General features: G+C 37.8%; 5 protein-coding genes and 1 long non-coding RNA gene across 10 annotated transcripts in view; 3 read left to right on the plus strand and 3 right to left on the minus strand.

The window, feature by feature from the left end:
* The window catches only part of LOC149077254 (uncharacterized), a 247,059-nt gene extending 236,258 nt beyond the window's left edge, over nt 1–10,801 (plus strand). For all 3 annotated transcript variants that reach the window (XM_089245012.1, XM_089245011.1, XM_089245013.1), the window contains 2 exons: nt 3,593–4,008; nt 9,869–10,801. In XM_089245012.1, coding sequence (XP_089101138.1) covers nt 3,593–4,008; nt 9,869–10,245 — 793 coding nt within the window. In that variant the 3' untranslated portion in view covers nt 10,246–10,801. The remainder of the gene's footprint in view (nt 1–3,592; nt 4,009–9,868) is intronic.
* Nucleotides 10,802–39,201: 28,400 nt separating this feature from the next.
* On the minus strand, nt 39,202–56,070 carry PIG-Q (phosphatidylinositol glycan anchor biosynthesis class Q). Its single transcript, XM_089245017.1, has 9 exons — nt 55,420–56,070; nt 52,087–52,209; nt 49,543–49,663; nt 48,677–48,803; nt 48,184–48,337; nt 47,533–47,725; nt 43,160–43,274; nt 42,813–42,868; nt 39,202–39,424 (listed from the first exon to the last, which is right to left on the minus strand). The coding sequence occupies exons 1-9, from the start codon at nt 56,058–56,060 to the stop codon at nt 39,296–39,298; spliced, it is 1,659 nt and encodes a 552-aa protein (XP_089101143.1). The 5' UTR covers nt 56,061–56,070; the 3' UTR covers nt 39,202–39,295.
* Nucleotides 56,071–56,733: 663 nt separating this feature from the next.
* Oat (Ornithine aminotransferase precursor) lies at nt 56,734–78,065 on the plus strand. Of its 3 annotated transcripts, none has more exons than XM_089245018.1 (9): nt 56,734–56,844; nt 61,119–61,333; nt 63,061–63,285; nt 63,399–63,622; nt 63,737–63,909; nt 65,223–65,301; nt 75,713–75,826; nt 77,448–77,586; nt 77,845–78,065. In XM_089245018.1, the coding sequence occupies exons 2-9, from the start codon at nt 61,129–61,131 to the stop codon at nt 78,003–78,005; spliced, it is 1,320 nt and encodes a 439-aa protein (XP_089101144.1). In that variant the 5' UTR covers nt 56,734–56,844; nt 61,119–61,128; the 3' UTR covers nt 78,006–78,065. The 3 variants fall into 3 exon arrangements, with proteins under 3 accessions (XP_089101144.1, XP_089101145.1, XP_089101146.1); XM_089245019.1 differs by lacking the exon at nt 56,734–56,844 and adding an exon at nt 60,672–60,954; XM_089245020.1 differs by lacking the exon at nt 56,734–56,844 and adding an exon at nt 60,755–61,030.
* Nucleotides 78,066–78,629: 564 nt separating this feature from the next.
* LOC149077257 (uncharacterized) lies at nt 78,630–86,601 on the minus strand. Its single transcript, XM_089242365.1, has 6 exons — nt 86,408–86,601; nt 83,186–83,244; nt 82,766–82,864; nt 80,041–80,073; nt 79,855–79,893; nt 78,630–78,785 (listed from the first exon to the last, which is right to left on the minus strand). Exons 1-6 carry the CDS (start codon nt 86,541–86,543, stop codon nt 78,630–78,632), a joined length of 522 nt encoding a protein of 173 aa, XP_089098491.1. The 5' UTR covers nt 86,544–86,601.
* Nucleotides 86,602–94,556: 7,955 nt separating this feature from the next.
* On the plus strand, nt 94,557–100,221 carry LOC149077258 (uncharacterized). The gene is made up of 4 exons (XR_016194158.1): nt 94,557–94,636; nt 97,496–97,528; nt 97,679–97,717; nt 99,238–100,221. It is a non-coding gene; the product is annotated as an uncharacterized LOC149077258 (long non-coding RNA).
* Nucleotides 100,222–111,498: 11,277 nt separating this feature from the next.
* Nucleotides 111,499–117,592, minus strand: LOC149077259 (uncharacterized). The gene is made up of 7 exons (XM_089242772.1): nt 117,547–117,592; nt 115,186–115,359; nt 115,033–115,088; nt 114,822–114,920; nt 111,915–111,947; nt 111,748–111,786; nt 111,499–111,639 (listed from the first exon to the last, which is right to left on the minus strand). The coding sequence occupies exons 2-7, from the start codon at nt 115,343–115,345 to the stop codon at nt 111,565–111,567; spliced, it is 462 nt and encodes a 153-aa protein (XP_089098898.1). The 5' UTR covers nt 115,346–115,359; nt 117,547–117,592; the 3' UTR covers nt 111,499–111,564.
* Between the last annotated feature and the right edge of the window lie 4,304 nt (nt 117,593–121,896).

Raw genomic sequence — 121,896 nt, forward strand, 5'->3', positions numbered from 1 at the left:
CGATGCCTTCGCGACCGCACAGCAGCTCTCCCGATAGACTAATTTAATGGCTTTGCGTAAAAAAAAGAGAAACATTTATCTCGTTTTTGCCGCTAAAGTTATCTCCATATTTTCTTATATCTACCGCAATACGCTACACTAGGCTCGAATAGGCTAGAAATGAAATGAAAAACTTTTCAAAATTTCCTACAATAAAAGAATAGAAAAGAACGCAATAGAAAAGTGTGAAAAAAAATGAATGCAAAAAAAAAATGATGTAAAAAAAGAGACGGAAAATGTGAATAAAAGTGAAAAAAATAGTGTAATTTTTTTTTTCAATGTAAAAAATTTTAAAAAATATAAAAATTTGAAAAAATGGTGTGAAAACTTTAAAAAAAAAGTGAAAAAAATTGTTGATACACCGAGAATCGACTGCTTTTACAAGAAGACACTAGTATCGATTGTTAAGGGAGAATTCTAGGTTATGGTGTCACAGGGAGTTTTTCTCTAATTGGGTTGTTAATAAATAGAATAGCTTACCCTCTGGAGGTAATACGATTAAATAGTTTAATCGTCTTATCAAACCCAAAAGGTAATCCATTTTCTATTTTTCTATTTTCCTCTGGAGGTAGTAAATTCTAATCCAATTGACACATTTAAGAAGAAATACAATAAGTTTGTTGGGATAAATCGAGAAGTTAGCTATCCAAACTTAGAAAAAGACAACCATAAGTATGGGCACAATACAACAATGGGCACATTGTATAATATTTCATCTTGTATATATATATTGTTTGTAACTGCATTTTTAATTGGGTTTTATTTATTTTTGAAATATATGACATCTATATTTTCGTTACGGGCAACTTTTTCTCAGCTACCTCGTTGGGCATTTTGCCTGTTGTGGTGTTGCATTTGTGTTTGTATAAATTAACTTTTATATTTGTAGTTAAAAAGTTATGCAAGTAACTCGTATCTCTATGCAAAATTTCATTGAAGATAAATTCAAGTGGATTTTCAGGGAACGTTTAAAAATACTGAAAAATGCTGGTCAACTGGTTTCCGATTTAACTTGTTCATTCTTGAGTATTTTTCTTGTAACAGCTGATCACGGAATATACAAAAAGAAACACACACGAATAATGTATTTCATTAATTTTATTATTCTTACCTCCGTCAGTTTCGATATACAGTTGAGTTCGGTTATAACATAACCCGTTGGTGATTCCAGAGGTGTATGTTATAACCGACGTCTATATTATAAGCGATGTCTTGGAATCTGCCGAATGAGCTGTTGTATATATGCGTACAATTCATAATTGAGATTTTCGAGACAAAATAAGATTATGGGAACACAAAAGTAAATTGGAAACGAGAGAAAAAAAAGGCGTTCCGAAAAATACTTTTAAGACAGCGCATTTACTAATAATAAAATCGGGGATGCCCCGAGAAACGAGCGGACATACAAACAGGACATACGGTCGCACTGTGTAGGGGGCTCACCGATAAATTTCTTGTTAAACGGGGGGTCGAGGTTCAAAATGTTTCGAATAATTTTTTATCTTAAGAAAGTCTTTTGCGTATGTTATAACCACAGTGTATGTTGACAGTGTTGAATGCTTGGTCTCATTTTCAAAAAGGTCTCTTCGCGTTCTCCTAAAGTCATTCTTCCGCTTTTTCGAGGCTTAGTTCGTCCTGGACTGGAGTATGCTGTAAGGTTTTGGAGACCATACCTACAGAGGGACATAGACTTGGTTGAAGGGGTGCAGAGAAGAGCTACGCGTGTCCTTATTGGCACACGGGGCTTGAGGTATGAAGAGAGACTTCATTTTTTGAATATGTTTACACTGGATGAACGCAGGTGTCGAGGAGATATGATCGAAGTGTTCAAAATTTTCAATGGGATGGATAGGATGGACCATGAACTTTTAGTACACCGCCAATCGACTGCTTTTACAAGGGGACACCAGTATCGATTGGTGAGGGACAATGCAAGGTTATGGTGTCGCAGGGAATTTTTCTCCAATAGGGTTGTTAATAAATGGAATAGCTTACCCCCGGAGGTAGTAAATTGTAACACAATTGACACGTTTAAAAAGAAATACGATAAACATGTTGGGGTAAATCGAGAAGCTATCCATTCTTAGAATAAGACAACCATAAGTATTCTTTATGGGCATTGTATAATATTTTATCATGTGTATATATTGTTTGTAATTTGTGTTAATTGCATTTTTAATTGGGTTGCTGTATTTTTGAAACATATGACAACCATATTTTTATGGGCATCTTTTTATCAGCCACCTCGTTGGGCATTTTGCCTGTTGTGGCGTTGCATTTGTATTTGTATTTGTATAAAGCTCGGTATGTAATAACTAGGCCTGGGGTCCGATTAACCTTGGATCGATTGTTAATCGCAGTTAAAAACTCTAGTTGTTAATCGACTGGATCAATCCGATCAAAAATTCGATTACAATTTTTCTTGAAAGTTTATAATTTAACTTAATTTATTTGACTAAACCGATTAAATACCTTTAATTATGTTCCTATACAAAGCATTTCAGATAAGCGGCCGTATTTAAAAATATTTGAATCAACATTTTGATCAAATTTTTCGACATGAGGAAACACGAGTCGATTCAACGAAAACTAGTGATGATTTATAAAATTACTAATTAAAAAAATTTGCAAGATCCAAGTTAAGAAATTCCAGGATATGACAAGCATGTTCAGCCTACCGTCTCCCTTATACCAGCCAGAGATATAAATGTACAAATTTTCACTTTTGGGTTTATCAGCTGGTTGAATCACTTATTTTGCTATCTAAGTTTTTGCAGAAACGCAAAAGTGAATCCTCTATTGAAACACATTTTAGAAGAACTTCCATAGAATAACATGGGTAGAGTAAACATTTAAAAAGTCGTTTTCCAAGTTCTAGAAATTTGCACATTCATGTTTCTTTCAAAGGGGAGGGGGAGATATTAAATAGCTTCAAGCGGACGGCCTTTATTTCTTAATCTGTTTCTACATTTGTTTGCATCCATTTAGTTGATAGATGTATAAAATGAATAGAATATATTTTCATAGCATCGATTAATATTCTATAGTTACCAACACTACCTTTGCTATGAATGAATAGAATTTGAAAGTATTCGATTTCAATTCGATTAATCGATCAAAATTTTCTGATTAACCAATTAAAAACTTTTGATTAACCAATTAAAAACTTTTGATTAGCCAATTAAAAACTTTTGATTAGCCAATTAAAAACTTTTGATTAGCCAATTAAAAACTTTTGATTAGCCAATTAAAAATTTTTGATTACCCAGTTAAAAATTTTAATCGATTAACCAGTAAAAAAAAATTCAATCGCTTAACCAGTTGAAATTTCCAATCGATTAACCAGTTAAAAATTTTAGTCGATTCCCAGCGCTAGTGATAACAGAGGTTAAAATGTATTGAATTGAATGGGACAACAATCTGGAATTACGGAACCGTATGTTATATCCGTGGTATCTAATAAGTGTACTCGACTGTAATTATACTGAAGAATATTAAAGAGATATTGAGTGCAGTCAAATATCGAATTTAGATTTCTTTCTCTCTTTTGTAGGTACTTGACAGGCTTCAAGACGAATACATACGCCAACCTTCGCTCGTTTCGACTCCACGACCTGCTGTCGAAATCGAGCTGCCTGCGCCACGTGGTGGTGGAAGTGGAAGAAACCAACTTATCCCACCAGCTTCAATGGACGTTCGGGACGAAACTCCGGGAGCTGACCATCACGGGACGCAACCTGCAGTACATCATACCGGACGCGTTCCTGGGGCTGCAAACGCACGAATTGATATTGAGGATAACATCCACGAGCATAAGTCGCTTGCCCAAGGGTCTTTTGAAATATCTGGCCGATGTCAGGTACTTAACACTCGACCTCAGAGGAAATTTGCTGACGTCGATAGACGAAGAAGTGCTCAGTCCTCCGAACAAAATTAAGTCGGAGGTGCTTATGACTCAACATATATCAGGTTTGTATGAATAGCACAACTTCTTAAATGCGTGTCCATACGCGTGCCCGTTAACACTCGATCTTTTGCAGAGTGTTTAATAGCATGTGAGGTGTTATTAAATCAAATGCATCAGGGCTATGCGGTTTCAAACCATGTAGAAGGCTCCACATTCCACTCAGTTCGTACAAGGCGACCTTTACGGTCACGGACGCAATATTTCTTACAAATGCAATTGGAATAAATTCAATCCAGTTCTCTGTATTTTCTTTCCTCTCTCCTCACCATCACGTTTTGTTTTATAGTAACCCTATGAACCGAAGTTGACATTTTCCGTCTCGTTTTTTCCATGCTCCTGTTAGTGGTGTGGCTTTTTTCCCCACATGCAATGTATCTTTCTACTATATACATGTAAGAGCGAAAAAAAAAACAGATACGGTGAGGGTGAAAGAGAAATCTACTGCACACTGTCTTATCTACTTATCTATTTTTCATTTTCTGTTCATTTTTTTTCTTTCTTGTCTTCTACTTTTTTTCTTTCCTCCTTCTTCTTTCTCTTTCTAACGCGAGGTTAGGTTATGACAAGGTTACCAGATTTATCGCCGATTTGTGGAATTGAGATCATCCAAATTTTTTGCCAAAAGCTTTTACGCGAAAGGGTTAACACACGTCGCTGACTGGAATTCAGCTTGCCTAAGCATACACTGAACCTTACGTTGTGGCATCTCCATGCCACAAAAAATATTAAACCACACCTGTACCTCATCCTCCAAAAAAAACACCTCTAACGAATTGGTGCTTGTCGGAATGTGCCGTGTGTATGTTTTGCATCATCATTAAATTTGCTTCTGAGGAATTCCTGTCCTGTTTTCTCCATTTCAAGTGCCGCCATCTGTCTCTCGAATTAGGAAGTGAAAAACTTGGCAGTTTATTTCGCCGGTATCATGTACTATGCAGGTTATTTTAAATTTTCTAGGCCGGATTTCTCTTTCTGAAGACACTTCTTCGAATGTGAGATCTGCTCACATTAGCACCTTGAAGTAGGAAAACTAGATAATTAACTTGATCGAACCACGGCGTCTCTTTCATAGATGTCTTTTCTATACGTATTTAAAAAATTCTATTCTGATCACAGCCAAGAGATCCATGGGAGCGTCGTGGAAATTCCATTAAACGTTTAGGTCCTTATGGCACCTTGCCTTTGTTTGTCTCGACGTAGTAATAAATGTATGGGAAACAATGTGTTTTAGCAGATTAGAATATGATCAAAGTCGGCCTATGCAATTGCTTAGGGATGAATGAATATGTCGAGGTAGAAAATGGTGTATGTGTTCAAGACAATCATGTGTGATATTTTTGTTTGTTAGGTGTAGAGAGAAATTTATTATTGAAATGGGATGACCATACATCCCGTATTTTACAGGGCCATAACAGATTTTCTTCCATATTGACAGAAGACGCATCTTATTAGAACCGCAGATAATGTTATCAATCGGTTATTACTTTCACAAAGAATGGAACGGAACGGATTGATATCATAACATGGGACAAAATTCGTTTATAGTAATTACGACTTTAGTTTATGTTGAAAATTTTTTTCCGTCGAAAGTTTTTTTCTTTTCTTTTTTTTTTTTTTTGCATATTTTGAACTTAGGTTGAACCAGACTCATTATTTTCCCTATAAGTTATCGCTATCAATCTGTAAAACTAAATAAGAGGTCAGAAGGGTTACCAATTGACTAAAATTTCTGTACTCAGCTTACTGTTCTAATCGGCCGTAATATCCGCTATGGTCCAGGTGCGTATAGCACTTTTTTTGCTATTTCTTTTCTATAGTGAAGGTTTGTTTAGGGTTAGAAAGAGTCATCCTCTTCGATTCTCCGTCAGTTTCTCTCCACTGACCACATTCACAGTTCCTCGACTGGAAGACTTTCACAAGGGAATCATCTATGGAACTTACCGTAAATTATAAAACGCATCATGTAATTTGTGGGATACATATGAATTGCAATTCAGTTCCAACTTCTTACAGAATAAAACCCAATATTGGGAAATCCTGTAATGATTGGTGAAATAAAAGAAGTTTACGATATACAGGGTGTCCTGTAAATGCAGATGCAGCCTTCATTTTATCAACCGTCTGTCGTAGAGGTACAGTTTCAATTTAAAAAATGTCCCAAACGCGTTCAAAAATTACCCTTCACCAGTGTTTTGAGAGTGCAGTGCGTAACAAAACAAAAAACAAATCTTAATTTTTATGTGAAATATTCGCTGAGATATTCGAATTCAAGAATCGGAGAAAAAGTTGGGAAATGCTAGCATAAATGAGGGAAAGTAGCGTTGTTCGTTAGTTTTTGCTGCGCTTTCATAACTGTTCTCCGATTTTCGAATTAAAATATCTTAGCGAATATTGCACTTAAAAACATAGAATTTTTTGCAACATAGATACAGGGCAACAACTCTTTAATTGGAAGTTAGAGGACAAGGGGCCCGTATAAGAATTCAGATTTTTTTTTATTTTGTGACACGCTGTATTTTCATTCTCAAAACCAGTACAGGGTAATTTTATTTTTGGACGCTTTTTGAGCATTTTCTAAATTGCAATCATACATCTACGACGGACGGTCGATAAGACAAAAGACCGCATTAGCACTTACAGGACACCCTGTATACAAGCTTTAACGATCTTCTTTTTGGTCGCGGCGTATTCACCGGAAATTACGGAAGTATTTACGGTAATGATACGCAAAAATCGGTGATTAGTTTTTCTTGAGCAAGACCCCTTGAGCAAGTTCATCGTCTCTCTCAGGATTAATCTCGAACCGATTGTTTTTCATAGTTCTAAACATGGAAATTTGAGGTCATGATCAAATGGCACAATATTTGAAAATAGATTTTCATTACCCAAAAACTAAAGAATATTTTATATTCAGGAAATGAGAATTCCCATGCATTAGCTAATAACATCCATTTCTGATGGGACGAAATACAAAACGATTTTTTTTTTCATTTTAATATCGTCATCTCTAAAGTTGGTTGTCATATCAGTGGCATTATTAACCGCAAAATGTGGTTTTATTACAATATCTTTATTCCAAGATTTCATTAAAATGAAACTAAACGAGGAAATATTGATAAACTGAACGATACCGATGTCCCAAATCACAACCACGGATATTCAAATCCTCTCTTTAAAAGTATCATGATGATCATGTATTACTTCTTATAATGTGAACTGCGAAGGAACTTGAAATTCCAAATTAAAGTCATTCGAAATCGATTTGGATAAGTTAGTTTTCCGATTATGATGGAGTTGGAAAAGCTTGTCTCTCGTCTGTCTTGTCTTGGAAAGTTTTTTAAAAGGAATTTGCATTTTAAATATTCTTTTCATGAATTTCTTAGTGGTCGCGTGGAATGTCTCTTGAACAACGCTCAAAGCGAGTACTGTACGTACCTCGGCATACATAGTCGTCATTTGCCTAATGCGATTACGTACTTTATATATGTATCCTTATCCTTCTTTTTACTGGTATTCAAACTCGATCATATTTGATTAAGTATCGTCAAAAGGATGATGATGATGATGTTACGTTCATTAGAGATATATTATCGTCTGAACCTCATTTGAAATATACTGGAATGATTATTGTTGTTAAGAAATGATCAAATTGTGTTGGAATGTCTCGGAGATTGATTTTGTACTACCGAATATGAGCGTTCATGTACTTTGGGAAATAATGATGGTCGTATTCGGATGCAAACATGCTCATCTTAACATAATTTCTCGTCAAACTGAAATAGAAATACTTGTTCCCATTTAATTTTAATGGGCGTGTTGTTTTGGATGTTGTGAGTTGCCATTCAGATTTATTTATTTTTTAATGCTATGACTGGGGTTAAGCTATGTTAAGATAATGAAGATCTTGTCCTGATTTTACTGATGCAAAATTCAGCCATTTGCTCAGGTCCCCGAATTTGAACAATCTACTATGTACTGAGCATAAGAACTCAGAGTAAAATCATAAAAAAAATCAAGAAACAGGTAGAGCGAACAATATTTTATTCTCATTCAAAATATCTTCAAATGATATGCAATGGCCTCATCGTTATTATTATACGCTTTCGAAACAAGTAGAGAAAGCTTTTTCTGGAAGCTGTCTCAATGAGTCCAGCACAACTAGAATAACGTCGGCATCTTCATTAAATTTTCTGCAACAAGGCCTCTTCAACTTCGGAAACAGCCAAAAATCGCATGATGCGATACACGGACTGTAGGAGGGTTTTGACATGATTTTTTTAATATTGCATATATTAAGGTATTGCTAAACAGAAGTAGCGACATGCGCACGACCGTTATCGTGATGCAGCGTCGAATTTATAATCAGTAGTTCACTACGTCGTCTCGATATGTTCTGTCGCATTTTTCAAAACTGAAGCATAATACAGGATGGTTATAAATAAACTTACACTACTGAGTCGTAAGTAGCGCCCATTCTGATGGAGGTATTTTGGTTAAACTTGGTATACGGGATATATATAAACCATGGGAAAAGAAAGATTCGATAATAAAAAAATTCAATTTTTTACCACCAGGTGAAAAAAATGGAATTTTTTTGTAGTTACCTTTTTCCCATGGTCTAAATAACGTATTTACCAAATTTCAAAGAAATTGTTCCTTATCAAATTTTTAGGGTGCCAGTCGCATCGTATTATAGTCACAATAGTGGGTGTTATGTTAAATGTGATAAACCGAAAATAATACATAATCGCCGGTTATTATGGGTAATTACCAATCATGTCAGTAAGTTTGATAAATTCCATTGCATTTGTCACTTTTACTGACGATTTTGCATACTTCCCACACACACACAGACAAATAGAGTTGGAAAATTTGATAAATACGAAAGAAATTGTGCACAAATATCACTTCACTTCACCAACTTAACAGTTTTGCCCGTATGTCATACGTGCACTGCGCATATTGCGCCATAAATATTAAATGAAATTCAAATATGTGTGAAAGGTAGGAAAAAATAATTACGTATTTTTTTAAACTTCTTTCTTCATGTTGTTATCTTCTTTCGTATTTATTAACGTCTGAGAACATAACCACAGCCAACTCAACACGAGGCCAATGAAGCTAGAGATCACGTGACTTTATCGGTCCGACGTAAGCAGAATATATTCCCTACGAATATGAATATATTTTCTCTTCGACTATATAAACATATCCCCTACGTCCAAAACCAGCACATAAACCGGAATGTCATGCGACCGGTCAAATCGAGTCGGCCATGTTGGCCTTGAATTGAGTCGGCCGTGACATAACCGACATTGCCGATAGAATTCTTCATCCTAGACCGAAGTTTGAGAATAATGTCCGAAAAATCTAAAAAATCGATTGATGATTTATCATATGTAACCAATACGAGCTGGGTATTATACATAACCGCCGGTAAAATGGATAAATTTAGGGACATTTTATTAAACTTACCAAAATGATCGGGGAATATGCATGGCCGCCTGGCAGTCCAATGGTTAGGGAGCTAGCTTCAGACTGTGCAGGTATGTGTTCGTATCCCGGGTCGGGCATGAATGTCTACAAACACTAATAAATTCTCTGGACATATCGTAACGATCTCTTGGGAACACGTGCTGGCCACGTTATAAAAAATTTAAAATTGTGGAGTATTTACCATAACAATGGCACTGATTGGAATTAGGATTTGTCACCTCTTTCAGCGCTTCAAGTTATGAAAATATGGTGCAACCGTATCACTTACAGATGAATGACCTTATATGTAAAAATAAATTTTATTCAAAAAACATCAAAACTTCACAACACAATGTACAGATGCATTTCTTTTTGTCTCCCATCCAGGTGGTGTCCTCCTCGAAAACAATCCCTGGATCTGCAGCTGCAGTATAGTCTGGCTCGGCAACTGGATACGCCGCTGGATGCGCGAGACTCTCCGCGTGCAGATGCTGCACTTTGACGGATTCCTCTACGCCCAGAACCTGGCCAGGAGAGCGGTATGTACTCGTCCCGGCACGGAACAGACTGTACCGATCGTCGACCTGGACCCGGCCGAATTTGGCTGCGTCCCCGAAGACGCCGAGAACCACTCCACCAGGTCGTGCGTCCACTCCAATCTAGCCTATGCTCTCGCCGCAGCCGTGTTGGCAGTCTGGTATCCAAACGCCTTGAACTCCATAGGTGTCACTGCGAGTAACATGCTTGCAACTGGGGTCTCGTAGCCAATTAAAAAATGTATATATACATTTATATATTGAATAGAGCTATTATATAAAATTGAAGAATCTGTAAAGACTTCAAAAAAAAAAGAAAAATAGGCAGCGGCATCTTGAAGCTTGCAGCTTATTGCGCGACATTCGATTAGAAACAAAAAGAAATTACGTATAAAAACGCATATCTCTTATATCTCGTTGTACGGAAAATGGTGGCCAAGATTCGTATAATGCATACAGGGTGTTTCAGAAAGGAATCCTCATTGAAATGACATATCTAGTAAACTGTGACAGATAGAATGATGAAACAAGTAGCTCGTTCAATAGGCGGAACTGGAATTTAAAAAACGGCGATTTCTGAAATTAGTCACAAAATTTGGCTGATAGATAGCGCCACATTTCTTCAAACATGGGCTGTTACTCTTCCTCGCAGATATGAGACAAATCACACTGCAATGGATACGTATGCCTCACAGATGAGGCATACGTATCCATTGTAACTGATCAAGTAGATACAGCGTTTGAAGGCTCTTTTCTAAAAAATGATCTTCAAATAGCCCTACAGTCTTAAAATAAAACGATTGTGTTGCCATCTGCTAGTTAGAATTTTTATTAATGTCGCGACCGGTGTATTTAAAAAACTGCAGGCCTGCCCATCAAACGTACCATTTGCTCCATCTTTTTATCCATCACTGTTTCCAAATTATGTCATTTCAAAAGGAAATATTAGCTCTCTCTCCCTCTCTCTCTGGAACACCCCGTACACATTGGATGTTTCAAAAAGTGTGTGCGATACAAATAAAAATTCTATGGTTCATTCTAAAATTAAAGCAAAATATTAAAAAATGTCAAAAAAAGCAATTCAGCTATTATAGTTTCTCCTTCCATAAAATTAAAATTAATATAAAAATTTTCATATGCATTTAATCCACGAAATGCCAAAATTAGTAAAATTTGCTTATCTTTCTACCACGCCGATAGAGATTTATCTCATAAAAAAATTTGGATGACAATTTCTAGAAATATCAGCAGCTGAAATTATTGATTTCTTCCTTCCCCTACTTTCAGTATTATTTCGAGACACTTGTCACTTGAAAATGGCAGAAATCAATGATTTCGATTATCGATATTTCGGTAAAGAAAAATTTAATATCAACGGAACAGCTATAGTACAAAACCCCTTTTAACATTGTTTTGATTTGGCGAAGAAATAATGATTGCGATCAATCGCTAGCAGCAAAAAAAAAGGGGGGATGGCATGTATAAGAGAAAACGGATGAAAAACAATGATAGTGTTGTGGTTCATTTTTTTCGCCAATAAGGAAGAGAACGAATCGAACTACGAATCGCCAAAACAAAGTTGCCAACCAACAAAAAAAACAGGGATTATACATTGTAAATTTTCCATCTTGTGATATTTTAGTACGTAAAAAATAGTGAAAATCAATAATGACTACTACCGATATCTCGATGAATATTAATTTACATAATGCTCCAAGCCATAGTTTCCCAACCTTTTTTGTCCCATCGCCCTTTTCTTCAGAAATGTTTTTCTCCCATCGCCCCCCTCCCCAACGAAATCTAACCCATAGAATCCTATATTACACCCGCAGCTTCTACCACCCCGTGGAACATTCCATCGCCCCTAGGGGGCATTAACGCCTACGTTGAAAATCACTGCTCTAAGCGAAGAAAATGCCAGACCTCTGTAGCATTATGGCAGAGCACTCACCCGGACTGCGAGGGACGGGGAGTTCAATTCCCCGCAGAGGCATGTGAATTTTCTTTTCGAATTTCTTCATCTCCACTTGGTATCCAGTCTATTGTACTTTTTATAAACAGCAGAGATTGAGATCGTTCCTCTCTGAATATTAATTAAAATATCAACGGAACAGCTATTGTTGTATAAACCCTTTTCGATGATGTTTGATTTGGCGACAAAATGAAGATGCGATCAATCGCCAACAGGAAAAGAAAAGGATGTCACGTAAATGAAAATGGACGAAAACTCAATGATAGTGCGGTTCTAACCACCAGTAGGAAGAAAACAACAAACCTAGAAATTGCAAGAAAGAAAGAAATTGCCAAAATAAAGTCACCAACCAACGTAAAAAAATAAAGCTATACGTACAGCTGTTTCATTGAGAGCCATTTTAGCACGTAAAACAGAGTAAAAATCAATCATTTCAATCACCGATATCTCGGTGAATTTTGATTTAAATATTAAGTAGTGAGTTATTTCTACAATATATAAAAGGGAAAATTTTAATAATTGACATTTTTTTTCAATTGAAGAGGGAATCGATACAAAATTTACACTTTTAAATTTTTCTAAATTTTAAATTTCAATCGGGTTAAAATATTACATCTTAATTTCCCAATTTTAAATATCCTTTTTCATATTTATTTTAGAATGAACTACCATTTTCTTATTCGTTTCGGACACTCCTTCGCGAAACACCCGGTACACATATAATATGGTATAATTTAATGCCTATGGTATTATTTCAAGCTTGTCGACGTCGTTACTCTGGACATTGAAGATATAGTTTGTGTGAGTACGAGTGATACCATGATATCTATATTATATGTACGGTATTTTCCTGAAATTGTATTTTTGTAATTGATGCGTTTGTGTTTATAATGAACTTTAATTTATTTACCGTTCCCTTTTATTTGAAGAAAGGTGTGATATACTCTTAATTTATTTCGATTATATTCTGCAGGAATTAGGAGAGCTTATTATATAATGAAGGCTTTTGTGTATTTATTTATAACATTTTGTAACAGATTTGGTTTCTCGTAAGGCCTGGTGCAAAACTTCGCAGTATAAAAACCGTTTTTGAGGTGTGACTATCACAGCACGGGCGATTTTATCGGTTGATTTTGCGTAGTTACACCCGAAAACCGGTTTTGGGATGTGGAGTTTTGCAGGTGTGGACCTGGTTTAGTGCATTTAGTTTATGATTTAATCGATATTTTTTTGCGATTTACGAGGGCTATTTTTTAATTGAGACCGTTTGCTATTATATTTTTTGCCGACAGAGATCCCCTGTAAACACATTCTTGTAATTTCAAATCACGTTGGCAATGTGTTTTCGTGTCGATAGGAATGGGCACTGAAATGTGTATGTGCCTGCCAGTCACCCGTGAAATAAGGTTTACAATCCCCTCATGATCGTTACACAAGCAGACTCGTCACTAGATCCGTGGATTGTTTCGTTTAATCGCCATAAGTGATGACGAGGTTCGTAAATGGGTGAGACCGTTTAAGAAAAACCGGAAGAAAATCTGAATCACGGTGTCTGAAGCCCCGTTTATATGAGGAATAAAATGTCCCGGGAAGTTACTGGTAAAAAAAAACAGGAATTTTCGCTATATACTCGGTATTTTGTAACTCATGCCGGTATTTTGTAACTCATGCCGGTATTCTCTCCTCCCCTTCTTTCTGGAAGTGATTACTGGTAGTGATGGTAACTCGTGGGAAAAATTGGCCAAAATTTGTCCAAGAGGGAAATTCCTTAGCATTTGTGGGAAGTTTAGAGAGTTCATTAACCAAAAGAATTTTTTGAAAAAAATAAAAATTAATGCAGTGCAATACTTTTCTATTGAAAAATACTCGATTACGTATTTTCCCTGCTAGATGGCAGCACATTTTTCGGAATGCGTGGGAAAATTTATTCAAAAGGGAAATTTTTGAGGGAAATTTTGCTGGAAGAGGTTACTATCACTAATTACTGGTCATGTGGGTTGAACAGAAGTGGTTGGCTCAAGATGGCTGACAAAGGAGCTAACAGTAGTTTTCGCGGTACAAAAGATTATGGGAGAGAAAGTCAAAGTCCCCACCATTATTCCGCAACGAAGATGGGCCTCTATTGACGTATCTTCGTCACACTTTGACTCTTCTTTCTTTAAACCCTTGATCTGTCACATCATGTCAAATAAAATAAGAAAATGATGATAAAATATAATGATAAGTATTATTTTTATAGTGTGTAAGTTGCTTTTATTTTTATGTAAAAACAGTGAAATGCAAAAACAATAATTGAGCCGCTTTTATTTAAAAGGAACCAAGTGTCATTTTTAACATTTTTGAGACATACCGATATCTGAACTATTGAAAGAGGTGGGATTTTTGATCTAAATAGAACCAAGTGACATATAAAGGCTGCTATACCGTCTGTGTGCACCCGAACCAACTACCAAACTGAAGAGGTAACTGAATCAAAGATAACTTTAAATAGAATTTTCTCAGTTTTGGTTGGGGGGGGGGGGTTCAATGGCGCTTGGTTCCTTTTATATAAAAGCCGTCAAATTATCATTTAAATTGCTAGGGAGGTCTTTTTTTTTTTTTTAAAGTAGTAAAAATTAGTTTTTCACGCAATTTTTGTTCTTACCATCAGTCAGGGCCTTGTAGCCCTTAAACAATTAAATTGAATTTTTCCTTTTAGTCTGCTCTTTTTCCCTTTGCAAAATTTATTTTAATTTGTTTTTTACAATTCAATTGCTGTGTACTAACTAAATCCATAACAGGCATTTCTCAGTCACATTCGACTTTAGGTAGCCTACACAGCACATTGTGACATTCGTCAGTCCGAGACTTCACTATAAAAGTTTGATAAAAGACCTTTTAAAAAACGAAAAAAAAGCCTATGGGTTATATTCGCTAGAGTGTAACCGATACGCTTTTTGTTTGAATTTTTCAAGTTTTATAAAAGAATTTTACAAAACGTATATTGTAATCCCGGCCTTAAACGTTCCTCAACAAAATGTTTGCAGAAGTTGCATGTGTTGTCTGTGTAGTACTGTTTTAGTATTGTTAGTAGTAGTAGTTTTTCCCACTTAAAAACTTTTTTAAGAATCTGAGAACGTCCCCGAAAATTTACCGACGATTTTGTGAAGACGGCCATTCAATGATATCCGGGATCACACTTCATATATCTGACAATAAATCTGTATCAGTGTCACATTTCTTACGATCAAGGACATAGGCGTACAGTTATTGGAAATAATTAGAGAGCTAAAAATTATATTGGAGGGGGGGGGGCTTAAACCCAATATTTCTATATGTATTATGAAGATTCATATTTTGGTTGGTAGTCAGGCCCATGGGCCAAATACAAGTTTAATGCCTATGGTCAGAAGTAAATAACTGACCTTATTTCGAAGGCAGTGGCCTGCGCTATCTAATTTCTCACACATTTCCATCACATCCACTGTCGACGTGATTCAAAATGGCGTCTGTTGTTTTCTTTGTTTTCTCGTAGGCACTGCGCATGTTCAGCGTTATAACCATGCATTTTTAAAATAAATTGCCAAATGGTACTCACTAAAAAATTCCCTCGTGCGATCATGGTCAATTCTCATATATGTTAATAATAGAAAACCTGATAAGGAACTCACGTTCAGTGTACTGCTTATGATGGAAATTAAATACGAATATGACTGATCAGCTTAAGGCTGTGAGTATCTTCCAATGACATTTTGAATGAATATAAAAACATGAGATTATGTACGAGCGCTCATACGTAGGAAAAATATAACTGTTCGAATGAAAAGTGATAATGAAAAAAAATAATAATGATAATCTCTATTGTTATATATATAACGTCATGTTGATGTATGTGTAGTTCGGGAATATTATAATATTGTTTCGCGCTGGATGGTATCGTTTGTATTTTGGACGCATTGTTTGTATTGTGAATACACACATTATATACATAATATATATAAATATATTATATACGTGAGCATAGAAAAATGTGGAAGCAAAAGCTATATATAAAAATATTATGTACATTTCGATTTATTGTGGAAGAAATTGTGTGAATAAATTATAACTGGATTTTTTTTTCCTTGAGAAATTTTCTTACATGGTTTCAAATTTTAAATTTTCATACAGCATTACTTTTGCCGATATGATTATCAATTAGATAAGCTTAAAATTTCTGAGCGGTTTTTTGATAGGTCGATGTTTCGGCATCTGATGTCTTTTTGACAGTAGGAAGAAAACAACAAACCTACAAATTGCCAAAATAAAGAAAGAAAAAAAAATTGCCAAAATAAAGTCACTAACAAATGAAAAAAAATAAGGTTATATATACAGCTGTTTTTTCCATTGATACGGTATGTCCAAGTGTGTTACGGTAAATATGATAAATCGGTTGTTATGCATAATAACCTATTATACACATAATTGCCAATCGTCTGGGTAAGTTTGATAAATTTCCCTAAATATGATAGGTATAAAACTATCATCAACCCAGTTGAAAGTCGGGATGTCGTCCTTGTTAGGGACGATTCCAAAACAAGAATGGATTGGCCTTTGGCGAGAATCAGTCAGCTGATTCCTGGGAGAGATTGAAAAATAAGAACTATGGTAGCTCAATCTGGAACATTTGTACGTCCAATACAAAGAATTTTTCCATTGGAAATGCACGATTATATCAATCATTCTAATTTGTTCTCTCGTAGTGACAAATCTTTTCCAGATCCTGATCTTCTCATGGACAGTAACGTTAACGTAGGACCAACATCCAGATTCAATCGGGCACTCAAAGTTCCTGAAAGATTGGTCTTGAACTAAGTCTAAGTTGTTCTAGACTTCGCTGTAAAACACCGGGGAGGTTGAAGGATAAACCCCCCAGAAGGGGCCTCTCTCCTCCGACGACGTTCCAGGAAGAAGACACCCACGCTCTACGAGAACGGTCTTGTACAATCATCCTCCTTACATAAAGAAATTAAACATCAATTAATTGTTATGATTCAATAGTTTCCTTATTGGGAATCTTCTTCCTATCGAAAGAACCTCTAACAAATAATATCGTATTATCATATAAGTATCATCGTATCGTATCGTCATGCATCTTATACCATTCACAACGTAATCAGTAAAATTCAAAAAAACATATGCATATCGCATTCGAATAGAGCATCATATTCAGAGATTATAAATACTCGTACACACACACGCACAAAAGCTTGATATCTCTCATCAAAATACTCTTACGATTCTCCTCCGAGTTATCCTCTGCGTAAAAGCACTAATGGATCTAAAATCCCTACAAAATCTCTCCGAATTGCAACCGTAGAATATACGAATAAAAAGCTTATTCCAACCATTAACTAATGTCACAACGTCAAAAAAAAAAAACATATTCCCATGAGTAAGTACGCATACGAAAGCGAATCCAATATGTAAAATCATCGCGTATATAAATTTACGAAATTTTTTTCCTTCAATCCGTGTATGTGTATGAGCTAAAAACCAAGCCCTTGAACAGAAAATTAAGATGTCCATCTAGCATAAGAAAAGCCATCTTTTTGAAGATTTGCTTCGTCATTTTGTCGAGGTCTTTTCTTAAGACCTAAAATAGGCTGAAGATTTTCTTGATCAGGAGGAAAAGCATAAAAGGATTACACGAAAAGCAGAAAAGTGGATAGCCTCACTTTATTGTACCAAACTCTCTTCACTCTCGCTTTCTTATCTTTTCCTTCCCCCCACCCTCTTAATATCTTATACATTTTCTCTTTCCTTTCTCATAAACGAACTCCATAATGTAATATTTTTGGATTTTTGGAACCGCTCTTATATATTACGAGTTAAAAATTTTATCTTTTCTTTTCCGTTTCTTATAATGTCATTTTCTTTTTTTTTCCTTTAACCCAATATAAGACTTAAATATGTTTCCGAGAATTGCTTTGAAGTTCGATGTTTTTGCTCGCATTTTTATTTATTTTCATTGCTGTAAGGTTTTTGCTTTAGAATGAGTATTTTGTGTTGGGAAATGGGATCGATCTTAATTTGGATTGGGGTTATTGTTGGGTCTATTTTAGGTGACAATGCGAGCTTTAAGTTTTGCGATGAATATGGAATCATTTCTCGAAGAGATTAGCGTATTTTCTGAGGAAAGATGATGTATTAACAGATTAAGACCCTTCCCAGACGCGAGGCGCGCGGTGCGGAAATAGAAGTGGGGCCACAGGCGTCGTAATAATTTCGGTGCCCCTTAGTCCCAATTTTTTATGTTCTGCGTCAATTTGTCTCGGTACAAATTTGCCGCAGCTCTAATTAGTCGTAACGTCAGTTCGTCGTGATGTTAATTTATCGTAGAGTGGATTCGTCGCAAATTTTCCGTTCATTGCTTTACTTGTTCTCGTGATATTATATGTAGTTTTTTTCTGGGTCGTTTTGAAAAAAGATCATTAAAATTAAATTTTCAATTGATATTATTATTTTATTATTTTATTTCCATATATATATATATATACACTGCTCAAAACAATTAGGGGAGCACATGGTTTTAACAAAATTACGCAAAGATGTATACCGATAAGTAACATAAAATGAATCATCCATAATTTAAAGCCTAGCAGGAAACGGAAGAAGAAAACTTCATATGCAAATCAAAGTTCATGACGTCAAAAACCAGAAAAAGCAGATAAGGGCAGAAATCGGGATGTTGCAGAAACGTCTGTTTTACTGCCGTAACTGTGAAATTCGATTGCGCAGTATTTTTTTTTTTTTTGAGACAAGGTGACTTCAGGATGTCTCAACAACGTGATTTACCGGAATCCATGGCATGGCGCGTAGTGTCGCGGACGCTGTTGGAGTCGCCAGAAGTGTTGTTGCAAGGCTGTGGAATCGATTCCAAGAAACAGGAAATGTTAGACGTCGACCAGGGCAAGGTCGGCCACGCGCCACTACAGCAACTGATGACCGGTATATACGGTTAACAGCCCGTCGAAACAGAACATAGAATGCTACGCAGCTGCAAAGACGGTTGCTCTTGGCAACAGGACGAAGGGTGTCCAGCCAAACAGTACGTAATCGGCTTCATGAGGGAGGGCTCTATGCACGTAGGCCTATGGTCTGCATTCCGTTGATTCCACGCCACCGTGCGGCCCGAAGAAGATGGGCTGCTGAACATCGAGATTGGGAGCAACATGATTGGAGCCAAGTGCTGTTTACAGACGAGTCCCGATTCAGTCTGGAGTGTGACACCCTACGTGTTCTGGTATGGAGGGACAGGGGCACTCGAAATAACCCCGCATTCGTTCGTGAAAGGTCACAATACAGACGAGCTGGTTGGATGGTATGGGGTGGAATCAGCATAGGCGGACGTACGGACCTGCATATCATTCGGAATGGCACTTTGACGGCCCGAAGGTATGCAGACGAGATACTGCGACCTCATGTCATCCCTTACGCTGGAGCCATTGGAGATTCCTTTGTTTTCCAGGATGATAATGCCCGACCGCATAGAGCTCGTCTGGTGGAGAACATGCTTGAAGCTGAAGCAATACAGCGTATGGAATGGCCAGCGTGCTCTCCTGACCTGAATCCAATCGAGCATGTTTGGGACATGCTCGGACGTAGCATTGCTGCGCGACCAAGGCCGCCTGTTACTGTCCGAGACTTGCAGATTGCACTTCTTGAGGAATGGAACAGTATTCCCCAAAGTCTGATCGATAACCTCATCGCATCCATGGCAAACAGGTGTGCAGCAGTCTTAGCTGTTCGAGGAGACCACACGCCCTATTAAAACTCATGCACCATGTCTAAACAGTACTTTTTTTTATCGTTTACATGTAACCAAATTGTTGCCCTAAATCATCTTTTCATGTTTTTTCCATATTTTCAAACAATTAAAGCTTAATTCCAAATTTTTTACGTCTTTTTTCTGTATTGCGCATTGATACGCGTGTACTATCCATTGTATGCCAATACGTGGCTGTCTCGCACGGTTTTCTTCACTTTTTTGCTTGCTCCCCTAATTGTTTTGAGCAGTGTATGTATATATATGATAGTTAGGGGCCCATATGTCGGGATAGTTTTTTTATAATCACTCTGTATATATATATATATATTATCATACCATTCACAGAAACTGAATGAAATTTTGGCATAAGGTATTTTGAGGTATGCGCTCAAGAATGATATGGAAAACAACAGTGTCACTCTAACAGTTACGGTTACAGTAAGAAAATTTCGAAAATATCAAATGGCAACACCAAGTTTTTTGTATTGGAATGCGATCTCCATACTGAAAAACACTAAATAGTGTTGGAATGGCACCTGTAGCACGAAAATCCCCGGAGATAGGCAAGGAAAAAGTAAAAAGGACTTTGCCGTGCACCAGAGCATTAATGTTCGTTTCATTCGTCACACCGTTTCTTCGGCTGAGATCCCAGCCTGATTAGTCCTCCACAAGGTCATGTGGAAAATTTGTGAAACACAATAAAATGCTTTATTTCATGCTGCTTCTCTGTCCTTATTGGTTGTCCTCAATTTTAGTCTATCTACCGCCGGTGATTTTCATGCTACAGTTGCCGTTCGAACGCTATTTAGGGTTTTTCACAATGGAGATCACATTCCAATACAAAAAACTTGGTGTTGCCATTTGATATTTTCGAAATTTTCTCACTGTAACCGTAACTGTTAGAGTGACACTGTTATTTTCCATATCATTCTTGAGCGCATACATCAAAATACCTTATGCCAAAATTTCATTCAGTTTCTGTGAATGGTATGATAGTTAGGGGCCCATATGTCGGGATAGTTTTTTTATAATCACCCTGTATATGATCACCCTTGATATTATGCTATGATGAAATTTCAATATTCTGAGAAAAAATTACAATGGTGCCTCTATTTAAGTGTAAACATGCATTCGGCCCATAGGCTCGACAACCCCCCCCCCCCATTTGCCACTACAGTATTTCCATAAGTACCTGAAATATTTGATATATATATATATATATATTTGATGATGGGAAACATATTGGAATATATTGGAAATATATTGTGGAATGGTAAAGACAATAAAAAGAACTACGGTATTGCAGTATCTAGGAGTTTCCATTCCAAGACCTCAAATGGGAGTCCCATATCCAGAAAATGAAGGATAAAGTTGCTGCTACCCTGCAGAAGATGCGACTTATGGCCGGAGCAAAGTGGGGCATTAATCAAGAAATGCGTAAAATCCTCTATGTGACGGTGGCAGAGCGAACTATGGATGCTTGCGGAACGTTGTGCGGAATTTTGTGTTCATCGCCTCGGGTACAGCTTTAAAATAGACAACTCAATTCAGAGAGGATACCTTCTGTACACCTCGGGGTTTATAGTACAACCCAGATAAATGCTCTCCAGATAATCTTGGGCCTCCCCCCGTTGAGCCTGAAAATGGAGTTCCTAGCTAAGTCGGCTTGTCTACTGCAGCTCCACAAGGCAGTCCCAACGACGGAAAATACATTGGATCCTCAGGCATATGAACGCAAAATAAAGGGCTAGTCATTCCACCCGTCTGCGGAATAGTCAAATATGTTTTGACGTACCAGAAAACGAAGGTGAGCTGCTTGAGTCATCCACACTTATATACTACACGGATGGATCAAAGTCGGAGAAAAGGACTGGAGCTGCGTATTTTAAGACTAAAGGTAAACAAGTAATAGTCCGATAGTCGGTCAAGGTAAAGGATGGTAACTTAGTGTTTCAGGCTGAGCTTTTTGCCATCTGCAACGCAGTCTTAGATGCTTTTTTACATCAAGAAGTTGCCCTAATTAGATCTGACAGTCGCTCCAGCATGCAAGCGGTCTTTAATCCTCAGTCATGACATGGCTAGGACAATAAGAAAGCTTCACTCCGATCATACCAGAATAAGCCTCTCCTGGCTAAAAGCACATATACGCTAATGGGGCAATGAATTGGCGGATACCACGGCGAAGGAAGCTACCGAAGGTGGAATCATTAGAGGTGATTTGCTGCTTCTCGCATCACACTCCAAAGTAGTCCTATGGAAGGATCTAATGAATAAATGGCAACAGAGGTGGGATGACAACACAGAGCCCGGTCGATCAACCTACAGCATCTTGGAACATGTAATTCCTCGGAACCACAAATGTTCACGTTAAATGATAATGTTCCTAACGAGCCATGATCCGTTTCCGGCTAACCTTCATAGGTTCAAATCAATCCCCAGTGGTAAATGTTCGACAATAGGCACGCCTCTTCACTACGCAACTCTAAGGCAACGGCCTTCCACTTCAGAGAGCCAGCTGAACATCTGCGAATACTTTGGCTTGAGCGCATCTTGAAGCGGGAAGATTCGAAAAGTAAAATATGTAGACTGGTCCGCTTTCTGGAGTAGTACCCTGAGGATATCATAGCTACAGCCCTGGAACCAGAACCAGAGAGCCACCAATGCCTGTTTGGAGATCAGACGCCAACTACACCCGGACAGCGATCTCATACATCTGTTTAGAGAAGAAGAAGAAGAAGAGGAGCCAGAGTAATAGAGAATAGTCCACGCGGGCTTATCGAAAAGCTGGATACAGGCAGCAATTGCTGATGAATGTCTTTTGAAGAAATCAAACCACACGATGCAGCATTTAGATCAACCCAGCAGCAGATTGTCAGCTTTCATTGATGTGATAGTTACTGATTCAATGAAAATCCCTGAAGAGAAGCAGATCAAATTTCAACAAGAACTATTCTCGATTATGACGATTATTACGACGATTTCGTGATTTATAACCTGTGATTTATAATTGTGATTTATTTACATCAAAATCACCATTTTTCGATCATAAGTTTTATACCTGTTTACTGGCGATGTGCGTAATAGAACCTGCCCTTTGTATGTAATATATCTTTCTCTCAAGATCAATAAATGGTTAAGTTTCCCGGAGGCACTCGAGTTTTCAGGCACAATGTGCTTATATCACCGAGTGTGACAGGGCCTGGGTGTCTCTCGGTTCTTATCACTATCACCTGAAATATTTAACTAATTAATAATTTAATTTAATTAGTACTTAATTTTCACCGTATAAGCCGCACTTTCTGCCATGATTTACATTTTTCGAAGCGAGGGGCTTTGGGGCGCAGATCAAGATAATAAACTGGGATTAAATAAATTTTCAAAATTTATTTGATCCTAATTTATCTTGATCTGCGCCCTAACGTCCCTCAATAACATCAATGAATACTTTCCTTCATTTGTTTGATCATTTTGATCATTTTTGTCGCACCACCGTCATTTTCTGCACACAAGGGCTAATTAGACAGGCACCTACAATTTTATTGCCGAATCCGAACGGCAAGCTTATTTTTTTATACTCATCGAGAGGTTGGTGCACTAACCCCTCGATGGGGGACTCCCGGCGGTAGCAATTTTTTCTGCGGTCATGTCGCCGTTTCTGTTGTACCCAGGGTCAGGAAAGTTTTCCGACAACGACGAACCGGGTATCGAACTCGCGACACCTCTAAACACCCTCACTTGTTAAAAATTAAAATAGAGACGCGGGGAGCGGGAACACATTTTCAACTAATGAGAAAAAAAAATTGGTTTTACGTTGTGGCTAAAACAAAAACCCTATTTATAAGATCATTGTGAACGTGTAAAGCGATTCAGATTTGTTGCGACGAATTGACATCACGCCAGAATGACGTAATGATAAGTTTGTAACGCGACGAAACGAAATGACTCTGCGACGAACTGTCGTGCGACAAGTTGAGCGTGGTGAATTGACCTAGATCCCCAAAATTATTCATAATAATTACAAATCATACAGGAATGATGAAAATAGCCGTACAAAAAAATATAAAAATATGGATACAATTAAACGTAAATTGAAAAAAAAAAAAGGTGAATGATAATTTCTAGCAGAAGAAAATTTCAGAAAAAATGAAACAAATAATTCCAAACAATTAAAATTACAACCAAATAAAAAAAATTGTCTGAGAAATAAATGAAAATTCAGGATTCATGAATTTAAAATAATTAAAATAATTTAATGAGGTAAGCACCAGTTCTCTAGCACCAATGAAAACTCAGAATTGATTAAAGAAACAAAATTCCGTAATTGGTGGAAAAATTCGGAATTTATGAAAGAAATTATTATTACCAAGAGTGCGGTGCTCCCCAAAACGCGGGGTCCAATGCGACCGCGCCTGTCACACAACTCTATAGCCGGGTTTTCATGGCAGCGGGGGTTTCCCGCGCCGCTTGCAACGGGAATTTCCCAGCGTGACACGCCGTCCACTCACCAGTAGGAAAATCGGTACTACTGTTTCACTACAGAGCTCAGGCAACACGCCAACGCTTTACGTCGGGCGTGACTGGCCGACTGATTCCGGAAGGAGTCAAATGCGTCGTGTGCCGCGCGTTTCGCTGACCTCTTCACTTTTGTTGTGTTTTCTTTCCCTTTCTCTCTGTTTCCCTTTTTTATTGTACAAAACGGCAAAAATACGTGGATATGCAGACAATAGAACAAATGATGCGCCATAGGGGCGGCGATAGACATGAAACGATGGAGGGGCATGGGCGGAGATACGGGGGAGCGTGGGGGGGAGGCATTGCTCCCCCAGCGTCAGAGGTGGAGTCGACTGATCTAATGTATATATATGTATATATGAATTGACATCATCATCATCATCATCTTGCCCCCCTTCCCAGCAATGATGACCATGCCCCCCCCCCCCAGACTTCCAAGTCTATCTCCACCTATGTGGAGGGGCCGATAATGAAAGCTGGGTAGGACATGATGATGATGATGACAATTCATAAATGAATATACGAATGTACATTAGATCAGTCGGCTCTGTTATTGACGCTGGGGAGGGGGGGGGCATGCCACACCACCGTATCTCCGTCCATGTGATGCGCCACGGTAGGAAAACAAACGCGTAGCTGATAAAGTTACACGTTTCTGCTGACGCGAAATGGCCTATTCGATTCACACGGCGTAGAAAATCCCGCTCCTAGAAAAATCTGGCTTAATCGTGACTCTGATTAACAGATTGCTTTGAAATTACCAAAAGTAAAAAAATTAGAAGATTAAATCACGAAGTTATCAATGTAAAAATTCTCTGATTAGTCCCATATAGTGCCACTAGATGGCACGAGAATTCTTGATATCTGGGATAGTTGTAAAGCCTCCTAGATACTACACTGAAGAGCCAAAAAAACTGATAACCTACCTAATATCGTGTAGGGTCTCCGCGAGCCCGCAGAAGTGCCGCAACACGACGTGGCATGGACTCGACTAATGTCTGAAGTAGTGCTGGAGGTAATTGACAACATGAATCCTTCAGGGCTGTCCATAAATCCGTAGGAGTAAGGGGGGAGGTGGAGATCTCTTCTGAACAGCACGTTGCAAGGAATCCAAGATATGTTCAATAATGTTCATGTCTGAGGATTTAGGTGGCCAGCGGAAGTGTCTAAAGTCAGAAGAGTGTTCCTGGAGCCACTTTGTAGCAATTCTGGACGTGTGGGGTGTCGCATTGTCCTGCTGAAATTGTCCAAGTCCGTCGGAATGCACAATGGACATGAATGGGTGCAGGTGATCAGACAGGATGCTTACGTACCTGTCAGTCGTATCTAGACGTATCAGGGGTCCCATATCACCCCTACTGCACACTCCCCATACCATCACAGAGCCTCCACCAGCTTGAACAGTCCCCTGTTGACATGTAGGGTCCATGGATTCATGAGGTTGTCTCCATACCCGTACACGTCCATCAGCTCGAAGCAATTGGAACCCAGACTCGTCAGACCAGGCAACCTGTTTCCAGTCCTCAACAGTCCAATGTCGGTGTTGTCGGGCCCAGGCGAGGCGTAAAGCTTTGTGTCGTGCAGTCATCAAGGGTACACGAGTGGGCATTCGGCTACGAAAGCCCATATCGATGATGTTTCGTTGAATGGTTCGCACGCTGACACTTGTTGATGGCCCAGCATTGAAATCTGCAGCAATTTGCGGAAGGGTTGCACGTCTGTCACGTTTAATGATTCTCGTCAGTCGTCGTTGGTCCCGTTCTTGCATGATCTTTTTCCGGCCCGTAGATTTAATTTTTTACCGGATTCCCGATATTCACGGTACACTCCTGAAATGGTCGTACGTGCACAGCATCAATGAGAAAGTAGTGATCAATTCAAAATCTAATTTCAATATGAATCACGCAATGATATCTATAGAAACATATTCAAAGCTTCACATTTTTTTTAACTATAAATTGAGATTCTTTCAAAGAAACTAACACGAAAGCAAATGTGTAAATTTATTTCGAACTTTAATTTCTGTACATGAAGTGAGTGGAAAGAATATCTTCCCCACCCAAAAATACTTTCAAAATATATTCGTAATTATTCAGCGAAAGAAATATATAATACACATGAAACAACATACAGAGCAAAATACACGATACATGTATGTTTTTGAAGAGCAGAACTAATACACCAAGATGCTAAACAAATAGCAATATGACTTACGGGGATAAAAATGTATTTTTTAAAGGAATTTTGCAGAAAAATATATCTGCAGTATTCGCTGATTGATTGCAAAATTTTGTGTCCGATGAAAACGAAATAGGAGGAATATAAGATAGGTTGTTTTTTTTTAATCAATTACAGTGATATACCTCGGCCAACGAAAATAATTCGTTCCGGAATCACTTTCGCTAGCCGAAAAGGGATTTCTGATAGGTTTCTTTGGAAAAGCATTTAATTCGTTCCAAATACCGCCTCACAAATTATGCGGATAAGTTTTTTAAATACAAACGAGTACTCTAACCGGAGATTAAAAGGAGGAACTGCTATACAAAACTGGATAAATGAGGAATTACATGAAGATCAGATACTGAAGAGTGTTTTCCTATGTACACATCCAACAGCAACTTAAGTCGACTAAAGATAGTACAACCCACTCGAGTTCGTAGGTGTCCTCATCCATTAGTGATTTGGTCAGCTCGTTTCTGTTTCTGATACGTGGAGATCAGACTTGTGATTATGTTATGTCTGTATACAGATTACTTGATTCTCCTTGTCGCATTTTACCTTTGATCCTAGAGGCACACTTCCAATTAGAAAAATTTCCCAAATAACGTGCAGAACTCAGATACGCACGCCATTCATGTTGCAAGGGGTTGTATAGTTATTAAAATAAAAAAAAAGATAACTTTCCATGCGGACACCTGTTCTCAAAAACCCAATTAGAAAGTTGTTGCCCTGTCTCTCCTGATGCCAACAGAAAAAAAATTCATGTTTCTAAGTGGAATATTCACTAAGATATTTGAATTCAAATTCCTGAATAATTGTTATTTAAGGGAGCTACTATAGTTATTATTTAATTTCTAGCTAGGACTTAAGAATTTGCGATGGGTTATGTAGTCAATGCATTTTACATATATTTAATTCTAACGGCCCTTAATGGCTTAGTTCTGCTACTGGTCCTCGGACCTACCCATTTCTGCTCCTGGAACTGTAAATAAGCGATGATTCCACGAGCAAAGTGAACAGTAATTTACCGACTTCTTTTCAGACAACAGCACAGAAATTTCTAATTGACAAATCTTAGATTTAAAATTTTGGTGAAAGCATTAATTTTATGAGGAATAGTCAGAAAATGCATATATTTGACAATAAATCTACTGCGATGTCTTGAAATGGGGGGGGGGGGGGGGATAGGGAAAAACAATTCTGACAAGAGGTGGTAAGACAAATAAGAATGGGAAACTCTGTGCTGATTTTGATCATATTATCAGCAGTCACAGTAGTAATAAAGCAGATTCAGATGGCGATTTATATTCAAATTTGTGTTTCTATATGAAATTTTTTTTTTGAAAAGAAAATTATGTAAATAAATACTACACGGTGCTATTTTTGCGTTCTTTTTGACAATCAGAAATGAGATTTCCAATGAAATAAGTAAATTCCGTAATAATATTTAGTAATATGTAATTTTTTCTTACATGTAAAATATTGATTCGTGCATATATTTTTTCAAATCACATGCCCGACCGGGCATGTAAATTTTTGGAAATCTGGCCAGCCCTGGTAGGCAGACTGAACACAAAAACAACCATTGCAAATTGTCCACGAATTTTAAGAATCGTCTAATACATGGAAATCCTGAATACACAGTTAAAATTAAGGACCTCTCCCGGCGTCGCGACAGATTTTTGAATCATCCCCGAAAAAAAATAATATAATAAAAAAATTTATTAATATATTATCAGATATATTATAATACTTAATAATATCATATTGTTCATAAATACGGGATATTCAGCAAAATTTGGCTGTACATGTCGTATATTAGCTGGTCTCCTGATTTTGTTGTACTGAAAGAATCGAAAGCTGGCTATAATGATATTGCACATGCTTAATGTACTGTGAAATACTTGTATATGAGTTCTTTGAGCTGCTAATCATGCTGTATTGGGCAAGACATGATTAAAGCTTGATTGGAGTTTTGAGGTAATGTTTAGGGATTTCCCTCAACTCCTCCATTTCGGCCAATTTCGATTGGGTTCTTTTATCAATCATTCCGGATTATTTGATCCATAAGATACGAATGGAAAGTGAGTAAAAATTCCAAAGCCACATAATTTGAATCATCAATCAATCGAATGAATAAAACTTTCCGTAATCGTTGAGCCGGAAGTTTTGCCAGCTCCCAAATTGGGCAATTTATTACTTACTCACCGTTGGTGGCAAGAGGTTTGGTGGGAAAATATATATCTGTGGTATAATTGCGCAATTTGACGACGGCCGCCCGAATGTTCCAAAACGCGTGATGGATCAGCGACGACAGTCATCATCACCATCATAGTCAACCAGCCGTCAAAAGAGGAGTTTAACTCCCGCCCGGTTGCAAATGAGTAGAATTAAAGCATTTGGTGCTTTAACGCACATAACATTAGATGGCATTTCTCAACGTTCGCTCACTCAACCCCCCCCCCCCCCACCCCGATCGCATAGCGGGTCGTGAGTCGAGAAGTCGCGCGGGAACTCTGGCAAAGCTCTAGCTCGAGAGGACACACCCCGTTAACTCATTGCTTGGTGGCCCTGGATATTTTGGCAGCCTGTTGCTCCATAGAGATGTTGATCCTCGCTGTTATGCAGACCGTGGCGAAGTTGAGAGACTAAATGGAGCGGAATCTCGAATCCTACAGGGCAAAAGCAAGCCTTCTCTTTCTCTGCCATTCACGCCATCGCTTCTCACTTCCCTTCGCATCGAGTTATCAATAACTGATGACGGCCGCTTTTCCCACCAAGCATGTACTTTTCCCCCCTTGAGAATAAGGCGGAGGGACCAGTGCAAAATTACGGGCCGGCAACATTTCTGGCAGCTATTTTTACGTATATTGAAATTGATCCGGAAGTTTCTTCAGGTGGTAGAACGGCCGCCGTCGCCTGTGGTCAGACGCGTTCCCCCCCTGACCGTCGAGTGGTCAGAGTGAGGGACTCGCATCGGGTCGAGCCCCACTGCCGCCACAGTGGTGGTCGGCTGAAGGTTGGGTTTTCTGTGATTCCAACTGTGTTCTGTGTGTTTTTTAATTGTATCTGAATGAACATGACTCTGGGCTTTTTTAGGTTCCACGCCCCCCCCCCCCCGTTTTTATTGTATGGTCCCGTTTTTTGTTCATATATGTATACTTGTATACGCTTCTTTAAATCTCGCATTTGAATAAATATTGTCAAAGGTTCCTCTGGACACACTTAAAGGACTAGGTCAGTGAGTGACCTGAAGAGTTTGCAAGCATGAGTGTGAGCAAAAGAGTAGTGATTTAGAACGTCAGCAAGCGTGTGAATGAACAAAAGAGTGACCTACACAGTGAGGAACCAGGTCAGTGAGTGATCTAGAGAATGTGCAAGCATGTGAATGATCAAAAGAGGGAGCTAGAGCCCCAACCTCCTTGTATAACCTGGTCATTTTCGCATGCTTTTTTGAAATTGTATCTGAATGTACATGACTCGGAGTTCTTTAGGTCCCACACCACAGAGAGTCCCCGATTTATTTATTTTTATTTTCACTTATTTGTTTTGTACAACGTGAGGGCCGACTACCACCTTATCAAGCAATCCACAGGAGTTACCAGACTTTTGTTCAAAATGTCAGCGTCGTGCATCCTACTGAGTATCTGATCTAAAGCAAATGGTTAATCACTGCACCCGTGGTCAAGTTACTTCCGTAAAAATTACTTTTATTTGCAAAGCAATGTAAAACTTGGGCTTCTTCTGATTGGCATAGGGCCATCTCTTTGGATTAGGCACATTCCATGATGCATGCAATGAAAAATATTAGAGTAACAAGACTCGTAATAATTGCTGAGAGTATAAAAACTCGTAATTACTGCAATCTAGTAATAATAGTAGTATTGTCTGAGAAAATGTTCTATGGCATTGTCTAGGTTCACTGATACAGAGTGATCAGCGAATAAGCCCTTATTTCAAAATTAAATATCTCTACCACAAAGATCAATAGAATTATGCGGTAAACGGTACGTTTATTAGCAAAACTGTAAGAATGTTGTACAGAAATTTCGAAAATTTAGTTTTTTTTTTTAATTTTTTAAAATTTAATAAACAAAACAAAACTGGAGATTTTGGGGTTCCGAAAATCCTCATTTGTGTGAAGAGAAACCACTGCATTCACCTAAAGTTACTGCATAGGCTGCGGTATGCGCTATGTGTGCTGACAAATTGTTCCAAAATTGTAACGTAACGTTCGGTAGTAATCGTTTCTCGCACGAAGAAAGGGCCGATAATGTCTCTGGCGCATACCGCAGCCCATGCAGTAACTTTAGGCGAATGCAGTGGTTTCTCTTCACACAAATGAGGATTTTCGGAACCCCAAAATCTCCAGTTTTGTTTTGCTTTTCTTTAATTTTTAAAAATTAAGAAAGAAACTAAATTTTCGAAATTTCTGTACAACATTCTTACAGTTTTGCTAATAAACGTACCGTTTACCGCATAATTCTATTGATCTTTGTTGTAGAGATATTTAATTTTGAAATAAGAGCTTATTCGCTGATCACCCTGACTTCTGGAAGCCACTTTCATCCATTAGGGTTATGAGTTCATCCGTGCACATCATGAATGTTCATTGCTTTTCCTGGGGCGTGCAAGGGATCCTTAATATTAACATAACATAATGTTAAAGATTCCCTTGCACTTACTTATTTATTTTCCTGCAAAATATGTGTGTAGTGCACGTATCATGTACGGGGTTAAATAATTAATTCGTTTTATGAAGAGAAGAAAGGTGATATATAAGTCTTAAATATTCATCAGATTTTCTAACTCTATTTGGGAGAATTATGCATAATCACTGGTAAAAGTTATATATAAATGAAGTGAAATTTAATCAAACTTTCTTTATCGAGACGGTTGGTGATTATGCATAACCACCGGTGTGCATCACATCAGTTTTACACACGCAGTAGCATATACATTTTAATATTCAAAATGTATAGGAACAAATTGTGACCGAAGCCAAACATCGTATAAATGTAAAAGTCGTATAAACGATTTCAAGCTGTCTACCTTACCTCCACATTAGCGGACACTCCCCGTTAGTAGACATGTTTTTTTATCCAATGGGTGTCCGTTACCGAGAGGTTCTACTGTATTTGTAGAAAGAGAATGACCCCAAGATTTCCATGTACTTCTCCGGTCCTCCAATCCAACACATTTTGGACCAAACTTCATCACTTTCAGGCAGCTATTGAATATAGTGCAGTCTGCTTGGATCTGGATGAATGCAACAACTTCCCAGCATCTTATTGTGTCATTTCCACACAATCTTCTTGCCGCAGTCAGGAATGGGCAAACCTTTTTTTTTTTTTCCTGGATATAGACTGGTGGTCACATTAATATGACTCGATTGTGAATTGCGGTGATACTTTACCAACACAATGTTTGTTGTGAATTCTCCAGAATTAAAGAGTTCAATCGTCTCGAGGGAAGAAGTACATCTAGGGAAAAAAGAAAAGAAAATTTCTTGATGGAAATTCCGATTTATTGAAACAATTTCTCACGGAATTTCTATCGGAGATAGTATATTTATGAATATAATTTTTCCGCCGTCACTAATATTTCCTGTTTATTCGTTCCTCTATCAAATCACATCTCGATGCTAGTTCATTAATCTTAGATCGACTAGAAAAGATGGAACAAAATCTCTTTCATCTTTTCTGCTTTTTTTTTTCGTTTGTTGATCTTGCAGGAAAACGTAAATCACAGACTGTTGGTAATGCTCATTCTATTACATTCCATGTCTTCTTTTATCATCAAGTTCTCGGTGAGAGATATCTAAGGTTTTTCCTTTTCCCATCTATACAATAATTCTTTTGTTTGTTTGAACATAGAACAATGAATATGAAAGGATTAAATATCGGATTTTTCTTCTCCGGAGCTTGTTGCTTGAGGGTCACTCTTGGGAGATTTGGGAGTGTTATCAAAATATTGAGTCTTTTCATGTACTTACAGAAACCTTTAGATTAATCTTGCCACTTGGAAATTCTCACTGAAAATATAAAGAAACTTCCATCAGATGTTCCGCGGGAAGAGGATTGAATAGCTGAGTTGAATGATTTTCTAGTTGAAACTGTTCTAGCAAAATAATAGCGGTTTCCTAACTAGGGTAAAATTAGGAGAAATTAGGGTAAAATTAGGGTAAAATTATTCCATTTTTATTATTTGAAGAGTTTCCTAGAGCACAGATATTAATGCAAGGGCTTTTTTTCGTTTAAAAATTTATTTTATTCTTTTTTTTTTTTATTCAGCCATTGCGGTGGGAAATTTGTCTGATGTGACCCGTGTGGTTTGTATCTGTACAAGAAATGTGACATGAATTTTGCCTGAAGTTTCCCTAGAACATAATAGATATTATTGCAGATTCCGTAAAGTCGGGTAAATTAAAAAACTCCTTGAACCTTCACTCGTACATCGGGATGCCGTAGATGAGACTTTCACAGCTCATACCCCCCAATCACTCTGCCAATTAACTGCATTGGAACCATTGATGGTATAAGAGAAAAGTGGTTGATGACGATTTATAAAAGAGTCATCTCACTTTCTCAAAGTTGCCAAATTTTTTGCGGCTGGGAGTACTTCTTCACCACGGGAGTTACCAGTCACCTCCACAGGATGAATTGATAGCATATATTCGCGATAATTGAAACTAACTAATCAAATGTTATAATATGATGCAATATTTTATTTTAAATTTATAATTTTATTTCAGTTACTGGGGACAGATAAATTATGTAATGTTAATATGAATAAAGTCACCATGATCTGTAAGATGTGAAGATGCAACATATTAACAGTGATGCTATTAATGCTATATTAATATGATAATGAAGATGTGTAAATAATGATGAATAATATTTACTTGAGGTAAATAAAAATATATGTGCAGTCATGAAGTATTTACAATGACAATGCAGCGTATCAATTCTGGCAGTACCAGAATGGAGAGAATTAGCCATATATAATAATGTATGCCAAAGACTCGGAACGTTGGGTCTGGACATCTCGAGAAAATTTTTAGGCTTTTTTGTCCAAAGGTATCAATGCTATCATAACTGGGGATTTCACGAAGATGTTCTCTCTCTCTCTCTCATAATCAGAGTTGAGAAGAGAATTATAGCCGTTTCTGGAGAGCCCTTTGGCATAATCTATGATTGTTTCAATCTTGGTATCCCTGCGTGTATGCTTATTTCTGATGAACCGGGATGGAGGACCTGGTAAAACTTCGGAGTATTACGTTTTGGAACCGTTCAAGAGCAATAATATTGGGATTTCTAGCATACATCCACGTAGGAGTTGCCTAAAGTATGTAAGACGTACGATCGATTTATACAAAATTAGTTTTTTGTTGATAGAAAGCGCAGGATTAAGCCTGCGAATTTTGCGAAGTTCCTCTCTGGCTTGTTTGGCTTTTTTAATAACTTCAGAACAGTGATGGACGGACGAAAGACGTTCATCGAAAATGACACCAATGTATTTATGCGTATCGGATGAATGAATACTGTTTCTTTGCACGCTTATAAATGCATTTTGGGGGGGGGGGGGGGGGGGCATTGAAACAGGATCTCCTTAACATCCCCTCCCTTATCTGGCTGGAAATTCAGTACCAGCCTACTAATTTTCATACAGGATGTTTAAGAAAGGATTCCCTAACTCTGAAATGACGCAACTTACTGTAGTAACGGTGATAGATAGAAAGAAAAGACAAGTGGTACGTTAGGCACAACTGGTTTGCAAAATTTGTTACAATTTTTGTTAGTAGATGGAGCCACAGTCATTTCATTTCAATACGTCCTTTGAGACCATCTTAATGCCATTGTTTAAATTGTGCCCTCAAACCCTATATCAGCTCAAAGAGTGAGGCAGCTCATCATCAGCTCGGGAGGCATGCGCATACCATCAAAGTAGAGGTTTTACAGAAATTGGGTTGGAACTCCACTCTTCACGTGTGTCATATCATTGCCAAGCAAAGCGACCATTTCGAATTCATTGTAATGTGATTCAACCCCCGGGCCAATAGAACAGGGTACTAAAACTATTGTGCCATGTATTGGCCTGTAATTAATCTCACAAATCAGTGTGTCTGAAATTCCAATCTGGCAGTTAACGACTTATCACACCTTTCCGTCTATCACTGTCTCCAATTCATGTTATTTCAGAGTTAGGAAGTCTTTTTGAAACATCCTGTATTTATTTTTGAAAAAATGGTACTACAGATCTCATCATCATGGGTGTCCCAGTATATCCGAGCCCTCCCTCCCGACCGGGTAGAAATGGAGCAGGATAACGTGTGTTAAGACGGCCCTGGCTGTTTTAAGGGAGATTTCTCGGAATTTTTCCAAAAACATCTGCATATTTCTTGCCATGGCAAGAAGATTGGTTATCAGTTTAGAAACACGCTGTCCTGGACATTCCAGGGCAAAGCGGTTTTAAGAATTTGTTGTGCAGTAGAGCATCGATTATCCGAAACAATTGGGGACCGGGGGTGTTCGGATAAATGACCATTCACGGAAAAAAATTGTACTGATGCAATAGGAGCAATATGAAAAATAGAAACAGTGATATTAAACACAAAACTGTATATATTTTGCATCACGTGTCTTACAAATAACACAGAGAACTGCCTGGCCTAGTTTAACAAGTTCGAAATGACCATTAAAGTAGGCATACAGTTTGGGAAAAGAAATCCAAAATTTTCTTTTGCTTCACTAAAAGCACAAGCAGCCACTAGCGGAACTTTTGCCGACTGGAATGCTTTCGGTTAACCGATGTTGATCGGTATTCGGATAATCGATGCTCCTACTGCATTAATTTTTAATAATTTCGTTACTTTCAACCTGTTTTTGTTCCAGGAAGTTTAATCTCTAAGGCACGACGCACAGGCAACAGGTATTGCGACGATGTCAACGGACGGTCGCCAGTGACTCGGTGTTCAAAGAAACCAACAACGGCCCTTGGTCAGTGATGACGCCAAAAATCCATTTCACGATTGGAATCTTGTTCATTCGCCAATATCAGAACGAAATGATCTGTAGGTCGGCCGTAATGCCCGTAAAGAATTTCAACGTTAAACTGGATAGAGTAAAAAATTGAAATTCGCTTATAACGGAAAGTGCATTATGATGGCAATTTTTTTCCTAATGGTGAACTGTCGTTATAACGGGCTTTTACTGCATTGACTGTATATCACTGCATACCTTGCGAACTATGCAGAGTAACAGATCCATTCAGAGAGAAACAGGGCTGCCTTTACCAAACGCCAGGCCTGCTACGAAAATAATAGTGGGCCAGGGTTGTCTTGATAATTTTGCGGTCCCCCATGGCCTCGATTTTATATATTCTGTAGGAAAGGGGGAATCAGCACACCTAAAATGCTGAAAAAATTCCATCCAAAAAATAGACTCAATTAAATTTGATTAACAAAAAAAAATTAATGAACATTTGGTTATAGAAAAAAAATTGAATCCATGAAAGAAATTATTTCAGAACTAATTAAAATTGAGACCTAATAAAAGAAATTGTCTGAAAAGTAATGTAAATTCAAAATCTGTGAATCAAAAATGAGAAAAATAATTTACACAGAGATAAAATCCCATAACCCATGAAAATTCATGGTAAATTAAAGAAATAATTCTATACCTGATGAAAATTTAGAATAAACAGAATTAAAGAAAATTCAGAGTTTCAGAATTGATTAACAATTCTGAAAAAACAGAATATAAGCTATTATATATATATTATAATTAAAGATATAAAGAATTTTTACATCTTAAAAAAGAAATACATCTTCAAAATTCTGAGCAGATGAAAAAAAAACATTCTTCAGAATTTATAAAACTATAATAAATGAAAAAAGTACTTCTGGAATTGATGAAAATGCAGAATAAATGAAAGAAATAATTCCAGAGTTGACGAAACTTCAGAATAAATGAACAGAATAAATAAAAGAAATACATCAACAATTTATGAAATTTCAGAATTCTTAAATTCATGAGCATTCAGAATTCTGCGCAATTGATGAAAATTCAGAATTCTGCGCAATTGATGAAAATTCAGAATTCTGCGAAACTGATAAAAATTCAGAATTCTACAATTGATGAAAATTCAGAATTCCAGAATTCACGAAAATTCAGAATTCGCGAAAATTCAGAATTTAATGCTGTATAAAGAAGTTATCATTACCGTAAGTGCGGGGCCCGGTGCGACCGCACTTGTCGCACACCCCTAAAGGCGACTCCGTTGAGGAAAAAAAACCCAATAATTTAAGAGAGATAACCGATAATATGAAAAGTTTAAGAATCAATGTCAATTATCCATTACATCTAATGAAATCCTTGAACTTTGATATAAACATAAAAGCACAATTTCGGTTTTCTATACAAGAAACAAGTCAATGGCATTGTTATTTATCCTTCCCATATCACGAGTGAGAAAAATGTCTTCCATTAAGTGATCGATAATCCTAATTATCACTGGGGGGGGACCTCGAAAAATACATCTCATCACCACAATTAATACTTCACCATCTAACACTAATATCGTCATTATCTTTAGAATCATTTTAATCTATTTTTAGTGGGACCAACTGACTTTGATTGATCTTCCCAATCGTTTTTGTTTGGCTCTTCGTAGAAAAAAATATATATAGGTGTTCTTCGGAAAACCCTTTTAATTGCTTTAAAAGCCAGTAATTAGGCTTTCAACCCTTTTTTATATGTGTAAATTCGCAATTTTGAAAGTAACTTTTCGTTTTGACCTCGTGCGAAGGTTATTTACGGGTTTCTATATCTACTGGGGAAAATCTCCACGGAATCAATGAGATTGACAGTAAGGCTGCGATAATTTTAGTTAGAAAAATTAAGGTCGTTTCTAAGAACAGAGAGAAATTTATATTCTCATTTATTTTTAATTAGCTCATTTATTCATCGGGGGTCACCAACGTGAGATATTTCCTATCAACCAAAATTACTAAAATCAACGAACTTCTAATTACTTATAAAATAATGAATCATTTTTATACGAAATTCAAGCAATCAAGTTCCCATTGGTTAATATCGAATTATTTACCCGATCTGTATTAGCATCAGATAGATTTTTGACTCTTGAATATTTCAAAAAATAATAATTTCTTCATTGTAGAGATAATTGGAAAAATGCGCTTGCCACAGCGCGTAATTACGATTTCTTTATAAATATAGAATTTCTTATCATAAAATAAATCTTCTTATACGCAAGAATATCAATCTTATAAATTTATGCACTGTCATCCCTTTTTTTGTTTCTTTTTGTTGAACTGTTCGCAAATTGGCTTGAGGGAAAAAGTTTTCTATAAAAAAAAAAATAGATATAGTATTCAAAATTCCCACGTCTTTCCGCGCATGCGCATACTGACCCAGATATTTCTGCCATCTATTGAGCAAGCTGTCAACTCGAAACTAGAAAACCCGCGTTTGGTAACTATAGATGGCAGCGGCCAGAGCCGTCCTAAAATCGGCAGTAGTACTCATTCTTTTCGTAAATTCTGCATTTGCATCCAGATGAAAATAATTCTGTGATTTTCCGAACATTCATTTTTGTAATTCTGAATTTTCATGATTTTCATTTTCTGAATTTTCGATTCCCCCTCTCCCACAAAATATATAAAATTCGGGATAAGGGGCCCCGAAATTATCAAGACACACCCTCTGGCCAAAGCCGCCTAGAAGTATCTAGGAGGCTTTGCTCTGGCCCCGCGTCTGATGAGAGCGGCCCTTGGTTTATCAATTTCCCTTCTCTGTCGTTTGTCTATCGGTCCTTTTTGAAATCATTTCAAGCGTTCTACGTTTCGGAAAATTTGCCCTTTTGTCTCTTTTTCAGGTTTCCGGAATTATTTTTTACACGAGAGTGTTTATTAATTTTATGCGTGTGTATTTCCTCACACGTTTACACGCTTTGACCAATCGCCGTCAAAATTCCCAGAATACAAGGACCAAAGCAGCTTCCAAGCGAGGCAGATGCTATTCTAACTATTGCCCAGCTTTCCCCAGGTTTATTTATATCATAAAGACTCCGAAAAAAAAAAACAGTTCTGGAAGGAAACCGCAACATCCATTTTGCGAATATCATTGTTTGCTCACCAACAGCAAATGCTGTATACTGAAATGGGAGAAGTGGGGAGGGGGTTTGAAGGTTGCTTATGTCATCGACCACCTTTTTTTGAAGATATGAAATATTCTAAGCTGCTGACGAAATTTTGCTAACGGAAGGGGGGGGGGGTGTTCGTATTATCATTAAAAAAAGCACACATTTTTCTACAATTACTTTCATCTTTCAATATACAATCCCGGTTTTGAATATCTTTTTGATTATAATTATATTTTTACATAATGAGTTTAACATTACACAAATCAGAATATAAAAAAGGGGTAAAGAAGATAAATTTCAATAACCTTGTTATGAATATTTATTTTTTGTGTTTCTCTGATTTCAACAATTTAATCACACACATAATGATTGGAATTTCGCCCCATGAAATAAGTCGGAGAAAAATCTTACTTTTATGAATGGAAAAAGATGACTATGATTTATGACTTGGTTAATTACATTAATCTTTTTAAGTAAATCATGTTGGGGAAAAAATTATTGCTAGAAATGAAAACAAACACATGAATTAATTATTTAATCATGTTATCCATGGTTATGGACATTAAACTATCATTAAACATGGCATGACATTTATTGTCTATCACAGATTTCTTTTTTTTTTACAATGGATAAATTATTTTCCCATGAAGTAAACAAGATATGAATTCTTTCCATGTCAAAACTTCACCAAACTTCTTTAATTCGGGAAGAGTGTGTTTTATAACTGAAGAAAACGGCAACTGCACAACCTAAAACACAGCAAAGATCACTGTCACATGCTTTATATTACAATGTATATGTAGTAGCACACTTATATCGAAACAAAAGAAAAACAGCAATTTGTATGAGTTAAAATGTCTATTAATACATTTTATCAAGGTCGTAGTGTGCCTGCTTGGGGCAGACATTTTCTTTGGGGGCCCGTTACAAAAAAGTTATGCAAAATAAGTGTACATTATCTATGAGGCCCCTATTCGGCACAATGCCCCGATTGCCCGGCCTAGTTACGGTCCCACATTTTATGCAGATCACTAGAATGCAAGAAGATATTGATACCTTTCCCACAGATAGTGTGTGAAATTATTTCTCATTGGTGCTAATTATAAAAAAAATAGTATTAACTTATATATATCTCTCATCTTATTTCTGAACAGTAAAAATTCTTATTTTTCCTTAATATTATTGCCAATAAATAGATTTGATTTTGTACAATAAAAAAGTGAGCATTACATTCGGGTAAGTTGTCTGATATTAGTAATATTGTTGCTGTACACACATGCGTATTCAATTCATCAAGCTCATGGCAAACAATTTTGAAAAAAAGTATGAAGGATTTAAATAAATATAGAAGAGCCCAGCTGATAAAAATTGGCCGAGACTATGTAAGGAGGGTTTATAATGAATAAAAAATTTTAATGAGCTTGAGGGTCCATTGGACTTGAAAACTTGAATACCACTTATTAAGATTTAAGAGGTCACTGCATTTAGCAATGATTGAAAGTTGACAGAGCCAGGTGCCTATCTTTATTCCTCAGAAATACAGTTGTCTGTACTGAATGAATGAGAACACGTATGACAGGGCAGTATTAATTCAAGGGCACAGACAACCGCTTCCCTGGGTTGATGAGGGACCCTACGATATCATTTAATGCATCATTAAATGTACTACTTAACCACACACAACCTAAATAAAATTTCCTCTGTGGAATTTTTAATGAATTGGCACATGTTAAAATATGTGTTCTATGTGTGTGTGTGGCCCTAACGCAGCACTTCTCAAGCTGTGGTCTATGACAATGGCTTAGGAGGTTCTTGGGCAGACTAGATAATTTAATTCTAAATGAAAAATTATTCAATTGTTGTTATATTGATATTAGTAATATTGATAAGTGCTTAAATAAAAATTACACATTCATAATCACACTTAGGTTCATCATACCGCATCGAAGAAATTACTATCCTAAATATGGTATATCAATGATTGAATAAAAAAATTCAGTTTACGGCAAATTTTCTAATTGGTGCTAAAATTGCTGAGGGATGATGGAGCCTACTACAAATCACAGTAAACCAAAATGTAGTTCACGAAAGGAAAAAAAGAACAATTACAAAAGACACATTCAAATAACTAAGTGACCATATCTCACTGAGAAAAATGGGGGAAACTGTTGTCTTAAATATGGTAAAAGCAGGGCATTGCCAATTGTCACCACTAACAATGCCATAAGTTGGCAAAATCACTAATTGTTGTTAAAATTGTTGAAATGGAAAAAGGAATCAAGAACTACTGGAAATCGTGGTGAATTTAAAAGTAGTGCACGGAACAAACGCTGAACTTTTCTTACCTGACAAATACGTAAGCTGGATATTTATATTTATAGCAATATATAATTTTCACAATATAATATAATATATAAGTTATGATGATTATTTTTGTTCACAATTTCAGTAAATATTAAATTCAAATAAGCATTTAGGAAAAAACCGGTCAAATGAATAAAATAAATAATCGGAACAACCAAAAATTACAGTTATGTCCTGTAATAAGGAGCATAATTGATCCATCAAATTTTTTCAGACATTTTAGTGGGTGGTCCTTGGGTTCAATAATAATAACCATCTACCTTTAATATTGTGAAGTGAAGAGGGTTTCATGCTATGTAAGTATTGCATGCTCTGCCTGCTCTCTATACAGACATTTTTTCAAATGGGGAACTGGCTCGCATCCACGTCTTGAAGTTGGAAAATCACAAACCACAAAAAATCAACTTCAGGCGACTACCAAAACAGTACCAATAGAGTTTGAACCTGGATCCTCATGGTCAGAGTCCAGGATGATGCCCACATGACCGCACAATGGCTGTAATACATACTGGTATAGCCATATAAGGCTGGCAATACATAGCTGCCAAGTCTCCCGAATTTTTCGGGAATCTCCCGAATTTTAGCTTCATCGCTCGACATCCCGAAAAGTTCTTAAATCTCCCGAATTTTTACGAAAATCACAAAAATCCCTAATTGTCCCTTAAAATTCCCTACTTCATTAAAAAAATCCCCGCTTATGAAAACAATCCCTAAGGAATTTCTTGTGGGGCATCTTTTTTTCCCTTTCGAAATGACGTCACACGTCGTAAATGGGGAAATTCCCTTTTTAAGGAAGTTTTACAAACCCTCTGATGGTAACAAGAAAGTTGTTTGTCTTATCGTGCAGGGAAATGGCTTAGCAGCCAATAGTCCTGGATAATAATTGAAGATTATAGTCACGCGCATGTGGTCAAAATTTCTTTTGTTATAACGTGCGATATAACAAAACACGAATACTGATAAGCAAAAACATATTTAATCAATTTTAAAGATACTTATTCCGATGAATTTCCTTTCATCAAACGTTCCAGAAGAGGGCCGACTTTTCCTTTTTGTACAAGTTGTGTTACGGACATAAACATCAGTCATGGAAAGACTGCCATCATCACTCGTGAAATGAAAAAAAAAAAAAAACATCAAGCAAGTGTCACAAAAAGTCAGTGCTCTTCAAAAATTGACGGTGTTTTCCTTCATCTTCCGATGATTTTGGGGTCATTCGCTCAGAATGTTTGTTCACAGCGTTTCTGATTGAACACTATTTATTTTTACATCATTGAAGTTTTGGCCTCCAATTTCACTTGTTTTTTGCGTAGGAATTTTATTCCCAAGGGTTTAACTTCCATGTGTGTAAAATCCCTATTTTAATTTGACTTCAGTTTTTGAGTAGGTATTTTATTCCCTACGCTCTAACTTTTATATTTGGAAAATCCCTATTTTATTTGGAAAAATCCCTATTGTATTTATTAGGGAGTGGTTTTAGCATAAAATACGGGTTTGCGCGAAAATCTCCAGAATTTTCATTTTCAAAAGTTGGCAGCTATGGCAATATATCTAATTCTATAATAGATTGAGGTGTAGTAAAATAGAGTTCTAATATTTTTATCTGAGATGGCAGATTCAGCTTAAATTAACTAAAACAAACCAGATTTTCAAATAGTTATGACAACATCATAATTGGAAATGAAAATTGTATAGTAGCTTTTTTTAAAGTCATAAGTTTCTTAAAGTCATTGAAAGATACCCTACTGCTTAGCGTTTCTATCAAATACTTACCTTTAAGGATAAAACCAAAACTTCTGTTCTTTGTAATATTGAGAAATAAACATCGCCTGTTAAGAAAATATTCAAAAGAAAAAAGGCAAATTCAAAAGATTCTTGTGTTTTTTTACATACAAAGTATTCATAGAACAATAAGATTTATAGGAAAACTTGCAAAGCAAGAAATGTTTCAATGTTAGAAATAAAACTTAGATCCTGGATACAAGACCTTTTTGAAAAGATAGATTTCAAGCAGGATCTGCAATGCTATGATAATTTGGAATACAATCGGTAGAAGACACTCAAATGTTCAAGTATAGGTGTTAATCACAAAATTGTATTTGAAATAACTAAAACCTAACCTGCAGTCTTTTGATGATTCAGCAACCTTAGAATGATCACATACAATGGAAAAACTGTCAGTACATTTATGAATCTGGATATGATGCCTTGTACAATGAGGACTGTGATGCGGAGCTGCAATGGAATAAATATACATTATAGATCAGCAAGCATGTATATAAAAGTACAAGGTGTGACCGGTAAGTATGATGATTTCCCCTCCTTTTGCAAATGTGAATAGCTGGATGCATTTTGCCACATCACCATTACGTTCTTTTCTAATTATCTGCAGGAGCTAAAAATCAACTTTAGAAGCTGATGGCATCAGAATTGGTGAAAACTTTTTTTTGAATTGTTGACTGAGTGACCATTAACATATTTTTCTTTTGCTGCATGATATCATAACTGTTTTTACTACAGTTTGCATTTGAATACTACAAGATGCAACCGTTAAGTAGAGTGAAGCAGCCCTTCTCAGTGCCATCTTATGGGCCCACCTGGGTACAACCAGGTGGCTTCAAGAGAAAAGGGACCTCACAAAAGAGAGACCTGGTTGAAATTTTTGAGAATTTGTCTGGTAGGGCTACAGAAAAATCACTTGGCCCGGGGGCCCATGATGCTTTTAAGACAGCCTTGCCCCTCCTTTCAAAAATGTGAGCAACCCGACATGCTGCCACATAAGCATTACGTTCTCACAACAACAACAGATACAAAGATACAACTTGATCTCTGCACACATTTCATTAGTTGCTGTTGCAGTTTTACCCAATTCAAAACAGACTTTCATATTAATTCCCTACTACATTACAAAATGCACCAATAACTGTTACATTGCAGCTATTGAATGAACAAACACCTCAATAGAAATTTTGAAAACAAGCACAGATGCTAGGGAGCCATTCAAGTATTACATCAGCAAATTTTTAGCCATTTTTGACCCCCTCCCTCTTGTCAGCAAAATTTCATCAGCTTTGCCCCTCTGAATATTAATGCATATATGTGGAATCACAGACGTACGCGGGGGGGGGGGGTCAAAGGGGGATTCGTGCCTCCTGACGATCAAAGATTTATTTTTTAATACAACAAAATATTTTTTTAATTGAAATTTCGGAAGAAAATACCTTTATATATTATTATAATCAATTTCTGTTAATTTCAGGGTTTAACCACGGGTTTGGTTTAAACCCCGTTGGTTTAAACCTTGGTTTTAACCAAGTGGTTTTTTTTTTAAAAATCAAATAGAAGTTGCCTAAATATAATTTTTTTCCTTGAAAAATATCATATTGGTTCATTATTAGCCAAAATGTAGTAACTGTATAGTAGTAACAGATTTATGAAAAATAATCAGCTATATACAGGGTGATTATAATTTAAGTTTTGATTCCAAAACTATACAATAAGTACTGATCAGAATGACTTGAAAATTTGCATGGATACTCCTGAAGCAATGGAAATTTCTTTCGCAAAAGAAAAAAGTGCAAAATGTGCAAGTAGATGATGCTGTACTTGGCCAGCAGTACAATCTATTTTGTGCAACCACATCATTTCGGCACTTCCACAGCATCAGTGTGTGGATAGAACTTCTATCAAGATGCACATTGCAGTACGAGCAAAGCAGCTGCTGAAGACCCATTTTGAAAGGATGCACCTTAACCCTTGCAAACTTCTGGCTGTGGGAGTACCTCAAAATGTTATAAACAGTGGTCAGATTGCAAACTTTGGTGAATAGCAATCTCCAGCACATTCCCTATATGTTAGAAGTTCCTCAGGAATATTAACGGGGGGGGGGGGCGCGTTTGGTTTAATAAAGCTGAATTGCAAGCACATCCACATTATGACCATGGCATACTCCGATTCTGTTGTTGAACAAGAATTTTTGTGCTTTCAACCTCATAGCCAGAACACGCGGTGGACAACATATTTAACATTTCTTAAGTAAGTTGTAGTTATTTGTTCAATTATTTTGTTTTTTGTGATGTTTCCATGAATTATGAAATCATAAAATGCTATAATTAAGTTATGATTTTGCCATGACTGGCTATCGTTTCCATTCTGCGAGCAAATTTCCCACATGTCAGATGATGTCATTAATTTTACATTTTTAAGGATTTTTTTTCCCCTTTACCAAATAAAATTGCATTTTTTCAGGAATAGTCATGTCAATTTTCAAGTAATTTTGACAATCGTTCTTTTTTTACAGTGTTTTGAAATCAGAACCTTAGTTATAATCACCCTGTATATCGTAAATCATTGCTAATTAATCTGCATTATTTATGCTTCATTAAATACATTATATTCACCTAATTTTTATTACTTTTTGCAAAATAGCTTCCTAATTAAGCATACTGAAAGTAACTGGAGAAAAACCTTTATATACTATATGATTAATAATAACATTAAAAGAATTTTCAAACACACAGTAATCCATTGAGTTAAGCAAAAAATAATTAAATTGCAAAAGTTGGTTTTTGTTAAAATGTAATAAATATTTATTGATTAATTAGCATGGGAATAGTGTTAATTACATTAATAAACATTTTAATTTAGTTAATTATTGGAAGTTTGAGTGATTTTTCAGAAATTTCATTGTTTTTAATGTTAATACTATTTAAAACAAAAAACCGGTTTTTTTACCAACCCTGGTTAATTTCAATGCTATTTGAAGGCTATGAACTCAAAATTTATCTTTAATAAATTCATTGCAACCCACCCTCTATGCCATATATGGTAAATCACATAAAGGCCCTTGCCTGCGGACCAAATATGGCAATGGGGGTTATCTGATGTGGCCTGCCCTCCTCCAACCTAATTTTGTAAAAATGAACTAAGTGTCACATTTACAGATTGCTTAAGTGACCAGTGGTATAATTCCAGAGCATTTATGTGGCCCATGGCACATTTTCAGATCACTTAAATGGCCCAGGAAACAGTTCCAGAACACTTAAGCGATCCATGACACATTTGGAGATCATTGAGCGACATGTAGCATAATTTTAGAGCACTTCAGCTTCCCCCAGTGTGGCTCTACATCACTCAAGTTACCCGTGGCACATTCTCAGATTATTTAAGTGATCCGCGGCATATAATTACGGATCACTTGAGTGATGCATGGCACAGTTCCAGAGCACTTAAGTGGCCCGGACATAGTTCCAGATCACTTGAATCCGCGAAACATTTAGAGATCACTAAAGTGGCTCTCTACTCTCTAGGGCAGTTATCAATAAGGGGGAATGTTACTTCAAGTGTTTACAAACTATCAAAAGGTTTTTCTTGTTTTTGGCGCACTGAGTAAGATGCCATTCAGAATATTTCATATTTTCATAAAGGGTGGTTGATGACGTAAGCATCATCCAAACCCTCCCCCCACCCCTTGTCATCAAAAGTCAGCAAATCAGAAACCGCCTCTCCCCATCGATGCTGATGTACTACTTGAATGACCCCTAGGTAACAACATAAAGAAGAATGTGATGCTCATGCGGCAGCAAGTCAGGCTGTTCACATTTTCAAAAAGAGGGTTGATTGACACTACTTAATGATCACACCTTTTAGTATTGAAATGCATATAAAAACAAAGTCATGATATCATGCAGAAAAAGAAAAATATGTTAACAGTCACTCAATTAATAATTCAAAAAAAAAGTACCCATCAACTTTGATGCTGACAACTTCTAAAGTTGATTTTAAGCTCTTACAGGCAATCAAAAGTCACAGTTGATTCAATGCCTTTTTTTTCTGGTGTATCCTAACTTTGAGAGACACTCCAATGAATTTTTATAGATATTTATTTTTTATACACTTGAAAAAATATTCTTCACTCCAGAATAATGTCTGATATTTAATCAGCAATAATATTAAATTCTCGAAGGAAACAAAAAAACTGAATGTGCAAAATTCAGCTTTAGTCAAATTCTTATGTTTTTCCTTTTTCATTCTCAATTAAATTAAAATAATAAAAATTGTGTAGGAATCATAAGAAACTGCACAATGCAAAACGCCACAGTATTTTGATGAGAACCTTTATTAGGGCAGTATTCACCGACATGGTTTAAACTATAGTCACAATTTTTTGATAAGAGATCGACACGGATTGGTTATAAATTCAGGTTTTTAACCAATCTAAGTTGATCTCTTATCCAAAAATTGTGACTACAGTTTAAACCATGTCAGTGAATTTAGCCCTTAATCGTCTAATACATTCCAGCGACTAATTTACTAGAAATTAAGGTATTATTACTTATGGCAATACACAAAATTATGGTAATATTAATTACAATCGAAGTGACCAAACAAATCCAAACTAGCAGAAGATGAAATTAATTTGAGCATTTCAAAAATCAATAAGAACATATTAAATAACAGTGAACTAGAAGGAAAGAAAAAAATATTGACTCACTGCTGCAAATACTGAATAATACACTACCACTGTCGGTAGTAGAAAAACAAGCATTGTGAAAAGTAATGTTCCGATGTACAATCGATGAATGTCGAATGTATATGACTCCACCCTCTGTGTCTCTGGGTTCCATTTTTTGCCACGAAAGAGTCGCCAAAGAGCCAAAAGACATTTTAAATGGTAGTGATAGATCCTAGAAAAATTCAAAACCATTAAATTTATCCCTATTGGACAAAACATTCGTAAAGAAAAAATTGCTTAAAATTTTTTTGACGCTATCATAATGAATACAAGTTACCATTATGTACTTCAGCTCTGTAACTAGGAGTCAATTTTATCAGAAAAGGCCAATGTAACTTCCCCCCGCCAAATTGTAAAAATCTAAAAATTTTATGATTTTATTACAGATTTTGTCACATGATTGCCGTTTTTGCCACTGCCCCACCCCCCTCAGTTTTTTTGTCTTAATGCAGTTGCAATGGAGTGCCGGAAAAAAAAGCCCATGAAATTCCAAAATGTACCCAGGAACGCACCAAGAAATGGTGGTGTAATTTCGCAAAAAATGTTTGTTCATCATAAAATCCAACTTACAGTCCTTAGCATGTTAATATATTTTAATTTTGAAAAAAAAAATTACAAGAAAAAGCATACCTAGCCATGTAGCCGTAGAAACAGTAGATATGGATAGTCACAAGTGAAATGAGATCATTCACACCGCTCAAAAGAAACGTCATGCCAAAAACACCAATATATGGAAGTGAGGCAAGACAAAATGAAAATATTGGACGTATGACAGCGATGTAAGCTACAAAAACAAAAATCCAGCATCAAATAATGGATTTCAAACATTGAGAATAAAGATGAGCAATCATAATATTTGTACTGTATATAGCCATTTGAAAAGCTTATTAATAAAAATGCAGTAAAATATCAATATAAAAATATTTGTAGACTTAGAAAAATATTGAATAGAGAATGCAAGCGCATGCACACACGCATACAGTTATATTGAGATACAGCTAATAAATTTATGCTGTTCTTTACACATAGTCACACTATGTATTTAAATTATTGGTTTGGTCAATTAGTCACAACAGAGTATATGCACATGATAGACACAAATGTTTATATCAATCGAACTTACTTTTCCACAAATGTATATGATACAAGAAGAACTGCCCTATAATAGTGTTTAATGGTATATTCAGCTTCAGACCAGCAGGATCACCCATCAGCCAATGAATAAGGCTCTGTAAAAAGTTTACTAAGCCCTAAAAGAAAAATGAAAAAATTACTAGATTGAAATTTCACTTTTTTTCATTCAATCACCGAATTTTCCCCATGATCATATGCTCATTTGTAGTGTAGTAATCTTTGAAGTTTCTTCAAAAGCTTTTCCAGTATGCATTTGAACTCTATAAACAATTTCCTGTTGCTAATTATGTAACATCTCTGCTGTGTTTATTACAAACATATTATAATGTAAAAGCGTTCACAGTACAACAGTACAATAAATTCTACAGAGGTAACTCAGTGTGTTCCAGACTATGCCATGAAGTTGGGCTGGAAGAGATATCGGCAACGGGATAAGTTTGGTGGCAGAGTTTTGGCATTCATTCATTCAGTGGTAACTTAGCCTACAAGCTTATTTTTCTCCTGGTAGTTCCTTGAACTAAACTTTCCCACACGAAATAATTAAGATCATTTCAAAATATTTCATTTCCAAAAAATGGTACGCATAGTGATTTTTCTGCAAAATGAAAATAGCTTCAACTATCGCTTACAAGACAAATGCAGCACACACACAATTCAATCCAATAACAGTATTGGCTTTGATTCATTCAAAGTAACTAAGCTTCCATTTGTCAAATGAACTCTGCATGCACACAAATTAAATACTTTGTTCCAGTTTTTTACTTTTTTTTTAGCATTCATTCGGATTCTTTACAAGCTCACAGATTGATGGGTTGACATATCACTGTATGTTGTAAATGTGTAAATATTACTTACTGCTGTGAAGTTCATGACTTCCATAAAGAAGTCATTAGAAGTAAGACTATTTGAGAGAAAATACACTGCAATTGCACCACAGGAAACATCCAGTAAACCAGCAAAAATGATGTTCATTGAGCTAAATGAATGGGATAATAATATTCAATATAAATATTACATATGATTCAAAAACATGTAATAAACCGAAACCCTGTAATAAAAAAAACTGCATGTTATTTACAATAAAAAGAAAAATATGAATAAAATTTTGTTTTTGAAATCCATCATTTTAGCGTAACTAATCTGTGTAACCACACAGAACCTTTTGAAAATTTTTCAGTGCTTCGATAGAGGATTTATTAAGCAACAAAAAATTTAAAGAGATGAAGATACCTGAAGTTATTTAAAGAAATTATATTTTGAGAATGTTTATGATTCGATGAGGAGCAATTAAGTTTAACAATAGAGTTGGTAATAGTAAGCCAACTGAATTATTTAGTCAATATTAAACCAAACTAATAATTGAGAATTTAAGCCAGAACCTATTTTCACAGTTCCAAAAACGTTTTAGTTACAAACGATCTGATTCCACGATTTCCTTGTAGTGGGCCAGAAGGAGTGGCAATCAACTGAGTCAGTAGTGTGATCATCATGTGTGTTGTGAAGAAGACAACAGAACAGGAAATGAACTTGTGCATGGATAAAAAAATCAATCTGTTAAATTCTTTGAATTTATTATGGAAAGGGGACTCTTATATAAATCTTTTTGGAAATGTTACATCAGAGGCATACACAGGAAAGAGTATGAGGGGCATTGCTCCCCCTTAGGCCTAAGACTATCAAAAATTAAAAATATTTTAATTATTTTTATAAAAGAAATCAAATATCAAAAGAAAGTACCTTTATACGCTGTCTCAACTGATTAGTTTGAATTGAATTGTCTTAGGACGTTTCTCTCAAAATTTTTCTCTTAAAGAGATTGCTTGCACCCCCCCCCCCCCAAAAAAAAACTGGTGTGCCCCTCCAAAAGCTGATTTTGAATACACCCCTGTGTTACATTAGACCATTGCACACATTAATTTATTTATTTATAACTCATAATAAATACTTGGGCAGTACAGAAATGATTGGCACAAGCCCTCTCATATTGTGAACAAACTCAACACGATAATGAGACCAAACAATAGACACCAGGGGTGAGTTATTGACACTATTGTGAGCTATACAGAATGTAAAAGTGGGGCTACCAGCTGGTGACCAATTAAGAAGAGCGGTCATTCCTCCCGTCACTGTCATTACAAGCATAGACAGCAAAGATAGAAGGTGATTATCCTGGCCAGTGATGGACATTATGGTGTTTTTGTAGAAGGAGGGGGTTTAAGAGGTGATATCCATTGTCATATGGTGTCGGTGTGCAGATACGAAGCACCGCCAAGGTAATTGTGTTCCACTGGTTGGCAAGGTTCAACAGTAGACAGGAAAGTTTTTGCTGGGGTGATCAAGTGGTCATAGTGAAGGATTTGCATCACGAGGACCCGGTTCGGACACCAGTGTCACCACAGTGGTGATCGGCTGAAGTTGGTTTTCTATGGTTCCCAATTGCGAGGTGCAAATGCAGGGCCAATTTCCCCATTGAAAAGTCTTGCCACAGAGAACAACAGGCCTACAACGGTATATTATTCAATCATTACTTCACTCACAGTTAGAAAAACTGATGACAGATAGCAACACTGCATAACAAGTATTATACAGAAACAAACTTCACGTTAGGTCCACTACATGTACATTCCAGCATGTACCAATTCGTTAGTAGTTTCGGAGAGGAATGTGGATGAAGTGCAGCTAAAGATGTAAGCACCACATACAACACAACCTTCATTATCGCGTACAGTAGCAAATGCCAGCACGGTGTTGAGTTTGATTATGGCAAACATGCTCATAACATTTGATGAGTAACTACTAAACCACACAGGCATCTCATGTATATTCCTCTGCAAAATTTCTAACGAATTAGTACAAATCAAATGAGAATAATTCTGTAATTCTGACTATGATTAGATTTAAAATTGAGCTTGCAACATGGCTGTACTAGTTTAGTGTGTGCATCTGTATCAATTGGAATGTTTGTTAGCCAAAAAATTTGAAAGTCGAGCGAGTTTGTTAGCTGAGACATCACTGTATAGGCAATTATCATTATAGGGATGTTGTTATGCATTGCTATTATCGCAACCATCGATACAGAACAGGATTTTTACTATATTTCATTTCATTTTTAACTGCTTAACAAAACTCCCAACTATAAATTATTAATTATTATTAATTTTTAACAAATAATCTACAGGTTATCCTTCAAGATGGAGAGGTTTCAAAGGAAATGCTTCAAAACAGGTGGGAAAATGCATTGATTTAATACAGTTAGATGCAGCAATTGTATACATTCAAGTTCCCCCCCCCCCCATTTCTAAGAGATATGGAGTTTTTCGAATATAGATTTAGGCCCACTACTAAATATTTTTCACTCAGATATAGTCCTATAAGTGAAAAAAATAAATAAATGCTCACTTCAAAGTGAATTTCTTTTTATGCAACAAATTTGTAGCAACAGATTTAAGTAATATCTCTCGCTGACATAACTGCTGACAAAGATAGCTCTGCAGTAACAGTCTCCGAATGAACTCTGGAAACCTGAAAAAAAAATGAAAAAAAGATGGAGGAAGAGTTAAAAAAATAATAAAAATTATAACATGGAACAAAATTTCCGATAATAAATTATAAATGTTAAAAAACAAGAAAACAGCAAACAGTTTTTTTACGTGAATATGTCTTTTAAATCATATACTGGGAGACAATATACTGGAGACAATACTGGGAGCTATAACGATGTAATTTAAACCATAGTTACCAAAACGTTTTCTTCCATCACCTCTTCTTCAGAAATTTTTTTTTCTCTCTAACTGCCCCCCCCCCCCAACTCAAGCATACCCATTGAAGAATCCTATTTTATACCTGTATATTCTACCACTCTCTGGACAATTCCATTGCCCACCAGGGGGAGCGACATTGCCCTCTTTTGGGAAACTCTGATTTGAACATTCAAGAAGTATTTAGTGTACAGGGTGTTGTCTCAAAGTGGCGACAAACTCAGAAGGGCATCAAGAGAAACAAAAATTGACACAGAACATGGTATCGCAAACCGTGTTTAGTCTGTGAAAGTCCCAAAAATACTTATGAAGGGTGTGACGCACCGAGTGGGACAAAAAAGGACAATAATAAATAGAAAAAACCATTTATTTTGACATCAGGACTACAACACAGCCGGTAATGTCAACCACTCGGGTAATAATTTCTCTTCTACTGTCTGACATTGAACTGTGCAGCACAGGCTTATTGTACTCATGCTGTTAAGTAAATGGTTTTTGTGCTTATTTATTTTACTTTTTTGTACTTATTATTGTACTTTATTTTGTGACCACAGGCTGTGTTTTAATCATGCTGTGAAATAAAGGTTTTTTATACTAATTATTGGCTTTTTTGTCCTACCCGTCAAAAGTATTCTTGTGATTTCACTGACTAAATGTGGTTTGCGATACTATGTTCTACGGCAATTTTTGTTCCTCTTGATGCTTAATATCAGCCTGAGTTTATCGCAATTTCAAGATAACACCCTGTATGCATTGTTTTTTATGTCTGTGGGTAGATCTCATTAAGGCAAATCTAATGATACCACTCTGATTTTAATACCTCTTCTGGTCTGTGGCACCAGGTTCACAGGCCGATTTCATAACAAAATTGTATGTGTTTTACACTATATTTAGAGAGGTTCCCAATGCAAATAGAAGCCAATGGTGTCGTCTGATAGGCATTTTGGAGACAAATCGAATGATGCCCCCTCTGGTTTTAATACCTCTTGGGTCTGGGCACCCTGCTCACAGCCCACATTCATGATGATATTGTATCACGCCATATCTCTAAAAGTTCACAACACAAATAGAAGCCAATGGTATCTGTCTGTCAGATATTTCAAAGATGAATCTGATGACACTTTACGAATTTTAATACGTCTTCCAGTCTGCCCAGAATTTGTGATTAAATTATTATTCTATATACCTCATGAAGTTCGCAACACAAATAGACAACACTGGTATCGCTTGCTAGCCATTCCAAAGACAAATCCAATAATACTAATTTCATTATGACAGAACCTACTATGTGATTCAAGATATAAAGAACATATTCATGTTAAAACTTGCGGCCTTGTCTACAACACAGCTATAATTAATTTTTTCAATAATAGATTTTGAGTCATGCAGTAGAATCTTGATAACCTGGAGGTGAGCTAATTAATCTGGCCAGTTCAGTAATATATAGGCATATTTAGGCAGGTTTCCTTCGAGCATAGACGAGTAAACCATGTCACTATATTTCTGTAAGCAGAAACTTATATTGCCATCATTAACTGCCTTCTAATGATTCAGCAAAACCCTGGTCGGATATGTGAGAACCTAACACCTAATAAAACCATTTTTTATAGTGCATAAATCCTGTTATGACAAACTCCAGGAAACCGGAGAAATCAGTTTAATATAACGAAATTTCATTATAAAGGAATTCCAGGTTTTTCCATTGTTTCTATGTAAACTTATCCGGGGAATAAGAAAAGTGTTCGTTAAAACATCATTTTCACTATAACCGTATTCATTAAAACGGGATTCGACTGTACAAAGATAACTTTGCACATAAAAAATTTATAAAGTTCAATGTAACATAGGAATAAAACAAGCTTAGAGAGTTCAGACTACTACAGATTGCTTTTCGGAGCATTCAATAAAAATTCATTTGGAGCATGCTGCATGATAATGATCTGTCAAGAGCATAGGCATATGCAGAATTTTCTCGAGAGGGGGTTCAAAAGTTTCTTCTGGGGTGGTTTTTCATGTTTTTTCCAGCAAAAAAACCACTATAAACTAGGCTTGGGGGGGGGGAGAGATAAGAACCCCCAACCCCTCCCACATTTGCATACGCTATTGGTTAACCAACTGTAAGACGTGCATATGCAAAGCATTGATGAGCGCCACTTGGGCTGAGTCTGACATGTTTGTGCTGATGCATGGCTGGTATAGTATAGGTCTCAACCCATCCAAACAGGAACATAAAGAGCAGTCATGCAGTATTTAATCATTTTGATCATTTTTGTCACACCATGGTCATTTTCTGCATACAAGGGCTAATTAAACTACAATTCATTGCTGATTTTGAATGGCAGGCTTGTTTTTTATCATACACGTCGAGAGGTTGGTGCGCTAACCCCTCGATGGGGGGGGATTTAACTCCCTGCGGTAGTAATTTTTTCTGTGGTCATGTCGCCGTTTCTGTTGTACCAGTGTCAGGAAAGTTTTCTGACTAGGACGAACCGGGATTGAACTTGCGACACCTCTAAACATCCTTTGGTACTTTAGGCGAGTATTTTATTGACTTGGGCTGGCGCGCCCTACAATATTTAATGAAAGAGTGCTTGCATAGAGAAAGTTTACATTGGAAATATTAAGAGAAGGCATCTGGGGTCTTCAACACATGACCCGCCTGCCAATTTCATTCTTATAAATGGTGGCAACTGTAATGTTATAGTTATCTTTGGTCAAAAAAAAATGCCAATCGGTCATCAAAGAGCTACAACTAGGAGGGTGGGGGCAGCAGATAGTCTCTGGGCACTAGATCGGGGGCACAAATTTCATCCTTCAACATTACAATATTTTTGGTTGGTACATCTGATCACCTCGTAATACAGTTGTACCTCATTGTTTTCAGCTAAAGCTCTAATTTTGTGGTACCTAGAAATCTTGGGTGGATTTTCATTTGGCCATGACTTACTAATCTAGAAGCAAGTGCTATGTTTACCGAGGTGCAGCACTTTCACAAGCTTTAATCATCACACTCGTATAAAGAAGCAGGAGATGGAAGAAGCTCTTCAAAGCTGTCACTGGTCGACATTCGATGCTCCGTTTAACTGGCTGGCAAAGTACGAATCCCTTTTTCGAGTCCTCGGGCAAGGCTGTCACTTTTTTCAAACTGGAAACAATAGTATCAACGAAGGTCCCTTCAAATTTCGGCCGCATACTGTTATCTCCACCATTTTGACGGGTTATCAACAAGCTGGAATCGACGAACTCTTCGGCGGAGAAAACAATGACGCGACCTCTATTGGTTGAGATTTGCTTGCCGTCGACGAACAATTTCGAGATATTGATAAGGTTTGAACCATTTCGAAGAGATATTTCAAACCACGTGGGCGAAGATTCGAATCTATTCCGAGTCTCGTCATCGTTTTGTCCGGGATTAATGTTGTAGTTGCTTCTTCCGGAGCGAATGACACCAACTGATTCGAAATCGGGAATGAATGTTGAGGATTCATGCTCGGATGAAGCGACACAACATACCACGACATGATCACCATCTATATTCGTCGAACCAAGTAAAAGAGTGGAGTTACGAGGACGATCGTATAAAAAACGGTGCGGTATAAACAAATCCACGGCCATTACGGACGGCTCGGACCGAATTTTAATTTTTTTTTTTTTCTTCATACTTCGGACGGCTTTGATCACACATCGCTCGAATGAACAATAAATAGTGTTATTTTTATTTGATAGGTAGCAGCACGGGCTTCACCAAAACATTGTTACTCGCATGGTGACTGAACTTCATTGGCTATGCAACTTACGTATGTTCGCAATAGATGGCGCAACTGCATATACACAACAGAATATCACCTATTTTCCCAATCGTAACGGGAAATACGGGATGTATGGTCATCATGGAAATAACTAACTTATCCATTGATATTTTTTTACTTTTTTTTGAAAATTTATCTATTTATGCAACCGTTATAACAAGATAAATTGATGAAATTTTCTAATTCAATGGTAGAAATATACATACGAGCATGGTCCTCCTACATCCTGGAGAAGAGTTCCTAGGCTGAGATCTCTTGGGGGGGGGGGGGCGTTTCAATGATGAATTTATAGCGTGGAAAATAAAGAAAATTATGAGAATCGTTCAGGGCCCCACGACTGTCAGCCCCCCCCCCTCCCCCCACTCTTGTTGGGGGGGCTCATGTATACGAGCACGTGAAAATGCAAAGACGTGTCAAGTGACATTAATTAATTCATATTTTGCTCTGGATAAAATATAGTACCTTTAATATTTAATAGATGGCGCTGTAACAAAATTGTCATACCCATGCGTATTATGTAGTCGGACTTGCGTATTGGAGATTTCCAATTGACTTCCCGTTGGCCGTGTTTCAAAATTAATTACATTTTAGTGAGTAACTTTTTATTATTATTCTTTTTTTTTTCTATAATTAATCAGTTTTTCAATTTATGGAGCAAATAGCTTTGTTTGTACAATATTAGTTTGATCGCTGTATCATTTTATTTCCGTGACGTAAAATGTGATATTTTTGAAGATCAGGAACAGAGCTACGAAGGAATTCAATTTCGGAGGTCAGCGAAGGGGTTGTCGGGCTCGAAAAATATCGCATTTTATGCCTAATGTAGTAGCACCTCAAGAGAAGCGGGGCAGGCCCGTTGCCAGAAATCTCATTCGGGGAGACCACTTTCATTTCGTGGGGGGAGGGAACGAAGTGGAAGTGATAGAATAATAGATTTGGCCATCTTTTCCCCTTTTTTGGTCATTTTCCTCACATTTCGGGGGGGACCAGACACCTTAGTCCCCCCCCCCCCCACTACGGCCTGGGGGGAGTGGCGGTGCTCATAAAAATGAGATATAATTGAAATTATCGAGAATTTGCCTGGTAGGAGTCCTCCAAAAAATTTGATCTGGGCGACAGGACCGTCAGAGAATCGTGCCCCCCCCCCTCTCCCGGCCAAGTGATTTTTCTGTTGCCCCGCCAGGCAAATTCTCGAAAATTCCAACCAGATCTCATTTTTATGAGCCCCCGGGCAGATACGCCACTACAAAATTTATTTGGGGGCGGGGACTCAAATCAGGGCCGCAACTTGGTGCTTGGTCGCCCAGGGCAAGCGAGCATTTTGACGCCCCGTTGTAATGTTGAAGGAGAGGTTTCAGAATGAAATTGGCGCACCCCTCGGGTCTAGGGCCCGGTGCACGAGACCCGCCTGCTCCCGCCCCAGTTGCGGCCCTGGCTCAAACAGCCTCAGTCCCGAGGTTCCGGTGCCTATGCCCCCGGCCGTGCCTTCAGACGGCACTGTCGGGGGTCATGATGCTCTTAAGACGACCCTAATAAGTAGTTTTTTAAAATTGTTAAAAACAGTATAATTTATGATTATTTTTGCCAATGTTTAGACGTGGGGAGCAGGCGGGTCTCGTGCCCCGGGCGCTGGACCAGAGGGGGTGCAAAGTCCACTCTTTAACCTCTCCTTCAACATTACAAGTGGGTACCAAAATGCGCTCTTGCCCCAGGTGACCAAACACCTAGTTGCGGCCAGGGCCTTCTTAAGAGTATCATGGGCCCCCGAGCCACGTGGTTATTTCGAGGCCCTACCCAGTAAATCCTAGAAAATTTCAAACGGATCTCATTTTTGTGAGGCCCCTCTTCCCTTGAGGCCCCCGGGCCGTGCCCGGGTGGGCCCATGCGTTAAGACGGCCCTGGTCGGGACCCAGTACTTCGGGGGGCTGTTTTTAACTTATAGTCATGAAAATGCTTTTAGCGAACAACGATAGGTTTAAATACTGAATTATGAAGGAAGTTCGTAAAATCAAAATGGAAATTTTTATTATTATGCTTTGTAATTCATAAGTGCCGTCTTAACGCATGGGGCCACCCGGGCCAAAACAGAAGGGCCATGGCCGGTTCTAGACATTTCTCAAGTGTGAGCGAATATTATTATTTTTGGGATAAAAAAAAATCACCCCTCCCCGCAGCTGGCGCCCTAAAAAATCTATCGACCCTCCCCCATCCTTAGTTCGTAGGATTCAAGATCCGGCCCTGAGAAAGGGCTTCGTGGAAATCAGGTCTGGTCGAATTTTCGACAGTGAGAATGCAAATTGGAAATTGGGTAGCAGATATTTAGTGCAGGTACGAAGTCCCAGAAAAATCACTTTGCCCATGAACCTGTGATGCCATTAAGATGGCCCCGTTCCTGTTTGATTCGACTCTTGTAGCCCGATCCCTTCGACCAGGCTGAGATAAAATAGGTCAATAGAAGCGCGTGCCCCGACGTCCTCGATGGAGGCAGCAAGTTAAAGGGAGGAAGAACCATAAAATCATAAGCGGAGATAGACTTGGAAGTCTGGAGGGGGGCGGCAAGATGATGCTGTTGTCGATTCATCTATACATATATGCATTAGATCAGTCGGCTTCACCTTTGATGCTGGGGGGCTGCCCCCCCCCCCGTATCTTCGCCCATGCATAAGATAGTTCTTACTTCAAAACAAAAATGAAAAATTAGTTATTATTCAACCGGAAGGAAGGGCGGGGGGGGGGGTTGAATCCGGTTTGCCCCCCCACCCTCGATAAAAATTGCATGCCCTTACCCATTGACCAGGGCCGTCTTAAAAGTTTCGTGGGGCCTTAGCCATAAGAGGAGAAAGGCTCCACGAATGCTTACTCTCGAAAATTTTAACTGGATCTCATTTTCACAAGGGTTCTTCGCTCTTGAGGCTCCTGGGTCGTAGCTGAGTGGGCCCAGGCGCTAAGACGGCACTTGTAGAATGATGTTCTGGGGACGCCCCTACTTTTCTGAATGTGCCTATCTACCAATTCACATGCTTTACTTTAGAAAATCATTGTATCGAATTTCATTATCAAGCACCGCCCTTTGCATTCAAAGGCTATCGGGCGGTGCCCGGACGGGACCATACGTTAAGACGACCCAATCGTTGAGGCGATGCCATTTCTCCCCGAAGCACGGTCTGGGCTCCTTTCAGATGGAGCTATACGCGATAACTTTGCACTGCCTCCCACTATGTTCTTAGCCTGAAGTCTCGTAAAGAGCTTCAGCACACTGCTTTGTCTACGAGGACCACGATGCCGTTACTGTGGCCCACCAGGGGGCGGGTCTAGGCAGCACCTCCTACAGAACAGGTGCTCTCTAGGGCTGTGAGAAACGTGCGGCTGCCCGGGGTACTACTGTAAGAGGGATGCCAATCGGGAAGAGGGGTTGAGAATGTATGGAAAATTCCAACTAGGAATGTATTGGATGGAAGAATTTGCAGAGATAACTGCAATTTTCGAGGCATCCTTCATGGTGGACGCATACAAGTTTTCTAGATCATTTAACAGATGCGGCTTTTACGCCAGAGAAGCTTCGTATGGGTGAAAATTTTGTCTCGAGCTGGTCCTGGATCCATCTGGGTTTCAATATTTTACCCGTTAATCGGTTTTTAAAATTTTTCTGATCCGATTACAACTTCCATATTGGAAATCACTAAACCTTCTAAAAATTGCCACCTATTTTCAAGAAGAATTTTTTTCCCCGATTGCGAGCTGATAAATGCTCCCCCCCCCCCCTTCCAAACACAAAATAATAAAAAAGGAAAACAAGAAAAGACAAAAAAAGAACTACATTTTTGTTATTTATGCGGTACGCAATAATACTATACTACCTCAAAAAGAAAACAGAAAGCTATCGTCTTTCTTCCCTTCTGTTATCAGACTTTGAATAAAAGCTGACTCCGCCCACTGGCAGTTGATTGACAGGACTGGGGGGGGGGAAGGAGAACATGTTATCAAGAGAAGCAAACTTTCAATGGTATGTGGGCTCGGGGTTGCCATTTTGAAAGGGTTTTCAGAACCCGAGATATCTCGGCATTGCCGCTCTGTAAGGGTTAATATTTAACTTAAATTTTTTTAAATAAAAAATTTAACTGAATAAAATTACTAAAATTTTAGAAATTTTTGACATGATTCAATCAAGTTTTCTTAGACTCTGCAACTACGTATTTACTAAAGTTATGATAAAAATTATGCATCACTCTCACACTAAATTTGATTTCGATAATCTGAGGCGTTGCCAAGAAAGTGATTTCCGTGTTTATACTTCGATTTTATCACGTTCGTTAATCTGTGAAAAGTGTTACGCGGACGAGATCGAAAAGATAGTGACCTGATGATAGTCGTTTCGTCATCCGTATCTGAAAACATATTGGAACTTTTTCTTATATCCACCAAGATCAAGAGAAATGGTTGCATGCACGTGTTATTGTGTGATGAAACGCTGATTACATGGAAAGGGAAAAGAAAACTCATTGTAGTCTAAAATCTATTCATGATCTGACGTCATGAACATGAGCTGAAGAATCTTCATGAAGAAAAGCGATTTATTTCTAGAACCGGCATCGATATTCCCTATCAGTTAGATAATAAGTCAGCTTTTCTGAAAATTGAGGAACCCGTTTCATCATAGGATCTCCGTTTTGCGGCTCTGAATAAAGACGACACACGTACAGGTAATTCATAATAATCACTGATAAAACATTGGATTTTTGTTCAATTCAATCAATGTCCTGCATCTCTGTCAATTAGGTATATTTTCCTTATTATTAGCCTAATTTTGTCTGATATCTGATACTATCACTGCCAATTTTATCGAATTTTTCGGAAATTCTTGCAGAATCTCCGCGATGTCTTCTTCAGCGATGCGACGACTATCGACAGCGATTGCAAAGACCGATGCGCAGACCATACTCAAGAACGCTGTCTTTACCTTGTCGAGTAGACGTCATTCATCGAAGTACCATCTCAACTCTCAACAAGTCTTCGAAAGGGAAGCCAAGTATGGAGCACACAATTATAAGCCTCTGCCAGTTGCTGTTCACAAAGCGAAAGGTGAGAAGTGTCAATTTTCTGGGTTATTTCATTGTTCAGTTTCTCCGGAGAGGAGGTTTCTGTACCGATTTAGGCAGAGTTGCACAACCTCCGGGCCAAATGGGGACCGCGAAAAACTTTTGTGAAAAAGGTATATTGTTGCGGACGGTTCTGTTCCTACTACTCACCCGTACATGTACCTCAATCACTTCCCTCTGCGGAATTTCTGTTGAATTGTCACATGCCAGAATGTGTGTTCAGCCGAGCACCACCAGTGGGGTTCGAACCTATATCCTCGCAATGAGAGTCCAGCACTATGACTGCACAGCTGCCGGTGTTCTTCCTCTATCCCCATTTTCATTCCTTAATTACGTACAGTATTTTCAAAGTATGTTCTGTACAAAATTTACTTAACTGCTATTTTTACCTATGATTCCCAAGCTGGGGTCGCATAGTCTCCTCTGTACCCTAAGATATTCAAAGAGAACGATGGGCAAATAAAAGTCAAAGAAACCCCCCATTCATTCAATTTGTAAACAGAGCCGTCTTAAGAGCGTCATGGACGCCCGGGCCATATGATTTTTCTGAGGTCCTCCTTAGCAAATACACGCTCACTTTATACAAACAAAATTCCAATGTTATCCAATTTTTGTGAGCCCCCCGGGCCGTGCTTGAGTTGGCCCATACCTTAAGACGGCACTGTTTGTTAAGAGGCGAGGGGACGAGGGAAATGAAACCATGGTCAAAAGAAAGAACGAGTCATGACTGTCCTGAAAGTATCTGGAATCCCAGGCAAAGTGATGTTATATAATATTTTGCTTAGCTGGAAGTATCAGCATGGACGTAGATACTGTAATTGGGGAGGCAGCGTCAATGACGGAATCGACTGATGTAATGAATTGACATCATCATACCTCTTTCCCCCCCCCCAGATTTTGATTACTATTCCGCTTATGAGAATCAGCGTTCCAGAAATTCAGATTATTAGATTTCATTGCCGCTGAGTCACCCTGAGCCACCTTGCCGTGCCCGGCTCTGCCACGGATGGAACCGTTCGACTTCGAGAATATCCAGAATATCAGCTGTGAAGGTTGGGTTGGATGGAAAGTTTGTTAAATGGGTTGGACTAGCTCTTTGCTTCTCTGCGTTTGAATTTTGCATGCAATTCGTAACACAGTTTTTTTGATGTGTTGGATATTTTTTGGGCCCCCGGTAGATGGAAAGTATTTTAGAAGGAAGTATTCTTTAATTTAATTAATAAATACTAACATATAAAATACACAAATTTAGATATATATGTTGTACAAATACCATTGTATAATAAACTAAATACATACACGCATAATGCAAACACTTTTTGTAGCCTCAAAGAACTGAAAAGTACTTCCAGCAGGCCTAAAGGAATTAATTATTAAATATTCAAAAAATCTGTAAATGATTGAAGACACACCGGTGATGCCTCCTTAAAATTAGTGCGATTTCCACTTGCGAACGCTTCAACTTACGTACGATGCTCGGAACGAACCCCGTTCGTAAGCCGGGGCGTAGCTGCATTCATTGTTCTCCGTGTGTCATAAATATAATTCTCCAGCTTGGCAGAAAAAATATTAAATGGGAACTGAGCACTCCCGGTCCGAATCCTATAAAAAAAGCTGTTGGTGGCCCGCGAGCGGTATACATTTCGCATATCCGGCCCGTAGACTAAAAAATGTGGAACCTGTGGATCAAGGCCTTTGTTTTATTTTCAGGAGTCCACGTTTGGGACGTAGAAGATCGTCAATACTTTGACTTCCTCAGCGCTTACAGCGCTGTCAACCAAGGCCACTGCCATCCCCGGATCATCGAGGCCATGCTGCAACAGGCTAAGGAAGCTACTCTCATATCAAGAGCTTTCTACACGTCGGCGTTGGGAGAATTCGAAGAATTCGTCTCGAACATGTTCGGGTACGATAAAGTTCTACCAATGAACACGGGTAAACTGATTTGATTATGACATTCAACTTGGTATTTTTATCTCATTCTAGAGCAATAAATCTTCGTTGTAATTACGCATCTGTCAGTTTTTAATCACTACTATTTCTTCAAGGTGTCGAAGCCGGAGAAACCGCCTGCAAAATCGCGAGGAAATGGGGCTACGAAGTCAAGAAAATTCCCGAAAATGAAGCCAAGATAATATTCGCCGAAGGCAATTTCTGGGGAAGGACGCTTGGTGCTATTTCAAGCTCTACCGACCCATCAAGTTATGCTGGATTCGGACCTTACATGCCGGGTTACGAAATAATTCCTTACAATGACTTACAGGCATTGGAGGTAATGTGCGTTTATGATATCTATAAATTTTGTCTCTTTGCAGGAAGTAATTTCACGAATTTTCGAAGTAACTTTTCACGTTTTCATACACTTCTCTCTTGGAATCTTTCGTAGGAAAAATTAAAGGATGATAGAGTTTGTGCATTCATGGTTGAACCTATCCAAGGGGAAGCGGGCGTCGTCGTCCCCGATCCGGGGTACCTGAAAAAAGTGCGAGAGCTTTGCAGTAAGTACAACGTGTTATGGATCGCGGATGAAGTACAGACAGGACTTTGCCGGACTGGAAAGTAATGCAGTTTTTTTTTTATTATTTACCTAATTTAAATGCATATTTGGTTTTGCGTGTATAATATTTTATGAAAGGTTTGTTGGCAATCTCACTACGATTTCCATGATTTTCTATTTTTTTTTCTCATGATTTATGCATATTTCACTGTTTTCACGCGATAGAGCATTTTTCCTTGATTTTCAGTCATTTTAAGACATATTTTTACACTTTTCGTTTAGCATATTTCTGCGTTTTCAATGAAAATATGGGGATTCCCCCATGGCCTCAATTTCTCACTGATAGGTTTCAATATTTTCACATCCTTCACTATTTTCGAGCAAATCCATCGCCGGTAAAGGGGGGGGGGAAGGACCCGAATTTCGATCCCCAGGGCCATCCATTGAGTTAACATCCCCCACTCTTCTTTAAAGTCCCCGTGCGTTACTTATTCATTGTGTGTTACATAGATGTGATAGTAAAATGATTTTTTTAAGTAGTATTAATACTTAATACTTATAGCATTAATAATCGTAGAAGTCGTTAATTGTAGCATTAATATTTTCTCATTAGCTCATTATTAATGTTACTGGAAACAGTAAAAAGAAGTTAGTTAGTTCTTTTTTTTTTGGCTTCATAGAGCATATTTTTAGCTTTTCTAGGGCATAAATGCATTTTTCATAGAGCATTTTTGTATAGTTTTAGATCATAAAAATCCCAGCTCTGCTAGTAATCACATAAGTATATTGATGTGAATTGGAACGATCACAACGCGCTCACTATTGATGACTGTACATTGATTTGAATCATGATCCAAATTTTCATCAATCCATCGACACTAAACTTGTGATCACTTGTGGACCAAAGGTTCTCCTCATTTTTATTAGTATAATTCCGTTTGCCGGTTTCTCATTTGAAAAAGTCTCTCCGCAGAGAGCAGGCAGACCAAAAACGTGATACTTGAATAACATGAAAATTCAAGCGTTTACCATCTTCAGTTCAAAATATGTAAGATAGATGGTTTCCTCAGCAAGAACACGGAACAAGCGCAACTCTCACAATATAAATACTTTTAACGAGTCACACGTACACAGAACACAAATTCCGACACGTACCGATTCGTTAGAAATTCCGCAGAGGGATGAGCACGAGGAGCAGGTACGGTAAAGTAATAGTATAATACCGTCTATTTCTCGTACCACTGGTTTCCCGAATGAACGCTGTCTACAGTACAAATAATATTTAGACATAACTGGTGACCCACAGAATCAGCTGGTTGACAGAAATTAAAAATCATCAAATATCATATTAAAATTCTGAACTTTTACTTTTTAGATTGCTTTGTGTGGACCACGAAAATGTTAGGCCAGACATTCTTATGTTGGGAAAAGCTTTATCTGGAGGAGTTTACCCGGTAAGTTTGATATTAACTACACGTTTCTTTCAAAAAAGGAAAACAATAGAACATTCCAGAAACTCGCCAGCGCAGTTCATGAAATGTTCGTGTCAGAAAGCCTAAATATATAGTATGGCTGTAATTTGCATTTCCATCTTCTGAAAGGTTCTTCTTGATCATATCGGTAGTAAAAAAATGTACATGAAGTGAATTGTGAATGCCTTTTAAAAATTCAAAACAATTTTTCGCTTTTGTGTCGAACATTTGAAAAAGAAATGTTTTATTGCGCGAATGCACATGCAAATAGACATTAGCCTATTGCGGTCGCATGTCGGGGTGGACTCGGCGTAGAACCGCATTAGGAAACAACGGTACTTCATTGTTACAACGGCCCTTTACGATAATAATAAGGGCCCTTTTAAATTCGGCTTCTTAGCAGACCGCGTGAGCCAGGAGTTCTCAAACTGTGCGCCTCGGTACCTTGGCATGCCGCAAAAATTTTGCTCTCTGGTTCTTCGAAGCGATTCTTTGCTATACTTGCTTCGGGAAGCCGCGGATAAGCGTTAATTAACAAAAGGAGATTCGCGGATGAAAAAGTTTGAGAACCCGTGACATAAGCCATCTGCAAAGGGACAAACATTCGAGGACCTTCCTCATTGCGGGTAGTTATTATGAAATAGGAACTGAACCAACGAAATGCCGAAAACACCTCTTTACCGCAAAGCGTTAACTGGATCGAATAAGTGAGTTATGTCTTTCCTGGTTATGTATGTGAAAATAGAACAGTTCAATCTTAAGATTACGGGTAGAAAATCGGGACATTTATGGAAACGTATAATCGCGTTTCATCATATTGTCGAAACAATATGATGAAACGCATGCTGGTTTCGTTAAAATTCATTTAACTGTGGCCTTCTCTTCCTTGATTATGGATTTTATGCATCAAAACGCTGGATTGATAACTTTCTGGCACTGATCTGGATTGAACTCGAACCATGTGGCTCTCGTTACCACTGCTTCAAAGTGATTTTAGCTGCCTTGTGTATGTCGATAGTTTCTCCTTTTTTTTTAGTATGAGGACACAATCTTTTGAAATGATTATACCAAGTACTATCTTCAGATTCATATCATGAAACCAAACAATGAAACCTGAAATCATCAATGAAATTTGATGGGCATGGCTGAATTCTTGATGGAAAAAACGTTGTTTTTCCATCTTCCAACAATGTCTTTAGATAGTGGAACAGGAAAGTAGAGATCATTGCAACATAAGACTTTTAACTGGCCATAGTTTCTTCGCTGCCCACCTTGAAAGATTCAAGATAGATTCCAACGGCAGATGTGCATGCCCGGAGGTGGGAACGACTCTTCACTATGCGACCACTTGCCCCAATACCAGCCAGTTCCAATTCCCCCGGCCGGCTGAAACCATGCACGCACTGGCTGAGCTGCATACTGCAGAGGGAAAGCTCTAATGGCCGAAACACACTACACTGACGTGACGTGATCGCGTCATGTCAGAGACGTTGTGAATTCCGATTCGTGGAAATTTTGCGACGTTAAAATTATATGACGTGAAATTCCCACGTCACAGAATTTACAGTCTCTGACATTACAGTCACACCACACTGACGCCACGTCAGTGTAGTGTGACTGTTCAACCTTGTGAGACTGCTCACCGACCTCGTACGCAGGGCCGTCTTAAGAGTATCATGGGCCCCCGGGCTAATTGATTTTTCTGATGCCCTACCAAACAAATTCTCGAAAATTTCAACTAGATCTCATTTTGTGAGGCCCCTCTTCGCGTGAGGCCCCCGAGCCGTTCCCTGGTGGACCCATGCCTTGAGACGGCGCTGCTCGTACGCTACCTACAAGTGAATCCGCATATTGTCCATGATAAGACCAGAAACGCGGACTACATAGAACCAACACGACAAATGGTCAGAAGGGTCAGGCAACCCAGGATTTACTCGTACTCGTGATCCGGCTTACTGGCTGTTCTTACGTGCTTCTTACTTTGTATATATTGTATTTGTAATTTTATTTTTTTCTGTGTTTATTTTACATGTTTTCTATGTTTCATGTATTAATTATTATTCTCATATAATAAAGTCCGAAACGGTCCAGCCCCCTTCGGGATATTCTAAAATTGCCCAACGGTGATAGGACATGGACCGTGTTCGGTTTGAAAGAAGAACAGAAGACTTCTTTGAATCCCAATGTACGTTACTTTCTACCGTTTGATACCAAAAGTTAAAGACTATCGTTTGAGGATAAAATTTCGTTTACTACCCCCAAGATTTTTCACCAATCATATCCAACATCAACACTTATGTAATTTGCATAGTCAAAAACTTCATGAATGATATCCCATATGAGGTTTATCAGTAATCAGTTATTTTCTTTGTACATAGAGAAAAGAATAGATGTAGTAATACATACAGGGCTCGGCACGGGTCACTTTTTTCACTAAAAGTCACTTTTTTAGAAACTGGTCACTTTTATTACGTATTTTCAGGCCCAGGTCACTTTTTCCACTTTTTTAGCAAAAAAACCTCGGTCTCGCGCGCTTTTCTGCTGTCAGTGTTTTTCTTTTCTTCAAGGAGGAACTTGACCTGTTCCCTCCCTTCATTGAACTACGATCGAAGGCATCTTATCTTCCCGGGAGCATACCGTGTGACGTCAACATAACTTGATTTCAAGGCGCTTGGAAAAAGAAAGCTCCTTCGTTAAAGAATCGTCATTTTATGGAAAAGCCGGACGGAAAAAAAACTAGCATAAAAGGCGTACTTACAACAAAGAATTTTTCCCCCCCCCTATACTACCATTCTTTCTTATTTCCCCACGTGCTCACTCGTTCTTTCATTTTCATCTTATTTTAAAATTGATCCTTTATTTTATTTGTTTTAAAAAGTTTTAGTCCTAAGGGCCAAATTCCTTTCTCTGAGCATCGAGCAAGTTACATTTGTTGTTTGTTCTATCGTTACTTTTCTTAATTTTTTTAAATGTTATTTGAAATGACGATTAGAGAGCCCGTGCAGAAGCTAACTTACGCGCAGCGGGAGAATACCAAAGCGCGTATTAAAGACGCGTATTATTAATACGTATTAAGCGTATTAATACGCTTTGGAGAATACTCTTGTAGCTGGCCAAGGTTAAAGAAGCTCGCATGTATTTTGAATTTACTTACAATAAAAAAAAATCATCCGATTGAAAATCGCGATCTATCGACAAATAAAATTCGTACTATATTTCTAACTGGATTTAAATCTCAGCAAGAAACCGTACCCCCAAATTTGATCGAAAGGAGAACTATTTATGAAAAGATCACAGAATCCTGCAATTAAACATTTAGTTTAACACAAGGGTTTCCAAATCAGATGAAAATTTGTCATCAGGCTGATAAAAACTCAGTTAACGTGCATGCGAGCCGTAACTAGAGGCGGATTTAACGATGGGCACACCGAGCGCGCCTTTGGCCCCTACTTCACATTTTTTTCCTAATTTAAAGGGCCTAATATTAATTTTTTTTATGCCCGGGCCGTAACTTAATTTAGAGCATCCTCACGATACTGATTGTTGACTTAATACTGTTGGATTGTTTTCCTTTTTTTTTCTCTCCATGCACGTGCGGGAATCGGTTGTTCCGACGCTGTATGCAAATCGGCGGCGGCGTACCCTCACGGGAGCACGGATACATAGACTGGTTTTTTCTCTATAGGTGAGATGTCTGTTTTTTCCGCATGGATGTATGTCGGGATTCGATTTGTTTCTCTCTTTTGATTGCCGGCCGTATTTTTGATGAACGAAAATGATCTTGTTTTTTGTTTTTGCAACTTTTATGGAAAAAGTTCAAAATGAACTTCTGATCATTGTTTTTCTTCAGCTCAGTCGGTACGCTCTGCCCCCCAACAAATATCGACATCTTGCGCGCCATTCTTGATGTGTAAAAAAATCTTATTTTTAGACCTCGGAAGTTATTAAAACGTTTGTCTCGAGTCTGTTATGACCGCAATAGGAGAGGGCGGGGGTCTGGTTCCACTGGCATGGCCCCCACATCTTGGAGTAGGGCCCCTAGACTGGGAACTTTTGCGGGCCCCCTGACCAGACTTCCACGGGCCCCTTTATGGTGGATTTATAGTGTGAAAAACAAAAAATAATGAAAATCATCCCGGGCCCCAGGGCTGGAGCCTTGTCAGCCCACCCCTTGTGGGGGCCATGTCCACGGGTGTTGAACGAAGAAAGGTGCCGAGTTTACTCATTTTCTGTTAAAAAGAGTGGATACCGGCCCCGAGCGATAGTAAATTTTCGTTCGTACTTGCGACCCGGATTGCTACATACCGTGATCAGATCCAAAAGCGGGGGGGGGGGGCAATGCCTTGGGCGGGGTTTTTGATGGAATGGTATATTTAAGAAAAGGCAATAAAAATTCATTTGCAAAATTATCGAATTTCACAGTCAAGGGGCAGTCAAATTACGTTTCCCCTCCATAAAAAACAATTGTATTACGGCCATGGTGAATCGGGTGTCCCGGATGGGGGCGAATTCACTATTTTTGTTCGTTGAAAGTTACGGGAGGAGTCAGCGCTAACGTGGTGACTTGTTTTCGCGCTAAAATAGGTATCCCTGACAGCAGCATCCATAAACCCCGTATGTTGTTGATTCGATTTTTGTGTTCATTTCATCCTAATTTTCCGTATTTCCCGATATATTTCTATCGATTTTTTATGTGCCCTTTGTCAGCCATCTTGAATTGACTACCGCAAAACGACGATTCCTTGGCTCGAAAAAAAGTCGCCACGTTGGTGCTTACAAGGTTCATGGGAAATTTACCGGGGAAGGCCGCTGAGTCTTTTTTTTCTGTTAAAAATTACGGGGGGGGGGGAGGCCAAAATTATACTGTTTCCAGGGGTAGGAACACCGCGCCAAAATTAACATCTTGCGCCATCCTGCTCCAATAGTGTTTTCGTATTTTTCTGCGCCAAATAGCTAATTTTGCTTCGTATGTCCAGAATTTCTTAAAGGACGCCAAAAAATTTTTGTTCCTGCTTACCGTGAAACGATTCTTTCTAAGAGCGTGTTTTATATATATTCCACTGTACGCCTTATTTAAACTATCGGCCTTTCCATCGTAAAACCCCGATAATATCCGTGATTGTGCAACTGAAGATAGTTTGCAATGGTCTTTCAGCTTTAAAGTGCGCCGCTGTGGTGGTCGAGTGGTCATAATGACGGACTCGCATCGCGGGGACCCGGGTTCGAGCCCCATCGTCACCACAGTGGTGGTCGGCTGAAGTTGTTTTTCTGTGGTTCATAACTTCAAGGCGCAAATGCGAGCCAATCTCCCCGCTAAAAAGTCTCGCCACAGAGAGCGACAGTCCTACAAACAGTATAAATATTCAGTCATTACACTACACTCAATTCACTTCTGAGATATAGATGGCAGCACTAAAAAATCATACACAACACTAAATACGCACTCAGACTGTTAGGTACACTTCCGGCACAACTGACTAGGTAGTAAATTGCCCATGGCGATAGACCTGAGTTGTGCTCGGCTTCAAAAAAAAAAAAAAAAGCTTTAAAATGCAAATGCGAGTCAGTTGCCGTTTAAAAAAAAGTCGCCACTGGAAGCAGCAGAAATTACTGTAGTCGATCGTCATTGCGTCAAATCCAGATGTTTCGTGAAAAAAATTTCCATTCCGGAAGTAAAAAGTGTGTTTTCGCCGAATTACGAATGTAAATTTAGAAACTTTGCCGAATAACGAGTGTCAGATCGCTAATCTCGCCAAATAATGCGTACTTAATCGCCAAACGTCGTGTTGATTCTTCCGAAATTCTCCCCCATTTTGCAACAATTTCTTTCCGAGTATAAAAAACTTATAGAAAATTTTTTGCTCATTTGAAGTGCTGCTGTTCAAGGCAGCAAATAGTGCCCTCAGTAAGCAAAAATCATCTTAAATAGACTGGTGTGAAAAATTTTATGACAGCCTCTCTTTCAAACAAGGTGTCAAAAGCCTGAAACACCAAAAACAAAAAACAAGCTGGTGAAAAGATTTTTGATAACAAAAGACAGTGCAGTTTTATTTTGAAAAGGGATGAGGGTTAACGAAAATATTCTTGTTAATTTCCCTGCTCCAATAAGTATCTGCTCCAAATCCTATATTTTGCTGCTCCAAAACTGATCCGAATCCTATATTTTGCTGTTCCAAATCCTGAATTTGCTGCTCCAAAACTGATCCGAATCCTATATTTTGCTGTTCCAAATCCTGAATTTGCTGCTCCAAAACTGCTCAGAATCCTGAATTTTGCTGCTTCAAAGCTGCTCCGAAATGGACTTTGTCACTTCCCACCCCTGTGTTTCTGGGTAAAGGAGTAAATGTGGTTTTTTTTTGCAGGGGTGTATGTTGTGTGTAAAAAAAAGGGAAAATATATACACTGCTGGCCACCCAAATTGCAACACCAAGAAAGACAAGAGATATCGCAACAATATTTATTTCGTAGATAACATGTTGACCAAGCATCAAATGATTAAATTTATAGACTTCTGTGAAGTGTGGTTCCTGCCAAAATCAGTAGCCAGAGTAGCCGCCATTGTTGGAGATCACCGCTGCCACACGCCTCGGCATTGATTCAAAGAGACTTTGGATGTGTTCTTGGGGTACAGCAGACCAAGCAGCTTCCACGCGTTGCCAAAGTTGATCTGGTGTGGCAGCTGGGGATGTAATCTGGGTCAATCGTTGAGCAACCATGGACCACATGTTTTCTATCGGCGAAAGATCCGGAGAGCGAGCTGGCCAGGGAAGCAATTCAATCTGGCGATTGACGAAGAACCTTTGGACAATGCGTGCCACGTGTGGTCGCGCATTATCCTGTTGAAATATGGCTGTGGGCAAGCCCTGAAGGTAAGGAAGGACAACTGGCTCCAACACCTCGGAGATGTAGCGCTGGATTTTTAAAGTACCGGCAATGCGTACTAGAGGAGTGCGAGAGTGATATCCAATACCGCCCCATACCATAATACCCGGTGCAGGACCAGTGTGGCGGTGCATAACGCAGCTGTTCAGCATCCTCTCTCCACGGTGTCTCCAGACTCGAATCCGACCATCGTGGTGTTGCAGACAGAAGCGTGACTTGTCAGTAAAGACAATTTCATTCCATTGTGCCGTCCACATCCTTCTTTCATCGCACCATTGGCGGCGGAGACGTCTGTGGTTCTGCGTCAAGGGTAGACGAAGCAATGGACGTCTTGTGGACAGACCACTCTGCTGTAAACGGCGTCGAATGGTACGCGCAGACACTGGATGATGCGGTACAGACTGAATGTGCTGTGCTATGGTTCGTGATGTGGCTGAGCGATCCGTCACTGCCATACGCACAATACGCCTGTCATCACGTGAAGTGGTGCACTGAGGTGGATGCGATCGAACACGTCGGTCCGTCGTACCCTCCTGCATCCAACGATCACATATCCGCATTACAGTTGTTTGGTTTCGTCCAACACGACTACCGATTTCCCTGAAAGATAATCCACAATCTCGGTAGGCCACTATCCTTCCTCTGTCGAACTCGGATACTTGATCAAAAGATGATCGCTGTTTTCTACGAGGCATAATTGATCGTTTTTTTGAAAAAAACCACAAGAAAAACACAATTGCCGTACTTCAAATCGTCGAAATCTCCAAGCCTTAAATAGCACTTTGAAGTGGCGCCACAGGCGCGTGTGATGTGCGTCTGCGCTGAAATTCTAATCATTTGCATATCTCACCTCCGCTAATGCATGTTGTAAATTTCATATTATTTGCATGCTTCCTTCAGGGTGTTGCATTTACGGTGGCCAGCAGTGTATTTTTACAAATTTCAAAACTGGTTTATTTTTTCCCTCACCCAAGGACAGTATTATTTTGGTGCCCCCACCTGTAAAATAGTACTCGCCCACTTTTCCCAGTCCAGCCATAGGTGGAGATACTTTAAGGTCTTAGGGTACGTCCATAGTGAACCGCTTCTCGCTACTCGCTTCATCGCGGCTGAAAAAAGATCGTGAACACTCATTGGGGCGGCCATAGTGCGCCCGCCTACCTGCTTTTACCGGCTGAAACTGCTTTTACCCGCTTTAACCGGAATGAATTGTTATTTCTTTTTCTCGCTTGACCGGCTCACCGCTTGCACTTTAAAACGGATACTTTCCTGTAAGTGTTCGTTTTATAGTGGAATAGTAAATCGACGGAGTTGATTGACTAATCGTTGATTAATTATGACATAATAAAAGCAAAATCGTTAATCATCAAGTAATTAAGGAAAATTAACAATTATAGTGAATCCTATTGTGAGAATTAATTATTGTCAATACTAATCGTTAACTAGTTATGGCATAATATAAGCGAAATCGGTTATTAATTAAGGATCATCAATGGTAATACTGAATCTAACGGAGTTTTTATGACGAATAATTATTGTTAATACTAATCGTTAACTAGATATGACACTAAAAGTGATATCGGTGATTAATCATTAATTAAGGTTAATTAACGATTATACTGAATCCAACGGAGTTTTTGTGACGGATAATTGTTGCTAATACTAATCATTAATTAGTTATGACATAATAAGCGAAATCGTTAATTAATTAAGAATCATTAATGATCATACTAAATCCAACGGAGTTTTTATGACGCCTAATTATTGTTAATACTAATCGTTAATTAGTTGACGTAATAAAAACGATATCGTTAATTAATCAAAATACCGTTGGATTTCATTTTAGCGTTAATTCGTTAATTAACTAATTAAGTTGATTAACTAATTAACGATAAAACGAAATCCAACGGATTTTGCCGTTAATTAACTAGTTATCGGCCAGTTTAGTTTTATCGTTATTAGTTGATTAGTTAATTATCGATCATGATTTAGTTTTATCATTAATATAAACTAATTGACGATAAAACTAAATCAAACGAAATTTTGTAACGATTAATTCTCGTTTTTCTAATCGAAAATTTGTTGTGGCACTAAAAGCGAAATCGCTGATTTATCATCAATTAATTAATTAACTATAATTAGCGATTACACTAAACCTATTGCAACTTTAAGGTGAGTCCTATTCATTTCATGTACATATTTTTTGTTGTCAACAAAAACACAATATATCCCCACGTGATAGCTCCATGATGCCAACTGCTCATGCAAGCAGACGCTCCCGCGAGCGGTGCACTATAACCACCACCGGCTAGAATCGCGCGAGTTCATCTCGCCTTCTACAACTGCCGCGGTTTAAGCAATAAAGCGAGAAGCGGGAAGCGGTGCACTATGGACGTACCCTTAGGGGTGTGGCACGATGACAATTAATATACATCATATATATGTATACATCAGTAGGCTCTGCCATTGACGCTGGGGGGAGGGTGGATTGCCCCTCCCGCAACATATAATTAAAATAATTTAGTTAATTTAATAATTTGAATACTTTATTGAATTTAATAATTTAAATATTTTATTCAATTTAATAATTTAAATATTTTATTCAATTTAATAATTTAAATATTTTATTCAATTTAATAATTTAAATAATTTATAATTCAGTAATTTAAATAATTTATAATTCAGTAATTTAAGTACTTTTTTAATTTAATAATTTAAAATTTTAAAAATTTAATTTTATGGTTTTTAATCATTAAGTAAATTTCTTAAAATTTGTTGGAACATATTATGCAAACCTAGGTATGTAAATCAAATTTGTACTAGTTAAAAAACGTTTGAGTACATTTTGTATACTGTCATTCATAGCATAACATGAATGAAAAATCCACTGGAATGTAGATGGGACAAATTCTCTCATCAAATTTTGTGTTATTTCATTTTTTTCCCTTCTTTGACTGGGAAAAATGTTTTCCGCTTTGAAGTTTTTCCTGCTTAAATTGATTTTAAGATGGGTTGTGGAAAGCAACATGGGGGAAGGCATTGCTGCTGTTACTTAAAATGGATGTAATGTAGTTATTCTCTCACACATAGTTGTTGATAAATTTGATAAGTTATTCAAAACTTTTCTGGTTAGCAGAATGCGTTTGAGTTTGATTTAATTATTTCACACTATTATGTAAAAAAAAAAAAAGCAATTTCAATGAGTTCTATTGAAATGCAAAGTTAAAACTAAATTCAATTTCAATTCATTCAATTTGGTAATAAAAATTCATTGTCCATTTGGTCTCTCTCTCTAAAAATATTTTGGTCACTATTTGGTCACTTTTAAACATTTCGGTCACTATTTGGTCACTTTTTCAAACATTTTGGTCACTATTTTCACTAATTTTGAGGCCATGATCCGTGCTGACCCCTGTACATAGTATATGACTACATATAGAGTTTATGTAGTTGTATTTTGAGGATATATGATTTTTATAATTTTTACAAAAAAATTTAATTTACTGATTAGGTTTCAGCCGTACTAGCTAACGATCCAATTATGCTCGTCATAAAACCTGGTGAGCATGGCTCCACGTACGGCGGTAACCCTCTCGCCTGCAAAGTCGCAATGGCTGCTCTTAAGGTACAGTATATATATTTTTGATAAATTACCGATCTTAATAATGACCGTGATCACTGAAATATGGCTTATCTTCACACTTATTAACTACAGAATGAATTTCAGCCTCTTTCGTGTTTCGCCGTATGTTTCGAATATTACAAGGTTTACACGGAAGGAATACCGAGGCGCTCTGTAGGCAATAGGGCCATCAATGCTGGATGTTGTCTACCTACACATCTAATAAGCTTTCCTTAGGTCGCTTAACTGAATATCAGGGCCTTGAAGTAATCGATAGAATTTTCTATCGGAATTTGAATTGGTCTATTGTGGGAAAAGGTAACTATTACGAAGTGGTTCGCCATTGAAGGGGATGCCATTGTTATTTTGCAAATTTTGGACGGTAGGGCGAAAAAAAACTCAGTACCACATCTATTTCTTGATTGCAATAATGTACAGGGTGTCCCATAAATTCGTAAATTGTTTAGAAATGTATGAAAATTGAAGGAATTGGTATATTTGAATGCGGTTTGCAAAAAAGTTATTCTCACGAAACGGGACTTTTTTAAACAAAAATAAAACAAATATTTCAAATTTTTGTCGATAGAGGGCGCTATAATGACGCAAATCGGGATTGATCGGACCTGAACCTTTCTTCGATCTGAGTCCGAAATGTCGTAAACTTCCAACTGGCGATTCGTTGCAGAGGTAAAACCACTCTACTAATAGTGAGTGCTTTATCTACCGATATTAACATCAAAATTAAAACCTAATGTTCATGTTAATGACAGGAAAATTTAGAAATGAGCTGTAAATCGTGTGCCCTGCATTTTATAGGACACTGATTTGCATATTTCCAGTAATTTTCTTTATGCAGCGCCCTCTATCAACATAAATTTGAACTAATTTTTTCTGTTGAGGGAACCCTTCATGTGAATAACTTTACCTCAAACCGCATCCAAATATATCAATTACAATTTTGATAAATTTTTAAACTACAAATTTATGGGGAACCCTGTATTTTCATTGTAAGTTTAGAAATGCTTTTTTTGTCACTGTCTGTGATTGCTAGGTGTTATACTCTATTATTCCGTGCTATATTTTGGTGCTGTCGTGTGTCTTTCATATTTCAAAGTGAAAATGGCAAATGCCTGAATTTTCATGTGGGTTTCGTGTTAACCACTTCACGTATAAGTATTTGGCAAGAAATTTTCGATTATCTACGTTTGACGAATCGGCGATAAATCTGGTAACCTAACCTAACCGCGCGTTAGCAAAAGGAAGAAGAAATGAAAGTAAATATAAAGAAGAAAAAGTGTGATAAGTAGATAATAGTTTTTTTTCTAGTCTATTTTCACCCTCAACCTACGTGTTCGCTTCTCTTTCGCTCTTGCATGTATATAAGGTAGAAAGATACATTATATGTGGGTAAAAAAATCACTATCAGGTGCATAGAAAAACATTTTATAGGGTTACAATATAAAGCTTCACGATGGTGAGCGAGAGTAGGAAAATACGGAGAACTTGTTTGAATTTATTTCATTGGTGTATGGGCGCAATTTTACGTCCCTGATCGTAAAGGGGTTAAAAGTCTGCCTACTCTCTACGGAGAGACTGTTAGTGACTAACATCTGTATTTCTCTAGGTGTTGGAAGAAGAGAAAATGGCCGAAAATGCAGAGAAAATGGGCCAACTTTTGCAGGAAGAACTGAACAAATTGCCAAAGGACAAAGTGAAGCTCGTTCGCGGTAAAGGTCTTCTCATCGCTATCGTCATCCACGAAAGTAAGAACATATTGATTCTGAATATGACACAAAAGTTGTCTACATTCAATTGTGTATTTATGAAGTACGAATACAGTTTAAAACTTCGAACATTGTAAATACATAATTTACAAGACTGTGGCTCCCTCCGTGGCACTGAGCTTATATCACTGTTACGACAAAGCCTGGTCATGCTCAATTCGTTCAGTTCAGTATAAAAATTCGATAATGCAGATATTTCTTTCTCTAATAAAAATTATGAATTCAAACCATTTGTAGAATTAGATGCTTGGGACGTATGTCTGAGGTTCCGAGACAATGGGTTGTTGGCGAAACCAACGCATGGTGACAAGATCCGCTTCGCACCTCCTTTAGTGATCAACAAAGAACAAATCATGGAAAGTTCGGAAATCATCCGAAAGACTATCTTGGCGATGTAAATACTGGAATATGTGCTAAAAAAAAAATAGTTTCTAAGAACAATAAAAATTATATTTTCATTCTTGCGTAATCACAGTGTTTCCGGAGTTTAAACATCTTCGCTTATTATTTTCAAGTTCCTCAATACTACTGCATTCAAAAAGTTATATATACGACTTATTTTATTACTGAAGAATAAATACAGACAGAACCTGTTTATTTGGTGTTTCCTTCGAAGTAACTACTCTGTGCAATTATGCAGTTTTGCCATTGTTCATACAGAGATTTGAACATGGATTGTGTGTGCAAACTTTTTTTTTGTCGCATCCTCCGGTGCCTGTACTTCATATCAAACTTAAGAATCATTGCCTTTAAAGCCAATTCATATCAAACTTAAGAATCATTGCCTTTAAAGCCAATTCCTTTATAAAAGAAAAAGGAACGATTCACATGGGACGAGATCAGGAGAATAAGCTGGTTGTAGAAGTATCGGATTATGATGTTTTGAAAGGTAATCTGACACCAGGAGGGGCGTGTGAGCTGGCGCATTATCGTGAAGGAGCACCCACAACTTCACTTTCCAAAGTTCTAGTTGCATTTTTTTCTAACGGTACCATGAAGATGTTTAAGGACTCGCAGGTCGCTCATGGTGTTAGATTACCCGTCAAAACATCGCATTCCGATACTTCCACAGCCAGCTTATTTACCTTGATCTCGCCCCGTGTGACTTTTTCCATTTTTCTCGGATAAAGAATTTGAGTAAGGGAGTAAGGTTCCGAAGAAGAGCAGCGACGAAGGCACTGGAGAATGTGCGGAAAAAAATAGGCTTGCACAATTAGCATTTATATCTTTGTATGAGCAATGGCAAGAATGCATTATTGTGTGTGTGCACAGAGTAGTTACTTCGAACAAATCTCTAAATAAACAGGTTCTATCTTTATTCATTCTTCCGTAATAAAATAAGTCACATATAGTATTTCGCCACACAAGAATCCCCAGTAATCCATTTTTTCCCCCAAGTTGTTTGTGTGTGTGGCGCCCTTTTATTGTGTAAATTTGTAATGTATAAAATTTTTATTGCTATGGGTACATCAATTTTTAATCATAAAAAATTTCAAATCATATTGATGTATGCCATAAATAAAAAGTAGCGTTGCATCTAATCTGACCATAAATGTTCTGTTTTTTTTGTTCAGAATTTGCGTCCTTTCAAGTTCGCACGATTTTACTCTGGAAGTAATTTTTTTAAAAAATGTCCGAATTATTTTTTGTTTGCTTGCTTAAATGGAGTATGGTCGGTAGTGTGTACCAGTATTTTATAAGTTTGAAATCTTGTAAAGAACGCAAAATAGTTTAGTTTAGAGGCTGACCTATTCAATTATAAAAATTCACTGAAGTAACATTTTATGGTAACAAAATTTTATTTCCCAAATCAAACGTTAACAAATAAGCAACTTCGTGGAATAACTTTTTTTGGTCCAGGAAAATATAACAATAATATAGTGTAACAAAAATATGTGTTAGAACATTTGAAAATGGCGGATGAAAATAGACTGTCCCTTTAATAAGCTCAAATAGTGCCTCTGGTAGCACATTTTTCCTCGAATAACTTCCTTGAACAGTCCTAGAAATACATTTTAAAAACCGCAATTATTTAAAAGAAATTCAAAACATCCAACATATTGAGGCAATGTTTTCTTATATTATAAAACTTAAAATTATGAAGTTGGCGATTTTTTTTTTTTTTTTTTGATCGTCAAAGGAGATTATATCCCGTTGTTAGTCACCGGATACAGTGAATCTTATGTAATGATTCAAGTGGAATCAAAAAACTCTGTGAATAATCCATATTATGTGGCATAAACTCACCTCGAAATTCATCATCTCTCGTTTTTCTCCAGCTGAAAGCTAAAATAGAAGGTTTATTTAGTGTTAAAAAATTATATTCAGCGAGTTTTGAAAAATCTACCTTATAAAACCCATAAGAGAAATAATCACATGCATAACGATGTGTAAATACTCTATATCATTCTTTTTTAAATGGACATTGCTTACCTTGTGAATGTTCTGTCTGATGCATTCAAAAATCTGAAATTTAATATAAAAAAAACGGATATAATTTTAATTAAACATTAAAAACAAGCCAAATAAAAACTACTCTCGAAAGTTTATTGAAAGTTTAACTTTGATATCTCTAAGAGTTTCTGTAAATATCTGAAAAATATACCAGAAGACCACGTTTGGTGCAATAAAAATATGAATTTATTTGCTATTGTATTTTTCCAGACTGAGTATAGAGGCCTGATGACAGTAATTGTTATTGATTCGACTTTGTTTCAACCCTTTATTCGCTTCAAGCAACATCAGTTTCTTATATTTTTTTCAAGACATTGTATATTTATAATGTATATTATAAAGACATTGTATATTTTGAGCTCATTTCGTCATTGATGCTTCTAAGCAAGTCCTAAACATTTGATTTTTACTTGTGAGCTGTTAATGAAGTTTCTATAATTACCAGCAGATGGTTCAAATGTACGCATGTCTCCTATTTCTTAACAAGCCAAGCAAGAACGATTTTTGAACATTGCATTTTTGGAGTAATATACAGTACAATGTGTGGAAGAGACAGTGCTGGGCATTCTTCAACGATGATGGAAAAGTAAGTTGGCAAACAATGAATGACATTTCAAGCTATTCAAATCTCTGTAAATCAATGCAGTGTGTTTCCTGAAGTGCAACATCCCAAATTTTGATTGAATAGTGACGATAATTTTTTTTTGGCAGCATTCATGGTGCCTCATTTGCTTAGTAGAAGACCTCGATATTTTTCACCTCTGGATATTTTAACGCTTGAAAATTAAAGCGTCCTCAAATTGTGTTTCGTTTGAATGAAAAATCTCTAGAGAAAAAATGCTCTTTTAGTCTACAATTCCAGCCTGACCACGTTTTCTCAGGCAAAATATAGGGAATCGGGATTTCAAGTACGAAAAATCGGTTTTTGTCACCAAATATGATGCCAAAAGCAAGCAAAGTGGCCAATTATTGGAAAAATAATCACTACAGCAAAAAATGCGTCCCGAGAAAACGAGCATATATATATATATATATATATATAGTCATTCGTTGAAATTCCGAAAAATGTCCACGGGTTTTCCCTTTTATTCATTGGAATGTGCCATTACTTGATAAGCTACAGATTTTTCAAGTCTGTGAATTGGCACCTATGGATTAAGTACACTGTGGTCCAAAAAAAAAGTAACACAGAGAGAGAGATATAGACGACATTTTTCTCAGCATAGTACATCAAAGAAACAGATATTTTCTGGATATTATGCCGAGATGAACTCGGAAATTGAAATCATCTGGTCTCTGCTGGGACTCGAACCCAGGCTCTCTTGCAAACCGGGTGAGCATGCTTGCAAGAAGAGTCCTCTGGTTTACAAGAGGGCCTGGGTTCGAGTCTTGGCGGAGACCAGATGACATTTCTTTCCGAGTTCAAATTCGGCATAATATCCAGAACATCTATTTCCTTGAAAAGTAGCAAATTTTTCGTCACCCACTGAGCAAGCCTCAGGAGGAAGTGTGATCGGTTTACGGAAAATTCACCGACAACAATTCACCGCCATGCAATTCACCGATCAGCAATTTACCGTCATGCAGTTCACCGCCAGGAAATTTCACCGACAACAGTCTTGAAGCAACCGAGTCCGTGAGCAAGTGAAATATTGAGTGACGGAGCGAGTGGGTAAGTGAATGAGTGAGCTCACCCACTCGCTCACAGACTCAGTAGCTCTCCCGATCACTGACTCACTCGTTCCCAGACTCAGTAGCTCGCTCTATCATTCACTCGCTTACGGACTCAGTATACAGCTCGCTCTATCACTCACTCGCTTACGGACTCAGTATATAGTTCGCTTTATCACTCACGCGCTCTATCACTCCCTCACGGACACAGTAGCTTCGTCGAACTGTTGTTGGTGAATTTTCAGTCGATGAATTTTCCTAGCGGTGAATTGCATGGCAGCGAATTTTTGGTTGGTTAATTTTCCTGGCGGTGAATTGTTGTCGGTGAATTTTCCGGACACGAGTGTGATCTAGGTGGTTTCTGTTGTTTTGGATTAAGGTCAGCAATAATATGAAGTCTGCTGAGCATTTTCGCATACTTAATGACCGTCGATGGATATTTCCTTTTCTGGAGACGATGACATGTTCTGGAATTATGATGCCAAAATATATTTCTATCAAAATTTGAAAGAGCACGAATCAATCAAAGGTAAAATAATATTTTAATGGTATTTCTACTAGCATATTTTTTCACCATATTGAAAGGTAGGAGTCCCTCTTTAATCCAATCAATAGTCTATGGCAGTGGTTCTCTAACGTTTATCCCTCGCGGCTCTCTTGCCGAATTCATGGCACATCCGCGGCCCCCTAAAATATTTTGGTAGATATTTCCCCTGTACAAAAGAATCACTTTCAAGCATAAATAGGTGCACAAATCGATATCGCCAGCACGCCGCGGCTCACACTTCGAGAAAAACTAGACAATGGAACTCGTCACAGAGGTGTTTCAGGAATCATTCCATTCTTCTTGCATATAACATGTGTCTAGGTAAAACATCGATGAAAATTTGGCTAAAAATGGGTGTTTCATGGCTTCACAAAATTAATGGCATGACAAATGTTGAAGTCGATCCAATAAAAAGGTAATGTATGCGACTCTTTTTTTTTCTTGGCCGGACAGCGTGTTATTCATTAAAATAAGATATCAATATACCTGAGTGATCTTCGTGGAATCTTTTTCCAATTTCTCGTAATACACTTCGTCATCTTCCGCAATCAGAGCTTTACGACATGTAGCCAATCCAGTTTTAACCTATTTGTAACCACATTGAGATATATACCGATCATTTTAGTACACTCAAATTAGCATTAGTTTTTCATTACATGCAAAACGTACATCGAAAAACCATCTTTAATTATTACATGTGATGAAAAGTTGTGAAAGAAAAGCATGGCCGTTACGGTACCATCGGTTGCATTCGAGCGAATGTAACCGCTTACTGATTACATTTTTCAAGTTTTATAAAAGAATTTTCATAAAATTTTCATAGTAATAGTAATTAGTTTAATGCTGGCGTAACTAAAGATTTGTTGCAAAATAGGAAAAGAAATGCATTTTTGATAGATAACTCACTTCTTGAGCCATCTGACCTTCACACTGTTCGAAGCGTTTCCGAATCACCGTGTCTTTACCTATACAATTAAAACAAAATTATCATCAGAGAGATTGGTCTTCTAATTATTGCAATTATTTTCCATATTTCTAGCATTTTTAATTTATATTGAAGTTAATAAGTATAGATAAATATCAATATTTATGTGAATTCTATTTCCGTAGACGAAAAGAATCATTTAGAAAAAAGCCATTCAATCCTTTATCCACCATATCATGAAAGTAGAATAAGAAGAAAATTATAATAAATATATAATGATGTTAATAAATAATTATAGGAATTATTTGGAAGAGCAATTTGGTCCTAATTAAAGAAAAACTGGTTTTTTTTTCAAATAATTAGTTAGTAAGCAAGGGTCGTTTATTAATTAAGGTAAAAAAAGGGTGTTAAAAACTTTTTTTGGACAATTCTATTTCATTTTTGAACATTGTCCTTCAAGCTCCACACGCTTTTTACAATGTTTTGCAAACTTCTTTATCCGTCAGAGAATTACGTTTTCTCTAACCCCTTGAAAGTAGTCATTTATAGCTGTAATGGCCTCTCCATATTTAATGAAAAAAAAAATTCCCCACCAAACCAAACTTTCAACTTTAGGAACAGGAAAAAGTCACATGGGGCCATATCTGTAGAATGCAGTGGATGAAAGATTGGTGCAAAGTCTAATACATGTAATACAAATACAAAGGTCATAGCACAGAATGTTCAACGAGGAGGTGGTTGAAAAAAGATACCTATAAAAAAATATGGATGTCGAATACATATATCTAAACTATATCAAAAATATAACAACCCAATAATTACGATAAAATATGAGTAATACTTTATCGTAATTAAATCTGACCATAAAAAATTATGGTTGTATCTCCAATTTGGCCGTTGTAGTGGTGAATCTGTGAAATGAAGTATTGTCTTAAGACCTGTATACACTAGCGCGCGGATCATGCAATAAAAGCGTTCGCACTTGGTTGTTCCTACGGTGTTGTGGACGATTCTTGAGCTGTTTTCAATGGACCCACTTGGAATCGGTTTTTCAACGAACACAAAGGAAAGAAAAAAACACAAAGGAAGTTTGTGTGCCCATGAGCGGTTAGAACCGCTGCAGGAGGTCGTGCGTTGCAAGATCAGAGCGCTAGTGTATATGCGCCTTTAGTAAAAGAGGCTTTCATTTGTGCCACTCTTGGTCGTTTCGCCTGCAGTATGGAATAAAATTCCAAAGGGGCCGTTCAAGTATTACGTAAGCAAATTTTTAGCCATTTTTGACCCCCCCCCCCCCCTTGTCAGCAAAATTTCGTCATCGGCTCTGTCCCTCTGAATCCTAACTCATATTTTCATAAAGAGCGGTTGATGACGTAAACATTATCCAAACCTCTCCCCCCTTGTCATCAAAAGTCAGCAAATCGGAAACCCCCCTCCATCGATGATGACGTAATACTTGAATTACCCAAAGTATAAAATAATGTTTTCCCACTATTGTCTGACCCTTCTGAACGTAAACTATGTAGGCATTACCTTGAAAATCCTTGAAAATTGTTGTCATCACTTTTTTCCTTGCTTTTTAGTGCCGTTATACCACGCTCCAGTGCATATTTTCAAAATTTTGCTGCATATTTTGCACATTTCATAATTTTCGATAAAAAGTAAATTTTTCCCGCTATTCCAATTTATCTTCAGATTGGTTTTTCTGGTTCCCGCCTCTGACCAGAGCTCTTAGGGCTAGGATTTCCATGCACTAAAAATTATACGTCTTTGCTGATTGGTAAAAAATCCTGAAATCCACGAAACACGTTTTTTGACCGATCAGCAATGGCATTGAATGTTTAGAGCGTAAAAATACTAGTCCTTCAACGACACTAGTGTGTGGCTACCAATCGATTAATCATGTGAATCGGTGATAGTTGTTCGTGGGAAAAATTGATCCATGGGGGAATTTTTTAGCGTTTGGGGAACTTTTGAGAGTTTTATCAAAAATAAAAAAAAGAATTATCATTTTTTTTTTTTTTTTTTTTGCAAATTTGTGCAATGCTTTTCTAAAACTAAATACTTGGCTAAATGTTTTTACCAGGTGGCAGCACATTTATTCTGAATTTGTGGGAGTGTTCGAGAAAAATGCGAAAGAAAAGTATGATGTCATATCCGGTGCAAGGGAAAAACTGTTGCAAAAACATGAACATCGGTATTTGCATATATTTACATAGGATGATGTTCAAAATATCCACCGCGCATATCGAGGTATGCATGCGCACGCCGTGGAATGACATCAAGCCGTCATTTGATATAGCAGCGGATATGACGTCATATTACTTTACTTTCGCACTTTTCTCAAAAACTATGGGTCGTACAGGTATAGAGTTCTTTGGGCACTTTTTATGTATTCCAAGCGAGGAATCTGGCTGTACAGAGTTTGAGCTTTCTTGATGGGTTACCTTGTATATAGCCATGTATCACACGGCGATGGAAAAACCATGGATGTGGCGCCTACCGGACTGTCTTATATCAGCACATCGGACATTGGCTAGGGATCTCCAACCAATTCGCGAGTCTGCCGGGAAAAGCCAGAATCATTTTTGCTGACCAAAAAAGTCAAAGCAAAATAAATGTCAATTCTGCAAATGGTCAAACCTTTCAGCCATTTCACGAATTTGCCATCTTTCGGGCTTTGGCAGTAACATGTACAAGTACATGTTAAAGTCCAGGAACATTGGATCTGTATATCTCAGGAAAATGTTTAGACCTTCTAAAGTCTAAAAGTATCAGTGGTATTATAATTGGAGATTTCACGAAGATATTCATAAAGTTGAGAAAAGAATCATAGCAGTTTCTGAAGAGCCTTTTGGCATAATCCATGATTGTTTCAATCTTGTTACATGTATCTCTTCGTATATGCTTATTTCTGATGAACCAGGAGACCCGGTAAAAATATTCGGGAGCAGTTTCAAGATTTGTTCTGAATCACAACTACTGAAAATATAATTTGACAGCTAACTATTATCAATGTATAAAGCTATTTGGAAAATAATCGCTAGAGAACATGTTATTATCGTTGATAAGAACGTTTTTAGACAATTATCGGCTTTTGACACTAGTTGTCACGTTTAAATTACATTATTATAAGTAAACAGGAGAAACGCTATTGACTAATCAAAACGAATGAATCAACAACATAAAAATGTTGAAAAACTTACTATCGACGACACACTTGACAATATCGTATAGTTCCAGCCTCGTCATCGTGACAAGTTGATCTTCAGCCTTCTGTGGCATCGCTGAAGACACAGCGAATAACAGGCAGCAGGTTAGGATCACCAAACGAATCGCCATCGTTCGTAATTTGTGTCAGCTGCTCGAAGAAACGATAGAAAACCGTGTAAAAAGCGTTCGTCTCTGGAACGGTTTTTTATTGGATTCCGGACGTCCATGAACAGTTATCATATCGAAATCAACGAAAAACGGGTCACATATTAAACATATTATTGATAGAAGAATAATGTATTTCCGATGCGTAAAATTTCAAGGTTATTATTACCTTAAACTTTCGTTTTTTTTTTTTCTGTTTGAGTTAGTTGAGGACATTGGAATAAGGAAAGGCGTCGAATCCATCGGCGCGTACAAAGTCTTTGTAACAGTTCAAGCATTCATAATTAAATAAGCCAAGGGCGATTTTTTTTCCCCAGAGAATATCAGCTTTTTCCCCTCTTTTTATGTCTCATTTCCGTTGTTATCTCAGTAATATTCAGGGTTTTTTTAAACTGTCTCTGAAAATAACGGAAACAAGGAAACTGAAGGATTAAAAGATTAATCAATTTTGGAATTAAGATATCATTTCGCGTGTCTCAATTTCGCTATAATTAATCTCTTCGTTTTCTTTGTTTTAAAAAATGTCATAAATTCACATTTGTCTTAAACCCGTGCATCGAAATTTATGTCATTCATTTATTTTTAAATTTGTCTTCATTATGTAGTTATAACCACGATGTTTTTCAAGGACATTCAATATTTTCACATCCCCACAGAGTGAGTTTAGAATTTCGGATAAGTTGTAGCATTGTAGAATGTCATCTTGGAATCAAAATTCAAATTTACACTTATAAGTAAAAATAAATTTACAAAAGAACTGAAACGAAAACACTTAAGGTGTTTCGGATCTCGTATTGCTTCTATGATTTGTAATGTTGCGATTATTATAAAATGTAACCCTTATTCGTCAATAGTTACAGAAACATACTTTCAGCTGGAAAAAAATATTCAAACTTTCTTGACACTGGGGTACAACAGAAATGGCGACAGAACCACAGAAAAAGATTGCTACAGCAGGGAGTCCAACACCGATTGGTTAGCGCACCAACCACTCGGTGAGTATATAAAAAGGCTGCCATTTGGAATCGGCAATAAATTGTAGGTAACGGTCTAATCAACCCTCGTCAGCAGAAAAAGACCGTCCGTGGTGAGACAAAAATGATCAAATGATCATGAAGTATCCGATAACGTGCCCATTTAAGATAAGAAAGTATATACCCTGTCTTTGCTGAGCCCAACAAAAAAATTTCCATGTTTCTAAGTGCAATATTAGCCGAGCTATTTCAATTCAAAAAATGGTGAAAATGAGGAAAAGGACAAAGCCTATTTACCCATTTTAACGACGACTTTGATTTTTTTTAAAAACAAAAATAATGAGTGGAACCACTTCCACCATTTATTGGCAAAGAAAAAACTTAAAATTTAGAATGGCAATTTTTTTTACAACCGGCGTTAATGGGTTAAGCGACAAACTCGAGAAAAAATTCGAAACATTCTTTTGCAGAAAGATATCTACTCTGTAATATAAAATCACAAACTCGAAAAGGGCTTGCGCGCTTACTTCGGTTCGGTTCCTTGAAGCGATTTTTTGTCAAATTATTATGAAGTGCCGTGACTAACTGAAGCTTGAAAACCATTAAAGCCACTATGTTAAAGTATTTAACAGTTTGTAATTTTTGTAATGTTTGAGAACGTGAGTGTCAACTGTATATTACTGTTTGAGGACTACTATGTAATAATATGCAGCTGGTTTTGTCAGATAACCGATTTTAATGCATCTGCCTGCCTTTAGGAATAATTTTCTTTTAAAGTCATTTTGGGTAAAACAAATGTGGTTTCGGTATGGAATAAAATTAAGAAAATAAATGTTATTTCATGAATATTTTGGCAAAAAAAAATTATTTTCAATTTTGTTTGTAAAATTATACCATATTTTTTTAGTACTTCTGGCTAGACATTGTACACTAAAAACCATTGCTTGTATCAACATGTTTTTCACACAGATTATTGTATCGTTGTAAGCCTGTTGCTCTCTGTGGGAAGACGTGTTATCGGTGAGATCACCCCGCATTTGCGCCTCGAAGTTGGGAACCACAGTAAAACCCACATCAGCCGACCACCACTGCGGCAACAGTGCGATTTCATTACCGGATTTAGATAATTATATTCGTTTTACTTAATCGACAATAACGTAGAATAACCGCATTTTTTTAAATGAATACAAAATCGATTTCAGTTTTTTTTAAGTAATCCGTCATTTGAAGGCAAGCATTTGCCTTAAACACGCATCCACGGCAAAACGATTTCACATAATTGAAAATTAATTTGCAAATCACAACAGTCTAGAGCACTCTTATGCAGTGTTAGCCAATACGCATGTAGATGCGTAATTCCGTTTTACTTCACGCATCAAAATTCCGTTTTACTTCACGCATCAAAATTCCGTTTTACTTCACGCATCAAAATTCCGTTTTACTTCACGCATCAAAATTCCGTTTTACTTCTCCAAATTTTGATGAGGAGTGAAACTACTCCTTCAAATTCCAGGTAATATTTTAAGTAGAGTTATTTCTCACTGATAAAAATAATACCCCTTTTTTTTTGCAAAAATACCCTTAAATTTTAGAAAGAAGTGAAATTACCCTTCAAGATTATATTTTCCGATAACACTGCGCTTATGTATAACCTTCACAGTGATTTTTTTTTTCTTTTTAGTTAACAACTAATGTCTAGAAACAGTTAACGAAGCGTTGAAAAACCGGTGATTTACTGAAAAGTAAAAGAAAAACAACGAAAGTCTCTCAAAAACACAAAAAGATAACGAAAACCACTTCGTTGAGAAATCAATAGTTTTCTTAACGGTATATAGTGTTGTTTTTCAATATTATTTTCGATCAAAAATTATAATTTGGTATGTTTCTGAAACTATTGTTTTGTGTGCTTATCGTTCTGGACCTGTTGAATGCTGTCCGAAACCAATCCGAACCGGATAAACTGGTGACGATGGAAGCTCAAGAGCTCTATGAGATCGTTAACTGTGTTGCCCAATGTGAGTTCTCTCGACTTTTTGTTATAATGTTTGTAGTACGGTAAATGCGATAAATCAGTAACTATGCGTAATCGGAAAGATAGATAAATTTATCACTTTTATCGCCGATTATGCATAATATCAAGCGCCGTTGCTAAATTTGATAAATGCTAAAATTTTTTTATCACTTTTACCGGTGGTTACACGTAATACCCAAGCGTACCCGGTAAATTTGATAAATACTTAAAATTTATCGCTTTTACCGATGGTTATGCACAAAACCCTAGTGTAATTGGTGAATTAGATAATTATGAAAAAAAAAAACTAAATGTCTCGGTGATATGTTTGATGAACATAATCCGACCTCGATGTAACGAACTCCTATTTAATGACTACCACAATATAACGATGTTTTTCGAATCCTGTGTCTGTGCGAATCTGTTGAATGAGAACTGGTGAAAATTCGTTAATTTGAAGAATTTGTTAAACGGGAGTTCGTAGCATCGATTCCATGAAATTTGTTAAATGAGAGTTCATTATATCGGGATACGATGGTAAATTTTGTTGAATAGGAGATTTTATATCGAGGTCCGTTCTGAAATTCGGTAAACAGGAGTTTGTTACATTTTGGTGTAATTGTATAGTAAAAATTGGTAAATCAGAAAATTTGTGCAATCAGAGTTCGTTATATCAGGGGATGGTGGTTAATGTTATATAAGAGATCTTATATCGGGGTGTGATAGAAGAATTTGTTAAATGAGAGTTTGTTAAATTGGGATTCGATCCTAAAATTTGGAATATAGGAGTTCGTTATACAGAGGTTCAATTTTATAATTTGTCAAATAGGAGTTATTTTGAGGATGTTCGGAAAAATTCTATAAATCAGAGTTCATTATATCTGGTTCAGACTCTGGCTGCCAAGTACGGTCATCCGATTAATAAATCTCTTCATGGTAATGAGACCGACTTATCATATTTACCAATACGGCAAATGTGATTAATTTATTTTAATTTAATTTAATTTATTTTATTAATTTGCCATGTTTATATACCAACGACTCTTGGGCATAATGCATAATCACAGGTGAAAGTGATAATTTTTAGTATTTACCAACGACGCTTGGATATTATGTATAATCGCGATAAAAATGATAAATTTAGGAAAGTTTATCAAACTTGCCAAAATGGTCGGTGATTATATGTAATAGGCGGTGATTATACATAATAACTAGATCTATCACATTTTCCGTAACATATAAATTGAAAGCCGAAACGGTTCTGTTTCATTCATATAAACTAGCAATACCCTACATTCATATTATTACAGTATATGAATTTCACATCCATCGCGTAGAATAGCGTTTCTCAGCCTATGGGTCCAGGTCCAGAACTAGAGTGGGGCGGGGGCCGAATCCCCCGGACGGAAAATTTAGGGGGTGACAGTTTTAGGTGGGAACAAGATTATAGCATTATCGAATTTTAAAGTTGTGGGGGCTGCGAAATAATGTTTGCCCCAGGTGGCCAAAAGCCTAGTTATGGCCCTGTATGGGTCTGTGGGCCATCTCTGATCCTCGAAGATGTACAGGCAGACTTTGTGTAATTTTATTTTAATTTAAATAAAAATTATTCAATTGCATGCAATTAACATTAGTAATATCCTCATGAGTTCAGCAAAAACTCAACGTGACCTTTCCTGTATCGAGGAAAAACCCCCTGTAAATTGTGATGCTAAATACGGATCATTGATAATTGTTGCCAAAAATGTGGTAATTATCAAACTTTCCAATAATTCGTAAAGGTTGTTGCTGAAGGTCGAGGAAATATAAAGGCAACTGCAAGAAACAGTAAACGAAAATGTATTTCACGAAAAAAAAAAAGTTGATCTTGAATAGGGTGACCATGTGTCATTGATAAAAATACGGGACACATGGAGTTTAAATACAAAATACGGGACGTTACCATAAGTCGGAAAATTCGATTATTGCTAAAACTGCTGAAAAACTAGCAATAGGAGTGGAATAAAGCGATACTGGGGGACTTCTCCCAGAAAAAACACCGAATAATAAGAGGTGAATAATTATAGCCATAATTATCATTATAAAACTGATATATTAGGAAAATTATGTGCGTGTACGATTTTTGTAAGGATGAAAGATTCAAATAAAACACATTAAATAAAACAATCGGCCAAAAATACAGGAACGTAAATGAAAAATACCAGTCATATCAACACCACCTATAGAAGGTAGCCTCTGCACGAAGCTTGTGACGCTATTGAAGAAGGCTATTTCACCTATAGCCATTTGATATACAGCCGAATCCCGTTATAACAAACTCCAAGAGACAGGAGGAATCACTTCGCTATAATGAAATTTCGTTATAAAGGAATTCCAGGTTTTAGCATTGTTTCTATGTAAACTTATCTGGGGGATTAAAAAGTGTTCGCTAAAACGAGATTTTCGCTATAATGGTATTCGTTGAAACGGGATACCACTGTACTGCATGCAAAAAAGGTAAAAAATATCACGTGCGTCGTCCTGCTATATCGAATTGCAATAGGCGAAATGGCCTTCTTCAGCGACGTCACGAGCTTCGTGTGGAGGCCGCCTTCTGCAGGTGGTGTTGGTTATATGGTCTAAGTTAGTGAGTTTTTTCAGACATTTTGCTACTACTAAACCACACATGCACCTCGATCTCATACCACTGCGGAACGTCTAACGAATTGGGATGTGCGTGTACGTGTTGTAAACATAATATGAAGTTTGTTTCTGTGTAATGCTTGTTATGTATAGAGCTGTCATCTTTAATTAAAAATGTCTTTACTTTAAAAAGTAAGACATTTCACTGGTTAAAAAAGGTTGAGAAACGCTGGTTTAGAGTAATCTACTACTATTGATCCAGTCAGTGGTTCTCAAAGTGTGCGTCGTGGCTCCTAGGGTCGTCGCTAACCTCTGTCAGGGGCGTCGAGAGGAGTTGGTAAATAAATGTATGTGCGCCCGTTCAGTGCTTTGAAGTTATTCTTTTCTAGTCTGTATTGGGTAGCTGTGGATAAGGCCAAGGGAGTTACGGATAGTAAAAGCATGAGAACCGCCAATATATACGGAATATCCAAGGATGATGTCACTCACCTAGACAGAGGAGTGACATCATCCTCGGATAAGTCTGGTGGCAGTGTCAGCAGTTGTGAGCTTTGACATGAGTTGGGTCCGACCGTCGATGTACGGTCCCGTTCAATGCACACGAGCTCCAAGGAAAGATTGAGATATTCGTTTCCTTTGTAGTCTAATGATCTAGGGCATTCACCCGAAAAGTGAAAGGACGTGGGTTCGATTCCCTGCAAGGGCGGTTGAATTTTCTCTCTTTCATAAATATATCTTTGCATCAACCAGCTGTTGAAAATCTTCGTGTACGGAACAATTTAGGTTCTCAACACCTTACGGCCGTATTCACCGACAAATTTTAAACTACAATCGCAGGTAAAAGTATTAGAGGTCGACACGGATCGGTAAAAATCCCGAATTTAACCAATCCATGTCGATCACCAATCCTTTCACCTGCGATTGTAGTTTAAACTGTGTCGGTGAATACGGCCGTTAATTAGTGCAAAATTCTTAATGATTGAGGCAGTGGTTTTGGAAGTGTGCGTTGTGGCTCCTGAGGGAGTGTCAACCTTTGTCAGGGACGTCGCGGTGAGCTGGTAATTTGGCATGGGCTGTTTGATACTCTGCAGTGACTCTTTGTTAAATAAATTCTAGGAAGCTGCGGATAAACACGTTTACTACTACTACTACTAAACCAGACATACACCTCGTCGATATTCCTCTGCGAAACTTCTAACTAATTGGCACATGTTGGAATGTGTGCGTGTAGTGAACCTTCTGTGAAGTTTGTTATGTGTAGTGCTGCCATCTGCATCGATTTTTTTCTGACTTGGCAGGAAGTGTAATGATTGAATAGCATACTGTTGTAGGCATGTTGCTCTGTGCGGCGAGACATTTTAACGCTGACTAAGCACTGGTGAGAAGGAAGAACGCGTGGCAAAAAAGTTTGAGAAGTCCTGCCGGCGTATCACGAATGACGATCTCTTGTAGCAATCGACATTTTGAGGACCCCTCGGTACATTAAAATCAGCTGTTCAAGTCTTGTAAGGATTCTTATAAGTAAATATAAACTCTGTCAAGTTTTTAATTGTCCCAGTGCATTTCTCTGCCCGGTAGATCGTGGTATCAGTAAGGCGCCATTGCAGTCGAGTATGAAATTAAATTTTTTTTAATTTTTTGCTCGATGTCCAGGCGCTCTTCGGCAGGAGGCATCTTAAAATAGCAGTGACAGGGGCAGAGGCGTAGAGAGGAAGGCACTCCCAAGGCTAGTCCCCCTTCCCTTCCCCCACGGAAGACGACAAAAAATTTAAAATATTTTCATAAAAAATATAACAAATATAATAACATGTAATATGAGATCTGGTTGAAATTTTCAAGAAGTTGCTTGGTAGGGCCTCAGAAAAATCAATTGGCCCGGGGACCCATGATACTCTTAAGACGGCCCTGTCTACGGTGCCACGGCCATCGTTTTGGAATCACTGCCTCAGAAGAGTTGCCTATTTCTCTAGTTATTTTTCTCTTAATTCCAGCCCACGATCTACAGATTTGGAGGAAAATGGACGTCTGTAAGACCCTGCTGCCATATCAGGCTAGTACATCAAATTTTCATTTACTGAATATGTATTAATTACACAGGATTTACAGGAAAATTTTTCTTAATGAGTGCTATTTGCCTAATTTGGAAATACTTTTTTTTTGTTTTTCATGAATTATTTCAACTTTTTTTCCCTCTTCTCGATATTCCAAGACATTTTTTAATGAAATTATCGTAAATTTATATTGTAAATTATTGAGAATTCGCACATGATACGAGACTTAAATATGTTCAATGTCAAATGTCATCGGAAGTATTTTCAGATCATTCAATGCGGATCTATTTTCATACTTAGACCATCGTGGCTTTCCGTAGATGCCATGTCAGATTGGTGACTAGTGACTGGAGCCAGGTGTGGAACGTAATGGCTGCCGATTCCTCGAGGATAGTTGCGGTGAGTAATTTCAGTAGCAATTTGGTTATCTTTGTTTCAGAATTAGGAGCCAAATACAGTGAACCTTCCCCCTTTTGTGGACACCGGCGGGACAAGAAAAATTCATCCGTAAAAGAAGAGTGATCAAGGGGTTTGCAATGCATACTCATTATACAAGAAAAATTATTATTTGGTCGCGACAGAGAGAAAGTGAGGTATCCGTTAAGAGGGGGGTTTTACTTTACAGTGAAACCTATCTGAATAAGATGGCCACCTTATAGGTCCAATTTCTTCTGGTTTGGAATTTTTTAGTTCATGTTTATGCGTCCGAGTGGTGCAGTTAATAAGATGCTCGTCTATACCACGATGAAGGCTGCCGTTAGGTCCTCGGGTTTGATCCTGAAGAACGACATGGATACTTAATTATTATACTGTTATTATTATACCTTTCCCCACAGGCCACCGATAGATGGCTCCTTCATTTCCGACTTAACTCGATCGGTAGTAAATTACTGTATGGTGATATGACTGGAGTTGGTGTGCGCCATTAAGTAGTTAACGTCTATTAACACACTTGAATCCTCAAAAAAAAATTTTCGAGCTGATTTTTTTTTCATAGTTAATGACACGTATAGAAAGCCTGAAATATCATTTAAAAAATCCATCTCAAATTTTACTGCTTATACAGGACCTTAAAGAGGCCGTATAGAGCCTCAAAAATCACCCATAAAATATATGTATTGAAGTAGTATCACTTTTTCAGTGCATAACTACCTTTTTTGTGATTCAAACTATGGTAAGGAAAAAAATCGGGTTGCAAACTTCAAGGTGAAAAAAAGAAATGTGAATAAAACATTTTTCAACAAACCAGTTAAATCACAACAAACAGTTATTGCAAAGAATATAGCGTCGTCTTATTTATGCAAAGTCGATTCTAAATTTTTATCTTCAATCCAGCTGCAATACTGAATTTCCAAAGGACCCTTTGCATACACGAGAAGCTACTACGCATTTAAGGGTTAATCCTCTTACCGGCATTGATGAAGTATCTAGCCTCATAAAAAGTCTCATATTTTAACAATGACAATCCCTCCTCCTAACCAGGTCATGGCCCGCCGCTCTGTCTCAATGAAGGGATTTTAACAGGTGGTCAGAGACCTGGGCCATGCCGTGAAATGCACGTGCATGAGCTCATACCAAATATTTTTAGTTATTCAATACGCAAAAGAAATATTTTTAAAAGAATTCTAGCGCATTATTATTCTGCTTTTTATTCCTTATCAATTGCAGAGAAAATTTTCCAGTGAGTACAATTATGTACAGGGTGTATTTACTACCTACCCCCGGAGGTAGTAAATTGTAACACAATTGACACGTTTAAAAAGAAATACGATAAACATGTTGGGGTAAATCGAGAAGCTATCCATTCTTAGAATAAGACAACCATAAGTATTCTTTATGGGCATTGTATAATATTTTATCATGTGTATATATTGTTTATAATTTGTGTTAATTGCATTTTTAATTGGGTTGCTGTTTTTTTTTTAAATATATGACATCCATATTTTTATGGGCGCCTTTTTATCAGCCACCTCGTTGGGCATTTTGCCTGTTGTGGCGTTGTATTTGTATTTATTTGTATTATAATTTAAGTTCCTGAGTACTTGGCCAGTACTCTGAGTAGTTTTTCTCAACAACTGCTAATCCAAATACAGCCAAATTTTTAGGATATTTTAATGAGGCCATGGGAAAAAGATTTATGAAATAAAAAAGTTCAATTTTCGACCACCAGGTGAATAAGTGGGGCTTTTTATTGAATTTTCCTTTTTTTCGTGGTCCATATAACGTATATACAGAGTTTCAATGGAATACGTCTACTAGAACGGGTGGTACATGGGTCCGAGAAGTTTCAACCGTTCAAGTAAACGTATCCCATAAAACTTTGGTTTCATGCCCCCAAAGATGCTATACCACAGAATAAACAATCGGACATTTATTACATTTCATGTGGTGATTGTCCTCTTGGTTACCTAGGACAGACAAGGAGACCCATTAAAGCAGGATTAAATGAGCACGCTCGCTGTGCTAAGAATCAGGAATGTGAAAAATCGACCATCGCCGCTCACTTTTGGCAAAGAGAGCCATAGATTTAAAGTTCACGAAGCGTTGATTTAGATTTCTACGAAGGCACATATATTCGAGCCTTCAAAAATATACTAGTAAACGATAATAAATCTACACCACCAATCGCAACGCCGTGGCTTAAATTCATTACGAGCGGGAATTCTAAGAAAACTTGAATAGATATCAATCAGGTAGTTATCTTCCGCAAGCGTCCTATCAGGACCCAGCATTGTTATTATCACACGCAAGCTCTCACCTTCATTCCGACCGCGACGTTTGAAGTGAGCAGACCTACTTTTTTTCCGCTGAGCAACCGAGAGTTAAGATTTAGTATTCAACCCAAGTGGGATCCTCGGTCAGCGTGATTAGTGGTTTAATATTTTTTCCTGTGAATACGATACCCATTGTGTGTCGAAAATGCATTAGGAATTTTGTATTTTTCATGTATTTGCCTTATTCGTTGATGTCTTCTTAATAAACTTGGTGTACACGCTATATGGACCATGGGAAAATGTAAAATGCAATTAAAAAAGCGTCACTTCGTCACCTGGTGGTCGAAAATTGAAATTTTTTTATTTCATAAATCTCTATCCTGTGGTGTCATTAAGATATACTAAAAATTTGGCTGTATTCGGATAAGCACTTTTCGAGAAACACTACTCAGAGTACACGGGAATTTTAATTGTAATAACCCTGTATTGTAGATATAATTTACATTTATGTCTTTAATTTTCAATAATAGCTTTATATTTGCAGCTTCATGAATGCATAAAGGCGAAAACTACTAAAGTGAGTGAAATTCAACAACAGGAATAAGTTATTTCAAACGCTAAAATCATATAAATAATATTATTACAAGTAATATGATAGATTGAGAGGATTTAATAGATAAGAAATAGTGACAAATTACGATTTTTCTCTATTCTACCTTTATTGCAGTTCACGTCTGATGAAATAGTGGAGATACTCAAATTCGAGGTAATGTTTTTGTTTTTAATTAACATTCAGCATTTTTCTTACTCATTATGTTGATGGATGATCATAGAAATTTTCTAGCTTTGGTCATGTAGCTAATGGTCATTGTTAACAAAAGAAAAAAAAAGAGAAAAATTCTTGTTCCCAAGGGAATTTCAATTGTTTTATAGCGATCTCTTGTATGCTGCATTTGGATTACCATTTGAAGTTTTCTAATGATTTTAATTACTACTTTTCAGTCATTGTACAGGGTGGGCAAAAAGTCTGTTTTAAAAGAAAAGTCCGTTTTAGTAGAAAAATAACCGAAATAAAAAAAACGGTTTGCAAGGCTAGCATTGCTAAAGGTCACTGGAATGTTTTTAAGACAGGAAAAAAATATTCAAAAAACAGCCGATAGGTAGCGTTGGTACGAGCGACTTCGGTGGAAATATGGGAAATATGCAAATGAGACGGTTATAAGAACTTGCGCTCCTGATCCACAACCACTGAATGAGGACCTGCTACACTCTGCCGTTGCTGGATTTGTGACTCGCCTGCAACGTGTTATCCCCCTGTGGTGGTGGTCATGTGGAACACATACTTCTATAATAAACGATTTGGAGGCATTTTGTTCGTTGTTTGCGTATATTTTCTTTGACTTGTGTACGTCAGCGCAGGGGCGTAGCCAGAAATTTCGTTCGGGGGGGGACCACTTTCATTTCGGGGGGGGGGGACCAAAGTGACAGAACAATAGATTTGGCCATCTTTTTCCCTTTTTTCGGTCATTTTCTCACATTTCGGGGGGGGACCAGACCCCCAAGTCCCCCCCTGGCTACGCCCTTGCGTCAGCGCCACCTATCGGCTGGTTTTTGAGTTTTTTTCCTGTCTTAAAAAATTCCTGTGATCTAGCGATGCTAATCCTGCAAACCGTTTTTTATTTCGGTTGTTTTTCCAGTTTTTTTGAATTTTTAAAGTTTTTATGGACTTTACCTACCCTGTATTAAGTATAACTATATTTAAAAAACAGTTTTCTTTGTATTTTAAATTAATAGTAAATATCAGCCGTCATTTCAACCTTCCCAGGAAGGGAGGGAAGCAAAGCACATGCGCGCGCACACACGCACGCACGCACACATACCATCCTTAGTGTATTTTCGAAAGTCAGGGGGCCGTTGCTCCCCCCCCCCCAAATGATGGGCCTGGTGAATATGAGTCACAATTTTTTTTGTTTATGACAAAAAAAATTGTTACTACATTACTACTAAAAATTTACTACAGTAAAACTCAAGTTGGACATCTGAAATCTGTCCAATTTAGAGAGGTGTCCAAGATATAGAGGCACATTCAGATTGTGTATTGTGGACATTCTATGTCTTTATGGATTCTATGACATTCTATGGATTATGGTTGGTTTCATCCAATGTGGGGAGGTGTCCAGCGCACAGAGGTGTCGAAAATGACAAGTTTTTCTGTACATAAATTAATTAATATTCATTATTATTGTATGCCAATTAATTTTTTTTTCTTTGAATCACAATTAATAGGAATGCTCAAGGAAACTGTACGCAAAAGCTTGTGGTGATCATGAATTGGTCAAGATTCCTGTAGAATATAGGCAAAGAAAAATGAAGCCATAATAACCAAGTTCAAATTTTCTGCTGAAAACTGAATATATTAGTTCCTGTGTGAACCCTCATTTCGGGATTTGAAGACAGTTTCTCTCTCTCCAACATATGTGAACATACGAAGGGTTTTTTTTAACAGCTGGCTGATGGGAAGATATATTTAGAAAAGAGATGAATTTCAACTCTCTGCTCCTGTGGGGAATCGAACCCATGCCCTTTCACTTACCGGGTGAACGCACTAGGAAATGAATATCTCCATATTTCCTTGGAGCTCGTGTGCACTGAACCATCTGGTCGCCTTGTCAGCTTTGGCCTGAGAAGGTCCGACCGCCCATGTACGGTCCCGTTCAGTGTACACGAGCTCCAAGGAAAGATTGAAGGATTCATTTCCTTTGTAGTCAGTCTAGTGCGTTCACCCGGAATGTGAAAAGACGTGGGTTTGATTCCCCGCAAAGGCAGTTGAATTTTCTCTCTTTGGATAGCGGAGAGTGACATCATCTTCGAATATGTGAACATGTAGATATCGGTGATTGTTCACTGTCAAATTTTCAATTTAATTGTCAAATTAAAATTTTTTGTTATCCCGTTTATTCAAAAATGTGCAAACACCTAGAAATTTTCTCCTTTTATACCTCCACATTCTCTATCAAATTTAGGGGTGCCTCTCATGTGATAGGTCACGACCTCCTAGATGAGTGTTTCTTAAACATTTTCCGCCCACGGTCCTCTTTGGACCATATTTTATTCTCGCGGTCTCCCGCTGTAAACGAGAAATCTCGATGATTAATAGTAAGAGTTAGGACCACGAAAGAATTTGTACTAAGCGAGAAACGTTCTAAGCGGAAATTTTATGAACGGCATTCACTGCATAAGGAACAAAATTTTTAATGTAGGCAAATATATAGGAAACAAATATTGATATAAATATATATATATACACAAATACAAGGCCACAACAGGCAAAATGCCCAACGAGGTGGCTCAGAAAAAGATGCCCATAGATCTCTGAATCTCTTGGCTAGAGTTCACTGAGAAAATCCTCGTGAGCCCTGAAGCGAATGAATGTTCTGGGGGTCAGTTGACCCCGTACTTGAATTAAGAGCTTATATACAGTATTTACACTCTCGTAAATCATAGTATAACTCATCATGTAGGCTTCATATGGAATTGAGGTGGCTCCGGGCAATGCTTGGATAGGCTCATGTGTTTAAGATAACCCTGGGTTTTATATGCAGTTTTGTTAGATTCTGAAATTACAATTTTTTCTGTCTATTTTTCATAAAAAACCTCATTTCTGCACACATCTGAATTATTCTTCATAGTTCTGGGGGCCAGAACTCACCACTCGCCACCACTAACCACCTTTAATGGCTTCCCTTCTACTTAATTTCCACAACCTCCGTGGCAACCTCGAAAAATGGTGATTCATGTAAATAAATCACAATTGTAAATCACAGGTTATAAATCACAAAATCATCGTAATAATCGTCATAATCGGGAATAGTTCTTGATAAAATTTGATCTGCTTCTCTTCAGGGATTTTGATTGGATCAGTAACTATCACATCAATGAAAGCTGTCAATCTGCGGCTGGGTTGATCTAATTGCTGCACCGTGTAATTTGATTTGGTCAAAAGACATTCGTCAGTAATTGCTGCCTGTATCCAGCTTTTCGATAAGCCAACATGGATCAAACTATTCTCGACTACTCAGGCTCCTCTTCTCTAAACAGATGTACGAGATCGCTGTCTGGGTGTAGTTTACGTCGTAGTCTAGGGGATCTCCTAACTGGCATAGGTGGCTCTCTATCTGGTTCTGGCTCCGAGACTGTAGTTCTGATATCCTCAGGGTGCTGTTCTAGAAAGCTGACCAGTTTACGTATTTTACTTTTCGAATCTTCCCGCTTCAGGATGCACTCAAGCTAAGGTATTCGCAAATGTTCAGCTGGCTCTCTGAAGTGGAAAGCCGTTGTCTTGGGGCATAGAGTTGCGTAGTGAAGAGGCGTGCCTATGGCCAAACATGAGCATTTATCACTGGGGATTGATTTAAACCTATGAAGGTTAGCCGGAAATGGACCATGGCCCGTTACGAACATTATCACCTCACGTGACCATTTATGGTTCCGAGGCATTACATGTCGCAGGATGCTATGAGTTGATCGACCGGGCTCTGTGTTGTCATCCCACCTCTGTTGTCAGTTATTCATTAGATCCTTCCATAGGATTGCTTTGGCGTGTGATGCGGGAAGCAGCAGATCACCTGTAATGATTCCGCCTTCGGTAGCTTCCTTCGCCGTGGTATCCGCCAATTCATTACCCCATTGGCCTATATGTGCTTTTACCCAAGAGAGGCTTATTCTGGTGTAATTGCAGAGAAGCTTTCTTATTGTCCTAGCAATTTCATGACTAGACTGAGGATTAGAGACCGCCAGTATGCTGGAGCGACTGTCAGATCTAATTAGGGCAGCTTTTTGATATAAAGAAGCATCTAAGACTGCGTTGTAGATGGCGAAAAGCTCAGCCTGAAACACTGAGTTATCATCCTTTAGCTTGACCGACCATCGGGCTATTACTTGTTTACCTTTAGTCTTAACGTATGCAGCTCCAGTCCTTTTCTCCGACTTTGATCCATCCGTGTAGTATATAAGTGTGGATGACTCAAGCAGCTCACCTTCGTTTTCTGGTACGTCAAAACATATTTGACTATTCCGCAGCCCGACTGACGGGAGGAATGACTAGCCCTTTATTTTGCGTTCATATGCCTGAGGATCCAATGTATTTTCCGTCGTTGGGACTGCCTTGTCGAGCTGGAGTAGACAAGCCGACTTAGCAAGGAACTCCCTTTTCAGGCTCAACGGGGGGAGGCCCAAGATTGTCTGGAGAGCATTTGTCGAGGTTGTACTGTAAGCTCCTGAGCTGTACAACAGGTATTCTCTCTGAATTGAGTTCAGTCTATTTGAAAGCTGTACCTGAGGCGATGCACACCAGATTGCCAAAGATGCACACCGTAAGCCAAAGTACCCGGTACCACTCTCATGCTAAGCGAACGCTCTACCATCTGAACTACGCCCCTTTATCACGTCATAAATACCTACTTCACATCTATATCCTAGATCTGTCATTACAATGATAGGCACTAAAATCAATGACATATCTTTGGTAATGATTTATTATATTTATTCATAACTCACAGTTTCAATGTGATTCGTGCGCCGCTTATGTATTACCATTCAAATTCGATTTTCACTTAATCTCAAAAAAATAGAGCCCATCTGACAAAACCAATGCTAGATTCAAAATCAGCGACCCCAAGATCACCGTAAAATCAACTGAATTATCTTTGGCAATGATTTGCTATATTTGTTTATAGCAAGGGTTCTTAATCTTTTTCAGCCGCGACACAAAATCAGCAGCAAGATTAGCTTCGTGATCCATGTGACTTTGATTTTCAAAATAAGTAAAATCAGTGACGCAATAAGTGCATTTATAACAGGACTGTAAGTGGATTTTTACGACTCATCTCGGCAGCCCCTGCGAATTAAGTTTGGGTCGTGAGCCATAATTTCAAGAGCCCCTGGCTGTAAGTGAATTTGTACGACCCATCTCAGAAACCCTGGCCTAGCAAGTCCGGTTAGCGACCCATAGCTCATATACCCTGGCTGTTAGTGGATTTCTATGATCTATCTAGGAAGCCCCTGCCAATCATGTCTGGGTTGTAACCCATAGCTCGGATCCCTGGCTTAATGGATTTTTAAGACCCAACTCGGAATCCCCCAACGAATGAAGGTTGGGTCGTGATACATAGCTCAAGAATCCCTGGCTGTAACTGGATTTGTACGACCCTTCTCGGAAGCCCCTACGAGTCACGTTTGAGTTGGGACCCTATAGCTTAGGGTCCCTGATTATTAGTAGATTTAGTAACGACCCATCTCGGGAATCCCAGCGACCAAAGTTTGGGTCGCGACCCATAGGTTAAGAACCCCTGGTTTATATCGCACAATTTCAATGTGATTACCATTAATAATCATTGAGAGAGAGAAATTTAATTTTTATTTTATCTCAAAAACCAGTACGTGACTGAACTTTTTAATTATTTTTCCATAAATTAGCATCCTAAAAAACTACAAAAAACTCTATCTTTAAGAAAGCTTTTCAATCTCAGACCTTTGTAATTATTCATGATCTTGAGGGAAAATTGGTGACAACAGGTGCCACATCGTGGTCACAGTCAGAATAATTCGAGAGGAAACTATTCCCTTGTTAAATGGTCTCTTCCTTGACATTTTGACCTTTCTTGCCTTTCCTACTTCTAACAACCACCATGGCATCCATGATGGTAATTTTACTTGTTCATGTTCATCAAATTTAAATTATAAATATATTATATACAAGACAAAACGAAGGTCGCTCATATTTTTCGGCGAATGTCATCTCACTTAGTCATTCACGTCACGTTTCAACAATAACGGAACACAAAAGAAATCGCATCTTCGAATGAATATAACTAAGATTCGTGATTTGCTTCACTGATGACATTCAGGGATCTATTAAAGTCTGTTATTTAAAACAAATAGCCGTGATGGTCATTATGCGAATAATTTTAGTCACGCTCAGTGACGTCATAATCGCTGGACCAACGGAGTCTGGGGCCCCAGGGTCATACAGGAGCCTCGGAATTATTGAAGACACGTCAATTTTGAAATACTGAATTCTAATGAATTGTGGAATAATTTCCCCCTCAATTTTCAATTACTTCTTTCATTGATTATGGAATAGCTTTTGGCATTAGCTGTTTTCACATTGTTTCTGTCATTAATTTTAAATTTATTTCTGTCATTAATTTTAAATTTATTTCTGTCATTAATTTTAAATTTATTTCTGTCATTAATTTTAAATTTATTTCTGTCATTAATTTTAAATTTATTTCTGTCATTAATTAAAAATTTATTTCTGTCATTAATTTTAAATTTATTTCTGTCATTAATTTTAAATTTATTTCTGTCATTCTGAAATTAATTCTGCCATTTATTCTGACTTTTAATTAATTCTGCAATAATTTTTGTCATTAATTCTTAATTTTCATTCATTCTAAAATAATTTCTTTCTTCAACTGTAAAAATTTTCACATCAATTTTTAAATTATTTATTTCATTAAATATGAATTATCGTAAATATTTTTATGTAATTACTTTTAATATTGGCCGTCGATCTTGTTAAGACGGTGTTTGTTACTTTTGATGATCCCCTTATCATTTGAAATACGGAAGATTTTTTGCCAAAATGTATTATTTGATTTATCTCCACCATATGTCGTTGCACTCAATATTCTCTTAAAAAATATATTACTGTAATAAAAATATATTTCAAATATTTAATGCAATGTAATGGTAGAGACAGTATTTTTTGCCTTTTTTATATTGTAATTCGTTCGTTGAGTAACTACACCTGTCGTATGTAACACGAGGCATGTACATGATACGATCATCTCCATAAACAATGAAACGCATTATCATCCTCACATTATGTGAATTCACCTGCTATTACATTTACACGAATGTCTAGGACCGGTATTACACTATGCATAAAATAACTTTTAAAGTGTATGATAGGTCGTTGGAATCGAAATTTCTATGAGCCAACAATCAGGGTTGCCCTTACCAGACGCGAGGCCTGACGCGAAAATAATAACAGGACCAGAGGCATCTGAAGAATTTCGGGGCAACTTAACCCTTTCAACGGCAATCCCGAGATATCTCGTTAAACTTAATCCGCTTTATTTCGGTCAACCCGAAATATTTCGTCTTCTAAAAAGCTGTTTTTACAATAAAACATGTTTTCCATTCCCCGTCCCCAACCGATCAACTGCTAGGGGGTGGAATCAGCTTTTGTTCAAGGTTAGATAAGGCTGAAAAGGGTGCGGTAGTCCAGGTCGATAAGATACTCGCCCAAAGTACCAAAGGATGATTTGAGGTGTCGCGTGTTCGATACTCATTCGACCTTGTAAGAAACTTGACAACCGGGGTACAACAGAAATGACCACAGAAAAATATGCCAAATTTAAATATGCCAAAAAATTCCTTCAATTTTTATGAATTTTCAAACTAGTTACGAATCCAGTTCATTTCGACACCGTTTTAGTACACATATGTGAATGAAATGGCTAAAAACAGCTGTTCCCATTCGCAAAACTTCACTTTTTAATCATGAGAATTTATATTTAAAATGTGATTTTCAAATATGATATTTAAATGTGATCTGGTAGACGATCGAATACTTGAATTCGCGAAATATTATGAAATTGCACGCTATTGACACAGGGTACCGTTCGTTAAAGGAAATCTGAGGAATGGATGGCAAAGCACACAGCAATGACAATCAGCAGTACTTCGATAAAGTTTGTTGCCAGTTACAATCCAGATTCGTGAAACGATATAACACAAATGAACTAAAATTTTTTTATGATTTTTTTTAAAGGTAAAGATTCTCGGTTCCTACATCATGTGATAATTTAGCCCCTTTACGAGATCACGGGTAAAATAAATATTACGTCCAAATGCTAGTGAAATAAGTAGAAACAAAAAAGTTCTCTCTGTATTTTCTTTCCTCTCTCTTCACCATCGCGAAGCGGTACAGTAACCCTGTCAACTGAAGTTACTTCCCCCCCCCCCACCCACAATTATGTACCAAAACGGAACAGTTCAAGTAACGAAAGTTACCTCGGGAAGTTCATTTGCTAACTAAAGTTTTTGAAACATTAAGGGCTGTTCGAGCAAGACCTGATTTTTGCTCGGGCCTCACTAATTTAGGGCTCCAAATTTAAACAAATTATCCTTATAGAAAAACCAGAAATTTTTTTCCAAAGTTGAGATCTCCTAATGTGTGCTTTTTCCTATCACGGGCCCTCCACAAGTCCCTCAAAGTGGACCATGTGTTCGAAATCACCTTGTAGTTAGTATGTGAAAGATTATCTTGATAAATTTTACCAAGATTACTTTGTAGTTGTTTCATGAACTACTGATAAAAATTAAAACGCTAGAATTACATTTCATCTATATATAGAATTGATGTGCAGTAGTTCTGTTGTGAAGAAAAGCTAACTAATCTTACAGATGCTCTGATTAGTCTAAATTAAAAATTACTAGCATAAATCAAAGTATATTTTAACATAATAAGTTAAGTAATAAGAGCTCTTAAAAAAAGGTAAAAACTTCAGATTTTTATAATACTGCACATTAAAATTGACGGCACTTCACTTAAGTCGTCACTCCGCTTAAGCCGTTATAATTTTTCGATAACATGGAGGTGATGACTTATCGAGGTTTTACTGTAATATACAGGATGGGCAAAAAGTCCGTAAAACCTTTAAAAATTCATAAAAAGCGGAAAAACAACAGAAATAAAAAACGGTTTGCAGGGTTAGCATCGCTAGGTCACGGGAATTTTTTTAAGACAGGAAAAACTCAAACAGCCGATAGATGGCGCTGACGTGCACAAGTCAAAGAAAATATACGCAAATAACGAACAGAATGCCTCAAAATCGTTTATTACAGAAGTATGTGTTCCACATGACCACCATCACAGGGGATAACACATTGCAGGCGAGTCACAAATCCAGCAACGGCAGAGTGCAGCAGGTCCACATACACGGTTTGCGACGGTAAACTGGTTGTGGATTAGGAGCACAAGTTCTTATAACCGTCTCATTTGCATATTTCCACCGAAGTCGCTCGTACATGCGCTACCTATAGGCTTTTTTTTTTAATCATTTTTTTTCCAGTCAAAAAAATTCCCGTGACCTAGCGATGCTAACCCTGCAAACCGTTTTTTATTTCGTTTTTCCGGTTTTTATTCATTTTTAAAGTTTCTACTGACTTTTTGCACAGTTGCATACATTGAGTACATGTCCTTTGCCCCCCTACGGAAAAAGTTGAAGTGACGGACCTTTTACCAGATTATTCACCAATTCGTCGAATAAAGATTATCTAAATTTGCTGCTAAAAGCTTGTACGTGAAGCGGTACATGAACTCACCCTAACAATACTGAGTGGTGCAGATGCAGCTATTCTCCAGAACTCCTCACGGTCTGAGGATACTAACTCTGCACCATATCTCTGAAGAGCGTCATAGGTCTGGAAAAAAAGAAATGGATTCACCAAATAATAAAATTGTAATAACTATTATATAATGTCAAAAATATGAATATTAATAGATAATCCCCACCTGAGCTGGATGAAGGGTGTCACAATAGTCCTGTCTATTCTGAAGTCTTTGGTCTCCAGCTGCAAAATTATCGTAATTATTATTATGAGCTCGTGAAGAAAAATTGAAACTACAATAACACCCTGAAGTTACGCGATAAATGGGACCGATAATAAAAGCGTAAGTTGGGGTTACACTTTTGTGTAAAAGTACATGAAATATTAATAATTGGATTTCCAGAGAAACCAGTCTTTTTTCGAAAAAAATTCCAGGTTTTCCTACATGTAATTAAAAAATTTATCATTACAAATTTTAAATTACGCCAAATCATGTACAAACTAACGTCATATATAGTGCGATATTTGATTACACTTTGGTCCATAGACAGTGGCGTATTTATGAGGGAGCATTAGAGGGCTATAGCCCAAGGCGGCAAGTTCAGAGGGACGGCAAATTTGAGGAATGATTGACCAAAAAAATTAGTAGAATAGGAAAAGGGCGCCAACATTTGTATAACCCTCAATAAATCCACCTAATGCAAATACAAATACAACGCCACAACAGGCAAAATGTCCAACGAGGTGGCTGAAAAAAAGATGCCCATAACAAATATGGATGTCATATATCTCAAAAATACAGCAACCCAATTATAAACACAATCACAAAAATTATACACAATATATACACATGATACATGAGGCTGAAGTTGGTGTGGTCGGCTGAAGTTGGTTTTCTGTGGTTCCCAACTTCAAGGCGCAAATGCGAGCCGATCTCCCCGTTAAAAAGTCTCGCCACAGAGAGCAACAGTCCTACAACGGTAAATCATTCAACCATAACACTTCACTCATAGTTAGTAAAACTGGGGGCAGATGACAGCACTACACATAACAAGCATTACACAGAAACAAACTTTACGTCAGGTTGCACTACACGTACACGCACATTCCCGCATGTACAGATTCGTTGGGGGGTTCCGCGGGGGGGGGGGTGCATGTGTGGTGTAGCAGTAGTAGGTAGGGGCTCGGGGATCCATGATGTTCTTAAGTCAGCCACCTCGTTGGGCAATTTGCCTGTTGTGGCGTTGTATTTGTATTTGTATTTGTATTTGATACAATGCCCATAAAGAATATTATGGTTGTCTTATTCTAAGTATATGGATAGCTTCTCAACAAGACCTTTTCCAGGCAAACTTTAAACATTCAAAGACATTCATATCATGGTTGATAAAAAACGTGATTTCTTCAATAAAAATGGAATTAATTGGATTTTTTTAATTTATATTCAACATCTGCTCATTTTTAATGTCGAGTTTGAAATGTCAATTTACTAAAGATATATAATTTTAAAACAATTATACAGTTCTCATTTCAACTTGTAGATCAACAATATCAAGTTTTAAAGAGTTATAACCATTGCGTAGTTTAGTATACAAATAGCATTTAAGCGGAAATACTTTTGTGTTTGAAACAGCATTGAAATTTGCCTTCAATAAAAATAATCAGAAAGCATTTAGCCATATATGTAGGGTGACTATATGACCTATATTTCCCGGGACATTTGTGTAATTTCATGTAATTTTGGTGGCTACTAACGCATGCCGAATCTGATTATATCACCATACAGCGATTTACTACCGATCGAGTTAGGCCGGAAATATTTCTCTCTAGAGAACGTCACGATATAGTTCCTTACTTGTCCTAAACGTGGAGGGGACTTGCGGGGAAATATTTAGAAGGTACCATCAATTGGTGGTCGCCCCAGGTTCGGTAGAGGAAGAACTTATCTATGTCCTTCCCCGGATCGAACCCACGGATATGACGACATCCCTAATGGCGTTCAGGATCGAACCCATGGACGTGACGACAGCCTTAATGGCGGTAGACGAAGTGTCTTACCACTGCGCCATTCGCGCTTGGAAATGTATAGCGGACTCATCCCCGCTATTATCGCTGTCCCTATGGCGCCTAGAGAGGCGGGTGGACTCGTTGCCCTCCTTCTTGAGGTAGCAAAACTAGTTTTTGTTCAAAATGACGTCTAATTTTTAGAAATGAAGGATTGGCGAACAGCGATCTGTTGTAGTGATAATACTTTCTTTCAAACCGGGGACAACTCAGGTCTATCGCCATGGACAATTTACTCTCTAGTGAGTTGCGCCGGAAGTGTGAGTGTATACCTAATAGTCTGCACACGTATCTAGTGTTGTATCTGGTTTTTTCAGTGCTGCCATCTATATTTCAGAAGTGAAATGCAATGATTCAATATTTGTACCATTGTAGGCCTGTTGTTCTCTGTGGCGAGACTTTTTAACGGGGAGATCAGCTCGCATTTGCGCTTCGAAGTTGGGAACCACTGAAACACTTCAGCCGACCACTATAGTGATAATACTAACGTCACACTTCACTCGAAGATGGGGATTAGTCAGCTCTAGCTATAGCCAATTGCTGTTCTCTATCTTGCTTATTTTTTGCTCTCAACGATTACAGAGACATCATTTCGACAAACAATATTGTTCTTTTCCCAAAGATGAATGACGAGTCCGCTTTCTTTTACAATCGTCTTATTATAATAACCATTGCGCTAAATATCTGCGAAATGTTGTTTGGTGATTAAATAAAGGGTAATTTAAGGGTAATAAAGGGTAAATAAATCAAATCTTGTTATCAAATAACAAGTGTCTATTCCGCTGTTTTCAAATGCCATTCAGACAAGGGACTCCCCTCCATAATGAGCTTTACACAGTCACTACCGTTTCAAGATTATTCTTACCTCTTCATGGTTCGGAGAAACATCTAGTGGACCCCCTTAGCCCAGGGTTACTTATTCTTTTTTTCAGCAGTGACCCAAAATCAACAACAAGATCAGCTCTGGAATACAAACACATGGGTGTGTATGTTTTTCAAAATCAATGAGGCCTGTGACGTAATAAGTACATTTATAACAGGACTGTAAGTCGATTTGTACGACTCGTATAATATGAGCCCTTGCGAATCAAGTTTATGTAACGACCCGACCCATTTCGGGAGCTTCTGCGAGAGACCCATAGCTCAAGAGCCTCTGGATATTAGTGGATTTAACCGACCCATCTCTGGAGCTTCTACGAATCAAATTTGAGTAGTGGCCCATAGAGCTCAAGAATCCCTGGCGTTAAGTGGATTTGTGTGACACATCTCGGAATCCCATAGGTTAGAAACCCCCTGTGTTAGCCGACTCTAGCGGACTCCCGAGGGTCCTTGGTCCGGTTTTTGGAAATTACTAACATTATTAACATCACGCCAATTTTGCTAATATTTTTCTTCCCAAAAATTTTCTCTCTGATTATATACACAATTAGCTAAAACTGATTTCCAAACCCAATGTGAAACATGTTTATGACACCTTTAAAAATTCGTTTTTAATTTTTATCTGAATAAAAGATTTTAATCTTTAATTATTTTAATAAAAGAAATTTAAGTTCTGAAATTTAGATCTGAAATTTCTTATTGCTTCTTACTATAAATAACAGAAAATCATGTAAAATTTTCTCGACAAACCGTGTTGGGTAGGCCATACACGCTCAACCCATAGCCCAAATGTGGCCCTCGGAATCATCTGATGTGGCCCGCGACTTCAAACCTAATTTTGTAAAATCAACAAAGTAGTACATTACCAGATCACTTAAACATTTAAGAGGTGTAACAAGTTACTTAACCCCTTTTAACTGTTTTAGATCACTTAAGTGGTCCGCGACTCGTTTTCAAACTAATGGAGTGGCCCGCACTCCAGAGCCGTCATAAGAGCATCGTGGTCCCCGGGTGATTTTTCTGAGGCCCTACCAGACAAATTCTTGAAAATTTCCACACCAGATGTCTTTTTTGTGAGGCCCTCTGATCTCTTGAGGCCCCGGGCCGTGCCCGGGAGGGCCCACGCACTGCTGCACTCTCCTAAAGGCCTGAACACCCTTGCTATATAGGTGTGCCCAAATGTATAAAACAATCAATTCCAAATTAAAATTTGAAAACAATGATGTAATATTTATTGGAAAAATCACACAACGTAAGGAAAGTACATATTCATTCCAGAGACAAAGGTGGTGGCCCTCCTTTTTCATCACATTTTCCTTCTTTGTAAACATTCCGAGCGCATTCCTATGTTAAAAAAAACGCATTAATGTTAAGAAATATTAATGTGAACGGACTGTGCGGTTCAAATTCAATGTATACTAATATTACATTTTGTATGTATTTTAATCTTACCTCGAATTTCAACTCTTGAGAAATTTCGTGAGGCGTGAGCTAGAACGAAAAGAGTATAGGAATTGCGCCAGTTAACGCTTGAAAGCCCAAAAATTTCTTTGAAATGTCCAAAAATTACAAAAAAGCAAAATTTATTTAAATTCTGGAAAAAAAAATTAATTTCTTACCTGTTGAACGATTGTTCTCATGCAATGCCATATCTAGAGAAAAATACAAAAATTCGAATTTAAATAATTTTAAAAAAAATCGAAATTTTATGACTATTTTTAACCCCCCATCAATGTATATTTTCATGAAAACAAAGAAATATATCGGCCAGTTTTTCAACGCAATGTAACGCTTTTTTGACATCAAATTGCTGGACTTCTTCAAGGTTCCACTGAAGTTATATTACAGTCGGATCCCGTTATAATGAACTCCAAGAGACCGGAGAAATCACTTCGTTGTAATAAAAAATTTATTTATAAAGCAATTCCAGATTTTTGCATTTATCCTATGTTAACTTATCTGGGGGAGAATTAGAAAAGTGTTCGTTAAAACCAGAATTTCGCTATAACGTTGAAACGGGATTCGACTGTATTATGCATTTACGGCGATTTTTCTTATCAGACGGACAAAAAAAAATTAAGGAGAAAAGGTTGCTAAATTGGTGCTGTTTAGTGACATTTAGCGGATGGAAACAGCACCTTCTAGAAATAGAAGGCACCTCCGCACAGGTTGCCAAGTTCATATGTAACGTCATTAAGACTACCACGCATTTATTTCGTTTGTTCTTACTTTGGCGTAGAATCTTTCTGGTTGGCTCACAAATACCGCATGGTGATATGATGTGGAGCATAGAAATCGCCAATTCTGAGCCTGATCATTTCTTTTCCGCACAATGATGATACTAGAAAGAGAGAGCGGGGAATTTTTTCTGAAGGAAAATCGACTACTTGCTGATGTCACGAGCAGTGTGCGGAGGCCACCTATCTCTAGGAGGTGCTGATGGAAACCAGTTATTTGGCGAATTTTATTTACACGCCAAATGAAACATTTCATTCGATTTGGCGTACTTATGATCTGTAACCCTGCGTTCCAGGTTGCTATAGAGTTTTGGCGTTATTTGTGGGTATCACAGGCCATCCTTAATTGTTTACACAGAAGGTATCTCTGCAACCATTGTTTTTAGAAACCTACTTTCAATTGCAAAATGTTTTCAAATGATGTACAGTAACTTAAATTCTCAACATTTTTTTCGTGGGGTTGTGTATACATACTAAAAAATAAAGAAATTAATGTTTTATACAGTGTCCTCGTGTGCTAAAACTTCCAACTATTTGGATGTAGATCCTACTTTGAAAAGTCAGGTGCAAAAAAATTCCATTTTTTTAAACACAATATTCTTCGAAACATTGAATATATAAAATCACAATGTTTCTGGAACTAATCACTGTGTTGGCAAGTTTTCATTGGCTCAAAAGTTGCAATTTTTAGGGCCTGTATACGATTAGAATGAACCAATAGATTTTTTGACAATCACAGAATTTTTAAAACTTGAATTTAATTTACGTTTCGCAATTTGTGAACCACACTCTCATCATTGGCGATAAATGCTGAAAACTTCCAAGTCAAACGTCTCCGTTAATATTATCTGAGGCTTTCAAGTCGTCTCTGTTAATAGTTTTCCAGCTTCGAGGCGCGAATGCGAGCCGGTCTCCTATTTGAAAAAGTCTCTCCGCAGAGAGCAAGCAGATCTTCACGCAATAGGCCTATACTTTAATAACATGGAAATCCAAGCATTTTTCCTGACTTCCTTTAAAAATATGGAAGGCAGATGGCAGCACCACCAAGAACAAGAAACAATCACAACTCTTACTACATAAATACGTTAGAGTCAAGCATACACACACAAACACTGTATCGTATGCGTGTACGACTAGTTAGTAATTCCACAGAGGAACGTTTGCAGGTGCATGTGTGGTTAGTTGAAATGCCGCTGTGGTGCTGTCCGAACCGCAAGTGGTGGTTGGCTGAAGTTGGCTTTCTATGGTTTCCACCTTCGAGGCGTGAATGCAAGCCGATCTCCTCATTAAAAGTCTCACCGCAGAAAGCAACAGGCCTGCAACGATACAAATATCAATCATCACAATTCACTTCTGAAACATAGATGGCAGCACTGAAAAATCAGACACAACACTAGATACGCACCCAGACTGTTAGATACACGCACTCATACTTCCGGCTCAACACACGTACATAGTAGTAAATTGCCCATGACGATAGACTGGAATCGTGCTCGTTTTGAAAGATAGAAACAAAAGGTTAAGTTGAAGTTGTTGTCTCCGTTAATTTTGCATTTAAAAATGTGTAATTTTTTGTGAATGACTTTACAGAGCCGCAGCTTCACTAACTGGAGGTTTTAAGCTTTCGCAAACCTGAAGAGTTAATTTTTTTACTTTTTCATGTGCACAGACCCTAAGGAAATTTTAAGATATTTTGAGATTTTCCTGCACGTCATTTGAAAACTTGAAAACTTTTTTGTAATCGAGAGCATGTTTCTAAAGTCAGAGATTGCAAGGATATCCACTCTGCAAACAATTTTGGGCAGCCTGTATGGACGTAATCCTGTCATCCCGATCAAGGGGCTTTATGAACGCAATGTGTGTGCTAACAACCCATTGGCGTACGCAAGGGGGGGGGGAGGTTTCTTGGGGTTATAATCCCCCCCCCCCACCCAAGCCGAGATTATAGTGTTATTTTGCAGGAAAAAACGTAAAAACCATCTTGAGAAGAAAAAAAAAATTGAACCCCCCCCCCCCTGAAAAAATTATGCGTACGCCTATGTAAGAACCTCTGTGCTGAAAACTTTGCTTCAAGCTTTGAATCGTATTGTATGCTCAACAATGCGATTCCCATTTTTAAGTCTACCCACATTTGCATATTTTTGATTCCGCATATTTACTTACTGATTTTTCAAAATGTACACCAACGAGAAATTTGCTGCACTTTTTAGTATCGAAGGCTCATCATCACTGATAGATAAATGTAAAAATAAATTGAATTATGTTTTCGAATAGAGTTATAAGACTGACCAAAACGTTCCTGTGCGGGTCTTCAGCCAGAAGTTTCCAGAACTCCTCACTGTTCGCGGATGCGTACCTCGTACCACAAAGTTGACGGGCCACAAAATTCTGCGGAAGAAAACCATTTGATTTTTTGAGAACAAAGCTGACTAAAGAGTGTTCTTTTTCTTTTATGCATCAAAAATATCGAATCAAATGAGAAAACCCGTAGACCTCTCACCTTAGATGTATGCAGCCTGTCACAGAGCTCATAATCTTTCTGCAACCTCCGATCTCCTGTTGAATAATGAAAGTGATAACAATGACCATAATGATTATTTTACACCGTATCATAATAAAATAATGGTTATATCAATGAGTACGAAATACTCACCCTTTGATACGCAGTCGACAATTTTTAAGAGCTCGTAAAAATCCATTGTTACAAATGGCCTGTTTTCATCAGGTTGATGCAAGTGCATCGATGCCAACGACTCCATGACAGTGGCAATCGCCACTACCATTGCAAAGCTCTGTTTTGCACTCACTGCCATCACCGTGATTCAAACTGGAAAACAATCAGAAAATATCTTTTGAAATATCTTCGCCTAAACTCAGTGATTCTTAATTGTTCATCAAGGCATTGCAGTGATTCTCGTGACGTATAACAACAAATATCAGTGTTGGGATGACAGATTTTTAAAGCAGACATCTTCAACCTGTTTCTCGCGAGATTCCATGGTGCACGCTCCCCCCCCCCCAAGGGTGGATCTGTCAACAGTGCCCGTCGTGAGGCGTGGGCCCACCCGGCACGGCCCGGCGGCCTCAAGAGAAAAGGGGGTCTCACAAAAATGGTATTTGGTTGAGATTTTCGAAAGTTTGCCTGGTAGGGCTTCAGGAAAAATCATTTGGCCCGGAAGGGGGGGGGGCATGATGCTCTTAAGGCGGCCCTGGTTGACAGGGCTCCAGCCTTGGGGCTCAGGACAATTCTTCATTTTTCCCCCCACACTATAACTTCCCTATACGGGGGGGGGGCCGTGAAAAATCTGACCTGAAGCTCATCAAAGGGGCCTAGGGGTCCTGCTACAGGATGTGGGGGGGGGGGGGCATGCCATGGTGCTCAAAGAAACACAAAGGGCTTCAATGTCTGTGATCGATTTTCTACTTCTGAAATAAATGTTCGTTGACTATTTCTGCATACAAAAATGAATACAATGCTGATTTTGAATTTTTGCACGTCAATCAGAATTGTCATATGATTCTCTTTGATTCTGAAAAATGCTCAGAAACATAAGATATGCAAATTTTAAATCATCAATATCTTTGGAATCATTGTTAGAGAAGATAACTTCTGCAAAGTTCACCAAGTGTAAGACAATGAGAATGATAATACAAATTCTATTGACGATTCCATCAAGCAATACACCAAGGTAGAAAGAGTATGGAGCAACCACCATCAACGATGGATGATACAAGGTGCACTAGAAAAAGCAAAGTTTTCATTAAAAAAATTCTGAAATATATATCATTAAAGGATTTTAATCCCGAAGAAAGAGTTCGGTTCTAGTGGCAGGAGTACCTGAAAGATTAATTATTGTGTGGTATATTTTTCAGTTGATGAGTTGACTCAGTTGATTACTAACAAAGCCCGAAGTGCAGCCGTTTCGCGAAATGGCCGAGAGTTTTCGCCAAAGTTCGATTTTGAGAAATGATTCGAGCTTTGGCCAGCCAATCCATGAAGTGGCAGAGATCCCTGGACGAAGTTCGATGTGCTGATGTAAGACGGTCCGGTAGGCGCCAAACCCATTTTTTTCATCGCCAATGTGTGATACAATAGCTGTATTGGATTAGCTCCGTGTGACGAGGAAAAAAAAAAGAGAAATTTGAGAGAAAAACTGAATAATATAAATATAGTTTTTTCCTGCCAAATTTTGAAGAAAAAATTGATTACCTCATCGTGACTGAGATTTGATAAGTCACCATAGCTAACGTGGACAAACTTGTTGATGACCCCAAATCATGTCTTTTGTTATCGGACTTTGTCCAGGAATCCCCGGCCACTTCGCAAAGTGGCTGACCAAAGCCTGAGAATCAGACATTGGCGAAGTTAATTTACAAGAAATTGGCCAATTCGCTATCTCGCCAATTTAGGATCTTTGGCAATAACATATATACTTACTAAAAACAAATGATAGATGGCAACAGATGAAAAAAATAGAGGAGATGAGTAAAATTATTTTTTATTTGTAGTTGTTTGATGCGTTCAATATAAAAGTAAAAACAGCGGGATTCAGCCAACGGTGAAATTATTGTTGGGTTTTTTTTTTTGTGCTCGCATTCGTTAGTGGCCACTGGATTCAGCAAGTCTGGTCACCATTGGTCAGTAGGGAAATTTCTTAATTTCCACCTCCAGCCCAAGAGTAATTTTTCGCAGAACTGTAGGCTTCGAAAAATACGGTATAGCAACTGAATTTACAAACGGAATCCATTCTAAGCATCGCCCCTAAATCGAAATGAGGCCAATTTGACTTGAATTCCATGATTTAGGATCAGGAACAGAAACGACGGGAAACAATTCTGGCTCAACATTTTTGCCAAATACTGACACGATCGATCGGTAATTCACTTGAACTCTTGCAGAAAGCCAAATCCTTCTGTTCGTAACTCGAAAGTCCGTAAGTAATTGGAGTGACTATTTTTCTTCCTTCTTTCTTCATCGAAAGCGAATGGATTCCAAATTTCTTTACTAACTTACCTTTATTTGGTATCAAACCCGTGGATTCGTCTGGAAAGAATGAGGATGTTGGCTTGTCCTCTCCGGTTTATATACTATCCCGTTTCACCAAGAACGCGTGTTGACTAATCTTTTATCCATTGTTTTTTCACAGGAAATTACCGCAGCTCTTCTCGTTAATGGCTACTTATGTAATTTTTCTGATGCAAAAAGAATCTACACATTATTCAAGCATTTAATTATGAGAAGCAGCAGCTGTAACGAGTGATGCAAATGGTGACATTTAAGTACAGCGCGTGCATACCTTTCAATTCTCGGAAAACAAATGACGATACAAAAATTTCATTTCTTAATATATTTTGAAATTAAGTATTCATTTTATTCTTCTCAAACGCATCTACACTGATGTCCAAAATTTGAGTCATCTACATGATAGAGTTCGATATAGGGTACCAGCAGTGGCGTATTTACGGGGAATGGGGGCTTAGCGGGCTAGTTCAGAGGGGTGGCAAATTTGAGAACTGAGCAGCAAGAAAATTAGTAGAATGAGAAGAGGGCAACAGAATTAGTGTTACCATGAATAAATCCGCCTCTGCTGACTGGGACTAGGTCAGCGAGTGTCTAAATGAGTGACCTACAGAGTTTGCAAGCATGTGAGTGAACAAAATAGTGGCCCACTCAGTGAGGGACGAGGTGAGTGAGTGACTTAGAGAGTGTGAAAGCATGTGAATGACAAAAAGAGTGATCTATAAAACAAGGAAACATGTCAGTAAGCGACCAAAACAGTAACCTAAGGCGTGTACAAGCATATGAGTGACATAGAGCGTGTGCAAGCATTTGAGTGATCAGAACAATGTTCAAGCATGTGAATGAATAAAAGAGTTACTCAAAGAGTGTGTGAGCATGGGAGTGACCAAAAGAGTAACTGAGGGCGGTATTCACCGACATGGCTTAAACTTTAGTCACAATTTTTTGATAAGAGATCGACACGGATTGGTTAAATTGAAAAAAAAATTCGACTACAGTTTAAACCATGGTTTCCCAACCTTTTTTGTCCCATCGCCCCCCCTTTCTTCAGAAATTTTTTTCCTTCCCCCCCCCCCCCCAACACATACGATCCTGTGTTATATCAATACCTTCTAGAGCATACAGGTATTGGTTATATCCATAGCTTCTACCGCCCCTCTGGAACTTTCCATCGCCCACGTTGGGAATCACTGGTTTAAACCACGTCGGTGAATGCGGCCCTTAGAGACACTGATGTACTTACAGGAGTGGAGGAAGACCAAGAGCGTTATAGCACGGGGAGACGAATTTGAGGAATGAGTGGTCAAAAAACATTGGACTAGAAAGAGGTGGTTACAAAAAAGTCGTGTAGCGCGCAGGGCGGCAAAACCATAAATGCCCCCCCCCCCCCTGAGTACCAGAGGTTAATGCGGCGGCAGAATGGGCGCAGTCATTTCCTTGATAATCTATATGGAAGGAGTGAAAATATATATATTCGATTGGTTCGATGATTTGGATATGTTATTTTCAAAGTTAATCACATTAATCGGTGTCTATCAAAATAATAAACCTTATCACGGCAATGGGTCCGATTTATCATATTTACCAACATGAAAACGGTGATTATGCATAATAACCGGCAAACGTGGTGAATTTTGAGCCATTTTTCATTCTTACCAACGACGCTTGGGTATTATGCATAATCGCCAGCTAAATTCAGGGAAATTCATAGGCGGTACTACCAACGGAAAGTGAAAATGCCGGTATGGAGGAGTCATACCGGGATGCGAGTGATTAGCGTTGGTCATGTATTTGACTGACCGGACCTTCGACTCACAAAAATGAATGAAACCGGGCCACGGGCTCGAAAAGGTTGAGAACCGCTGGTATAGCCGATACCTCTCCCCCCCCCCCCATAAGTAAGAAAGGATGTGAGCGCGGTCTAAAGAGGACTTATGATATCTATATAATACGTGAGTTTAGAGGTCAGGACTATTGTATGGCCCTGACTTTAGGTACCAAAAACTGGGGAAGGTTTCTCTGGTTGACTCATTTTGTCATTTCTTGTAAAGATGGAATGTAAAGATATATCATCAAGAATATTTATATTTCACACGTTTATAAAGGGTGATGATGGCGTAATCAACCCACAAAGCCCCCTCCCGAATTCTTTTTTTTGTCCCAACGGTAACCGCAAAAGAGAAGTTTTACTGTATACTTGAATGGCCCCTATCTAAAATCTCTTTCCTTGATGTACTGTGTGAGGCCTGAAGAAAAAACAACAGCTGCTCATGGCAATTGTCTTGATCGTTTGATTGGGCGAGGGGAGCCATCATTAAACCCCGCGAGCACGAAATTGAGGGCAAGAATCGAACACTATTGCCATTTCCAAAAAAACAAAAAGAACTAATTTTAACGATTTAAAATCAATTAAATTCATACCATAAATATATATAATCAGTATTAAAAATAATTCCAGCCACTAGGAGAAAAATGACTAAATCATTTATTAAACCAAATTAATTGAGATCAGATGAATAAATTATATCACAAATTAATTACAGCGCCAAATACATCATTTATTGTACAGTAAGGGTGCTCAACCTTTTGGAGAGTGCGATTGGTTCGGAAACGTGTCGCGGACCAGTTGACTCATCTGGAAACGTGTCGTAAGTTACTCAGGTGATCTGAAAGGGAGTGTGCCACGGGCAGCTTGAGTGATCTGGAAATGGGTCGTGGGAAATTTAAATGATCTGGAAATGTGCCAAGAGTTACTGAAGCAAGCCTAGAAGTGAAAATTTGGGAAAAAAAGTAGGAAAAATGGGAACATCATTGACAAAAAATAGGAGGGGAAAAAATGGAATTCCCGAATTATTATGGCATTTAAAAATGTTGTAGCCATTGAGATTCCCACCTTATATACTTTAATATTATAGTATTATCTATAAATATTTTAAGAAACTCAAGTTCTAATGAATTTAAAAATCTTTCATTTCCACAGAATGTGCGGTATCGAAAACAATGTAAATGGCAAAACTAAAAAGAAATTAATCAAATTTCTACCGTTACTTGAAAAGTCCAACTATTGATCGTGATCCATTTTTACCCTGTGCTTTTCAAAGAAAGAAAAGAAAACCAGTCTAGGTGCCATAGAAATGTAACCCATGCATGCTTAACCAATTGCCCAAGGGCAGAATGGGGCCCCAGAGTCATCTGTTGTGGCTCACAACTTCAAATCTTATTTTATAAAAATGAACCAAGCAACACTTCTATAAGTTGTACTATCTTGTACATCGTTCAAGAGACCCTGCAGCACAGTTTCAGGTCATTCAAGTAGATCGCACCACATTGACAGATCACCACGGTACAGTTCCAGATTACTCAAGTGACCCGTGGCACATTCCTAGATCACTTAAGTGACTCACTGCAGAGTTCCAGACCACTCAAGTACTCGGAGCACATTTCCTGATCAGTAAATATGTCGCACCATATTTACAGATCGCCACGGCACAGTTCCAGAGCACTCACATATGTTCATGAATGTCATCCTTTTTTTTTTTTCAAAGACAACGGCAGTCATCAATAACATACACACAAACCCCTAGTATGCCTTAAAACACACATGCTAACCAATGGCCCTCAGAGTTATCTTATGTGGCCCAGGACAAATAATAAAACCACACAAGTGGTTCAAGAACGATCATCAAATCATTTAAGTAGGACTCATTTCCAGATTAATTCAATGGCTTTCGGCCATTGAATCAGATCAATTCCAGATCATTTATGCTGCCAACAGCATATATCCAGATCACCTAGGTGACCCCAAGCACATTTCCAGATCACCTAGGTGACCCCAAGCACATTTCCAGATCACTTGAGTCACCCGAGGCAAACCCTCAGTTAACTCACGTGGCTCGTAGTTCAGTTGAAGATTACTGTAAGTGGCTGGAGGCACATTTACAGATAATTTGAGTGGCCCGCGGCACGCTTCGAGATCGCTTGAGTGGCTCGCCGCACACAGATTATTTTAGTGGCGTTCTAGACACATTTCCACTCAAGTGGTCTGCTGCACACTTTCAGATCATCCAAGTGACTTGTGGCACATTTACAGATGATTCAAGCGGCCCGCGGCACACTTTCAGACCACCTGAATGACTCGCGGCACATTACAACTTAACCTTATGAAGAGTGTGGGGGCCACTTCATTGATTTGAAAACGTGTCACGGGCCACTGAATTAAGTGATCTCGAACAGCGCCGCAGATTTAATTGTGCGATCTGGAAATGTGCCGCGGGCCACTTAATTGAAGTAAGAATGCACCGGGAGCCACTTGAGTGATGTGGACGTATGCCGCGGGTGATTTAA

Source organism: Pholcus phalangioides, unplaced genomic scaffold (genome assembly GCF_987345545.1).
Source record: "Pholcus phalangioides strain wild (caught in Gottingen) unplaced genomic scaffold, Ppha-v1.0 ptg000015l_1, whole genome shotgun sequence".
NCBI lineage: Eukaryota > Metazoa > Arthropoda > Arachnida > Araneae > Pholcidae > Pholcus > Pholcus phalangioides.

Bases quoted from the DNA above. Each gene is read 5' to 3' on its own strand.
- PIG-Q (XM_089245017.1), bottom strand. From the start codon at position 56,060: ATGGCCGTGGATTTGTTTATACCGCACCGTTTTTTATACGATCGTCCT. The intron at 47,726-48,183 runs GTATGCTTTTTC...GAATTTTTCTAG, and splicing joins TTCTACGGCTACATGGCTAG to GATCTATCACTACCATTTAA. The intron at 43,275-47,532 runs GTGAGTCAATAT...ATTCCATTGCAG, and splicing joins ATTATTCAGTATTTGCAGCA to CTCCGCATCACAGTCCTCAT.
- Oat (XM_089245018.1), top strand. From the start codon at position 61,129: ATGTCTTCTTCAGCGATGCGACGACTATCGACAGCGATTGCAAAGACC. The intron at 61,334-63,060 runs GTGAGAAGTGTC...TTTTATTTTCAG, and splicing joins TGCTGTTCACAAAGCGAAAG to GAGTCCACGTTTGGGACGTA. The intron at 65,302-75,712 runs GTAAGTTTGATA...TTTACTGATTAG, and splicing joins TATCTGGAGGAGTTTACCCG to GTTTCAGCCGTACTAGCTAA.
- LOC149077257 (XM_089242365.1), bottom strand. From the start codon at position 86,543: ATGGCGATTCGTTTGGTGATCCTAACCTGCTGCCTGTTATTCGCTGTG. The intron at 82,865-83,185 runs GTGAGTTATCTA...GGTTACAAATAG, and splicing joins AAGGTCAGATGGCTCAAGAA to GTTAAAACTGGATTGGCTAC. The intron at 79,894-80,040 runs GTAAGCAATGTC...CTTCTATTTTAG, and splicing joins TCAGACAGAACATTCACAAG to CTTTCAGCTGGAGAAAAACG.
- LOC149077259 (XM_089242772.1), bottom strand. From the start codon at position 115,345: ATGGCAGTGAGTGCAAAACAGAGCTTTGCAATGGTAGTGGCGATTGCC. The intron at 111,948-114,821 runs GTCAGTCTTATA...ATTTTTCTCTAG, and splicing joins ACCCGCACAGGAACGTTTTG to ATATGGCATTGCATGAGAAC. The intron at 111,787-111,914 runs GTAAGAAATTAA...TTTTCGTTCTAG, and splicing joins TGAGAACAATCGTTCAACAG to CTCACGCCTCACGAAATTTC.